Raw genomic sequence first — 144,179 nt, 5'->3', positions numbered from 1 at the left:
CTAACCATTATTGTACGACCAGTCTCTTTACAAAACCTCCCTTTTTTCTTTTTAGAAACCCTGCTTCAATCAATCCGAATTACCATTGAATTAAAAAATATATAAATACTGACTAATCACTCGATTTGACTAGCGATCCCTTCCCAAATAAAAGGTAATCTTATCACATTGTCTTTAAACTACGAATATCAATATTATTAATCTTAAACATCATCATCATTATAAAAATATGTTGTTGTGTTTTTTTAGGGTTTTCAATAAATGCGCAGTACAATTAGGTTACATTTAGAAGAAAGACGTAATCCAAACTTGTGTAGAAGTAAGTCTTTCTATTTAAGTATATACCAACACTAAGTTCTGCATATATAGTGTGGGTTTAGTCGTACAATAATGGTTAGACACCATATATACACATATATGTGTATATATATAAATAGTTGATTATGTTATTCTCGTACTTACAGCGATTATCTTAAGTGGAAAGAAAAAATCTGAAGTGTAGTCTTTCCTTAAAAAAATCAACTAATTCAACTTGAAGTAAGTCCACTTCATAACATCGCTTACTCTGCCTTATCTATTTTCTTTCTCTTCCTTTTTAATCATTGTCTTTTACTTTCTCAGTTTTCCTTTAAAAGATTTATTATTTGAAATTTAAGTGTATCTATTTTATAATACTGTTTACCTTGTTCTATTTGGTTTCTCTCTCTATCGTTGTCTTCTCTTCTTTCCATTTTTTCATCTTTTTTGATATTAAACTTACGATAAAATGGGTTTTTAGTTTTGTATATATATTAGTCTAAATGAACATTCGAGATCACAGACATTATATTATGATTTGAATAGAGTTGTCTATATAGGGAAATTGTTTTGTAAAAAGTTCTTATTAGACTTGTTTGCAAAATAGAGATTGAATTATAGAAAGAATGTTGATAACGTTTAAACATTATATTGTTAATTATGAATATTTATATGTCTTTTTACCATTATAGATACTTTTGTGGCTACTCCTGATGAAGGCGTTGTGAACGCCGAAACGTGCGTCGATTATTCAAAAACCGCCACTTTTTATATTTATGTTATATTGTTTTTTACAATTGATTATTCAAAAACCGCCACTTTTTAAATTTATGTTATATTGTTTTTTACAATTGTTGAATCATCACCTTTAACTAAAATTGAATGTAATGTGCTATATGATTCCTTTTTTCATAAAATGAATAATGAAAAAATAAATCTTTTATATTTATAATTTTTTCTTGAACAAATTCTTTCTTGTTTCCCTATAAAGTAATACGATAGAATTTCATATATTATACGAAGATTGCCTAGGAATATATCTCCAGGCAGATTCTACAGGCGAGTTTTCATTTGCTTTAAAGGAACAGACTCTGTAAAATATTGGCTGTTACTGTGGCAGAGTGATGTTCCGCTTTATGAGTTTCAAGCCTTAGGGTTGGAGTCATTTGCTCTTTAGGTTTAGTCTTCTGGAGTGCCCCCCATATAATCGTTTCCAACGCCCATACCCTGCACTGCTGCATCATCACTATATTCATTTTGCCTAAGGAGATGTCCAGCTGGTAAGGGACATTGTGTGTGTGTGTCAAACATAATGCCAGCTTTAGAAGTCACATGTTAACTCTCAACAGCTGGGTGGGGAATGTGTAATTAACGTTCTCTTCCTTATCTTCCCTGTAGGTTATTCCCTTCCTGCTCATTCTGAAGAAAACCAGCTGGGAGTTCAGAAGTAATAGCTGCCACCGCTTTTTATCCCCACATCTCCGGAGGTCCATCTATGGGTGTGTGTAATTGAGTTCTTCTCACCCATAGAGAGGCTTTGGGAGTGTGGGGAATTCCTCGTCGCTCCTGTGGATTGAGCTGGGTGGTCTCACCGGTTGGTGGTGTGCAGCAACAGTACCATGGTCTGGAAAAGCCAAAACACCATCACCTTTCATATACTCCACCCAAATATCCAACCATACACACGTGTGATATCCTTTCTCCATCATCATAAATGAAGCAGGCGTTTTAGGTGGTGGAATAGGAATTCCCTCTCTAGTTATTACAAATTTGTCTTTCTTTGATACATTTTTAATTCTCGTCATTAACGTCATTTTCTTTCGTCTTCCGAACATTTCAGACGGACGATATAGGAAGGAGTCTTCCATATATCTTCTAGCTCTATTGCCTACGTCTCGTCCTTTGTCAGCACGACTCACACAGAGTCAAATCAGGACTCAACATACAATTCTTTTCTCACCAATCCTAACGCGGCTTTTATCTATCAACCAATCAGGCTCAGACTCAAACTCGTGGTCTAACCAATGCCAGCGCGAACTTTCTGCTACGTCAGTATCCACTCCTTACTACTGACCACTCCTTTACAATCTGCTTCTGTCTCACGCCCGCTATTTCAACCAATCCCAGTGCGGCTCTCTGTGACATCAATACAACTCCGGCGACTGACCCCCTCTTCACAAGGTAATACAACAACTTATTTCTTAATACTTTTCATTAATTTCTTCGTTAATAACAACATAAAAACATTTGCTACTCTGTCTGTTCCACTAAACAACGGATAGATTTCGACTTACCCGAGTTTCAGAATTACTCCTCTTCTACTGCGAGTAAAACCCCAGTTTACCCTTCATTGAAGCTCGGGAGAACCTGTTACTCCTTCAGTGTTACCCCTACTGAGAAATAAGACCAATGTTTCACCAGCGAACCCTCTGCTATTGCTCACACTCAACCTTTATACGAAATAGTCCCTAGTTTAATACTGCCAGCCCCACGTAACTTCTCAGTATTATTCCAACAGACGAGTAACCTCACTGCAGTGTGTCACCACCCGCTATTCATTTTCCCGGGATTTTGGACAACATAAAACAAGACGCTAACTCTTTTAATAAACATAAATATATAATCAATATTTATCACTAAACTGGTCAATAATAACTATAACTCTGCTACCAGAATACTGATCCAGCGGTTCTACAACAACAGACACTCTACTACCATATACTCACCTGGGCCCATAAACTCACAGTGCGTAAAACCGCTGGTTGGGTGTTTGTAATTTTCACAATTTATAGGATTAGTTATTTCTTACTCCTAACTAACCTTTCACTGATCAAGAAGTTCTTTCCTCTGGTCAATGAACCATTAGTTGAACTAGTTGATGATGCTAATTAACATAATTCTCACTTTCTATACCTTGAAGTAAATAACCACAGACTCAGGAAAGTTTTAAATCTTTATCTAAATTAAATGCATGTGAACCACTTCAAAAATACAGTACAGTCACCATCATTTATAGGAGAGAAATTCAATTGATTAAACATCAAGCACATACTTCGGACTCATACAATGATCAATGCACAGAAAGGGAGAGGACAGAGAGAAAAGAACATCTGCAAATAACGTGAAGTTATAGTTACCAAGAATGGTGTGAAAGACCAACCTCCTGGCCAAGGAGCTGGTAAGGGTCCCTTCTTCCGCGATCTTCTGATATAACCCAATTAAATTAGGATAGAAAGTTCTGCTTCAGGTTCTGCATTCGGTTCTTTATCAGCATCTCACAGCATCTCTCCCAGCATCAGCATCTCCCGCTACACAGACAGCATCCTGAGTTCTGCTAACTAACTAACTAAAGCTATCTTAATTATACCTTTCGTTCTTCATGTTCCACCCACTAAAGTCTCAATATCGTAAAAATACAAAATATGATTGGTCAGGCAAGGGGGAAAGTTCCATCACACCATGCTTACATGCCATTAATATCAGTCCCACTATTGTTCATAAACCCATCCCCTAATTTTTATACACAATTTTAGTTCCCATACGCATTCATGTTTCTCTTGCAACATTTTATTAACATTCTGAATACAAGTCCACATCGTTGAACTTTTCACCATCTGTTCCCAGAGTATATCACTTGTGTCCTTGGCTTCCGTTCAACATCCAAGTCATCATTCCGGGTTAACTTTTCAGTGGGCATGCGCAAACTTCACATGACTCAGCTTCATTCAGTTATGCATGAGAGGCCTAAATAGCACTAGTGATCAAGTCAGAAAGACAGTTATTAATTTCACAAATAAAGTGGTCGCACTGTATACCACCCACCTCTACTCTATTCTCTTTTACTTGTTAAAACTTTCCGCGCATTAGTATTATTAAAATAGCTTGTTTTCGTTTCAAGTAAGCAGATGCCATGCATGCGAATCTTCAAGACTCCATTTTAGTATTTTCTGCTCATGCGCAAGAATTTCCGTCCAAGCGATAGCTCGTCATATTGCGTAGATGCAGTTGACGCATGCGCGGTATAGATTTCCTGTTTTAAAGCGGTTTTAATTCTTCGTTCATATTATCCACGTTAGTAAACACATAAGCAAGCTTCACTAACCCGCGTATTCATGTGGTGCGCATTAGTTTAATACAAAACAATTTTAATAACTTATCAGTGAGTTAAAGGAGCGGATTGCTTCTGAGCAAGTCTCTTTTCTACGATTCCTTGCTCCATCAGCCCCATCGACAAGGCAATCTGTTAGTACCCAGGCGTTAAGTCAAACGTGCTGAGGAACCGGGCAGCTCCCAACCGATCAATAAGCTCATCAGCACTGGGAGTAGAGTGCACGTCAGTCCTGGTGACGGCATTGAGTCCACTAGGTCAACACGAAACCGAAGTTCTGATGGGGCACCGGGTGCAGCAGCCTTTGGGACCAAGATCACTAGGCCTGCCCAAGGGCTGTTGGAGGGCTCTATCGCCCCTTACACTAGCATCTTGAAGACCTCTTCCATGATAGTGGCTTTGACCTTGTCAGTCAGCCTGTATATCTTGTGTTTTACAGCTGGACTATCCCCATTATCCACATCATGGATACACCAGTGGGTGACTCCTGGGGTCAATGAGAACAGGGAGGCAAACTGTCCCAGCAACTGGTGGCAGTTCCTCTGCTGCTCTGAGGTAGGTGTTAGAGAGAGGTTCATACCTTCCACTGACCCATCCTGCTCCTGGACAGACAGAAAGTCAGGAAGAGGCTCACTCTCCTCCTCCACTCCATCATCTGTTGCCAGGAGCATGGTCAATTCTGACCTCTCAAATTGAGGTTTGATGCAGTTGACATGCAGGACCCTCAAAGGGTCCCTGGGAGACTGCAAGCTCACCAGATATGTCACATCATTCTTGGTCTCCACTACCTCAAGAGGCCCTGTACACTTGTCCTGGAGAGCACAAAACTCTACTGGGGCAATGACCCACACTTTCTGGCCAGGTTGAAATTCAGCCAGAGTGGCATTCTGGTCAAACCAACTTTTTATCTCTTCCTGGCTGGATTCCAGGTTCACCTGAGCGAGCTTCCTGAAGCGCAAAGTCTTGTTTCTAAAGACCAGCATGTAGCTAAGCCCAGCCTTCTTTCACCAGACTAAGAGGTACCCATACAGCAGCTCAAAGGGACTGAACCCCAAGCCCTTCTGCAGTGGCTCCCTGTAAGAAAAGAGAAGGCATGGTAAGAGGACGTCTCACTTATACCTCATGGAGTCTGGCAGACACATGCCCTTCAGGGTTCGGTTGAATCTCTCAGCCAACCCATTACATTGAGGGTGGTAAGGTGTGGTGAACTTGTGGGTTACACCAAACTGTTCCTACATGAATGTCATAAAAAATATAAAGTTGGCACCCTGGTCGGACAACACCTCTTTGGGGAAACCTATGCCGTTAAAGATTCCCATCAATGCCCTGCCCACCACAGGTGCTGTGATTGTCCTTAGAGGAATAGCCTCCACGTACCGGGTGACACTAGACCAGCTGGATTTGGGCGATACCTTGGAGGGCCCGATTGTCCAGTGATTCTTCGGATCTGCATCGTTGTTTTACCTGCAGTTTGCAGGGGAGTAGTGCCACTAATCCAGGGGAGTCTGACGGTGCTTCAGTCTTCCACAGGGGTCTTCCCTCTGCCTGGGGGAACAGAGAGATAGCCTACGATGAGTCTCAATTAGGCAGTTCCTGGAGCGTTGCCACATGTGCAGGGTATCCCTATTTTGATTAGTGCAAGTCCTGTTGTCGCACACACAGGTCTCTTCTTCTGTTCCCTTTTATGTAGGTTGTTCAGAACTTGGTGTCAGGGGTGTCTCTAAAATCCTAGATTTAGGGGAGTTAGAGTTGTAGGAGCAAAAAAAAATGGGCTGCTAGTCCCTATAGCTAATCCGCCCCTGAGATGTCTACATCTGTGTGTGTGGGCCACCTTTTCTACCGAGAACCCTCTATTCTGCCATTTCAAAAAATGGGAGAACCCTTCTTCCAGTGTACAGACTGGGCTACCCACCCTGGAGGTGTGGGTAGCCTTTTAGGAGTGTACACCTCCTTGACTATCTAGTTTCCTGCTGGCCCGGGTGCAAATGTGCCTGGGGCAGGGGGAGGGCTGTTTCCTCCTATGGGAGGGAGCCCTGAAGCAAATCAGTGGTGGTGCAGCCTTTGAAGCTCTCCGCCTTGATGTGCGACTTCACTAGCCTGCCTAGAAGGGAAAAGGTGTGACCTCCTTCCTGCCCAGGCCTTTGTTCCTGACTCAGGAGTGATCACACTGCCATGCAGGAGGTCAGAATCCTGTTTGGGAAGCAGCAAGAGTGGGAAATGCGGGTAACCTTTAAGGTAGCCACCTGGGTGCATGCCACATCACCCTCGACACAAGATTTGTGTCATGGGTGAGAAGGCATATTTTTGATACCAAACATGACATTTTCTTTTTAATTAATTTATTTTTAAAAACAACATACTTACAATAAACCAAGAGGAAAAGAAAACAAATTATGTAACAACGATGAGGGTCACTGAAATCAAATGCAAATATAGCGTTGACAATATCAATACAATACGTGGTAACAGTTAAAGGGATATCAGTGGGGGATCAACTAAAATGACAAGTGAGGAAATAATAAACCAGCAATGAAATAATCAGACGGGGACAAGGCCATGATGGAGGTTGCTGAGGGGCTGGAGGATGTAACAGGAGAGTACAGTCATCCGGAAGATACACTTTAAGACATTGGTGGGATAATGACTTCACACAATCGTATTCTGATCTACTGAAGTGTCAACCGCATTTTGATGAGCGGCATGATATTGAGCAAACATACCCCAAAAACTATTCGGGCGATTACAAGAAGGGAGCATTTTGTTATACACATCAGATTGGGTGTTACAGTAAACCATGTCATGCTCCCACTCTGCCACCGTGGGCACAGGACCTCTCATCCAACGCATTGCCATCCGACGCTTGGCAAGAAGGAGACCTATAGCTACCAATCTGCGTACAGCTTTCTTAAGGGATTTAGTGTATCCCAAGAGCGCCAGCAAGGGATCCGGAGCAAGGGACAACCCAAGGATATCATTCAGCTTCTGGAAAATGGAATCTCAATAATGTTGTACTTGTGGACACTGCCACGCTTGATGAAAAAAACAGCGTCTGGTGTATGACATCTCTCACAATTATCAGTGTCCTGCAAGCCATACCTAAAGAGACGTAAGGGGGAATAGTAAACTCTATTTAAAAATGTATAATGGGCGAGGCGGTGACGGCCATTGATGGATATCTTACGGGTGACCTCGCAGAAATAGAACCATATGTCGTCGGTAATGGGGACTCCTACATCTGATTGCCAGGCTTGCCTAACCGTGCTGAGGGAGGAAGTCTTCGTATCCAGGGCTAAGGCGTACAACTTGGAGATAATCTTACATGAGGACTGAGCACTCAGCAGAGCTGTCAAAGGGGGAATAACCAAAGGTTCCTGTAATTCTTCTCCCAGTATCGCCCGTAAAGCGTGCCGAGTTCTAAAGAAGTGGAATCTGGTGAGGGCTGAATGTGCACTATCTGCACCCGCAATCTTCTCTCATGTACCCAACCGTCCCTGCCGGAAGAGATCACCCATGTTTTGTATGCCTAATTTGTTGAGGGAATCCAAGGACCCTTTCTCTGAGCTAAGCGCGAACCACTGGCACCACTCAACATGCATTCTTGGCAAATATAGTTGCGCCCCATCATACATTCTCAGTAACGCATTCCACGCGCGAATGACGGAATTAACCGAGTCCAATATACCACTACGTCTTGTTGGGGTCTGTGTTAGGAAGCGAGGCAAAGAGTGTGGGGCAGCAGCAACCCTTTCAATGTGGAGGTGAGGCAAATCATGCGGCCCATAGACCCAGCTATAGGCATGAGAGGCCTGAGCGGCTCTGTAGTACAATTCTAAATTCGGGGCATTAAGTCCGCCGGCGGTATGTGGGAGCATGAGGGTGTCCAAGGCGACCGTGGGGGATTTACCAGCCCATGCTAATTTGATCATCAGAGAACGGAATTCACAGAACAGCTGTTGAGGGACCACTATAGGTATATTGAGGAATAAAAAAAGCAGGTGGGGCAGTGCAACCATTTTCATCAAAGAAATTCTGCAGGCCAGGGACAATGGGAGTCGTATCCACCTATCTATATCATCCCCAATCTTATCTATCAATTTACCATAATTGGCTCTAATTACCACATCAGCATAGGGGTGGACCTGAATACCCAGATAGCGCACCGGTTCGGTGGTCCATTGCAGTGGGAAATCCAGCGGAAACTGCACTGTGAAAGGCGTTAGGGGAAACAATATAGATTTGTCCCAATTGATCTTGAGGCCGGAGAGGCATCCAAAGCATAGCACCTCACGTATCACAGGTGATAGATGGGTCTCGAGGTCTCTTACGTATAACAGTGTGTCATCTGCGTAAGCAGAGGTGATAAGATTATAATGAGGAAAGCGAAGTCCTCTATGACTGTGATATTCCCGCGGGCCCACAACAGAGGCTCAGCATCCACCGCATACAACAACAGGGACAGAGGGCACCCCTGCCGAGTGCCTCGCTGGATTGAAAAAGGGACAGAGACCACATCCCCATGCAAACCCGAACCATTGGAGAGTTATATAACACCGAAATCAATTGCAGAAACTCCTCACTCACCCCTATGCGGCACAGCACAGCATACATAAATTTCCATTCGATCGAATCGAAACCCTTCTTGGCATCTAAAAAAAAACGCGGCTGCTTTAACCTCCGGGCAGACGTGCTGCTGCGCCCCAAAAAACGTGCGAAGATTCTGTGAGAGCGTGCAGCTCGGAATAAACCCAGCTTGTTCAGGGCCAATTAGCTGAGGAAGAAGCGGCGATAAACGATTGGCTAAGATTTTCGCGTACAGCTTAGTGTCCACGTTGATCAATGAGAGTGGACAATAGGAGGAGCACCTACGGGGGATCTTTATTTGGCTTCAAAAGAGTAATGATCAACGCCTTTCGCATAGATGGGGGCATTATGCTATCTGCAGCCATCTCATGGAATAGAGATATAGATGTGGAATGAGGAGATCACTAAAGGCTTTATAAAATGTGACCATTAGGCCATCAAGCCCAGGGGCGCTACCCTAATGCATCGAACTCATCGCACGACGAACCTCCGCCACTTCAACGGGACGCATCAAAAACTCACGCTGCCAGTTCTGTAACCAGGGAAGCTGTATATATTCCAGGTAGTTAGTGATGTCGTCATCGCTGGGGGAAAGTTTAGAGCTGTACAACTCCTGATAATAAGCACAAAACCAATCATTAATGTCAGTGGGCAGCATCAGGGGCGACCCATCGTCCCCCTCCAATTCAACGATACCTCCAGCGTCAAGTCTATGGCGGGCCAATGCCTCCAGTACGGAGCCTGGCCAATCTGTCTTGCCGTAAGCTCTGCTGGAAGCATATGTTTGACCTCGCTATCAGCCTCATCATTCAGCCAATGTGGCCTTAAGTTGATCGCGCAGCTCAGGGTTGGCAGTGTGCTGTAGGCGTGATTCCAGGTCCGACAGACGAGTCTCCAGCAGGGCAAGGCGACCACGAATAGCGCGGAGAACGCCCGCATGTTTACTAATAGCTATTCCTCCAATGAAGACCTTAAATGCCTCCCACACTGTGGTAAAGGAATCAACTGATCCCACATTGGTCTCAAAATACTTGGAAATCGCATCGCGCAGCTCAGAGCGAAAGACAGAGTCTAACAATGAAAAGGGCGGGAAACGCCACAAAAAAGGTTGAGGGAAATGAGGGGGCACCGCAACAGAGACCGTAACAGGGATGTGGTATGAGAAAGAGCGCGCCAGGACCGAGCATTCCAACACCTTGGGCAATAGGAATTGTGAGAGAAACCAGTAGTCGATACGTGTGTGAATATCGTACTGCGCAGAATAATGTGTATATCACCGCGGGCACTGGAACGGGACCGCCAAGCAGCCACCAACTGAAGTTGTAAGGCAATGTCTTGTACCGCCCTCGTCGAGGCAGAGAGAGGACGATCAGGGCCCTTGGAGCGATCGAGAGCTGTGTCCATTACACAATTGAAATCTCCACCCAGAATATCGGTAGGGAACAGTGATCTTTTAATAAAGCAAATAGGGAGCGATAAAACCCAGGATCAGCATAGTTCAGGCCGTAGGAATTGACAACCAGAAATTCCCACCTTGGGCTGTAACATCGGGAAATTACATATCTGCCCGCCGAGTACATCAGTAAAGGTTCTAATTTGAAACCTGCCTTAGGGTTTAGCCAAGTCAAAACACCCCTAGAATGGGAAGTGAAACAAGCCGCATGTGAGATCCCTGCAAACCTGTTACCCGTGAGGAGCGCAGAGCCTGGGGGCAGGGGTGTCTCTAGAAGCAGGGCCACAGCAACCTCCTTGCTTTTCAGATAAGCTATAATTTTCCTCACCTTACGCTGGTCATTTAAAACTCAGACATTCCACATCATAAGAGTAACCCTGTGGGGCAAGCGAGCCCCAGTTCGAGGTTCAATCATGTCAACGAGTGCACATAATGTGTTCCACCCCTACAGCCCCACCAATTAAACCTACGATCATGCAGATACCGTTGATACATGTGACCCCAAAAAACAAAGAAAACAATCCTCCCCCCACCCACGCCCTGCACTCCCAAACTTTTCAAAGGCAAGCCTCCCACCCAAGGACCTGGCCGAGAAAACAAAAAACCATGATGCATCTGCAACAAAAATGTGACAGGAAAACCCCAACACAAAAAGTGACACAGCGGTTAACGCAGTAGGGCAGATCCAACCCTCCGCTATAACACAGCTACCGGACAGTGGACACCAAATCAATAACACATAACAAAGAAAGCTGTGTCATGTTGGCGTCATTATCCCAGCCTAATATACACCTCATAAAACTATAATAGCAATCTATGACCTCTCAATCTGGAGGTTGGACCACAGGCAGGAATTGGTATTATTAAGAGTAAATCGACCTAGAGTGAGCTCACAACCTCACTGACAACGAAACATATTAGCCAACTCATAAAAAATGAGGGGGATGCGTTTACAACATTATGACTGTGCAGAACTATGTCAAAGGAACAAATAAAGCATTCTTGCATACTCAGAATGTCAACAGTATTTCAGTCATTGTCGTCAAGAGTGCCAGATGCTTCAGGCGATACAGAAGGACGTTTGCCAGCTTTTTCCCAGTCTCTAAAAGCTTTCTACAGGGAGTACGGGTCGTCATACACCCTGGGCTTACCGTCAAATAAGACCTTCAGACGCGCTGGATATAACATAGCATACTCAATGTGTTGGTCACGTAATTTCCGTTTCAAGGGGATGATTTGTCGCCTGGCCTCCTGCACCTTGAGGGTAAAATCCAGGAACAGAGAGATAGAAGAGCCTTCATAGTGCAAAGTACCCAGTTCTCATGCCTTATGCAATGCAGCATCTCTGTCCCGGTAGTTGAGACGTTTTGCTATTATAGGCCGAGACGGGGCACCAGGCCGGGGGCGAGGAACAAGCGAGCGATGTGCTCTCTCAACAACAAAGAGGTGGGAAAAAGTGTCTGCACCCAGAAGAGTGGTCAATAGCTTTTCCACAAATGTTTCCATATTTCCGGTCGCTGTAGATTCCGCCAGGCCTGTAATGCGGAGGTTACTGCGACGCGAGCTGGCCTCCAAGTCCTCAGCCCGATCCTGTAGTGCAGCCAAAGTGCGCTCGACCCGCTTCTGTGTGCTATCAGCGTCCGTCTGGGCCTCCTCTATGTCTGCAATGCGGCACTCTGCCATGTTTATACATTCTGAATGTTTATCTACCCTTTCAGACATCCTGTCCATTCTGTAGGCCAGCGTATCGATCTTAGAGTCAATGGCGGTGAGCCCCTGCTGCATGGTCGCGATGATCTGCTTAATGTCACTCACTAGGTCGTCGGCAGGGGCGTCCGAGTCAGGGAGCATATTGTCTGCTGCCTCCTCATGGCGCCGGGATTTACGGTACTCAAAGGTGAGCTTAGGTTGGGATTTGTCAGGCTTCCCCGTCTGTAGATCCGCGCTCCAGGAGCGTCCACTGGGTCAGGCGGCAAGACAGCGATCGGGGCGGGGGGAGGCCAGAGAGCCAGGCCAGGCGGGACGACGTGAAATCCACAACTAGAGGAGGAGGATCGGCAGCCAGCTATCCGGTGACCCAGCCAGGATAGGAGGGCTGTGTAAGGCCGGCAGCCATGCAGGGGTAACGGGAGGTATTAAAATTCGGGCAGTAGTACCAGGGATCAGCAGTCGCCAAAGCTAGAAAATGCAGCCCTCACCGTCCCAGTGCGAAGAAGGAAGGGCGCTCGTGAGGCAGAATGGTGCGCACCCCAGACACAGGGGTGGGCTCGGGTGAAGGGCCGGGCCACACCACCAAAATGAAGAGAGTCCGCTCCTCCATCCTCAAGTTCGGAGCGAATGGCAGGAGGGGAGGCGAGCCGCAGGAGGAGCCACACAGCACCCCAGGGAGCAGGCACCAGCCCGGTTCCTCCGCAGTGCGGCGTAGGATGCCCCACCTCCGCAGCGGCCCCCACCAACAGCGACCCCAGGAATTATGGTTGCAGGGGAGCTCAGTTCAGATTAGCCCCACAGGCGCTCCCAAGGGCACGGCTGAGCAGTAGTGGCCGTGCCGCCCTCCAGGCGCCGACGCGTTTAGCAACCAGGCCGCCCCAGCCTACCTCCAAATAGGAGCGCCGCAGATCTCAAATCGCTGGGGGGCCCAGTGCGGATCAGCAGCAGGAGCGATGGGGTCACCAGCAATCGTGAGCCAGTCCATATCTGCCGCCGGCTACGACACCATGAACACGGCGCAGGCAACAGGACAGTCCGCAGGCGTCTCCCGCGAGCACGCAGGTCGTAGGCCGCACCGTGTCTCCCCATTTTTTCAACCGAGCAGCCAATGTTGAAAGTTCTGATCACAGCCCTGGACGTGGCGAGTGCTCAGAAGGGCAAATCAGTTGGAGCAGTGACGGCTTAAGGCTGGGAGAAGCAGGATACTGGTCGGATTATGCGGTGTGCGGTGGAGCTCTAGATCGGAGCGGCCATCTTCCAGCCGGGCAAGCTCCGCTCCCCAAACATGACATATTCAGGTGGTACCATAATGGAGCTGACAACCTCGGGTTTGCCCAGGTGCCAGCCCATGTTACCTATTGATCATCTATAATTTATAGTGTCCCTTAATGATAAAGGGCACTATAGGGTCATATAAGCTTGCACTTACATGACCACACCTTTGATATAACGCACCCTGCCTCCTGGGCTTTAGGAGGCCTTCCTTAGGGGTGACTGTCATATATCAAAGATAGTGCATTGCCTTTGAAACACATGGTGAGGGCAGTGTCGAGTTTGAGCAGTTTTGCACTGCTTCTGCAGTCTACAATTGAAGGCCTGCTGTTGGTAGCTTATTTGGGTTACTCAGGGTGGCACAATCAGTGCTGCAAGCCCTGGGAACCCCTTTACCACCCAGACCCTGGGTACCAGTGGTACCATATACTAGGGACAGAACAGTTTTAGGGAAAGCGCACTGGTACTGGAGTCTGGGCAGCAAACTTCAGTGCGCTATGAGTCAAACGATCAGCTTTGAATCAAAAGTGTGGGGGCGAGGTTGACCATACAAAAAGGGTGCGTTTCTACATGGGTCTTCTCCTTTTAACTGGGGTTCCATAAAACTCTGTTTGGAAGCCTGTTACTGTTTGCAGCACCCAAGCGGCCCCTGTCAACTTTCACCACTCATGAAGCAATAAAGCCAACCTTCCCTTCACTTTTGATTGTAAAGAAAGGATACTCCTTAATAGTGGATCCGCATGGTGCATTGTTCACACCTTGGAAGGTTCATCAGCTTCCACAACCTCTGCTGACTCCTCAGGTGCGGAGAAACCCCCTAACTTCTTGTGGTCCTGCCATGAAGATTGTTCATGAACTGAGCTCTCTTAAAGGCTAGGGAGTAAGGTTGGCCGGCTGGCTGCTCCTTCAAAAATCTTCCATCCGAAGACCCTCCACATTTATTGTTGGGCCTTTTCCAATGAGGAGAATGTTGTGACAAATTTGCTCAGTTCCTTGCTTAGCTGGCCCCCAAAGAGTCTGCCATTCGCCACCAAACCTGCTTCAGCAGAAGCCAACGTATCCAATTTTGGGTTTATCTTAATGAGTAGAGAGCATTGCGACTCCATAGATAGTGCACAGTTAATGTTTTCAAAGAAACATACTGCCCTCTGCGCCCATCCTGAAAAAATGCCCGTGGAACTTCAGTTACCAGTCTCTTTGGCCCATTCGGCCATGTCCAGGATTCTCGTGAAGCGTCCACAATATCGAGGAGTTTGTCCTGACATGCCTTCTAGGATCGATGGATCCCTTTCTTCAGTTTTTTTGCAAATTTTGTAATGAATGTGGCCATCTTGCTGTCGATTTCTGAGTTTAGAGCTACTTTTCCTGCCAAGGACAGGCTTGGACATTCCACCTTCAGATGGACTCTGACATCTTTATCCAGAGGCTTTCTAATTGTACTACTCATATATTGGTTAACACTCTCTACCTGGGTCCATGCCTCAGAACACGACTGGTGTATGTCATCCGTGTCCACAATAAACTCTGGCTCCTTGACCCTTGAAGCATCTCCATAGGGTTGGTCTCGATCCTGGGCCATTTGCGACCATCCTTCAGACTCCAAGGTCTCCAAGGACCCAGCTCTTCATTCGACTTCTGATTTTGGCCTTGATCCTCGGAGTGTTCCTGGTCATCAAGCACTTCCGATGGGGAAGGGTCGACATTCCAGTGGGAATTCCCAGGATTTGGTTCATCCCTAAATTCCTTTAAAGTGGCTGCCTGCCTCGTCATAAAAGCGTGCCTCGTCTCTCAAAGGCATCTGAAGGAGAGGCTTTTGCCACCATCTTGGCTTTCCTCTGCCTTTTTGAGCACCGTAGGTTTCAATGGGCCATAAGTTCCCCAGACTTCACCCATTGCGGGTTCATCATGCACCTTGTTGCAAGCATCAGGATCCGCCAGCTCACTGGCACTAGCATGGTGGAAATCGCTTTTTGTAAGGATGAATCAATTGCAGGCACGGAACGCCCATTGGGGTGAAAGGGATTTAGCCCCCACCCCATCGTCTGCTATAGCCTGAGCTGTGGAGTTCATAGGCAGTTCTTGAAGTGTCCTGGTCTGGGGCTGGGCAGGGGCTGACGTCTCAGACTCTGCTTAATCCAAAGTATTTCAGAGATCATCAAAAGACCATTTACCAGCCCATTAGACTTTAAGTGTTTTAATTGCTTACGGCCCCTGCTGTCCATGCTCTTGTTATGGGCTGTTGCTGACAGGTTAGGAGAAAGGATTTTGTTAACAATATAAAGGTGGGCAAGCTGCACATGAATACCAAGCGAGAGCCCAGCAGATGTTATGATTTGGCTCAAAGCTCCAAAACAGGATCTGAGCCCTCTGTGTAATAAATAATTTGTCATTTAAAAATGTGCCAAAGACTCAAACTTCAAAAAGTATATATTTCTATAACTTGGAATTGTTTCACTTCAGGACACTAGAGTGAATTTCTGCATTGACTGTGACATTTATCAGAAGTCGCAGTTTCTAAATAAACCATGAAACATTCATCTCAGTGAAGTTGATGCTATTAGCAGGGCCACTGAAATTATGTGATTCTGAGACCGCAGCATTTTTTTTAGTAATATTGGATTTGCCACATGATCCTTCATCTGCTGAATAATCTGTAGGTTTTAACAAAAAGAAAATTGTTTCTAGCTCAAACGGATCAAAAGTTACTGAAAACCTGCCAATATATGTTCCTGGACTGGTCATATTTCAGTTTCTTATTGCTGTAGTTAGGTGTTAAATTGGTAATAATATGGTGAAATCGTTTCAGGGACAGTGTTACCATGTATTAAAATGACAAAACAATAAACTAATACCATCATAAAATGCATGGTAATAAGCCACATAATTTGCCTTTTTGGACAGCATATTTTAATCAAAACTACTGCTTAATTTGGTCATCCTCAGCTGCATAATTCCCGTGACTCAGGCTGTTAGTGAACCAAGAGGTAAGTCAGTTGTCATGTGAATCCCACTTAGATTTTTATGACATATGAGCAACGTTAAAGTCTATTAAAACATAAAAGTGAAACTTTTGTTGAGGGCACATCCTAAATTGCGTTTTTTTTAAAGGTAAACATAAAAGAGACTATAAAAGATATGGAGGCACAGTGAAATAAGGCAATTGCCTAGGGTAAAATAAATGGTCTAGCAGGAAAACAGAGTTTGAAACTAGGTTTATTGGTTTTACGTTACACAATTTAGCCACTAGCTGAAAGGGACGGGGTTGATGACTGACATAAGGGCGTGGGTGGCAGAAGCCACATGACATCTTAGCTTGCCGTTCCAAGAGGACATTTTCCAGAGCTCAGCATCTGCCAGGAAAGCTGCCTGCCAGGTGCTTTATGTCAGGGGTAATGCTCTTCCAGCAAATAAAGACTCCAGGTGATGTGCCCTCTCCAGTTCTGGTTGTACAGAAGTTCTCAAAGTATGCTGTATAATACTCCCTTCCTTGCTGTAAGGACTTTGAACTGAAGTAACAAGATTGTAAGTAGCTACCACTTTTATGCAGTCAAAGCAGATAAGGAATGTGATTCTCTGTATGCAATTTCATAACAGGTTTTGGCCGTTCTTCTGTCAAGTGTGCTCTCTAGGCTGTTTTCCAGACACAGCCTTTGTGTAGAGTGATGCTTTTCACAGCAGGGTAGTCTCCAGCCTGGAGTACCTACAACAGGGGCGCAAAGAGGCATGACTTTTCTGCAACTTTCTTTTCACCATCTATGCCACGGGTACTCATAGTACGGCCCGCGGGCCGCCAGCGGCCCGGCAAGCCTGCCTTGGCGGCCCGTGGACCTTGCAGACATAGTTCCTGTGCTTTAAAAAAAAGTGTCAGCAAAGCAAACACCGCCGGTTGCAGCAGCGTGGAGCTGTGGGGGCCGGGCGATTTTAAAGACCATTCACTTGTTAATGAGACTCTGTTGTTTTTCACCTCTTCTTAGCGCCCCTGCATCTCCCCTCTGATTGAGTGGAGATGCAGGGGCGCTAAGAAGGGGTGAAATACAACAAAGCCTCATTAACAAGTGAATGGTCTTTTAAAGACCTGTGAAGTACTCGGGTGCGGCTGTGTGTGTGCCCAGGAAGCAGTCTCAGCCGGGGTGACACACACGCAGTGAGGTGACAGAGGGTGACGAGGACAGCAGGGTGTGAGAGCAGCGGGTGAGGTGACGGAGGGCAGCAGGGAGTGGAGAGCAGCGGGTGAGGGGACAGAGGGAGGGAGACGAGGGAGGGAGACAGAGGGAGATAGATGGAGGGAGACAGATAGAGGGAGACAGACAGAGACAGGGGGATAGAAGAAGTGAGACAGAGGGAGGGAGACAGAGGGAGGGAGACGGAGGGAGACAGACGGAGGGAGACAGACGGAGGGAGACAGACGGAGGGAGACAGACCGAGGGAGACAGACAGAGACAGGGAGATAGAAGGAGTGAGACAGAGGGAGGGAGACAGAGGGAGACAAAGGGGGGAGACAGAGAGAGGGAGACAGAGAGAGGGAGACTGAGGGAGGGAGACCGAGGGAGGAGGGCGACAGACAGAGGGAGGGAGACAGATAGAGGTAGATGGAGGGAGACAGACAGAGGGAGACAGACAGAGGGAGACAGAGACCGAGGGAGGGAGACCGAGGGAGGGAGACAGAGAGAGAGGGAGGGAGACAGAGAGAGGGAGACAGAGAGATAGGAAGGGAGACAGAGAGAGGGAGACACAGAGAGAGGGAGGGAGGGAGACAGACAGAGGGAGGAGGGTGACAGACAGAGGAAGGAAGACGGAGAGAGAGGGGGAGACAGAGGGAGACAGACAGAGGGAGGGAGACAAACAGACAGAGGGAGGGAGGGAGACAGACAGACAGCGGGAGACAGAGGGAGGGAGACAGAGGGAGGGAGGGGGGAGACAGAGTGAGACAGAGAGAGAGGGAGGGAGACAGAGAGAGGGAGACAGACAGAGGGAGGAGGGTGACAGACAGAGGGAGGGAGACAGATAGAGGGAGGAGGTTGACAGACAGAGGGAGGGAGACAGATAGAGAGAGAGGGAGGGAGGGAGACAGACAGAGGGAGACAGAGAGAGAGCGAGGGAGACAGAGAGAGAGGGAAACAAGCAGAGTTAGTGAGACAGAGGGAGACAGAGGGAGAGAGGGAGGGAGAGAGGGAGAGAGAGAGAGAGATAGAGAGAGGGAGGGAGACAGAGAGAGAGAGGGAGGGAGAGATAGAGAGAGGGAGGGAGAGATAGAGAGAAGGAGGGAGAGATAGAGAGAGGGAGGGAGACAGAGAGAGAGATAGGTAAATAGAGAGAGAGATGTGTGTATGCCGGGTCTAGTGACTCAGTGGACTAAGGTGTCCGCTGCAAGGGCCTGTGTTCAACCTCATGGACATAGGTTTTTTTTTTGCTCTAGCCCCGCCCCCTCACCATACTGCCCCCGCCCATACCAGTGCGGCCCTCGGCCATAAACCACACTGTAAATTTGGCCCCCGAGAGAAAGTTTGTGAGTACCCATGATCTATGCTAAACAGTGATCAGGATGAAGACAAAAGACTAGCCACACCTAAAAGATCTCTCTCACCCTGAACAACAGTCCCACCCAAACACCTACCAAATGGGAGTACCATAGGAAAACTATTCAGCACCTCCACTCAGCAGGTGCTGCTGAAGTGAATTTCTAAAAGAGCCTTATTTTCAGGACTGACAGTAATACTCTTGCACTGTCTCTGAAAAACAATCTCACCTACATCTTATGCACAGGAGCAGGATGGGGACTTCCAAAATTGGACCCGCAGGCCTCCATAACTTTGGCGCACTCATGCACATACTACATGCACCACACAGCCACAAACACACAAAATCCACTTGGAATGTTAGTACTAGGGTCTAGCTTACACATTGATCCAGAACATTACACAAGTGGGTCCGGCAACACAGATAGAAGGTCTGGTTGCAACGGTGGATTCACAAAACACAATATGTTGCCACCACCACTACTGTGCATGCTAAACCCATGACCGGAGTGGTAGTCCACTGTCATAAAAATGAAGGCACACCTGCTTAGGAAACAGCTACAAAGATTATTCTTGGACTTTTAGAATATGTATTGCATGCCCAATTCATTAGTAATGTTGAATATGTAATAACTATTTTGAAAAGACATTTAAAAAGTCACCATCATCCTGCTACAGACTTCTAGAAACCCATTTGCATGAGCATCCAACTACCACAGAGGAGCTGGATAACACTTTGATGAGGTGCGAACTTGGTTCCAGAGCTGAGACAAAGGCCTTGGGTGTGGGGAGGTGTTCCTCTGACAGGATGACCATCATGGTAGTGACCAGTAACTTAATCATCTTGAAAGAGGTCTACCCTCTGACAACATATGTAGCCAACAGCTGGGCCTGTCCCCTTATTTGTCCCTCTAGGCAGCCAGGAACCAATTCCAGTGGTAGAGGAGCTGTGTCAGAACTGAATTTAAGTGATCACAGAGGAGGGAGTGCTCATTTCCCTGTCCACTCCTCTGGGTTTGGCACAGGAGCTCTGTACAGTAGAAGGGTGTTTCTGCAATGTTGGATTTAGGTAGAGAGGTGTACTGTTGGGCTGTTTATAGTAGGGCACACAGCAACTGCTGCAAAAGTGGGTAGGGTTACCCCATGAAACGTTTTCCCTATTGGTTAGGGAAGGGCCACGAATCACCCTCACCCACATTCCAGGCATAAATGTGGCTCCCTTAGCCACCATCTTCAGAACACTACAGGACCGATGGAAGGCAGAAGTAGGACTGCACCTGCTGTTGAGATCTGTGAGGAGACCTGAAAGGCTGGATCTTCTCCCATTTGTACCCAGGACAAAGAAGTGGACTCCAAGGGTCAGTAGGATGACCTCCTGTTAAGCTACAGGGACACAACAAGCTGCAAGAAGCCCTTTTCCTGAAGAGACCAGCTGATCAGTTCCAATTGGACCTGCCCTGGATGCTGCTGGTGGTTTCTGCTGGAGTGAATCCTGAAACCCCCAAGTGCTGTTTCTGAGGTCCTGCGACCCTTGGCTGTGCCAAACTGTATTCCTCCTAACATCCTGAAAAACCTAGGACTTAAAAACATTTTGGCTCCAAAGACCTCAGGAGGACTCGGACAAACCTGCCAAGTCTATATGATGAAGGTGCGTTGCTACTGGGCCAAGGATTTAGGTTGTTCTCGCTCAAAGCTTTTCCACAACATCAAATGGGTTTCAGCGGCTCATTGCGGCAAAGGTATCCAGCCTTGTGGAGCCCTATTTGGCTACAGCTTGCAGACTTGACCCACTAGAGGAATCCAAGCTCCAAAATAGTGATAAAGTCACAACATAGAACTCTTGAGCAGGCAAAGGTGTCAAAAGTATCCGGCCGGTGAGGTACCTTCCTTTGGGGCAAATTTTTAGTTTCTCCTACTCAGAGCTTTCCCACCAAAAGTCAACGGCTTCACCGGAACCTTGTCCATTGGCAATCCGGCCTCATGAAGGCCTTTTGTGCCACAGCCTGATGCCTTGCCCCGCTGAGGATTGTTGAGTTCCATTTCAGAGACTAATGGCCTAATTTATATGTTGACAGGGAGGGAACTCCGTTACAACTGCAACTTTGTGCCCTCTATACCAACGTAGTGGTCTACCCACCTGATTTAAATGCATGCGGACCATAGTTTGCCCACAGCTGTGACTACTCTGTTACCACCACTGCCAGACTATTCTGATGGCCCGACGAAGTAAGGACCATCAGAGAATCGGCTATATGTTCGCCCGTCCGCCCAATTAGGATGGGTGGAAATATAGCCATTGTCTATTGTCCGTCACCACCAGGCAAACCCTGGTAGTAAGGGACAGTAAAAAAACACAAAACACTGCCCTTGCAATAGGAGATGACTCCCATGGTGAGAGGGCATTATCTTTTTTTACTTAAAAAAAAATCTTGCTTTGGGATTTTCTTTTCAAAAAGAAAAAAGAAAACAGTTTAGTGCATAGCTGCATCATGTTGACGGAGCCCTGCATCAAACAGCAAAAATAATTGACAGGGGCCACAATGATGGCAATTTGCCATGACAGCAGTTAATTTCTAATTCTGGCAGGTGGCATCTGCGTCAGGGCAATGGAGTAATTTAATCTATTGCCCTGGCAGAGAAAATGGACGTCCACCAGAATATAAACTTGGCCCTAAGTCAGAGGTAAAGCTTCTGAAATGCGACAAACCTGATCTATTTTTCTCACCTGCACTCCATTGTGATCAGCCTTAAATCGATCCTAAATACTGGTCAATCACAAGCAGATAATCATGGTTGGTGATTAATGCTTTTGGTGCTATTTTCATTTAAAACTTTCAAAACTCTGAATCAACTTATTAGCTTTTTGTCATTTTGATATCACGTTCATTAAATTATTCTCTATTATATAAATTGGAGTGTATTTTTTTATTTTATTGTGATTTCAACATTTTAACTGTTTTTGTACTTTTAAGTGCTCTATACATTTCTCAGGTTAAGCCTGTGTGCTCCATGCCATAGCTACCAGGATCTGATCTTAGCTTTAAATTACTGAAACCTTTACTGGACCTAACAAGAATAGTGATGTTATTACTTTGGTGGGCTACCATCTACCCTAACTAATAATCCACTTTCTCAAAGAGACTTTGAAGTTTTAAAAAGTGATTATTCACTATGGGGTGTCAATGAAACAACATTTGAAGTCACTGTTCATGCAAAAATATATTTTTTTAAGAACATCACTGACTACAGACTTTAAGAAATGTCTCAAAATTCCAAAAATGTTTTTTTTTAAGTGTTGTGTCTTTTAAGTATATGTTTCATTTGGATGTGAATCACCACTGTTGAAGCGAAATAAGCATATTTGGAGTCATTTTCTTGCTCTCAATAAGTGAAAACACAAGATTGTGAGTATAAGTAAAGCTCTATGAGAATATTCTATTTGGGCACTTTGAGTCATTTAGAACTGTGTCTTCACTACAGGGTGTGAAATAAATATTTGGAGTAATTTTCTGTTAATGGGAAAACGTCCACATTGTTATGAAAATTGCTGACCGTGGACCTTAAATTGCTCAAAACAGATAAAAGTATTTTGTTTTCAAATGTTGCATATTTCATTTATTGTTAGATTTTTGTATGTGGATCATCCCTCATGTTCATTCTCTCAACAGACCAAAACACAAGATTTGAGTATGTTTAAAAGTCTACTTAAATTACTTTTTTAGTCACCTTAAGGCCTCAAAAAGTTTTCATTCACTACAGGGTGTAAAACTAGCAACATCTAGAATCATTTTTTGTGCAAGCAAAACTGTCCAATTTTAATGTTGCATTTTTTGACTATTCCTGACGTGTAGAAGTGAAGCATCATCGCGGAAACTAAAACTGCACAGGATTATTTTCATGCTCTCAGTAGAGCACTATACCACACGCATTCAAAGTATGAAGCATTAAGCTATATCTAAAAATAGTATTTTGTACTGGAAGGGTACAGTTCTAGTATAAAACCTATGCTAGATATCATGCACACACCTTACACTATGGTGCAAGGATGTATAGGTTGGTGCACCACAGCATAAAGTGGACCAGCATAGGGACAAGTAAAATAATGCAATATTTTAGTATATATTGCACTATTCTGCTCTCTCACTTTCACACAAAGCAGCACAGCGGGTACTCTTACCCTGCTTCAGAAGAATCATCAAACCAACCACATGAAATTCTCAGCCTCCATCACCTCTGAGGTCAAAACCATTAGTCCTTTGGCTGGTATGACAGTGCCACCACCAGAATGGCACTACTATGCCATTATGTCACAGTTGCTCCACATCTCAGCTGCCTCCTCAAAACAGTTCAATCCGGGATCATCAGTGGCACCTCAACATAGCTTGAAAAGCCACAAATTAACCAGAGCCAAGCACAGTTCAGTCTTCTTGATACTGGTGTGGGATAAAGGAGATCACTCTTGTGCTAGTTCCTCCTCATACACCGCATCGGTTCTCTGTCAATCTGAGCATCTACAGCAGCAGGAAGAGAGCCTCTCCTATGTGTTTCAACTTACAGTCCACTCAGATATCCAACAGCAGAGTGTTGCAGGTCTTCCCCAGTTGTACCATCTGTGCCACACAAGTTTGTAGTTTAAGCATTTACAGAGCACCATAAGCCAACAGCCATAGAAAGAAAACATTGTTCCAAATGTAATCAATATAAGTTTGTCATTGTACTAACACAGTCATTGCTATCACTGGGATAAGGTAAAGAGATTGATTCCAGACTAGTTTGTTGTTTGGAGAGGAGATACTGTTTGAGAAGAGCTACTAGTTTTGTAGAGGCCGGGTGTATTTTCTGGGACGATGTAAGTATTAAGTTGGGATCTTGGCATGGTTACAAAGAAAAGTTCTAATAGTGGGACAGTGTCATTTGGAGAAGATTGCTAGCGACGTATATTTTTTAAGTGTTTGACTTTGATGGCGGGAATTATATTTTGTGTGGAAGAACATAGTTTAATTGAGATGGTATGTTTCAAAGGGAGAGTATCTTCCCTTCTCAGTACTGCTGCAATGCATTAATGCAGGAACAAACAGGTCCTCTGATGAGTGAGCACCTACACTTGTAAATTTCGATTTAAAGCACTGGCTATACTGTTATACAGCGCATGTGCACCACAAGCAACTGCTAAGTCAGTGAAATCAAACTCAGCCAGATTACAATGCACAACAACATTTTCCTGCTTATAATTTGCATTTAATGTTTTGGCATATTCACAGGAAAGACAGTGGTCGAAATACAATAATGACTTATTCATATTTGTACTTTTGCATCAGATTTCCAATTTGTTGTTGACATCCATCCCCTTTTAAATGTAACTGAAAATCTGCAGTTCAGTGACTATAGAGCACAAAAGACTGACTCAAAATGGCACCTTACATTTACGGAAATTGAAATCCACATCTAGAATCTACAACAAAGCACATGCAACAAATGATAGCAGAACTTTTCCTTTATTGACAGGGTGAGTGTATAAAACAATTACAATTCGCAGCAATGTTTAATAATGTATAGGAAAATGTTTTAACAGGTATTGTCAGTCTTTCTGCAACTTGACAGGGTTCAATCATCAGCCTTCAAATAGAACTAGCCTTCTTCAGATATGTTGCTAGCCCCAATCAAAACACTATTGCACATTTGTGTTTCTTTCTGGTGCTCTAAATAGCCAGCTGGTGCCTTATATTACACTCATTAAACGGCACTAGTCATTACTTAGATCTTCTACTACACAATGTGGTAAACCAATTGTATGAACCCTTTAGTGAGGCCGAGGACTGTCTCAGTTCAACAATGTAATGATTTCAGTTAAGGTGTGGGGACCATTTAATTATTACATTTAGACAAAGAAGCATAGCTCCTATGCAGTCATCGTGCACAAAGGACTGGAATAAACTTACGTTGTAAAGCAATGTCAGTGACTAGTTAACTAAGATACTAGAAACCCGCAGTCTTCATTACATACATGGACAGAGGTTAGCAGGAGGCAGCTATTACTGCTATTGGCTGTACTTCCCAATCTGAGAGTGGACACTCTTCTGCTCAGTAGGCAGGAGAAATGGTGCTTGGGGTGTGCTACATGCAAAAGTGCCCTAGTTGTTTTCAGTGCTGACCTTGAATACCAATTCCATAACAAGCCAGCAGTGGAAACCCGCAATCAATCAAACTTCAGATCAGCGTATAGCAGCTTCACCTTTTGACAGCATATGAAACTGCTGGGTATGGGGTCCAGGGAGTTCCTTCCACTTCTCATAGACAGTCTACATCAGTGATACTCAAAGTGCGGCCCAGGGACCGCACGCGACCCTCCTGACCTTTACATGCAACCCCCTCCTCAACAGCAACACTAGACTGCTTTTTACTCAACTCAGCACTAACATCAAGAAGATGTTATGTAAATAGGCATGCATTAATTTAAAGGGTAATTGAAGTTAAAGAAAGAAAGTAACTAGGGTGTCCAGCACCAGTTAACTTTAGGAACACTTTGATTTTTAAAGACATCTGGCAGAAAAAGTGTAAAAATATGAAGTCTCTTCAAAATTCAAAAAGTGGATTTCATTCACATGCAGAACTGTTTCACCTTAGTACATCAAATTATAACAGTGCATTGAGAAGTATTTTTTTTAAAGTGATAGTTTTCAAACATGAATTTAGAAGCCTTCATTCCTCCCCCCCAATCCTGACAACAATGTGAATAGGGAATAGAGGCAAGTCTGATGTTACGTGCACTCTTTGGGTGGCCTGGGTTCCGATTATATATGAACAGCATTATAGTTTATTACATCAAACAAAAGAGAAAGTTTTGTACACCACACATTTTTTTTCTGAAGTTTTATATAGCACAAACATGACCCGAAATTAGATAATCTGACCTCGGAGGCATGTCTGCCTAGCACACGTTTGTGTATGGCCTAAATGTGCGGCCAGGTTCCTCTCTGTTTTCATGTCAGAGCAGAGAGGTATTACTCTAGTAATCCTTCTCTGCTCAGGCTTTTCATAGGGCAACCACTTCAATATTTGATAAAATCCCTATAGTAAAGGAATTTGTTTATCTTTTCCGCTACACAGTTCACAGGAGAAATACAATCGCATGTGAAAAGTTAGGATCGATTTTTTCTTTTATGTGGACATAAAATTGGTGTTCATTATTGTTTTTTTTTATAGTTTAGCAGTAACACGTTTATATGCCAGGAGCATGCATAGAAATCAGTCTAGGTTTTGCTTAGAACAGTCAAAGGCCAGGAGTCAGGACTCCACACAGGAAAGAGACATCTCTGTTTTATGCCCTGGGTTTAGGCCAATACTCCTAACAGCAAAGATACTCCTAACAAAAAACAGAGGGAGAAATAGAGGCGCAGGTCTGTTCCAGGCTTTCATCTATGCATTAGCTTTGAAAACTCTTCCCCCAAAAAAAGCTGGCAAAAAGGAACATAAAATTCTAAAGCCAATCTTGTTTACTTAATTGGTCGCAGACTGCGTTTTAATAAGCTAAGAGGGGATAAGGAGTGGGTTAAAAAGTTGGGGGTCTCAAAAAGGGCTGCGGCGTATGAAGGGTAACTAAAAATCGCTTATGAGATATGTGAACTAAGGGCATGTCTTTATATGGATTTTAAAAGACTGATGAAGATTTCCATATATGGTGCCTGAAAGGTTACCCAATACCAAACACTTCCTCCAGAGAGTCACGACTTTTCATATTTTTCCTCTGCAGCCAATCCCAGTGCTATTGGGCAATGCATGTAAACAATACGTGAGCACTAAGTGACGCGTGTATGTCCCTCTGCCACCACTGCTGTCCACTCTTGCTTGCACAGACTGTCCTTGTCTCTGATTAATTCTTTTTGTTTCTAGGCCATGAGGACTCGTATTTTTTAGCCTTCACTTCATGCACTGCATTAAGATTTATTTGAGCATTTGTTCTTCAATAGCATGGTTTGCTGATAATTTTAAGCTCTTCTTTCCTGAAGCATCTTGGTCGCCATGTAAGTGACTAATCCAATTTAGCCTTAATTTACTGTGCGTCATACTCATCGAACTGTACACTACCTTTCAGCAATTACTTACATATATCGGTCTGACACCTCTTCAGGCCGCGTGTTCAGGTCACAATATGAGGCAATAATGCATAATCAATGTTGAATGAAGAATAGTTGAATCTAGGCTTTCGTTGTTGGATTGCTGGAAGGCGTATCACTATTTGAGGTGTTATGTCTACATTTCACATTGAACTTCCATAGTATTAATGTAGTCACTCATGGGAAAAAAGTTGACTTGACTGCTAGCCATTAGCAAGTAAAACATCAATGGGTACAAAGGAAAGATACTGATTGCAACCAGCTACATTTTAATGGGGTGAACCATCCGTATTTATATGGACATTTTTTATTTCTCATCCATAGTCATTACTGTGCTTGGCTAATCTGACTGTGCATCATGCAGTTGAATATCCTTACAAAGTAACAAATGCCTTCTGTGTGTTCTTCTGGAACATAGAATCCCTACACGAACCACCTACATGACGACTCATCGGTTCACAAGCAATAAAGGGCTCTAATGCTGTGATAACTATATTATTGTGTAAATTGGACCTTAGCATGAATGAACAATCCTCTTCATTACTTGGTCTAGGTAGACTCCTTGTAAACTGTCCATTGGGTCTTGCACAATAAAGTAAATCTAACGCCAACAGTGTGTGAAAAGGTGAACATGATACTAGGTCCTTAGGGTCTAAAGAGTTGGATGGGAGTAGTGTGGGCAACTGGGTATTTCATTGCTTGAATTTCTTCTGCTTTTTGAGACACACCATTAGACAGTGCTAGGTAGGAGTGGGTAGAGTAAAAAAAGAAGTGGAGATGTTCCATATGATTACTTGTTAGTGTAGATATGAAAAAGACATGCAGATTCCTAATTTTCACACAAGATCTTTCCGTGTTTTGCATGATCCCCCAAGGCTTGTCTCGTGAGACTCAATGCAAGAAGAAATCCCGGATCCTTGTTGCCTCAATCCAGGGAATGTAAGCTGAGGTGCGGGTAAACACGCTGGGTTTGTTCTCCACGGTGCATCCAATGGGCCCAAAGCTTACCACGCCATGCACCTCCCACTTTTCTTTTCCAATCTGGCACACCAGGGGCCCGCCGGAATCCCCCTGAAAGAAAGACAATTTTGGGTGAATCTATATGCACGTGACAACTACTTTTTAGAAGAAAGCTTGCAAAAAATGCATAAAACACCTATAATATTGATAAATAGCCTGAAATGCCATAAATGGCTTTATTGTACTCTTATATGCGTTTAAAATGGTGAACGGTGATCTACGCAGGCCCAAAGAAGGCCTCTGGATTAGATCCTCAAAGTATGGTTTGGATTAAACTATGTAGAGGTACAAGACACACAACTTACTCTGTCCAGACCTAACTGCATTCAGAACTCCTATGGTTAGTGGGTGGTTGCGCCCGTCTGCCCACACCAGTGCTGCGCTGCAACCAACCAATACTTAAACAAATGTGCGGTACGTGGAGCACATCCTTTGTTTTGTGTGATGCATGTATATTTCTGGATATAATGTTGTATGTTAGTTTCAGCAAAGCAAATGTCAGCAAAGAAACAGTTTTAGGATGGTTATCATATGTGTATAAATATAATCATACCAAGCCCCACAGTAAAATACATAGAATCTGTGCTACAAAATAAGAACTTGCTATAAGGATTTGTCAATTGTGATAACAGATGTGATGGTGCTCAATGCATGCTTCTAGGATTCAAATTGTTTGGTGTTGGATTTTTGACACAATTTTCCAATGAGCGCAAGCATTTTAGTTTTAAAAGTTTTAATTGTGTGAGGGATCCCTGGTGGTGGTCAGGGTAGAGGACATCGGTGTGAAATTCCAGGATGTATAATGAGAGCAACATTTTATTTTCAGAGTTCAGTAGGTGTGTGAAGTCACTGTTCGTTTGATTTAGGAATGCTGAGTGCCAATAGGCTAGTGTTTGCATTTTGCGGTACGTGTGTTTGATGGTGGTGCAGGAGTGGGAGGGATTTAGAGAAACATGTACAACAACATGGTAAGAGAGTGAGCGACTTATGGTATTTGGGAAGTGAGAATTAATGGAAGTCAAATTAAATTAAGTGAATATCGATAATATATAATCCTATCGGCAGGGCTTTAAGTGGGATGAAAAAACTGGGGGGTCTCTCAAAGGTGCGTGGTCAATGTAATTAAGAGTGTGGCTTAAAAACACGTAAGCTAAAAATCTGTGCTTAGCATAGTGTCCCAACCGACTTGTATTTTGCTGTTTCTGTCATTGCATCCAGATATATTACACAAGTAGCATAATACCTACAACAAGTCAGGACTATTGGCTTTGTCAATGGTTGTTAGTTGCATAAGATAAATAAGCAGCAACGATGGCTTGTATATAATATTGAAAAAGCTTCCACTTAAAGCCCACACAACAATGTTGCTGCTCCTGAGTTTCAAAAAGAGAAGGGAAACCCAGAGAGAAAATGACATCATGCCGGAACTTATTCACTAGCGAGAAGTGAGCAGTTTGCGTTGCGCACATGGATGTGCCTGCTGTCACTGCAGTCCGGAAAAAACACAGACCACCTGTTCCAGGGCACAAAATAGAGCCATAGAGACCTGTTTCGAGGCCCCTTTAAAAAACTGCCGGTGCTCATCAGAGGTGAGGCACAGCCCACTTAAACCCCTGCCTATTGGACAGTTCTTAGGAAGGTGACCTTCAGCCAGTCCTCGTTTTTTAGCCAACAGTAATACACACATTTACTCACTGTGTCCATTATACATGTTGGCCTCCTAGTCCCAGAATGCTCCGTGCGCTGTGTGCTAAAGCACCCTACTCATGAAACATGGGCAGTTAACAGCTTCGTGTTTTCAATGCCCAAATAAATGTCCCTAGTATTTACGAAATTCTTTATAACTTATTAGAACAATAAACGTCAGAAGTCAGTTAAGAACAGAGAGGTTTACAAGCACCGTCCAACGTTTTACTAAGAGCATCAGTTTGCTGCCATATCATATGGATAACACATAAACAACGCAAAGAGTTCACACTGCTGGGACAAAGAACAACTGAAGAGGTGTGTGGAATAGAAAGGGGGCATAAGAGTCACGAACCCACCTTACAGGGCACTCAGTATCTTATTGCGTCAACCGAGCAACAATATTTTTGTTGAATAATGCGTGTCACATATTTGGTCGCCCAGATGGACTGTATCCCATCCGCCAGAGCCTAAAGCAGGCCAGAGTATCGAATCTGATTATATCACTTTCTTATTTTATTCACTTTGGTAAATATAAAAATCTGCTTCGCAGTATTGAAAATAATTTAGGAAGAATTAGGGTTTTACAGAGTGGGATAAAATAAACCAACCGTTCTCCCCTCTCCCAAACTAGCGGCTCCAACTCCATTCAGAGAAGAACCGGTTTCTGACAGTGGCTGTTCAAATCTTTCTTTTAGCTCTACCTATCTTGAATTGTAAGTAAGGTAATCCTCGCCAGTGTAGGCCTAACTGTTTGACGTCCAATGGCCTTCCATGAAGGCAATATTTGACGAAATGCATTCGCGTGTTAATTCGAAGATCTGAAACATTTTTCAGTTTTCTATTAATGGCGTACTTTACGTGTGCATATGTGGCATAAGACATTTTTATTTGCAGTTTTATATAGCTCGAACTCCACCCGAAGGTATTGGAGCGCTATACATGAGCACCAGTTACGTTACACAAGGACACATTAGGCAGGGGAAGATTATGTGATCTGCCCAAATCACAGGATGTGGAGCGGACGCTGAGGCTCGTACCTGGTTCCCCAGCTCCAAAGGCGGCAGCTCTGGCTGTTAGGCCACATCCTCTTGTTTTATTTGTTTATTCAAATCTGGTAATTCGAGAACTAAAGTAGAATAGTTTGCCTCTACATTAAGGAGTGTGTCTCCGACCTCTGCTTGCCTTCTTTACTACGTCAGGTAAAGTGTCTTGGTTGGTGGTCACTGGCAGAATTTTGGACTAATATTTCCAATACCATTAATCTGGCCAGCAATGAGATGCCCACAATTGTAATTTCTTCAGATTACATTTCAATTCACCATTTTGTTTAGGAAAGTTGGTCTTATAAAGTAACGCATATTTTTTGGTGTTGCTTTCATGAGTTTGTTCCACATGTGGTGGGACCCAGGTGAGTTTTGGGGCAGATGGCAATATTTTCATTTCAACCTTTCTCAAACAAAAGTTGAGGAGTTGAGAATTTTTGACTTATTGCTATTTCTAACTACTTGTTACTGCCTCTTGCAAAATTTGCTCAACTTAAATGGAGCCTCTGGTCTCAAGCCTACTTCATCCTTTTAGTTCAGCCCTTATCAAGAGTTAGTCAGAGCGGTATCCTCAGGTGGAATATGTTCTGCCTGATCAAAAATGGTCCAGTGTTCCCTTACTGGATTTTTCAGGATTCGAACACCGAACCCAATTTTTTGGGATGGAAAGTGCAACCTGTAAAATCGCAAGCAACTTTGCCAGCACCAGCAGTTAAGCCTCATACCCCAGTCCCTGCCAAGTGTTTTCTTTGGCTAGAGGCAGCAAGCAATGTCCACCGCTTCCTAAACCATTCTTCCCTTTCCCTACCCTAGCCTCTAAACTTCACTCCTTCCGGCCCCACCACTGAGGAAAGCAACTGGTCCTATAACCATATGCTCAGAGTAGGTGGTAAGTGACAGGATGAAAGCCCCCAGAATAGGGAATACTGTGCAGAATTCAGCACTGTATTTTCATGTTCGCACTGTTATTCCCTTTTCCAAGGGGTTTAGTTTCTAAAAGGCTGAATTCCATGTGGGAATGCTGGCCAGTAAAATAATTCCACCTAACGCGCATTCAAGGCCTTGGTCAAAATGAGGACTGCATGGCCCTCTGAACCTCCTCATTTGGAAGTGGGACTAACCTTCGACATGACCAGGTAGCCAAAAGGCGTTCCCAGCCGCAGCTCCTGGCCCAGGGCCTGGATTGTGTTCCCCCTCATGGCCAATTGCCCAAGAATCCTTCACAGATTCCTTCCTCAGTTCTAGACCAAGATCCCCTTTTCCTCACGTGCTGGGTCAACAAGAATACAAAGGGACATATTTACAAGCCCCTATCGCCACCAGAACATTTTTTGACGTTGTGTTGGCTATACGTGCTTTGCCTTATTTACAAGGCGACGTTAAGCCACTTAAAGTGGCTTAATGCTGCCTTGTAAATAAGGCACTCTTCAATGCTATACTTAGCGTGAAATGGGTGGGCAATGGGTGTTGCAGTGGGTATTCCGCTGCAACACCCATTGATTTTGATGCTGCCCCATATTTACAAGAGTGGCGTAAATATGGGGCAGCGCCAAAATTAGGACAGGGAAAACCTGGTCTTTACAGGGCGCAGCGAGGAGAAATGCAATATATAGCCTCATTTTTGCTGGTTTTATGTGGGCTGCATTGTGCCGGAAACATAAAGACAGAAATACGCCATGAATGCTTGTTTATGTTTAGGAAGGTTTCCATTCCTGCACATAAAGAATCATTTTACAAATGACGAGTTGCAACTTCTATGTGTGCTGAACAAAGCAGCACACATAGAATTTAACAATCGCCATTTCAGATTGTTAATGTGAAGGAAGGGACCCCTTCCTGCACATACACAATCATTGCCCATAAAGCAGGAACCCTTGCATTATGGTGCAAGGGTGCCTGCGTGGCGCTAGGCAGCTGAAATTAGCACCAGTGCGGGGAAAATGCAGTGCTGCACCATATTGTTGTAAATACGGTGCAGCCCTGCGTTTCAGAAGTGGCAGAACGCAGCGTTAAGCCAAGAAGGTGAAAACCCAGCTCCATCACTTCTTTGTAAATATGCCCCAAAGTTCTTTAGGACTTTCGGAGCTGCAGTTGTTCGGAGCTGCAGTTGCTGAAGCAAGAAGGATTTGTTTGTAAGGAGCGTGGTCTCTCGTCCCTGAAAACACAACGAGGATGGTTTACATCACAGCGTTGCACCTCCCTGTACCAGACATGATGCCTGGAGATGTACAGGCCTCTTTGTTGCATGTAGCTCTTTCTGTTGGGATTCAATGATGCATATAAGAGTGCATTATTTACAGAGACTTGAATATGGTATAAACATCTGGGTGCGAGATCTAGGGCCACATAGAGTGATCCTTTCTATACCTTTTTGAGACCATACACCCAAATGCTGTAAAGGATAATAATGAAATGCTTCTGAGCATCTCTGACCCCACACAACCATACCACATTTAGACATACTTTACCACAACCATAAGAGCTCTTTATTCTAATCCACGCGACCTGTTTGCCCACCAGTACTGTTTTTTTAGCATCAGGACACCCCAACGGCTTATCAGCTAGCCTTAACAAATTTGTTTAATTCATCCATTTATTCAACCATTAACTAAAGGGCTTGAGGCGGACCTGCTTGTTCACAGGATATAACCACTAAGTATGATCCAGAATCTATGGGAGACCAGTGAAGAGTCATTTAATAATTGAAATATTTTCACAAAGTGCATTCAGATCACCGGCACAGCTGGTCAATTTTTCTATTCTAAATTCATTGTATCTAATTCTTTCAATTTGTTGTCCAATAATTTAACCGCATGTCGTGCTTTACAGGCAAACAGAACAGCCCATACAATCTCATTTGTGCAAAAACCCTACAGTCTTCACTCAGTTACATGTCGAAATTGAATTTAAAGTGCTTTTCCTGGAAGTGCATGGCTAAGCTGCAACCTACATGACAAAGCATCTGTGAGCTCCATGTTTATTTCAAAGACTTCTACATAGACTATAGGCCAGATTATTGTCTGGGACCACTTTGCTCTTTCGGGAGGCAAATGGAAACCCTATAGTACTAGCCAGACCTTTATGGTCTGCCAGTAGTGCAGCTGGTGCAGTGACACCAAGGCCCTGAGGCGGGAGGGGACTCAGTCTTCTCTGCTTAAAATGCAGTTATTTTAAAACTGCCCTTTCAGAATTTTCAGACACAGAGTCTGTCTGGAGTCTATATTTCGACAGGGTGGGAAGGGGAAGGGTAAAGAGGGAGTCGAGGATAATGGAGAAATGGAGAGGAGATAGGAAAGGAATGAAGGAAAATTAGAAGGTGAAAGAAAGAAAGGAGAGGAGGAAGGGAAAACAAGACCGAATGAGAGAATTACTTAAGCATCACAGAGAAAGAAAAGGGAGATAAGGGCAAGCGAAAGGGGCAAAGGAAAGGGAAAAGAAAGGGACCAGAAATAAGGATACTGGGAGATAAGAGAGGAAAACGATGTGTACAAGTGATAGCAGAGGGGTAAACAGCTGCTTACAGAGTTTAAGGAGGAGAGAGTGAAGGGAACGAAGGAGAAGAGAGAGCTGGAGATAGGGAACAGAGAAGGAAAGACAGGTAGAATGAGGGACATAAAGACCCATAGTCCCTTAAGAATTCCCTATTCTAGGAGGTAGTTAGTGCAGCAGGTACAGTGACACCAAAGGCTGATGAACTAGGTCTAACCTCCTCATAAATGTCAATTCACCAACATTGAAGGTTGTGTGGAAGCGTCACCATACACATATTGAATATTGAGGACATTACAGGGCTCACTCCGTCACACCACCATCCCCTCACCGCTTCTGATGTTGACCTGAAGGACCAGGGGAAGAGGAAGGTTGTACCAAGCACAGACAATAAATGCGTTATCAGCCCTGTTTACTTTCTGTTCCTGCTGGTGCTTTTATGACTTGCTGCGACCAGTGGTGGCAAGGGACACGTCAGGATTACAAGAGAAGTAGCATAACCGATTACACCCCCCCCCCATCCATAATTGACACGCTTGAGTCTTCTGCTGGTGGTCCAGCTATAAAAGACAAACGCAGGCTGAGTTTGCTAAGTTATGACCCTGGCTTCATCACATTTCTTTCTGTCCCCTGGTTGAGCCTCAAAAGTGTGGTGACGACATAAACACTATTTTTTGCAATCTAAGTCTACTGTAGGACCTGCACAGTATGGTTATACCCTAAGCAAAATTTGTGCTTGGCACCCTGTAAATGAATATTACAATACACCACTGTCTGCTTTCCCATCCACAGTCTAAGGTCAATTATGATGTTGGGTTAGTGATTATTGTACATTATTATGTGCAAACATGCAAATATGTACTTAAAATACATATAAAGAAGCTGCTTATCTAATATTTTTGTGGTTTGACTTAATGATGACGGTTAGACTGCTATGAGCACAGGGAAGACAGTATTAAGTATGTGTTAGTGAAGATTAACATTCTTAATTCACCTGCCCATGCCTTGCTGCATTGAACAGCCATTGAAACAGGGTTCGATAGCTCAGTGGGTTACTATGCCTGCTGCAGTTACATGAGATTAAGCTTCAGACTAAGCCTGGGAAGAGCTTGCGGAGTTGTGCTACTTGGAACTCTGCAATGTGACAAAAAAACTCCACCAAGCTGCACAAAGCTCCGTGAGCGGGGGAGTTGGTTACCTCATGCTGTTTGCACTGATTTTTAGTGCCGGGTTTTTGTCCCACGCTGTAAAATCAAAACAAGCGACATCTCACACAGTGCAAGAGGGCACTGCTTCTTTCTGCCGCTCGAGTAGAAGTTTTACTCGAGCGGGCGCTTCCTCAACGCAAACGGAAGGTTTCTCAACATGAGCAGTAGTGACCATCCGTGACCGCCAACGTTGAGAAATCTCACAGGGAAGTGGTCTAGCTTTGGATTTTCCTCATTTGTGCTTGCCAACTTACCGTTGGCGAGTGCGAGTGAGGGAAAAACTTAGCGGAGCGGAGTTTTTCAGAGCTCCGTGGAGTTAAAAAAACTCAGCAAACTCCGCGAATGGAGCAGAATTCACCACTCAGGCTTACTTTGGACCCACACATTTTATCTTTCAAAGGTTGATAAAATGAGTATCACTGAGTTGGGTAATAATAATACTTGCTTGTCACAGTGCTACAAATCTTCAAGATTTGCGGAAAGAGCTCTACAATAAGTAACACATTTTTATACCTGGCAAGCAGCAGGTGGGCCTCCAGTGTCACGTAAACCAGCACAAATCATTGACTCTCGCACACGGTCTCCCCAGAATTTCTTCTGCTTGCATGTTTTGAAATCTATGATGGGTAATTTCACCTGATTCAGAACTTCAGAGAGGGTGAGGTTCTCCTTTCCACCTGAAAAACACAAGAAACTCACTTCAAAGTATGCTCAGCTAACGTTTGTCCACATTGTGAAAACTGTAAAATGCAGATTGTGACAATAGCTCACTAGTAGAGGGTCTGATGCATATAATGCTACCACTGCCTAAACGAAACAAAATCTGAACTTATAGTATGTATACATAAAATATGCTTGGTTAAAAAGAGGCACAGTTTTCACATATTCAAAGTCATTATGCACCTTCGAACGTGTGCAAATTGCCCTCAATTAATGTATAATATGCGTAATGCTTTCAATTAAAAGTGTCAGTTCTTCCATAAAACGTATAGTTAGGGCATAGTTCAGGTTCTAAGAAAGTGGATTAATATTTGGGGGTGGGTGGCGACTGCCCACCTCCAGGACTAATAATTCTTGTTAGGGCGAACACTCAAAATCACTAAATTAACATGAACTCACCCCCCTGGTAGGTATGGCACAGAGCAGACAGGCGTAACTTAGGGCAATGTGCAAAGTATTAATGCAGTACAAAGACAGTAATAAAGTCAAAATACCAAATGATAAAAATCTCAAACTAAATTAGAATAATAGAGTCAAATACAGTAACCAAAATGACAGAAAAAAAAACAATAAGGTGAGCTAGAGATATGAATTTTTAAAGATTTAAGTAAAAACAAAGCCAAAGGCACTAAGTGCCAGTGATAATCTCTGGAAGCGGTAAACTGGGACCTAGGCAAGATTTGAGATCAACCCCAATGGAGGCCGGGTCCAATACACCAAGTGGATTTAACTCAGTAAAAGTCTGGAAGTCAAAACAGTTTCTAAGTCTCACTTCAGAAAGGGATGTTGTTACTTTTTGGAAGAAAATCTTTGACATTTTCTGTAAGTTTCAATGCAGAATGGCTCTTTAACACTATTATAGAAGAAAAATCCTCCGCATGCGGGACGTTGCTGAAATTGTGCCGCAACCATGGAACCGAAGGCCGGATACCTGAATCAGGTTGGTTCCAGTAGCTCTCTGGATCTTTGGAGATGTTCTGCTGAAAATATTCTAAGTCCCAACATTAAGTGGGACTTAGGGCTTGATTTAGATCTCGGCATACGGTTTACTCCGTCACAACGATGACGGCTATCCCATCAACCGAAATATAAATCCCATTGTATCATATGAGATTTATATTTCGGCGGACGGGATATCAGTCACCGTTGGATGGAGTAGCCCATCCACTGAGATCTAAATCAGGCCCTTAGTCATTTTTCCAGAGGTGTATGGACCTTTGAGTGGGACGAAGCTGGCATCCAGTCCATGCTGGGGAACTGCTGCTCAGATATTTCTTCCTGTGTGTCCCACTGAAGCTCTGAAGGAAAAGTTTTCAAAAGTCCAAACTTTCTTCTAGTGCCAAAACAATTACAGGAGTACACTTCTAAGGAAGGCCCCCAGGACCCAAGGGGATGACATTTGGAGTCTCACAGGATGTCATGCAGAAGCCAGAAGTAAAGTTCAGTCCAGCCCAGCTTCCTCTGGTCAGCTGGGAACTTCAGCGAAAGTTGTAGCTTGTTGTGTCGATGTAGCCACATAGGAGGCCGGTCAACTGACACTTGGAGTTCATTTCTGTATTCTGATTAAAAGAGGGTACAGGTTCAGTCCTTCAGGGTTCCTCTTAGGTCACAGACAAGAGATCCAGTCCTCATCTTCTTCTGCAGGTTCAGAAAGTGTCCTGCGGATGGTGCCTTGAGGTGCCACATTTAGGCCTGACACCAGGTGGGGGGTGACTCTTGGGCACTTTCTAACCAATGGATTGAAAGTTCCCAGGCCCTGCCCCGCTTACCTTTCCTGTATTTCTGGTTTGCATTACTATAAACAGGACTAAAAGACAATGTGTCATGGTAATACCAAGATGGACATAGTCTTCAGCCACAATAAACATAGGCTCTGAGACCTGGGATGTGTAGTGGAGCATACTATGGAAATTACTTTTGTCCTCCCACCTCTAACATTAAAATAGAGCTTGAAACAGGCCCTGGACCCACAACAAACAAACATTTGAAATGCAATAAGTCTCGCTTTTGCAAGAGTTTGAGCCGTTGGCATTGTAAATGACAATGCCTTTTATTTATGTGTTTTGAAATCCTGCAAACGGTGCGTAAACTCACACTTTGTAATTATATTAGTTGCTTACGAGAAGCAAGGATGGCAGAAACTGCGCCTCTTTTACTGCCAGCTTTGCTTCTTGTGGTATCAAACATCTTGTATTAGTAAACCCACATTGATGGCAGTGATGGATTTATTATACATGCACCCAGAAGGCACCTTAAAGGTGCCTCTTGAAAACCTACTGGCTACTGGTGTGCTGACTGACTGGTTTTCGACAGCCTGCCACCTGTGACAAGTTTCTGACCCCCAAGTGAGGGTCTTTGCTCTCAGGAGGCCACAAACAAAGCCTGCCCGAGCAGAGGGTGTTTACAACCCCTCTCACAGGATGACCAGCAGATTAGCATTCCAAATCTGGTTTCTCTTAAACGAGAGAAAGCCGACCCCCTTTGTCCAGACCCTTTGATTCCTGAACAGGCGGGAACATTAGCTAGTCAGATAGGGGTGTCCACTATCAGGCCAGTACAACCCCTAAGGTGGGCTACCTGAAGTGGGGTTGACTTTTCAGAGTTAGCCATCTTGGTGATGGCAAACTTAGGAACCTCGGGCAGAGTTGCGCCCACTTCCCACAGGAAAAGGTCAAATAGGGGGCTAAGGGACCCCAGGGGTAAGTAGCCCATTGACTCCCCTAACTCCCCTAAATTCAATATTTAGGGAAGCCCCTGGCACCAGAAACGCAGATCCTGATGACCTACAAAGAAGGAGGGCACTGAAGCGCTGTGGAAGCAAAGACTGAAGAAGAGCAACCTACTTGGCACCTGCCCTGCCAGTCTGTCTGCTGTTCCCCAGTGAATGCTGCCAAATAGGTCTCGTCCTGCAAGCTGTCATGTCTCCAAAGCCTGGGAGAACTCTTGTGGAGCAGCTGAACTGCTCTCCTGCATCCTGCAGGCACTCCAAGAAGAACCACGAGGACTCCGGAATCACCAAAACCCGACACAGCCAAGCACCACTGAACCCAAGCCCCCCAGTCAAAGTGGGCCAACAGGTCAGCGTGGTTCCCAAGCCTTCAAGAGACAAAGTCCACCTTGGGATCACCCCTCCTGAACTCTTCCACGTCGCCTGCAGCCTCTGTCTGGCGGCCCCCTCAACCGCGGGTGCTCCTGGACAAAGAAACCTGACACCTCAAAGACCCTCTGGCCACCCCAGCGTGAGGAGGGGAGGACCTTCGGTGTCCCCACAACTCCTAGAATCGCAAGACTTGAGCCCTTTGCTTGGTTTAATCAGACTGGCCTCCCAATCAAAACCTGCAGCCTCTTTTCAAGAAGACTGATCCCCATAGACTAACTTTGGGCACCCGACCCTGTATTGCACCCGGCCTCTCTAGTGCTGCTGAAGGTGAGCTGCTGGTGCTGCCTTGGACCTGGCCCCAAACTCATCTTAAGTCCAAGGTATTGGTATTTTAAGTCACTGTACTGTACCTGAATGCCGTACTTGTTTTTCCCCCTGTAGGATAACATTGAAGCTTCTGAAAAATGCACTAAGTGTCAACAACGTTCTCTTGAAAAAAGAACTTACCTGATCATATTAATTCCATTGCCTTAAAATATATACAAAGATATGTGTTATTGTTATACATTGGTGTGGATCTCCTTATTGAGTCATGTGCATCATTTATTGACTATTGAGTGTATTTGCAGATGTCTAACACTCCTCTTTGATAAGTCTAAAGTTGCTCAACCACACTAACCCCTAGATGAGCACCTTGGGATTGCTAGAGCAAGCACCTGTCCATTCATAAGGGAACCCCTGGACTCTTTGCACGATACACCTCATTTTGGTATATCATATAAAGAGGCAGTTTCCCACAACCAACAAGAGAAATACACTGCTCCAGAGTTGGTGACAGAGGGGCCTGCATGAAATGTCAGCCCCTCTCATTCTAGCCACTTGAAACATTCAATGGATAGCAAACAGCATAGAGGTTTGGAAATAACCAGCCCTTCTCCCTCAAACACAGATAAACATAGTTATACATACACAAGCACACACATGGAAAGACACACACACACACCCATACAGTGATAGGGAGTTAACGGGTCTATGAAGACCCAGAAGAGGAGCAGGAAAGCAGCCAGAGGAGCGTCTTTCCAACGCTGTTATAGTAGTGAATTATCAGTACTTGCTAGTAGTATTGTTACTTATTCCACGTGGCATAATATATAACGAGCTATTATCTCTGGCCACACATGACTGATACCTCTTGTGTCCCCCCAACCAGTCACCCAGCAGAAATGGCCTGGGCGGAGAATGTTCTCTCTTCTTGGTAAGCAGGCATAGTGGATGAAGTGGTTGGCCATGATGTCTCCTATTGGCTTGACCAAGGCTACATCGTAATCCAGCTCATTCTGGTGGGGGTAGAGAAAGCGCTCATGACGGTAGATACGCTTGACATGGTAGGCTTTCTCTGTGGGTTCGGTCATGTTGAGGTTATGCTTCCCCAAGACAATTCGCCAGTTTGCAGCATCTTCTGCTTTTCCCCTGATGAAAGAGTGAATATTGTTAAAACAAAAATCAGGTTAGCACCACACAAAGACAGGAGACCTGGTAAACTGGTCATTCATGAAACCACAAAACTAATACTAAAATACCCTATTCTAAGTTAGTCATTTCAGTACTAAAAGTATATTTTTTGGTCAGTTGTGTGTCACATAGGAAGCAAGGGAGTTTAATGAGGTTACAATTTGCAGTAACACATGGGAGGATAATTGCTGTTGTAACTTAATCAAGATAACTAAATAACTGACTCAAAACAGGGAAGAGACAATACATGCTATAGTTCCATCACTGGTGAATAATACTAATGTCCAGGATTACTCACGCCTGAGAGCTGCACTGCATGTGAACTGAAGCTTCCAAAGCCCTTACACCCATCTTTGTTCTCAATCAGCACAGACTCTCATCTTGGAACCTGGCAGTGGCAGTATTTAATTGTATTGTATTTAATACTCATTCATATCTGAAGAACTTCAAAGGCATATTACTACAAGAAACTGGGTCAAGAGCTCTGATACCCCGATAGAGTGCAACCCAATGGTTTCCAAATAAGGGTGTATGTGTCCGACCATAGGGCGCACCACTAACAGCAATCTCTTCACATGTATGTACTTCTGGGGAAGAGCCTACAACCAAATTTGATGAATGCTTAGATAAAAAAAATTGATAACATAGCCATCCGAGAGGACAACAATTACAGCCTATTCGTAGTTAACACCTTCTCCTACTTTGGAAGCTAAAATCATTCTAGGTAATTTAGAAAACATAATGCATTTGACCATGACCAAATATGAAAATTACATCCTGAGTGGCGACTACAATGCCAAGGTGATGGATTGTCTCCTAGTTTATTACATTGTATTGATTATTGACCGATTGTGATCTGGTCTTATTACTTGATTCATGGAGTAAAATGAACGTATGCTGATCATGCCACAATAGCCTGAGAATATTGAACAGTCAAATTAATTGGGACATTCTGAGTATGGCTAATAGATTGACTAGTAACGGAGAAGTAGTCATGGAATACACCTATGTTGATGCTGACAAATATTCTTTGGGTAAGTTCTTTGAAGTAGGGTGCCAATTAGAAAGTGATCACTTGTCTCAAGTAATCCCTTTAAAGGTGGCAAGGAGATTAACTATTAATGCAATCAATCAGAATGGATGAGGCAGGTTTATGACCTTTACAATGGGGTAAGCTATCCACTGAAGCAGTACAGACTTGACGTAAGGGAACCCAGGCAGGTTCACAGTTCCTAGAGATGAAGAGGCCATTAGAGCAATTAATCCATCAAATGCTCTTGGTCGGATGGATGGGCTCATTGCAACTCAGCGATTTGCTGAATTGTGTACAACGATTTTGAGTAAACTGCTCCTGTTGGTAAACAGGCATAATGTCATACCTAAAGCTTGGGAAGGAATTTTCATAGTTCCTATTTTTGGGAAGGGTTTGGGGAATTCTCCTGATAATTACATTCTCGATGCTCTGCCCTACTAGTAAGGTGTATGCCAGAATTATATTAAGCAAATTGCATGACTGAGTAGACAATGACTCTGCACTCCTGATCACCCCAATAAAGTTCCATAGAAATGCTAGCCTCAGTAGTAGAATGGTCTCTGTGAGCCAAGAAAGGTGCTTGGCTGTGCTGCGCATTATTTAATGCCAAACTTGTGTTTGATAATGTAGATGGCTCAAGATTGTTGCAGAAAATTTACAAACTGAAATTCTGCCATGAGTTATTGAATCCAATGTCACTGCTTTGTCAAGATACAAGGGCAGTGATATCCATGGGCAATCGGTAAGACAGCCAATGGACAACAGTGAAGAAAGACTGCTTGTAGCAATAATGTTTAATTTTATTGTGCTGATATGCATGACATTTTCTTGAATGTGAACGGCTTTTCACCTAAATTTGGAGCCCCCCATTTTCCCAGCTGGTTTATGGTGATAGTGTGGTCTTGTTAAGCCACATACCACAAGGCCTCCAACAATAAGAGTAAAATCTTACACTTCGAATATAACTGTAAGAAATTCTGCTGGAAAGATGGAGATTATGTGCTCCAAGCTGTGGTTGAAGAGAATTATCTTGATTTGATAATCAACCACAACTTGAGCTGGGGGCCCTTTAGACAGGCTAAAGAGGCAATGGCAAAAATAATCATTTTTGGAAGCCTTAAATGTAATCAGAAGACAGGAAAGAAATCACTGGAAAATCTACTAAAAACGTACAGCACTAAAGTGATCCCATTCTTCAATTTGGATGGAACCTTCTTTTAAATAGATTAATAAGCAGCCGCGGCCCATGCAGGTAAGAGAGGTGGGGTTGGGCTGGAGGGGGATTCGACAAACAACCGCGGGGAAAATTAAATAAATAATTTATTTTCCCTAGTCGTCGTCTGACGAAATCCCCCCCCCACTTGGCCCCACCGCCCTACCGCTCTTATGTGCACGGGCCACGGCTGTTGATAAGCAGGAGCGCACCGTGCTGAGTAATATCAAGTGGCTGCTTAATAGCATTCCAGTCCAAGCTACTAGACTGGAGGTGGGATTGTGCCCCACAAGGAACCTTGTAATTCAGCAGAGTTTGCAATTATTAGGCCATATTATAAGGGGTGAGAGGTATTTTGTACTAGGGCCCCTAGCAGATAACTTGTAATCAAATCCCCTCTTGCAACATTTTAATAGCTGGGCTGAGGAATTAGGCTTAATAGATTTTGTTAATAAGTGCAAATTATCTTCTTTGATTCTTGAAAAATTGATTAAGAAAGTTATGTTGATACTGATAGTACTAGATACCTTTTTTTGTTTAACTCTTTTTATTAAACTGCGCTCAGTATACAGTAAACACAGTATCGGCATAGCAGCAATCTGTTGGCATACGTGTTGATTAGCGCAAACAGTATCATCATTAAGGCATATTTGTACATTTGGAGTGGATTTTTTTATAACTGTTAACAGCTTGAGGCCACAGTCTGTAACGCATCAAAAAAACGGTGTTTATCCCATCCCCGACATCTTCCCCAAAAAACGTGCCAATTGCCCCACACCTTTTCCCATTTCTGGGGGCAACCTCTACTTTGATAGACCACCTGTTCCGCCCACTGACACCAATCTAAATCTGATTCACAGTCCTCCACCCGCGGGGGGATAACACTGGAGGTCTTAACTCCAAGAAATCAAATTTTAAGTTTGTTTTCATGAACTCTGGGTGTCGTCCACCAATGTACTGCAGAACTGTAATGGATTCAGATTTGTAAAGACTATTGATGCTTTTTCACTTTGTCCAGCACTCATTAATGGGTGTTGTAGGTTCCTAGAATGGGACACTCTCTGCTGTACACAGGTGCTGGCTTTGCTCTCTCAGCTAAGAAGTTCTTGGGCATTTTTTACTGGAGTGTGCTGCAACCGATTATGAAAGGACTCACTGTCTAACAGGTTATATTAGAGATTTTGGAAAACATAATAATGCTGACATTTTAGAATCCTTTAGAAAACATAGGGGCAGGGAACTGATTATTAGTATTTAACAAGTATAGAGAACTGATTATTAGTATTTAACAAGTTGTGGTCATTTCAACGTTTGTAATGAATTGCTATCTTTGTAAAGTTGCTGAATGGTTTGTATATAAAGCAAAGACACAGTTCTAAGGGTATTAAGAAATACATTGAGCTTGAGCATTAATGTAGAATGGTGGCTTTTATTGGATTTACAAAGTATTCAATTTCCAATCTGCTCCTTCGATGTCGGTATTAGTGAGGAGTAAGCCAATTCCAACTCCACTTATTACAAATATTATAAACTTGCAAGCAGAATTATTTAGGCTAACAGTCAAGAGAAATACTATGTGAACGACAGGTCAAACTTGAAGGCAAAGGAGGGAAAACATGTTATTGCTTGACTAATAAACCTCAAGTTTCCACCCTTGATAATAAAACCCTGGCTAATTTGTAAATGACAAACCTAAGAGAGATAAATGATAACCAGCAGGGTAAGACAGAAAACCAAAATCGACCCTGCCAAAAATGTTCAAACCAGCCCCACTCTGCAGGGTGCTGAAAATAGAATGGTTTCTTGCAGGCATGAATGGGTCATAGCTGAAAGCATACCCTAGCCTGCATCCGATTAGAGAAAATGCCAAAGTGGCAGAATTACCAGTCTTGATCTGCAAGCCATTTCTGCACCTTGCAACCAAAAAGTAAGTAAGCACCTACATTAAATGTGTTACTTTTAAAATCAAACTGGAATGGAGCATGTGTCTCTTCAGTCAGGAGTAAGAAGTATTCTGAAACAATTTGTTAAATTGGACGTGTGTCTCTTCAAACATTTTACCATACCTATAACCTACAGAACACTGCTAAAGTAACTGTGTAGGGAGCTATCCTGAGTACCCCACTGACCCTCTCATGCTTTCCACACTTTCTTTCAGAAAGTCAACTCTCAGTTCTTGGCTTTACACAGTAGCTTCACCATCTCTTATCTACTGTGCATCATTCTGTACTTCCTCTGCACCTCATAAACATGGCTAGTTGTGACTTAACTAGACACGATGGACCCGATTTACTGTACTTTGTGTTGGATTTGCCCCGCAAAAGTGACATAAACCCAACAAAAAGTGTTCTGGTGTGATTTACTTTCCAACACAAATCATGATTTGTGTTGCAAACTTACCTAATGTAATACAAAGCAGAGATACCTTTTGGGGGTTTCTGGAGCAGCTCCACTGGGTCAATTATAGGGTTACCTGGACCTAAGAGACAGTACTTAGGGAACAAGACTCACTCCAGCAGAGGTCACCAGCAAGGTGTAGTTCTGGTCTCGTTGGTACAAGTCACTCAGGAAAAAGGCCTCTCGCAGCTAATTGTGTTCTTGTAGCCACACAGGAGGTCATTCAATTGTCCCTTTGGATTCCACATCTTTTTTGTCCTGGTCCAAGAGAGAGAGAGCAGGTCCTGCCTTTCAGGGCCCCTCTCAGTCCACAGACAGCAGGTCTTCTGATCTTTCTCAGGCCTAGAAAGTGTTCTGAGGAGGATGCCTAGGGTAGCCACATTTATGCCTGGCACTAGCATGTGGATGAGGTGAGGTAACTACTGGCTCCTCCCTAACCAATTAGGTAAATGTTCCCAGGGGCAATCCTGATTACTTTTTCAGCAGCTGGTGTTTGCCCTATTGTAAACTATCCCACAGTGCACCTTACTCCTAAAATTCACGATGGAGAAACCTTTCCACTCATGTGCAGAGCCTCTGTGCAACCCCAGAGGTCTGGCCAGGAAAATGAGCAGTTCCCTTCTGTGTGGTCACTCAAAACCAGATCTGAGGGTAGTTTCGTACCCACTGGGTTTCTTGCTGACCTGACTGGGGGCACAAATGGCTTCCTTTGCCAGGTCTCACCATATATTTATGACTACACTTTCTGCTATGACAGCTCCCAAAGACAAAACTGCATCAACCTATAACATGTACAGGAAACAGCAAATAACACATTGAAAAAAATATGGACATTGAAACAGCATAGACATTGAAAGGCCCACTTCTAGCGAAATTGTACCATTTTTCATATTTCATTTATTTACTTTGAAACACCGGCCTGAATTGAAAATAAAATACCTGGTATAGTTTCATATTGTGATAACCAAGGCATATTGAAACTCACTACATTAAAGCGAGAGAGAGAGTGAAAGAGAACTGAAAGACACACAGAGATTTAAAGGCAGTAAGAGAGAGGGCATATTTAAGAACAATGTATTACATTTTAGCCTCAGCCTATGAACAGACACAAGTTCAGCTAGTCCAGAGGACTCTCCCATCTCCAATAATAAATAACCCTGACTAATTATTGCATTCTTCCTTGCGTATTCGAAGGTGGACTAAAGGTAAGGCATGAGGAGGCATCTGCATGGCCCAAGACCAATTTGTATCTCCCAGCTACCAGTCCAGCAATTGGTTAGTACTTCTAATATGGTAACTTACTTCTGGAAGCAGTGAGCAGCAGTGAGTACCCAGTTTTTGTGAATAAGAGTCCCACCACATACGTGAACATACTTCTTACTTCCTCTAGCCCGAACCTTAAAAAAATAGAAAAGTTTGAGTGTGTAGGATAACGTATGCAAAATTGCAGAAACACACTGGTAATTCTTTTAGCTATATCTGCAGACATAGTTAGCTTTTTGGTGTAAAATGCTGTCGATTCTTCAGAAAGCAACAAAATAAAGTATACAGAAAGATTGAGGTGGGTTCAGCCAATATATTGTTGAATTTTTGTGTGAGACGTTGCTTGGATGGCCGTCAGTCAAACCCATAGCAGTTAGTGGAAGATAACATTATTCTTTGATTGAATTTTCATTAAAGCTTTGGTTATTCAGCTAAAAGTAGTTCTTTACTGTGCGTGTAGCTATTATGTCTGCATTACAACTGAAAATGCAAGTCAGACCTATTGTCTTTGCCAATAGTCATTAACGTATTTATGTGTTTTTAAATAGAAGTTGAGGCCCAGTTTTACAAGGATTTTGCATCAAGTTTACTTAACATTTTGACGCAGACCCCACGCAAAATCCATTTTGGTATTTACAAAGCAACTCAAATGTCATTTTGAATTGCTTTGTAAAAAAAACAGTAACAGCGTATTATGCTGCCTTGCGTTACTTTGTGTCACGGAGGTGTAATATAGGTGGTGCATGGGCATTCACTTGCATTCACATATAGATTTTGAGGCATACCCATATTTACAAGGAGTTGAAGACATGGGTTTGTGCCAAAAGGATGCAATTGAGGCTGCATAATGAGGAAAAACAAAGTTCTTTCTCCTTCTTATTTACTCTTCGCACGTATGCTGCATTCTGCAGCAGACATAGGAAGAGAAAAAAGCCTCCAAGGATATTTTTTGCGCCCGAAGGTGTACCTTCCTGCACAAAAACTAACCTGACCATAAGGCTGGCATGGTAGCACTATTGCCAAGGATGCCTGCATTGGTGCAAGGTGACCACAAAGCTGGCATGGTGGTACTATTGCCAAGCATGTCTGCATTGGCGCAAGGTAGCCAAAAGCGTGTCAGCACAGGGAAACAGCAGAATTGCGCCTTTTGTTTGAAACTATGGCATGGTTCTGCTGTCTCCGTTTCACACATCACAGCAAAGCAAGTTCATTTGTTTGTAAATTCTGACCCGAATGTTTTTCTGCATTTTCGTATAGGTAAAATATGTATTGCACTGTGCTCACTCACCTGTGTCTTGCAAAGGTCTTTCTGAAATCTGCAATGGAGGTTGCCATCACTGCTCATACATGATGGTGATTTCATGCATGTTACAGAACTAGACTGTTTGTGAACAATACACAAATCCAGCATTAGCAGTCTGTGTGGCAAGGATCATGGGATTGTGGCAAGTGCCTTAATGAAAAATTAATGTATGTCAAATGCATCTTGACAAAAACCTTAGTGTCAAATATCCAATCATGCAACATTTTTACCATACCGTTTTATGACAGCTGTTACTGGCATCTCTCTGCCTACTGTCCAAGCTTCTCCACTATCACTAGGGATGCTCTTCTAGTGTAGGGTGTCAGTGCACCTTCATCATGAGCACTGCACTGCCGAGCCCCTCCCTATTTCCATGCCCAAAATAAATAAAGGTTTTTCCTGATTACTGATAAATCTAATGCCCAGTGTCACTTGCTAAAGTGACACTGGGCATCAGGTTTACCACAGCAGTAATCCACTTTGCAGCTTTCCTCATTTTGCCTGCCACAGCCTTCCACCTCCCTGTTGACAAGGAAGCCATTCACCCAGTAAATATTTTTTCCCTTCATCCCTTTTTTTCGCTATTGATTTCTTTATCGTAATTTAATCAAACTCATGATACTGCTTCAGGGATGATGTGGCAAGCTCTATGCAGATAATTTATTAACACGCAGACTGAATGAGATGGAACTGTTGATCATTGGCTGAATGAGCCAGCCAGCTGCGACTAATTTGTGGGGTGCTGCAGTTGCCCTTAATTTATGACACATGGCTGGCCTGCATTATTTACGGACTCAGTCCTCTGGTCTCCTTCCACTAAGGATACCAGGTCCCCTTTTTACATCCACCATTCCAAGCTAACCCTATCTTTGATGATCGAACTTTATCATGCAGCTTCCGCACCCTCACATTGCACCCTCACACTGAATAGTTTGATCCGGCCGAATAAAATGACATCATCTTCCCCATTATAAATCAAATGTAAAATCATTGAGAATGCTAAAGCACTGTAGTGTGGCCACCACCAAGACATGTGGCAAAGGCTAATCTTCAGTAATGTTTTCATTTTATCACAGTACATACATGCTGTGAAAAACATTGCAAGCGAGGTAAACATTTGAAATAAACATCTTCAAGGAGGCATCTAAAATCTTTGCTCATTGTTACTTTCTTTGTTGCAATAAATCCAGCATATACAATTTAAATTATTTTATGGGTGAGCCAGAGCAACTAAGGGACTTTGGAGTAGGGTGGAGTCCATATAGTTCATTTGTGTGTGTTATTTGTAAACCTTTAACTTTTCAAAGAATACAGTAAAGTCTAGTTATGCCTTTAAAAAGGACAGTTCGACGAATACATTGGCAACATGCTATTGGTTTTGAGAGGAAGTCTAAATTGGCAAAGGAAGCTTCAGATGTCTTAGTCCCGCCCCCTTCTCCCCTGCATTTCTATTCTCACCCTAATTTGAAGGCAACCATGTTGACGAATGTATTAATCTGCATTCTGTCAAATGGGGCTTTTACCCATACCTTTACACAATTCATTGTAGATACACAACTGAAATGAATTGCACAACACCACTCAGGATAAAAGTGAATTCCATTTATGCAAGCAGAATTACTGATTTACACAGGCATTCTAGACCACTTCGAGGGACTCCTCACTGATATATTCCAGAAATCAAGCTACCTCATAAGGTTCCAGACCAGAATGCTGAAACCTCTATGCAGTATTCAACTAGACCAGAGGTCTCCATCCTTTCCTGTAAAAAGCGCCACTTCTGTACAATCAAAACCATCACAAGCTACTTTTATTAGTAGTGTTGTAATGATGACCATATCAGTGCATAAGTGATCATCATATGCAAGATTATGAGCAGTGATCACCCCAGTTCATCAGCCATGGTTGCCAACAGTAATGTAATGAAGGCTTTGTCAATATGGAATGCCTCTATATGAATAATACATAACTGCCATAAAATCAATTCTGTCTTACCAACACTACTCAAATTACAGATTTAAATATATTTTGGAAATACAGCCATTTTTCTCCAAGCATTAGTTTATGAGTTCTAAAAATAAACACATTTTCATCTATAATACATGCTTTCTATTTTGGTAAACTTTTAATAATTCAACCAAGTAAAAACTTCTATTGTAGGATCTAGACTGCACACAGGAGAGCTTCTTTTAGGAATCTGGAGAGCTACCTGTAGGTTACGAGCTACTTGTTGGAGAAGCCTGAACTAGACCTAACACATACCCCTTTCTAACACTACTTTACCCACCCAAAGCGTTTCCCACATGAGCAACAAAGCGTGAACTATTTATATGGCAATAGAAAAGGTAAACATTTCACATGCAGATGAAACACAGTTCAACCGGTCACATATTCATTCCTTGGTAGCCTATTCCAGGCTTGGCAGCGAGGTATTGCCTGCTTACCAATTTCATATACTTATTCTACCTTGTACACACACCTCCAAGTGCTTTACACGGCATCATTGAAACTCTGCTCTTGCTCGACTCCCTGAAATGATCCAAAACTACCACATCATCCCGCCATCTTGAGCAATGTACGAGGTAAACAGAACCTACATTCTCCTTAGGGGACCATACCACGTTTTTAATCCTCACTACATCACCTACACCCACTTTTACACCAACACATCTGTTTTCTATGTACTTGTGTACTTGCCTTGCACTTGTGACTCACGTTACTCACTCCTCCCAAACACTCTCATCAATCATCTTCTTCTGCATTCACTCTTTATTGAACAAGGTGCCTACCACTCTTCCTCTTAAAAACTCTAAGTGCTTCGCATCAGTGCTCAAATGGAGAGCACACACTCCCCAAAACATGCTTTCCATCAATTCTTTCCAGTATGTTTAATTGACTAGGACTCATTTCTGATGAACCTGGATTACTTTGTTGATGCAGTTGACCACTCCATTACCCCTAGAATGATAAAAGGAAATTATTGCATATTTAATGCCAGTTGATTAGGGAACAATTGCATATCTTCAGAAATAAGCTTGGAGCCATTGTCAGTCACCAGTTCTTCAGGATTACCCGCATGTGCCAGCACATCTCTCATAAAGTCAATTATCCCCTCAGAACTCAAATAGTTGACAAAGCCCACTTCCAGCCACTAGGAATAGTAATCAACCATGACTACAGCATGCTTATGCTCTTCACCTAACACACTGAAAGATTTGGGCACATCCAAAGCCAGCTTGTTCCAAGCATGACTGTAAACCACCACGGTTTTGACAAAATGATAGGCGATCTGCGAATTCGACTAACAGCGCATGCCGTGCATTCTCTCTCTTTCCAAACCTGGTCACCATAAAACCTCACCTATACTTCTCTTCATTGCTCCCATTTCAATATGCCCATCATCAGCCAACAGCAACACCTGTTTTCACATCCTCTCTGCAAATCATGCCTTCACACAATATCATCCTATCCTCGTCAGCAGTAAAATGAAGTGCACCACAAAACAGAAGGTAAAGGTAAGAGTCCTTAATGGGAACATAAGTCTAGAGGTTCACAGGGATCACCAACCAGGCAGCTTCTGCCACTTCCAGAACTTCCCTGCTGTTACATTCCAGATCCCAAGACACATCAGGTCATTCCAGAATGCTGAAAATGCAATGCATAAAGCAACTAGACCCAACAACCAATCATATTTAAAGTTTATGAGTGTGTTTTTTGTTTACTACAGACTCTTACTAACACCGGCTACTTTAAGTAAAAGATTTTCAACTATACCAGATACCTGTTGGACATGTTCGTCCTCAAATGCTGATCAATTTCATATGTTATTTTCTTGTCCATATGTATATACCTTCTGGAAACAAGTATGGTCCCAAATCAATCTAAGTTTTGATACCAAATTTTCTTTTTCCTTTATTCATGTTTTCTTAGGTAGTGTTTCATCCATTTGGGAAAATGTTACACTTAATGTCAAAATTATTGATTTATTGTTAGCGATTGCTTTCAACAAATTACCATTAATTGGAAAGATTCCACAAAAATTTCTTATAGGGCCTGGTGGTATGCTGTTTGCCATAACCATAGGTTGGACACTGCCTTTGTCTATCCTATACATATGGCAACAAAACGTTTGGACTTGTGGTCACCCGTCACAATATATATTGATGCAAGCGCCAAACGATGTTCTCAGCTACAACCATCTCAGCAGCAAGTTCTTAAACTACCTTGATTCCCCTAAATGTTCTTAAAACTTTTGTATTCTAATGGCTTTTATGTATCATTTATCTCACTTTGCTTTTTCTATTTTTTATTAATAAGTCTGATTCATGTACCTTCAATGTAGCAGACTTATAGTGTATTGATGTGAGTTTAACAATATGTACTATACACAGACACCCTTTTTCTTTTCAATAAAGACTTCTTTGAACTTAAATGAAGAAACATGCTATGTTTGAAGACAAAAAATGTTTACTTGAGTACCAGGTGAGCTATATACACTTTACCTGCAAGGACACCTGCCATGGCCATGAGTACGGCCGCGCTTCATTGCCAGACACGATCCGCCCAGCAGTGTTGGGCTGGAAGTATGTTATTCCACAGTCCGCTGGCCAGTCTGCAAAGAGAGAGAGAACTTCCAGTCAGCCAGCCCACTGTTCTTACAGGCATTGATTTTTGTATGAATGCAGCCTTAAAATAGAAAAGAATGTCTACTTCGCACCCTTTTACAGCACCATGTCTGCCATTTCGCTTGCTAATGTGTATTAGATTTTCTTACTTTATAAAGCACTGTCCTGAATAAACTTTGAAAAAAAGACAAAAAAAACCAAAAACAGTGTCCTGGGCAGTGCTCAGTTTGCTACAAAAAAAAAGCGCAGGTGGCTATTGATTTTCTCAGGAGGCCCCTGCCAACGTTGCTGAAGCCTAGGTTGCCAAACACGAAAGACTGCCTAGTTCTGATTGCGCTTCATGCTTCTTTCTTATACAACCCCACATGTTCTGTCTTTATGTCACTCTTGAAACTCAATTTTTCGTGTCTGCTTCCCCAATCTGTCAGTGTTTTTAGGTCTCGCTGAGCCCAGCGCATGCGCTGGCTCGGAGAGACATTTTGTATGTGGGATTTTCAAAGTGCTGCTGGCTGGCCTAGCGCTTGCGTTCACGCGATCGTGCACGCGCGCAGCCGGCCGCCAGCAGCACTTTGAAAACTGTGCTTTAGCGCGTCATCGCGATCACTTTCTCTTTCAGAGCGATCGCGATGACTTTCGCTTTTACAGCCGCACGGCGTTACTTTTACTGCTGCGCGGCCAATGCTTGTTTAAAAGATGAAGTGTGACCCTCAAACTCTTGACCTGTGGGACAGTGCACTGTAGGCCGGCAGCTCCAGGCTCAAGCGGCCTCTCACACATTCCCCCCATCCGTCGTCTCTTATGCACCCTGTACTGTTGACTTCAAGATTGAAACACGCTGGCATTATACATTGCTATACTCAGGCATTTAAACGGTTACTCTAATACAAGATCCCTTTCTAGTTTTTAAAATGCACAGAAGTGAAACAATTAAATGGCGAGTAATGGACGCGTGTAAAACCGTTATAAAACGTGGAAACGTTGTCTTGTGTCCATATCTAATATATGAGTGCTTAAGGCAGCAGCAAAAAGCATTCAGAGTAAACTCTGATCCTGCAAGTTTTTTTTAGTCATGACCTGTATGCCAAGTTCTTGCAGCTCTTTTTCAAGCAACAACATATTAATTGTATCCCCCCTCTACTTCTATAATTACAGATATTCCATTCGCCCTGTGAATACGGGCAAACTAAAGCCGCCCTTTGGTCTATCGTGCAGTTTTATATGCCGTCACATCATGAGAAGTGTTCTTTTCACCACGGAAGATGACACACTGCTGTTCTGCCGCCGCCCGAGTTGAATGTGAGGGCCGCGGGCGTCGAGCCCCAGTCATCAGAGCAAGAGGTGTTGAAGCCACTGCCAGATTGTAGTACCGTCTTACTGCACCTACCACACTTCCTCTTCCCCAACTTATGTAGCGGTCATGCAACGTTATATATAGCGGTTGGTCAGGGCACGTCATAAGATTCCGTGTTTATAACATGATGTACAGGTGGGTGACAGTAAACAACATATCCCGGTGGGCGGAAGCGCGCGCTGCTGAACTGTGTATACTAATTCTGGCAGGGTTCACTCAGCGTTCCATCCTTCGGAGTAATTTCCTCATCCAGGGACAGGAGTGAAGTGAAAGTATTGGGGAGGGCGCTACTAGGCTTGCTTATGTATGCACTTGGAGACTACATCTTATGGACACCCTTCTATGTAGAGTGGCCGTATGTCTAGCTGACACAAGACATGGTGATGTGCAGACAGCTACAGAAATCTGTTAGAAAAGCCAGCTTTCTAGATACAAGTTGCCCTTCATTATTCACTGATGTCTGTTCACAGTACACACCGATCTCGATGCGCAAAGTGGCTTGAAAGAGCACGATCAAATGAGAAAGAAACTAAGTGTATATTTAAAGATTACTACTCACTTCCGCTTACATTACTCCCACAGTCGTATACAATTAGTTTGTCAGCACTCTTTTCATATCGTGGGCCTGATTAATCCCGTTCTTCTCATCAGGTGGCGGCGAATTTTAAGCTATATCGCCTCCCAACGAAGTTTTTTCTAACTTTTATATTGTCCTCTGTTTATTTTTCAGCAACATTCAATTTCTTCCGAAACCAAACCAGGATTATCGGCAATCGCCTGGGACGTTCCTTTGTCACCAACATGCCGAGCTGCATCTCTGGCGCTGGGTACACGGCCACCTCCGTGCTGGTCGCCGTCTCCACCATCGCCATGCCAGGTATGGATTCAAGGCCGCCCATTTTGCTTTGCATTCCCTTTAGTCATCCAATCGCTTTTTTCTGCAAACATGCGACCTGCAGCTGCAAGTGGGATATGTACGATCGCCAAAATGACGGTACCCTTTGGCTAGTACGCAACTTTACCCCCTCTCCGCTGTTGCATATCTGTCCAGGGTTTCAACTCTTCTTCAACTCTTCTTCTCCAACGCTTCTCTTATGTGTTTTATGGGCAGTGCTTTCCTTCCTTGATATTCATTGATCGCAGTGACAAGCATATCCTAATTCTGGCCTGCTACTAGCTCTGCTGTGCAGCACTGCACATCCTGAGGGTTACTGCTCTTTGCGCGTCGCGCACACACACCGTACTCACTGTAATACAGCCTGACTCTGTTGCTCCTCTTTCAGGTGTGACGGATACAGAGGCCATCAAATCCCTCATGGTCGTCTCTAAGGCGACCACTTGCTGTTCGGGTTTACCTACCCTGGGTAAGTGGAGAGAGCTCTTGAGTGTTCAATCAGAGCAGTCTGGGGGAGGATTCACCTTGCCCTGTTCGCATGGCTGGGAATCGTTGATGTGGTCAACTGTTCACAAATGAGTGCTTGAAGGGTGTACAGGGGACTAAACACAACCTCTAGTTCAATATGAAAGAAGCAAATATTTAAGGAGGATTCCAGAGCTCCTCTCTAGCTTGTAAAATCATCCCCTCTTGTTAGGTCTTGCCTAGCACAAGAAATAGTGAGACATGTACATCTGTATTGGGCGGGGTGAGGGTTAAGGACGGTCTCTCGTGTAACACTTTCATTACAAGCTCAGAAGTTCAAAGGTCAGGTACTTAAATGATGGCAGATAGAGTCCAGCATTCCCTAGGATTCGTATCATGTAGACATTACATATTCTTTTCCGTTACTGGCACACTGAATGACCTTTGAGCAGTGATGTTATTAGTTGTACAGTGCCCTCGTGGTGTTCCCTAAGAGGTCTGGCTGAAATAAACAAGCAATGCAATAGGTCTTGCACTTGCGAGAGTTTAAGCCATTGGCATTGTAAATGACAATGCCTTTTATTTATTCTTTACAAACCAAAACAAAAATAAAAGGCATTATCATTTACAATGCCAATAGCTCAAATTCGCGCAAATGCGAGACCTATTGCATTGCAAATGCTTGTTCTCTTTCTCTTTCTCTTACACCTCTCTTACACATTCTCTGCCTTTCTGTCTTGCTCTGGGCCAAAATGTGATGATGAAAAGTAAGGCCTAGTCCCCGAAAATGAGTGTCGATGACCACCGCCAACAACTCCAGTACCAAATTTAGCAATGGTCCTCTGTTTGTTAATCTTTTATCATGTGAAAGTAGGAACTGGGCCTCTTGCCTCTTTTCAGATTGAACCCTACCTGACAGTAAGGCTGTGTGGTTGCGAAAGACCTATTGGTCACACGACACAAGCTTACCTAGAAATATATTCCGCCCATTCCTTACCATTGGCTTTGCCTTTTGTCACATTTGCTTGCTTTCTATTCTCTGCCTTTATTTGTTTTTGCACATCCAGCTTGTGTTTTCCCCTCTCATGGAGAATAGCCTCTTTATCATCTCTCTGTTTGGCAACTTTTACTCTTCTACATGTGCTCGCTCTCCAGGAACTATTTTTGTTTTGGTGAAGCACTCCTTTAGACTGCATGTCATTTATCGGTGTCTCCAATGTAGGCTTCTCTTCAACTCCCACATTCTCCATGTCATTCTCTCCCCTGGGTGCTTCTACACTCCCTCATGTTGCTTTAAACCTTTCCCCAACATGCCCCCACCTGCGCTCACAAAAAAAACCACTTTCACGTATTTATTTTTTTTTTTTTATTTTATAATCCAACATGGATCGCAATAATCGGGAGCCAGCAGTCGGAGTTGGGAAGGTCAAACAAAAAATAAAAAGAAATGAAAAAAGATCTGAAATACGTGAAAATAACATCATGGAATGTCAATGGTTTACGTACAAAAGGTAGGAGGAGGAGAATATTAGAGTATTTGAAGACAATAGATAGTGAGATTATAATACTCCGAGAGACTCACCTGTTAAAAAAAGAATGGGAGGAGATTATAAAAAAACTACACTGGGTTGATACATATATATGCACAAATCAAGAGTGTGTTACTAAGGGGGTTGCCATTTTATTCAAAAAGTCACTAAAAGCAAGGGTGGAGCTAGCGGAAACTGACCCAAAGGGTAGATGGGCAGTAGCCAAAGTAAGGATATTTAGCGACATTTTCATGGTCGCAGGATACTACGGCCCAAATATAGACGATCCAGCTCCCCTACAATCCTTATATACACAATTACTCTCAGCAACTACCCCAATAATTTTAGGAGGGGATTTTAATATTATTATTAACCCTAAGGTGGACCGGCTTCCTCGAGGTAGACAAACTAGCCTGCCAAAAATGAGGGACTGGTTAGGATTATGCATGAAGGATCTAAGTCTAGCTGATATATGGAAGAAGAAGGGTGATAAGCAACACAGTTTTACATTCAAAAATAAAAAATTGGGCATACAATCAAGGATTGACTATTTACTGGTTGACCAGGGTCTAGTTGATAGAACATTGAAGGTGGTACATATCCCAGCACATCTTTCGGACCATTCAGCTGTCCAGATTACAATACAACTGAGGGATAGTTCCCTAAGCATGAGGTGGACAGTAGATCGTACCATCTTCTCAGATCCTGAGATTATTAAACAGCTTAAGCAAGAAACTGACTCATACTTTGAAAATAACAAGGAGGGCGTTTCAGTTCAGATCACATGGGACGCATATAAAGCAGTAATTAGGGGGAAAATCCTTAACTTGGCTGCATATAAATCTAAGGGGGTTAGACAGAGGATCTGTAATTTAGAAACGAACATCAAAACCCTTGATTTACAGCTTTTAGCCGAAACAATTCCCTCCAACAGAGAGCGTTTGGAGGAGGATAGACTAAAACAAAAAGGATATCTAACAGAAATATTGGAAGAAACATTAAGAGAAAAAAGGGAGTTTAGTAAACTGGCTCATTATGAATATGGGGAAGGATGTGGAAAAATGCTAGCATGGAAAACCAAGACTGATCAATCTAGGAATAAAATAGCTAGCATTGACCCTCGTAATGCCAGTAGTCCCAGCTCAGGAGAAGCTGTAATAAGACAGAAGTTTACAGCCTTCTTTGCAGATCTTTATACGGAAGATTGTAACCCTAAAAAAGATGAAATAAATCTATTTTTGGACGCCCAGAATCTTCCAGCCTTAACTAGTGAGGGGGGAAAAGAACTAAACGCAAAAATAACAAAAGAGGAAGTGGAGGAAGCCATAAAAAATCTTAAGAGTGGCAAAGCTGCTGGTCCGGATGCCCGTCCAAATGAGTTCTTCAAAAAATTGAAAGAATCATTACTTACCCCTTTAACAGCCCTCCTGAATAAAATTTTTTGGGAAAAAGGTGATCTTCCAGATTCATGGAATGACGCTACAATTTCCATTCTTTTAAAACCTGGTAAAAGTCCCAGAAAATGCGAATCATACCGCCCAATTTCCATTCTGAATTGCGACTATAAAATCTATACGCAAATTATGGCGAAAAGACTGGGGAAAATAGCAGGTTCATTGATCCACATCGACCAAAAAGGCTTCGTGGCAGGAAGACACCTACAAGATCTAACACATGAGCTAATCGGGACTATCGACCTAGCAATTAATGAAAATCTTCCCCTATCCATAATTACTATCGATGCGGCCAAAGCATTCGATAGAGTTAACTGGGACTATCTAAATTAAGTACTGAAAAAATGTAATTTGGGGGAAAACTTTCAGAATATGGTGTGTAAGATCTATAGTTCTCCTAGGGCAAACATTTTAATAAATGGTAACCTCACAGAAAACATCCAAATAAAGAGAGGAACAAGACAGGGGTGCCCTCTTTCCCCCCTTCTCTTCAATTTATATATTGAACCTGTGGCAGAAAGTCTTAGAAACCACCCGTTAATATCCTCCTTTTCTTACCAAGGCTGGGATAAAAAGATTGCCCTTTATGCAGATGATCTTATGATTTTTACCAAGGACCTCAGTAAGTCACTTAATGCAATAGAAGAGTCTCTCCACAACTTTGGGAACATTTCAGGGTACCAAATTAATCAATCCAAAACCGAGACTATGAGCTGGAATGATCTTACAGCTAGCCCTTATGATAAGGATTAAATAAGGTATCTAGGGATAGATCTTGTTAAGGACCTGGATAAAGTAGCTCAAACTGATCTTCATAGAATTGAAGGGGAGGTAAAAAAGTTGCTAAAAGTATGGGGAGGTCTACCTTTGACGTTATTGGGAAAGTCCAATATAGTAAAAATGTCTATCATCCCAAAATGTACCTTTGCTTTTAGCGCTATTCCGTTGGAATTTAAAGAGAGACAATTAAAAAAATCCAAGGGGAACTTACAAGTTTTATATGGTCATCAAAAGGATCTCGAATTGCATGGAGCAAAATAAGAAGGAGAAAAGAGCAAGGGGGAATTGCCAGTCCCAACCTCATGGAGTATTGCAGAGCCTTCCAATTTAAAGCTAGCAGAACATTATTAAACACGTATGACAATTATCCACTATATCTTCAAGCAATGACCAAAAAAAACAGTCACTTCTTATATAAATTTGGTCATCCGAAGTACTTTAAAAAAGTGAAACTAAAGACGCTGAAATCTGCCTCAAAATTGTGGTATCATATAAGGTGCATTCTGGATATTCCTTATTATAGTGATTTGGCTCCGATATGGGATTCGCCGGGCACACCAGAGTGCCTTAAAGATAAACTCGCACTCCCCCTCAAAACGGCCATAATAGAAAACTGGGGACAACTGCTGCCACAAAACAAAATAATTGATTGGGAATTATTATCCTTAATAACTAATGCATCATTAGCCAAATTTAAATACTATCAACTCTCGAGCCGGGCAAAATCATTAAAAGAAACCAGAAAAGGAAACCTAACTTTAGAGACTGACATGCTAAAAGTAGAACCCTTTCATAAGGAGATTTCCCATTGGTATTGGGCCCTTATTGCAGCAGGCGAGGTAAACTTCCAGATTCCAGATAAGACGTGGGGGAAAGAACTGCCGACGCTGGATGTCCACAACTTATGGCAAGTATCTATGAATAAATGCTGGTCAATTGTAACATCTGCCGCTTTAAAGAGGAACCATCTATTCACTGTCCATAGAACCTACTGGACCCCGAAAAGACTATCCAAATGTAATGGGGCCTCAGTGAAGAGTTGCCCAAAGTGTGGACTCCACAAAGCTGATGATCTACACATGTTTCGGCAGTGTCCCCTCTTGGATGGTTTCTGGAAGGATGTGGGTAAGACGCTAAATGAAGTACTAGGAAGACATCTAAATGTAAGTATTGACTTGGTCATTTTTGGGATAATGGATTCCAATGTTTCAGAAAGGTTTTCCAACTCACAAGAAAATTTACTATTTTTTTTATATTACTGGCTAGAAGAGACATCTGTATGAAATGGGTAAGTCCAGTCCCTCCCCTTCATGGAGAATGGCTGGCTTCAATATTAAAAATTTACAAATTGGATAAGAGGAAATTGCCTAGTAAAAAGTATACATTTTGGGAGATATGGGAAAACTACCAAATAAATTAATATTGTTTAAGCATTTGGTAAATCAAAAAAGAATGGTCGGTATAACTCTCTTTCAGTCCAATGATTATGCGATAGCAATAAGAAATCTATTGAAGGTTTGTTAGAGTAGCCAGGATGGCTAGCTCAATCCTACTTCGATAACACCTTCAGAAAAGTACTGGAAATAAGGCGTGTCTGTCTTTCTTAAAATCGCAGTGAAACTGCCTAAACTCAGATCCAAAGGCAGAGACGGATCAGGACCTAAGAAGAAATGGGCCCCCGACAACTCCTTACTAATATTATTGCTAAATGAGGACAAAAAAAAACCAAAAAAAAAAACATGGATCGCAATAAAAAGAAAAATAAACTGCGGTATCACATGCTTTATTTTGTTCTCTTTTAGTGATTTATACGCCTGTCATATAAATTATTCTTCATTTAATCCATAGTTTTTCATTTTACTGGATCTTTTGCAGAGCATTTTCCACTCTAGCTCGCTCTACCCTGTGTAAACTTCCACTCAGTACTGAGATTCTTTATTAATATCTCTGTATACAAAACTGTCTCTCTTGCTCCAAATATTCAGGAGTCTCATCACTTCCCAGATTCCTCCTCTTCACCCTTGTCGGAAGAATTTTCCTGGCCTAAGCCCTTTTGTGCCTGTAGCCTGTCTTGGATCACATGAGTGGGTGTAGCTGACAGTTAGATGTTGTGAATTCCTCCCAGACAGTCACACAATATAGGAATTAGTTGTGCCTGGATGGGCCATCTGCTGGCAGGATGGGGAAGCGGAGCTGAGTACAACCCCACTTACAGCAGAATAGCCTGTGTGCTGCCTACACACAAAGGACCTAATGTCACTTCAGCTAGCTTGGAGCCAGGACAGAGGAGGTAGGGAATTCCATGCACTTCAAAGCCACTGTCTTGAAGCTTCCCTGACCTTACAGAACAAGGGCACCAAGATACAAAAGTAGGACCTCAGACACCAACTCTTCAGTACAGTTCTGGACCTGTGGAAACTCTGCCATGAAGAATGACTGCTGTGCTTCTACAAGGGTTGACTCTCTGCTGGACTGCTGCTCTAAAGGAACAGCTGCTCTGCTGTGCTAATGTGCTGCCTGCTGCCCTTTTGTCTGGGGAAGAAGACCTGGACCTGCAACTTCATCTTGAACCCAGGACCCCAGAGTTACTTAAAGGGCAAATCCGTTGGCCTCCTGATCTGAGCCTTAACACAAAAGGCTCCCCAACAGCTCCTGAACGCAGTTGCAGCAAGTTCCTGACCCCAAAGTGGTGCCTCTCAGGTCCTGGACCCTTCGTGTGGCTCACATACTCTTCAATTCAAGCTTTTGGGCTCTTCGTGAACGACAATGGGCCAGTTCGCACCAAGACCATTCGGTCGCACTGAATTTGAGTGCAAGTCGCCGTCAGCCCATCTCTTCACACAGCAAGCATCGATCGCCTGTGTAGGGCCACCACCACATAGCACCAGCCCATCCACCTGTGACACCCAGCCAACTATTCGCCCCACGCCGACCACCGCCCATGATGCTCTCCTTGCCCCCCATGACCCTCTCCAATGCCAACAGGACTCTTGGTACTATATTTGACTAATCTGATACTGTATCTGACCCACGCTACATCACTGTCGGGCTGAACTTTTGACTTTGACCCTGTCCAGCGCGACCAGATAGCAGCTGTTGGACACTTTACGCTTTTAGAAACTATTTTACAGTTCTATAAAAAGTCATAACTCCGGTTCTACTGATTGGATTTTTTGTCGTTTTGGTCTTGGTCTTGTTTTATTTATTGACTTAACCTCTATTTTTGTAACCTGGAGTGGGATCTTTTTGTGTGGTGTTTTCACTGTTATATGTTTTGAAGTGTTGTATAGATGCTTTACACATAGCCTATAATTTATGCCTGATTGCTCTGAGCCAAGCTACCAGGGGGTGAGCACAAGTTATTTTGAGGTTTGCTTGTGCCTTACCCAGACTAGTATTGTGGTTGCTGCTTGCCCAGGGCGCCCACCCCAGTCAACCAGTACCCAATTTCTACCAATGTTTAATTACCTTGCCCCCAGTTAGCCTATGTTAACTTACTTAGTAATAGGGATACCAAGGGCCTGTAAGTTAAAGGTTCTCTCATGGACTGCAGCACTAATTGTATGACCACAAGTGTGAGAAAGCAAAAGCATGACTCTCAGCCTGCCACTGCTAGCTGGAAGAGCAGTTTTAACCTGCTAACTCAACTTTGCCATTTCAAGCCATTGCAAATCCAAGCCTTCCTTTTTAATGTTTGTAAGTCATCCCTAAAGCTGCCCTACTGAACCCTAAAGGCAGGGTGCATTATAGTAAAAGGTTCGACCTGTAGTTTCATTTTTAAAGGTCCTAACAGTAAAATACCCACATTGTTGTTTTTACTGTTGAAATGCTAGTAACTCCATTGGCAAGTGCATAGTTACATGCTGACATTTCAGCCATGCTAACTTCTGAATGGGACAACTAAGACTGGTACTGCAAATTATCAAAAGAACCAGTGCATTAAATCCAATTTAATGGCTAAATCAAATGTAATGCCACTAGTGTGCAAAGTGCAACTTAAGTAAGTTGCTACTTTGTTGCTCAAGGTTGCCAGTGCTGGTTTATGGTTCAACACAAAGCCTGTCTTTCCAAGACACAGGAGAACGGAAGACCAGAGGCAACTTGTTTTTGCTGGGCTTTATCTGGACTTCGGGGGACATCTACCTCTGTGGCCAAAGTCACCCCACCATGTTCGTGGACCAAGGGGTGACTCCAGGAAGATCCTCGTCACCAGAACGACAACCACAGCATCCTTGAGCATCTTCATCATCCTGAATCCTTTGCATCAGGACCACTCTATTGAAGTCAGTGGCAGGTTGCCATTAACGCATGAACTGGAATCGAGACTGCATTCTCTGGAATGTAACTGTTCTTGGGACTTTGTTAGTTCCCCTGAGCTGCTGCTTGCTGGAATTGGTCACCTAAAGTACCTGGAAGTGACCACATACAACACTGTCAAAGTTTGGGTAGAGTTTCCAAAACAATTCTAAGTCCCGTTTTTGAGTAATTAACATTGTTTGTTTGCAGTTCAGTAAAAAGCTGTGATTTCTTATTTCTTCAAGCAGTTATATCTCCAGAATCCTGTGGTGGATCTTGTTTGTTTTTGGGTCTATAAATTCATACAAACACAGTCTATTTTTATAAATTGATGTCAGATTTCGTGAGAGTCGTGTTTCTTTCTTATTCAATTGTTTTTGTTGTTGTTGAATACTGTACACTTGCTCCCTGAGTGCTAGAAAGGCCCGGCTACCCAGGGCTGAGCTAAGGTTTGACAAACTAGTCTGACTGGATCCAAGACAGAGTTGTGGGTTTATTACACGGTGATGTCTCGCAACCACACCCTATAATAAACCACATTTCCTCACACTAATCGGCACCCAAAGAGCATATCCTGTGCTATCCTTATCACCACTTTAGGGGAGCAACAAATGCAACATCAATGCATCATAACATTAATGTGATTACAATTGCATCAATTTTTTGATTTGCCTTTATTATTCAAATTGGTTATGGTAGTAATAGTTGTAGTAGCAGTGGTATTATTATTTACATTTGTGATTCTTTTTTATTTACCGATCTAACTCTGATTGGTAAATAAAAAGAAAAAAGTGCCAGTGTCATTTTGAAGGTGATGAGAAATCTTATGCTATTTTCTCAGAAGACCAAAAAACACATGACTTGGGGCACGCAATGTTTGGCCCCTACCCTAGTACCCCGAGTCGTGCTGTAAAGCAGCAGCCCGGTGATTTGTTCTCGTGAACATTTCACAAAGTAATACCTGGCAAATATTGCAGGGGGATTGTTTTCAGTGGGGAAATGCTGAGGACTTTCTGTGATATCTCAATTCAATTCAATTCAAAAGACTTTATTCGGTATGTTAAAAAACAACCTCAAAAGCCGTCACTGTAAAACAATCAAGCATAATTAAAATTAGGAAATAAAAACAACAACAGTGACAGTTGATTATAATCAAAGATGTCTCTACCAGAGGTACCTGCCTAAAATTACTAAAGGGCTGCCTACCAGTCTCCATAGGATTCATAACAGCATCAAGGAGCGATACTTTGCATATGTTAATTGCTTTCGAGATAAAAAGTGCAACATTATGGCATACCCTAGAGTCCTTCAACTCAAGCATATATTTCAAAGCAACAATATTGTGAGAAGTTGGCCTGGCATATGCTGTCTCCTAGTTATAGGGACACCTTGCACCAGTCCAATTCGACTCTTATTGATGATAGGTTTAAGACAACCTTTAAAGAAAGCTATCCCAGTGGTAGCTGTGGAGAGCAGCCTTCAGGCTAAGTCTTGAAGGAGTGTTAAGCTTATTGTTTTACCATAATAACCTCTTGAATAACCAAATGAAAGAGTAGCCCACACAGGTATATGTATAAAATATATGTATTTATTATAGACAGAATCCCACAGTCTCTTTATGAAGCTGTGGCAAAGTTACAATTCAAACAAGCATTTATAAACACAATAAATAGCACAGGAATCACAGGGCCCCGGGGGGGGGGACTAAACCATATATCAAAAAAGTGGTATAAGAACCACGACAATTCTACAGACAATGCCTAGGGCATTTAGGATCGCTGGCCCCTTAAGAATCCACCCCAGGTTATGAGGAAGGGGACCCATGGGAGGCGCGTGCAGTAGAAATAGCTGCTATCGGGATCTCTATTATAGTCTATGGAGAATGTTGCGGTTGAAATTACACAGATTAAAGTCACTTCTAGCAGGAGTACAAAGTTAAAACTTTAGACTTAAGATTTTGAGGAGCCCACTACCACGAGAGTACCGAGGTACCACTGTTACCTGCCCCAGGGAAGCCGGGTGCATAGGTCGTTTTCGATGTCGGGTCGCGGGCTGATTTTCTATAGGAAAATGTTCAAAAGTGCTGCTAGCCAAAAGCGTCGATGATGCTGTGAAGATCAAGGATATGAAGATTGTAGAGAAGAACCTGAAAGCAGAGGGGACAGAGTCTGGGTCACGGCAAAGTGACCAGGAGGCTCAAAGCAAAGAGCCCTTCGATGTCGGATGCTTCAGGTGGAAAGTGGTGTAGCTTGGATCTGCAGCCACGAGCTCCGGGAGGCTTCAAGGAAGGCCAGCTTCTGGAGGGCAACTGTCCCACGTCAGATGAGGGTCGCTGTGGTGTTAGTGTCTGGATTGGATCCACTAAGCCTTGGCAACCACAACCCACGCAAGATGAACAAATCTGCTACAGTGCAGACCCACGAGGTCTGGGAGAGGTCTCCTTCGGGGAGACTGTAGAGCAGGCCTGGAACAACCAGGGGAACTCTTGATTGTTGAAATGGACCTCCGCTAGGGCCCACAAGTCGAGAGACAAGGGACCGTGGGAAGGCGGCAATTTGGAGTGCGTAAAAGGTCACCCACGGGCCACCGGAGGGGGCTAGGGCGCTGGTCTTTGGCACAATTGCTGTAGAGTAGTTGGCTCGTAAACGGGCCAAAGCACAATTTCCCCACTGGTCAGGGTCGTGTGCTACGCAAGAGGTGGCCGGTGTCCTGGGGTATTGGGGATCTCGGCACCCACTCGGTCCACGGTGCCCAAACTCGTTGAGCACACTCACTGGCCTCTGGGATGTGCTGGAAACCCACCTCAAGGGTGCTAAAAGTCATCGAAGTCCGTAGGAGCAGCGAGGTTCCAACCAGGTCACTTGCAGTGTTTCAGGTGCCTGCCAAGCAGGGGGATAACTCCTTTATCCCAAGGGAGATTTCTTTCGTCAGCTGGGCAGTAGCAAGTCGAAGGTCAAGACTGTAAAGTTCAAGATTAATCTGAGGCTCTGGGGCCATGCTATTCACCTTTATCCCCAAGATTAGGGGAGTGTCCAGAGTAGTGTCCACCAATGAGAGATGAGGCGGGAAAGGGTGGCTACACCCTCTCCCCTTTGTGTGTTTCCCGCCTGGGCGAGGGGCAGGATGCCCCTGAACCGGTTCCAAGCGTTGTATGCAGAATGAGGGCTCTGCAGCTGCCTACGTGCAACTCTGAAAGGACATTTGGTGCACCCACCCTGTTCCAATCCCCATTATCCTGTCTGGGGAGATGCTAGCACCTCCCTGCCACAGGAGCCCTATTGTCCAGCTGGCGAGGCTGGGGTTTTCCCCAGCAACAGACAGCCAGGGTCGTGTAGGTGGCGGGCAGTAGCCATTTTGTGTTACTTGTGCACTTTTAAATTGGTGTCCAAATTCTACCGCTTTTCCCATATCGCCCCTCTAGCAGGGGGGAATCGTACCCTCATGCCCACGGCTGGACTGGGGGTATGATTCCTACATGTTTGACACCAAACACAATATGGTTCTGTGTAGCCATTCTCAAGTTATCGCGTTATCGCGATAGACTTATAATGCGGTTAAGAGTATATGGTATGGCTACACTGCAAACAACCCAGCAATGATTTTACGAAGGTTGCAGAGGGATCCTACTCACATAGGGGTCCCCCCTCACACATACCTCAGCACCCTGCCTTGTAGGATTAGCAAGGCCTGCTATAGGGGTGACCTATGAGAGTATATGTGTTGTAATGGGGTGGGATATAGGGTACCTATATCCCTGTAAGGGGTGCTAGCACCACCTTACCCAGACTACAGTAGTGGTATGGTGGTGTCAGTTTGTATGGCTGTCCCAGGGTGACACAATAAGTGCTGCAGCCCTGGTAGGCCTACTGAGGGACCCATGTCCTGGGTACCTAGGGTACCATCTACAAGGGACTTCCTACAAATATGCACTCTGATATCTTGTACAAGCAAAAGAGGTTTTAAATAATAACACCTAAAACACAAAACAGCATAAAGTGCATAGTGCTTTGTTTGCTCTGGCCATCACAACGACAGGGAATCGTATGTAATGGGCATGTTTTCATAAGGGTAAAGGCAACTGAATGGTGGACAATCCCTAATCTAAATCTTGTTAGTACAAATCGGCGCATTACATTTGAAACATGAGTTAAATTACTTTGATAGCCCTCCTTCAGTGCAAGTGAGAAATAAAGTTCAACAGCTGGTTTCCCTGGCTTCCCTTTTATGAAACATAAAGTTATCTTTGATAGACCGTTTAGAGAGTATTATTATCGATTGAGGGTTAGGCTGAATTGGCATCTTAAACAGCTCAATATAGGTGCAATTGATGTAACTTAGTCAGGGGCTGCACAGTGCTTTATCCAGAGAAAAACAATCCTCATTAATTGACTTGGTAAAACAGGTTTCTTCTTTGGTCCAGATAGCATGCCAGAGCAACGAAGGGCGAAGTGTGGTTATATCTGCTAGGTAGTGCACCCCAACCTCTCTATGTACTACCTCTGTAGAGGCGGAGGTAGGGAGACATAAAAAACGTTTGAGGAAACTATTTTCCTCAGTCTGAAGAACCTTACTCTTATAGTGGCCCCATACCGCACCCCAAATGTAGCGGTAGCTAATACCCTAGCCTAGCATATCTTCTATGGGTTGGTGCCCAACTTTGCTGAGAACCTGAAAATTTGGTGGGCACTCCTACTCATCTTACTCCTAACATTGTTAATTTTGTGTGACCATGAGCCATTTCCTGCAAAAGCAATGTCCAAATAGCAAAAAGTGTTGACTGTAGCTACCGAGGTGTTATCCATAAAAAACGTTCGACACTTCTTTTGCTTGCCTCCGCAGATCATAATATAGGTTGTGTTCTTGTTGACCACCAGTTTTTTTGCAGCTATGAAATTGCCGTAAGTTTTCATTAGATGTTGAAAGCCCACCTGGCTCATTGCCGACCAAACAGCATCGTCTGCATACAATAGGACTGGTACTGGACACCCGGCGACTTGGGGGCAACTGCTTTTATAGCTTTTAGGGACTTGTCCACCCCATTAATGAACAGAGAAAACAACAAAGTGGCAAGAACACAGCTCTATCGAATACCTCTCTCACCCTTAAACATTTTCAGTGCATTCGCCTCGTGGGCCAAAGTGGACTGTACTCGATAATTTCTCATATATCCCAGCAAGAAAATCATTAATCGGTCTAGGCGCACAAATGGAGAGCAGGGTTGACCATAGGATGGTGTGGTCGACCAAGTCGAAAGCACTGCTCAAGTCTGCAAAGCAAAGATACTGTCTACCACCTTTGACCCGTGTATATTTACCTATCAATAAGTCTATGTTTACACATTGCTCTATGGTTACCACTCCTTTTCTAAACCCAAACTGTGCCAGGGAAAGTATCGAGTGTTCACTTGCCCAATCTTCCAGTCTCATGAGTAACACATTACTCATCACTTTTACAGAGGAATCTAAAACCGATATTGAATGGTAGTTCTTTGCTTCAGATTTGTTGCCCTTCTTCAAGATTGATATTATAATAGATCTTCCCCATGATGGTGGGATCTCTGTAATAGCATATTAAAAACTCTATTTAAAATTGGACCCCACAAGTTGGCGACAGTTTTATAAACATCCACAGGTACCCCGTCAGGTCCTGGGGCTCTGCTTCCTACACTTCAATTTACTGTTAGAAGGACTTCTTCAATGGTAATATTCAGTGGAAGAGTAGGCCAGGGGTCATCTATCTCCTGTAATCTTACCTCCTCCCTTATAACAGGTAACCTAAAAACTTCAGTGAAGTGGGAGACCCAGGCATCACATGTAACATGAGATAGCAGCTTGGGGTAAGAATCGCTCTTTAAAAAGGGTGAATTAATAGTGTCCCAGAAAAGTTTATCATTACCTGTATTAGCAGCCCGAGATAAATTATACCAAGCCTCCTCTTGTAGCTCTTTTTACCTGACAGAGCTGGTTAGGAGTAACTTCATCCTGCAGACAGTAAAGGATATCTGTAAGGACCTTAGAAAAAATACTATGTATGATTTTGATTGGGTCAACTCCCTCCCACTGAATACGAACGCCATTATGTTTTAAAGGGATGATGTTAGCAGTGAAACTTGGCCCCAGTATTACTAACTTTCTTCCCAAAAAAGACTGTCAATACAATACAAATATGGTCGCTCAGGTCCGGCTTAACAACCCTAGGAGTAGAATACCATTTACTTGCACTAGCTGAAATTAGTATGTGGTCAATAGTAGTTGAGGCATTCCTTCCTATAAAGGTTGGTATCTGTTTACCATTATTATCACAGGCACATTCCAATAGGTGTAAATCCAGCTTGGTAATCATAGAATTCAGTATGCCCCCATAGTCATTATGGGAAAAATACAAATAACCTGCCCTAGACTGGTCAGTGACCCCACTAACCCGTATAGCAGACAAAGGGCAGAGTTGGATGTTAAAATCACCTGCCGAAATAAGTAAAAAACTATTGGGGATAGAGGGGAGTAATTTCTCTAAATCACCATTGAGGGCTGCAATCACCTTTCTGCGAGTGGAGTAAAAAATATTATTATAGAAGTTTACCAATACCACATCCCAGCCTCCTTTAAATGTTAGCCATAGTATTAACGAGTGTGGACCTACAATTATTTTTTTTTAATGTTTATTGGAAGTTTATTTGATATAAGAACCAGAAGCCCTCCTTTAGCCTAACCAGAAGGCGATGGATTGGCCTCAAGCCAGTGTGATGAAAACCCCCCGAAATAAATAGGGGCTGTACACCAAGTCTCCTGGATACACATTATATCAAAATTGCTAATGAAATTGGATCTACCTGATGAGCCTTGTTTATTCGCTGGCCCACCTGCATCCCATGATGCAATTTTATGGCCTCCAACCAGACCTGGGCAAAAGGTGCTAGGGGGTGGCGAGTCTTGCAAAACATCTCTCTGTCATATTTGGACTGCGTTACTATTTGGAGATGGCGGCCGGGCACTAAAACTATTATCAACACAATTGGCATCATTGATAGGCAGTACAACATCTGCTTGCCTATCCCCCTGATTTAGGACTTCAGTCAGCCTATGTTGCCCTATGTCTTATCAATCAATATCCTGCAGGTCACTCAGTGCTTGAAACCTATTAGAGACCACCAGGGGTGTGATATCTCAGATTCTGCACACTATCCCTCATTCTGTGCAAGAAAAGTTCTAAGTTATGCAGTAATTTCACCACAAGATGCAGTAAGAGACATCGTCAGAGTCGGACAGAAAATAGGGTCAGGCACTAAAATGAAAGTTGACCATTTTCAAATCATGCAGCTAAAAAGTGGCCCACACTTTGCAAATCGAGTCAGTTTTGAACTTGTAAAGACAATCTTTATCATTATTATTTAAGGTATGGGACTATGCGTACACGTGTGATTGCTCAGGCAATGTTTCTGGTGATATCAGGGAAATCAACAGTACAAAAAAAAAACCACCAGACCATAAAACAGGCCCACAAACAACCAAAAAAACAGCCCACACACTGACCTGTCAGACCTCCCCTTCGGGAACTGTAAGGTTAGCCTATAGGCCAGTCCAACTCTACTAATGGACTTTCTACGTCACCCACACAGGATGAAGGGCTTAGAGTCTGGGAGAAACCAATATTCTTTGTTGGTACAATCATATTTGGATGAGTTTTACAGATAGCAAAGATTTGACTATGAGAGTATTCTCTTCTACTCATGTTGCAGTAATGACACTCTAAGGTGCCCAGGTTAGTGTTTGGATATAAAGGAGAAACCTTCAGACCTTGATCACAAAAGCAATCAATCTTAGCAAAACAAGGAAAGATACTTTGGGGCGTTCTAAATTCATTTGGAGAACACATCAATAATCCACTGGGGCACTTAAATTGCCTACACAGACGTACATTTTCTGTCTAAGTCCTGTGCATCTGGATTTTATACGAACCAACTAACAAACTGGAATAGGCAACAAAAACTTTCCAGGAAACATAGTTTCAGGGTATGGAAAGAAAATTACTATATGTTTTTGCACATTCGACCGACCGGCATTGAACCTGTGATCATGGGGCAAGCACACATCCCTGACTTTGATTTATAAGTTCACGCCGCCTGCAGACCTGGCTATTTCCAAATGCATGTTTTCTGGCTGTGTCCTTTAGGTATCGATTAGGAAAATGATAAGCACACCTAGGCAGAAAATATCAGAAGCACGCACTATAAAGATACCATTCATGTATACTTAGAATAGAAGAACTCAGCTTCACCCTTGTTAGCATTCAACAGAGGGGACATGGCTTGGAGGCCAGGACAACTGAAGCACTAAAAATCTGGAGTAATGCAACGCACTGCAAATCACTGTGTTGCATTACTCTGCCCTGGGAAGGCATTCCTTGGGCATTCCATGGGTGTTCCCACACAGCTGCCATGGTTTTTGATGCATTCCCAGATTTACAGGAACTAGTAAACCTGTTATTGTGCCAAATCTTACACCGTCCCAGGCGAGGCGTAACAAGGAGAAATATCTTTATTTCTGCTTGTTTCTTCTTCTTTCTATGTGTGCTAAAATCTGTATCACACATAGAAAGAGGAATATGCCTCTCAGGACTGTTTTTTTTTGCAGGAGGGTGCCCCTTTCTAAACCTGTCTCATTTGATAGTAAGTAGTCCCCATTTTTCAGCCACTCCACCTTGTCCCTCCCATATTAAACTTACATGTATGAGGATCTTCCCATCAAAAAGAAGAGAAGTGGAGATGGAGATTTACACTCATATGTTTGTGAATTTTATTTTGTAGTAAGTAAATAGTACTACAGCAGTATTACTTTATGTAGTGGGAGATTCAGTCTGTGAATCTGGCCCAGAGCTGTTGTGAATGAATAATGACTACCAGTGTAAGAGGATAGTAGGAGAGCCATTGATTATGATCCAAATTACACACTTGCACAGCGGCAATGGGTGGTTAGGTCGTTAAGGGAGCTAGATGAGGTTCCCAGCGGCCCTGGAGATGGTTATCATACTGCCCATCCAAAAAGGGGAACATAACCTCTGCTGAGATTATCAAATGTCCTCAAGTACTGATGGATGTGCTTTCTCCAGCATACTCACACGCTGATCCCCTATACACTGAGTTGACACTGCCAGATTTGTTGGGATTTTCTATTGAGGGTAGTAGGAGATATTTAATGCCCCTGGGGAGAAGGGGTTGACTTGAGATGGAGAGGTGTATGACAGAGGAACACTGACATTTTCAGGCGTTGAGGAATGATTATAACCCATTGTCGGTACACTTCCTGCATAAATCCACAGTAGCAATAGTAAAATGCAAAGAGGGATGGGTGAGGAGGAACCTCCCATCCACAAAGGATTATAGGTTGTGCACACTTTGACTTAGAGAAATATGATGCATCAAGCATTGCATGACGTCTCAAAGGTTCAGTGCTTGAACTGAGGAATTAACGGTCTGCGGATATTGGCCACCTTATTGAGGCAGAGGAATGGGGTAGAATTCTGAACGCCATATCTGGTGTCTCCAGGAACGTTCATTTTAAATTGATACAATTTACCTTTGTATATAGAATTTATATTGTACTCCAAAACTTTAATAAATTCATTTCAGGGGCTGCTTTGTTCTGCCTTAAGTGTGGGAAGTTAGATATGTGTTTTTTTACATGGTTTGATACTGCATGGAATAGCTAGGTAATGGAAGGAGGTTTTGCAGGTGGTGAATGGAGCAGCAGACTGACAGTTAGATCGGCCTGTCTGTTGGATCTTGTTTATTGGGACTGCCCCTAAACAGAGGAATAGAAAAGCCAAAAGTAGGTTTGGTGAACTGGTTGTGACACTAGTGAAGAGGCAAACAACAATCCGCTGGAATGCTAGAACAGGCTCACAACTGGCAATACGGGCGTATGAAACAAGAAATGGGCCAAATATTTGAGTGCATTAATATATATGGACTCTAAATAATTACTGAGAGCCTTCACCTAGCCCAAGCATGGGTATTCCTTTATGTGGGGTTTGAGAGATTTGAGTGATATCACTGTAGTAGAATTATTCGAATGGAAACTCATTTGGTAAGTGAAAGGATGCCAGGTAATGGCCACTGAAACAGTCAAATGACTAGTCAACAAGTGATGTGATTGCAGCCGCGGTCGGTAGTAGGAGTAACTGCAGGGCGGTGACGTGGGGAGGGGGAGGGGCAGGGTGGGGGGTAGTAAACTATGGATTACGGAGGTTTACAGATAAGTTAACATATAAATTAATAAAACGAATTTCGTTGCGTGCACTGCATCGCATTTGGGGATGCAGTGCACGCAACGAAATTCGTTTTATTAATTTATATGTTAACTTACCTGTAAACCTCCGTAATCCATAGTTTACTACCCCCCACCCTGCCCCTCCCCCTCCCCACGTCACCGCCCTGCAGTTACTCCTACTACCGACCGCGGCTGTGTGATTGTGATAGAAATCCCGATGCTCAAACTGAAGTCCAAGGTTCACTGATTGAAAAAGTATTTAGTGGCCTTAGATGCATGATCATAAGTACTGATCAGCACTACTGGTGTAAGTAATAATCAGTATAACAAAAACACTGTGGGGCCTATTTACAAATTGCATTTTTTTGTTCATTTAGTAGTACAAAAACGGTACTAATCATTCACTACAAAATGCTATTCACAAATGTACTTGCAAAGGTCTCTGCCACGCCTATGTTCTCTGTGCAGAAATCTACTCCGACAGTGGCTCCTCTATGTATGTCTTCGGTTTTAGTACTAAATGTAAAGGCACTGGGGGGGTGAATATAAAAAGAAAAATACTTACTACTTAGGTCCCGATTACAATACGGTTAGGAAAGCATTCCCACGTAGGGCCCGATTATGATGCGGTTAGGAAGGCCTCCTAACAGCATTTGCTCCTTCCGAATCGGATCGGGAACGTGTCTTTCCGACTGAGGGTCAGATTACGATGCGGTTAGGAACATAGGCTCCCATAGACATCAATGGGAGTCCAACCAAATTGTATCTGGAAACATCCGGATGCTTCATACTCGGTCGGTCGGACTCTCCTGATCCAAGTCGGTCGGAAACCATTTCCAAACAGTTTCGATAGGGAAGATTTCCTAAATGCATCGTAATCGGGCCCTAAGTGGGAAGTGTTGAGGGAGGGATATGGAGGGGTTAAAGGAAGGTTAAGGTGGAATTTAGGGAGGGCCAAACACCCAACCACTAAAAAGAAAGCTCATTGTTATTCACAAACTGCACTTCTAAAGTTGCTACAGCCAAAATAGAAGACTGTTCTTTATCCCTTGTGCTCTCTTGTGGAGGAGAGTGGGCCATTCTTTCAGGCTCCATCACTCCAAAATTTTCTTGGGGAGGGGCTGTGGCCATCACAGCCCCATCAACTCTCCCAGGGAGGCCTAACATTCTTAAATGGGCCTGGTATTCAACTTCAGCCCAGGCTGAAATCTCCAGATCATTGCCCAACAGGCAATCTAAAAGCAAGTTTGGGGACACTGCCACTCTCTTTGGGCCAATGACCCCTCCCAAGCTAAGATTGACTATGGGCCATGGGATGATCTGTCCTGATACCATCTATGTTGGTCACCTGGTACTTGAACTCAGGTAAAAGCTGTTGAGGGGGGACCAGTTTCCCTGCCACCATGGTGACACTAGCCCCTGTATCCCTGAATGCCAGAGGTGTTTGACCATTGATTAAGGGCTCCTGTCTGTACCTGCCCAAAGCATTGGGACCCGTGGTAAAAGTGACAAATCCCATGCCACCATCACAGACTAAGGAGGCTTGTGAGGGGGACCTGTCTAAACAAGGGCCCACCTCTGTTCCCCATGAGAATTCACCTAACTTTTTGGGTGCCATACTACCACCTGGGGGATTACTACTAGTAGTACCAGGAGGAGGGGTAGTATTAGTTGGAGGAACAATTTCTTTATTGCCAATCCTGGGGCAACTGGGATCAGTTTTCCAGTGGCCAGGCTTTTTACAAACATGGCAATATGGTTTATTTTCAGGAGAGGTAGGAATTTGGGACCCACCCCCAGAAAGAGGACTTTTGGGGCCCTGTAGGGGACTTATCTTTAGATTTATCCCCACCTTTCTCTTGGGACTTGGTAGAATCTTTCTTCTGGTCAACACCCTGATTCTTAGGCCTTACCCTGGTTCTGACCCATTTGTCTGCCTTCTTTCCCAATTCTTGGGGGGAGGTCAGATCAGAGTCCACCAGGTAAAAGCTGTTTTTGACAATTATTAAGAATCTGCTCCCTCAAAATCAAATTGTACAATCCTACAAAGTCATGCACTTTGCTGCCATGTATCCACCTTCCAGAGCCTTAGTAGCACAATCTACAAAGTCAGCCCAGTCTTGAGTCTGAGCCTTTTGGGTGTCTCTGAACTTCAACCTATACTGTTCAGTGGTTAGGCCAAACCCATCAATCAGAGCACTCTTCAAGACCTTGTAATTGTCAGCATCCTCTTCTCTGACTGCGAGGAGCTTATCTCTACCTTTGTCTGCAAAGGAGAGTCACAAGATTGCTGCCCACTGCTCCAGGGGGACCCTCTGAACTTTACAGGCCTTTTCCAGTGCAGTAATCCATTTGTGGATGTCATCCCCACTCTGGTAGGGAGGGACAATCTTATTTAGGTTTCTATGGTCATGAGACCTCTCCCTATCGCTAGGGATGTTGCTGCCACCATGGGCCTCTAGTCCCATCTTTTTTCTAGCTCTCAGGAGCTCTAGGGATTCCCTGTATAATGCCAGCTGCTGCTTTCTGGTGTTAAGCTGAGCTTCCTCATACTTCAGCAGTCTCCCTCTCTTCTCCTGGGAGGTTTCCCTCCTATGAGCAGAGATAGAGGTCCCTATAGATGAACCAGAATGGTTAGACTCCATTGAGGGAGATCTAGACCTTCTAAGCCCACCACCAACTCTTTCAGGAGGGACAAAGAGGGGACCATTGTGGCCCTCCCCCTCATCTTCCAGGGGAGCTGGATTATCCAGGTTTTCTTCCTGGCCAGCATTAGAGGTCAGGTCATGGGTAATTTCACCCCTAGGCCCTTCCGCATGTGCTGCCCCACCCACTCTGCCTACCCCTTCAGACCCTATAGGTCTTCTGAGATCATCCAGCCTGAGTACCTCTATGAGATGCTGGGTGGTTGGACTTTTGCCTGCCTTCAGTCTCCTAGTGCTGCATAATGCTCTCAATTCCAAGAATGGGAGGTTTTCATACTTGGAGGGAAGAAGCCCATTGGCTTCTGGCAGGGACCCACTGGTTCCTGGCCTTCAAGACATCACTAGTGAGGAGTGGTGTATTGCACTACGTACTCTAGTGTGGCCTACTAAACTCTCTTGAGTTGTAGAAAGGGTGTGCTAAGCCCTTGACACACAACTCTAAGTTCAGTACAACTGTATTCTAAAGCTTGTATTATATGTACCTCGGGTACCTTTAGTGGTTTTCAGTTAGTCACTCTAATGAGATTATATGGTAAAACAATAGCAAGCTGGAATCCCACACGGTGCACACCAATGTGAGAAGTTGACCTGGTATATGCTGTACACTAGTTATAGTGGACACCCTGCACCAGTCCAAACAACCCCTTATTGATCGGTTAAAGACAACCTTTATGGAAAGCTATCCTAGTGGTAGCTATGGAGAGCAGCCTTCAGGCTAAGGATTGAAGGAATGTAAAGCAGCTTGATTTACCAGTCTATAATCTCTTGAATGGCTAAATGAAAGACAACCACACCAGGTATATATATAATATATATGTATGTATTTCTAAACACACCCTACTAGTCTCTTTATGAGGCTAGAGGTCTAGTACACATAAGTTACACTTCAAATATTACAGTAGAATAGCACAAATACACATCAGGCCCTAGGGGTGAGCCAAACCATATACTAAAATAGTGGTATAAGAACCACGACTTAACTAGACACAAGGCCTAGAGCCTGTAGAGTCACTGGGACCCAAAGGAACCACCCAAGGTAGTGACACAGGGGACCCATGGGGGCCGTGTGCAGTGTGAGAACACAGCCGCAAGCTCCCGCTAGCTTCTATGGGGAAAGTCACGGTTAGGTTTTTAAAGATTAGGAACACTTAGAAATGAACTAGGACCAAACCCTTTTGGACTTAGGAAGTGCTAGGGTCATCACCCACAGGAGCACCGGAGTACTCGAGTTACCACACCCAGGGAAGCCGGGTGCATAGGTGTCAAATGGTGTTGGGTCGCGTTGTTGTTTTCAATAGGAGCTGGCGAAGAAGTGCTGCTGCCGGGAAGATGCGAAGTGTCTGAAGAGATCCAAGCCTGGATCGAAGTTGAGAAGAACCTGAAAGCAGAGGGTACAGAGTCTGGGTCACTAGCCAGTGACCAGGGGCACGATAGGGGAATGCCCACCGATGTTGGGTGATTTCAGGTGAAGAAGGTGAAGCTTGACTCTTCAGCCACGAGGACCAGGAGGCGTTGAGGACAACCAGGAGCTGGATTCGAGCTGTCCCACGAAGGATGTCAAGTGCTGCAGTGTTGGTGCCCGGATTGGACACAACAAGCCTTGGCAACAGCAACCCACGCAGGAAGGAGAAAGATGCTTCAGTGCAGACCAGCAAGGTCCGAGGGACTCACCACGTGGTGGGGATTCAGGGCACATCTGGAGCAACCAGGGAAGCCCAAGGAAAATCAAAGTTACCTTTACATGGACCCACCAGTCGACAGACCAGGGATCGCGAAGGGACCTCGAGAGGAAACACAAAATGGCGGCCCACCGGTCTCTCGGGGTGACTAGGCCGACAATCTTCAGTGGATTCTCTGCTCAAGGTGGGGGCTACAAGTAACCCCAAGCACGACTTAAAGAGACGTCGAAAAGTCAATGCACTTGCAAATGTGCACGGTTGCCAGGGGTTCCACGTTACTCACGAGGGCTGCGGGTCTCAGCCTTGCTGGGGACTCGGGTCGGCCTCTGAGAAGTCTGGAAATCCTCTTCCTGGTTTGCAAGTACTTCGGAGTCCGGCAGGAGCTTCGGAGATGCAGACCGGCAATTGCTTTGTTGGTGCCTGCCAAGCAGGGGAGTCACTCCTTGACCCCAAGGGAGATTTCTTCAGTCCTCTAATCTTAAGTAGAGCGTCAAAGTTCCAGGATTTAGTTGCAGAGTTTCGTCCAGGGATATCTAAAGTCCTGTTGCCAGGGGTTCCTTACTTATACCTAAGAAAGGGGTTGGACTAACTCAGGGGACTCACCTATGGGAGGGTTTGGAAAGAGGGGTGGCTACACCCATTTCCTTTGTCCAGTTCCACGCCAGAGCAAGGGCTGGTAGCCCCTGAACCGGTTTGAGCTGGACTATGCACAGGGACACCAAATGTGCCCCCAGTGCAGGACTTCAAAGCACTCTGAGAGTGCTCCATCCAGCCCCAATACACATCAGCCTGTCTGGGAGGTGGTTACACCTCCCTGTGACAGGAAAGCTATTGTCCAGGCCTCCCCTGCCGGAGTTTCGGTCAGCAGCAGGATGCCAGACCCGTGTCTGTGGCTGCAGTATCCATTTTGTGATGCCAGGGCTCTTTTAAGTTGGTACCGGGTATACCGGTGCTGCCATGTCTCTCCCTCTAGAAGGGTGGGATCATACTCCCACACCAGTTACTGGTGTGGGGGTATGATTCCAAGGTGTTTGACACCAAACACAACATGTTCCCGTGCAGCCAGTCCAAAGTTAGCATTTACCGTATGGTTATAATGCACTTAAGAGTATATGGTCAGGCTGCACTACTGACAACCCCGGAGGATGGATTCCGAAGGCTCCAGATGGGCTCAGCTGATGCCTGGGCACCCTCTCACCTATAACCAAGCACCCTGCCTTCAGGATTGATAAGGCCTGCCATAGGGGTTAGTGGTAGGTTTCTATGTGCAGTGATAGGTGAGATATAGTGAACCTATATCTCTGTAAGGGGTGCATGCACCACCTTACCCAGGACGCAGGAGCAGACCTGTGGTGTCCTTTTGGAGGGCTTCCCAGGGGTGGCATAATATATGCCTCAGCCCCTGGTAAGCCTCTGGGGTACCTATGCCCTGGGTACATAGTATACCATACACAAGGCACTTATAAGGGCACCTCAGAATCCAATCTGTGATGTACCAAAGGAACATGGAATTAATTTAGAGAGGAAGCAGCTAGGCTGGGGACCTGAATAGCAGGTTCCCAGCCAAACTAAGTCAAAAGCCATCAAAACACCAGAAAAAAAGTGGGGGCAAGCATGTAGTCAGATTCCACCTTCCTACAGGGACAAGCTTATCATGGTCGGGGGGACCACGAAGGCTCTCCTGCTGCGTCTTTGTTTGTCAGGGGCCCAGAAATGAGGTTCTGAGCTACTTTCCTACTTCTTGGTGACACACAATGGTGCTGACCCTGTTTTGCTTGTGTCGGGGGCCCGGAGAAGGTATCCTGTGCCCATTTTCTCTGTCTTGGGGGGGGGGGGGGGGGTGTGGCAGTGCTGCCCTAGTTTCCTTTCTTGGTGGAGGCCCGGAGATGGGGTCTCAGGCTCCTCTGCTCATGAACTTGTCCAAGGGTGGAGATCCCTGAGCCACAAGAGCCCTAGGAAGGGGCCCATGCACACCTTCTCCCAACCTAATTAAAATTAATGTAGTCTGCATCAACCCCTGGGCACTGGCCCACCCAGAGAGATTCTTTCAAGGTTGCAGCTTAGCTTCACGTGCTCTATTTTCTTGTCTGGGGATCAACGTTCAAATCCTACTTCCTGCAATAGTTCAGGACCCATTGGGCCGTTTTGAACAAACTTGAGATCATTATGCGCCATGTGGCAAGCCCTAGTCAGCTGAAGCCTTTTACACAGGCCTCCTGGCTTTTAAGATGGCACACCTTTCAGGAGCTGGCTACATTGGCTCAGTGCAGCAGCATTTCTCAATTTCCTTGTCCTCAGGTACTCCTTTCCTCCAGTTTGGGCACAGAAGTCAAGTTTGTGCCCTAACTTGGCTCTAAAATGTGTAAAGGGGCCAGCTTCCCTGGCTCTGGAGAAACTCACTGGTACTGGGGTCAAGTATTGGCAGAGTCCTTAATCCACTAGGGCATCATAGGGCTTGTCCTTCCCGTTTTCCATGGTATTGCTGTTGTCCAGTTCCAGTGTTGAGCTCTAACAACAACTTTTCTCCCCTGGGCAGGAGTTTTTAAATGGAGTGGAAGCTTCTAGAAGTCAGGCACCTCTGGCCAATCCTAGGGGGCCACATCACCCCATCCACACCTGTCCCAACCCTCCTGCATATCATGCTGTGACAGTTCATGATGTACCGCTAAGTATTATCTGCTCACATCTCCTTGGGGGGGGGGGGGGGGCATCAGCTCCTTCTCTAGCTGACATCATTGCCAGGGCCTTTCCCACCAAAACATCAAAGAGGAGCGCCCTCCTGTTTTTGCTCCACACGTATGAGCTTCGTCCTTAGTTCAGTGGGCCTGGACTGTCCCAATCCTGCTGAAATGTGACAGTAAATTAAGGGATACTGATTATCTTCCTCACACTTTCCTCTTCAGAAGCTGAGTGAAGCACTATTAATTGCTCCTTTTTTGGCCTTTTGTGTATTTGTTCCTCTGTTGGGGAGCAATATAATTAACTTGTCCCAGCAGGGTGACAAAAGGCCTGGGTTCTGTTCCTGTGTTGAGGCAGAGAATTATGAACATTCTGGTTGACCCACAAGGTGTCCATATTTGCACTTAGGACTTGAATAATCAATCTTGGCACACATGTTTCACACAGTTTGATATCTAGCAGGACTTTGTAGGTCAAAGGGAAGTGATCCTGTACTCTGAGGCAGATTCCTGCTATGTGTATAATAAAGTGTTACGGCAGACAAAACAGTATATCACATTGACTTTACCTATGAGTGTCCACTGATAATATAAGGCCTACCCTATATCAATATCTAACTTTGCTGAGTCTCCTCTGCCCAAGGCTACCTAAGTGCAGTTACTGTGCTGCGCATGATGATAGTGACACACATGCAGCACTCAAACATGTGCATGTGCACACATGTTCTTCTGTAACCATCCAAGTGCCCCTTACCCTTGCTGCATTTCAGTGACCTTATACTAAAAGGTGGACATTGGCTGTAAACATCCACAGTCTGTTTACCATAAGATTACAGTGGTTGAGACACCAGTTGTGAGGCTCAACCATAGTAAAAAGTCCAAATCCAGGTGATCCAAAAGCAACAATTGCTGGCAGATTCAATAGGCAGAACCCATTATGCTACTATTAAGGTCTAATTACTCCATACCTAACTTTTTAGTATTTTTAATGCATATTTATGTGTTAACTTTTTTAAATGCATCTCTGAAAAATAATTTAACTTGAATTTAATATACTTAAACTAATTAAATGTGTCATTCAAAATTAAGTTAATAGTGATGTAGATATGTTTTGTATTTTGCTCAACATTTTAAATAAATATATAAAATTAAGACATTAATCTTCAACATAAAAATATTTTTACTATCTTTTTAAACTTTAATAACATTTTAAAAATGTCTTTAAACTCAAACATATGGAGTTCTCTGGTCTAGTTGTGGAGGTCTCCATCAAGTGTGCAGGATATAGAAAATGGCCATAAAGTTGCTATTATTGTAACTTTATGGTCGACGTTAACACTTTTTGAAACTCCACCCCTAAACTCAGGGGTGTATACAGGTAAGTCTGTACTTTGTAGTAACTTTAATTTCGGAAATGGTGAATAGCCAAAAGTAGTAAAGATACTACAAACTGTAGGAGTAAATTTACAAGTGTAGATTTACTCATGTGTGAATTTACCTTTGTAAATAGACCCCTATGCTTTAGTGAGTGATTGAGAACTGCATGGTCCATTTGTGAAAAGCACTGTGAGTACACTGAACCATTTACCCTTTCTATGAGAAAGCAATACTATGGTGAGCAGTCCGCCAGTGCAGTTACTTCCTTATCCATGGAAAGTCATTCTCTATTTTCCGTTTCTATCTATATTTTACTTGTGAGTTTGGATTTGAATTTCGGACAACTGACACCTCTGCAACTTAGTGTGAAGATATTGGCAACATTCTGAAAAAAAAACTCTATCTGCAGCTTATGAAATTTATTGAAACACTTGAGCTTCTGGATCCATCCCATTCGGGTTTCATAAGTGAGCATATCACAGAATCTGCAATGGTAGCGGCAGTACACGCCAATAGATCAGTAGTAGATGCAGGAGAGGCTGCGGCACTTATCACGTTAAATTGTTCTGCAGACTTTGATATGATTTTCTCTTTTCTCCTCACTTCTTCTTTGTCCCCGTTTGGGATCAAAGGTAAAGACCTGAGTCTACTAAAATCCTTTCTGTTAGATAAGTTGCACATAGTAATGTGTAGACAGTTTGTCACAAAACCTTTTTATCTTCCGTACGGGGTTCGACAAGGGTCTACTTTAAGTCTCACTTTGTCCAACATATATGTTTCCTCTTTTGTAAGTTGATTTAGTCTTTTGGTTTTTGCGTTCTGTTACATGCTGATGATATGAGGATCATTGTCACCATTACTGAGGATGTTCACTCGGTGGCCTTGAATTTAAGACTTATTTGAGAACAATCAGTAATTAGATGAAGGATAAGTGTCTTAAATTAAATGCAGATAAGACAGAGGTCCTGGTTTTCGGTTGTCCTTCTGTGTGAAAAAACAACTGGTGGCCTTATGTGTTGGGTTCTACTTTTCCCCCATCAATTCAGCTAAAAATCTTGAGGTGATCTTTGATCAGCAACTTTTGTTCAACTCATAGGTGAGCCTTACTGTGTGCTCCTGTTTTAATTAGATCCCTGAGGAAAATGTTTCCCTTAATCCTGGTTTCTGCACGTAAAAGAGTGGCGTCAGCCTTGGTTTTATCACAGATTGATAAATGCAATGCTCTCTTTCTTAACATCAATAATGTTTCCTTGATTAAACTCCAAACCGTCCAAAATGCAGCTGCTCGGATCATTCTGGACGTCCCCAAATATCAATCAGTATCTGGCCAACTGATGAAACTGCATTGACTTTCGGTGAATAAATTAATTATTTTTAATTAATTATGCATTGCAATTTAGGCCCTATACAATCTAGCCCCCAAGTTTATCAGATCCAGGTTTCAATGGTATGTTCTAACCAGGATGCTTCGCTCAGCTAAACACAAACTGGTGGTGGTATTAAGAATTCACTGCGCTAGATGGGGTGGAAAATCCTTTTCTGTTGCCATAGCTAAACTGTGGAACTCACTACCCCATCACATTTCAGAAATTGAAAATTATTTGCTGTTCAGATTTTTTTTTTTTAAATATGGCTGTTTATGTCTTAAGTAGGTCAGGTGCTTTAAGGTTGTGACTCCTGTTTCCTGGTTTCTTGGGTGTGGTTGGTTAGGTCCTTGACGCCTTTGGATATATGCACACTTTACAAATTGTTTTAATTTCATTTCATGTAATAAAAAAGCAATGGCTGAAGTAAATGGGCTTTATGTCCTGTAGTGAGGGGGTAGCTTTTTGCTCGCGTTGAGATCATTTGTGGTCTATGGACAAGTAGTGATAAAATGCCACTATCTTAAAATTCAAAATTTAGTTTATTAGTTAATAAAACGCATAAACATTCGCAAAATCCACAAATAAGTCACCCAATACAATACATATAAAATCTGTAAATCTCTGCTTTAGGCTGTCTAAGCACCAGTTTGTCCATCAGAGGCGCATAGGCACAAATCTAAAAACATGACATACATAGACGGATAAGCTAGCAATCAATGAGTCTCATTGTTCAAACAGCGGGATAAAAATGTGGAAATTTTGACTAATTTAAGATCATTGGCCTTCCTGTATTGTGTAAGTGGGCACAGGGAAATCACAGAGAGTACATTATAAAATACAGAAATAGATATATGATCCTGTGCTCACAGAGAATCGTACAGACTGTTCAACGTACAAATATCCATGGCTTACTGTGCAGTGTAAACATTTTGAGACGCTTCGTCATCTCGTGTCACCAGCCAATGCCACTAGTTTTCCATGCCACTAATATTATTACAGTACAATTGTAAGACCAAGATAACCCTTTGGAGAGTTGACTTTTAAGATTTAGCGAAGTCGAGCAATCAATGCTTATGAGAACGAGAAAGGCAGAAGTTGGTACACGAATAGACACCGAGACAACTCCCCTAATTTTACTGTATTTTTACAGTTTGTACCCTTCATTATGAATTTTAATCTTCATGTATTCTTTTATGATACACCTTGTGTGAATGAAATAAAGGTAAATTGATTGATTGACACCGAGACAACAGTGCATTCCAAGACCAGATTGACTCATCTTGAATGGGTACCAATAGAAAATACCTACACTGCCCAGAAAACTATAATAAAAACAACAGTGACAGACTGAGTCTTGATAAAGTTCACATGCCCACCTACACCAAGAGCAAGACGTGTCAGATGGAGCACTTACATACAGTGGTGGAATCACATCAAGCACAATTCTTGTTATTATGCACAAAAATAGGCCTATCCCTAGTAAGAGTTAGCGGCTCCGATGCAGCATGACAGAATAAATAACAGTAAACGGAACACCTACTCAGTGCTTTAACTTGCAATGAGAACAGGGCTTAATTGACAGGCGAGGTAAATGGGCCATTTGCAATATAATACACACTAAAGCCAAAGGGTGCTAGCATCTCCTGAGATTGAGATACAGTCCCAAATATAATTGGAGTGTTAAAATAGTGCCATGTGCTTTGCATTTTTCATGCTTTATAATCCCTCATAGCATTAATTGATTAATGTATTCATCAAAAATGCATGGTGTGCTCATTATTGCATTGCTTATATTCATTATGAAATGCGATATTTTTATATAGGATGACAGTGCATCAATAGCTCATATGTTATGTATTCAATAGCATAATTTATGCATTATAGCACACTCATCCTACTAATCAGGAGAAATTCACAAGTTTCTTCTTCATATCTTGAATCACTAACTTGTTTCTATTATGATGATGCTGAGAAATCACATATACGTTGAGTGCACAGGCATCTCGAAATATAGGGTCTACAGGTTTTCAAGGCAGCATCAAAGCTGTAAACAGTGTGATTGAAGGTCACGAATTGACATGAGCTGATGACTTATGTTGTTTTCTCAGTCAAAGCATGACTAAACATAGACAGAAACTGACCTCCTTTGCTGCACACCAATACACATCATAGACTATCAGTTAAAGGTATGTGTGTAATAAGGCCATCTAGAAACATGTTTCTATGGTGCTTTTAATTCTGATACAAGCATAGGCTAGGAAGGAAGGAATTCAGATGCTGATTGATTCCATCAATGACTTGAATTAATAATCACCATTTAATATGCTGCTACTTTTCCTTGTATTTACATTTCTCATATTTTTACTTTTTACCAGTTTATGCATTTCTGCAATAAGGCTCATTCATATAATCCACACTATAACAGGGCTTGAAATAATTAACAAAGCCTTTTTGAACTACACAGTGTGGATTTTTTTGTGTGTGTCCATCTTTTAAGGAAGGGAGCTCCAGAACCCACTAATAAATATAATCCTTCTGTCTCTGACAGCAATGATTGCTATCAAGTATGCATTATCTCCAGATAAGTCGTTGGAGGTTCATAGGTCACAGACTGTGTTTTCCTATTTTTGTTGACAAGTCGGTTCATGCCTGTGCTTGGTAGCAAAAGACACACGATTGATGGACGGAATGCAGAACAAATCAAACCATTCACCCCCAGTCAAGAGATCTGGGTTAAATCCATCATTCTTTTACTCACCATGCCACCCCAGTTTAGACCTGGCCATATGCAAATCAGTCTTGACCCTGTGCCTCGGTTTTGCTTTGTGCTCGGTAGTGGCAGTGCAAGTGTTTCTGGGCCGTATTTAAAATGGAACCTATAAAAAGGTATTAGTAGTACATGCTACAAACAAATAACATAGAGTAAATCTCTAACGCTGCTAACAACGGTCAAACTGTCAAAGGGACTTGCTCCACAAGATGGCCTTCAAGTCGAAACTCAAAATGTGATTCAAGGGTATATTATTCTATCACTGGTAAACACATTTCAGTCAGTATAGGTGAAGGTGCCAGACACATGTAATGTTTCCAGTTGTAAAGGCTTACTACTAATTGTTCATTCTGAAAACCTTTACCAATGTTCAGACGGAATATATGTTTTGAGACAGAAAGGGACTTCGTGCCAGGGATCCAAGGCTGAGGTTCATCACCTTCACTTGCTGAAGGCTATGAGGAAGGCACGTCCAACCTTCACTCAGCTTATATGCCAACGTTGAGTCACAGATGCAGCTCCTCTTGTTATTAGCTACACCCTGGTTCGATTGGTCTGAAATGGTATGCGGGTGTGAACCATCTATGAACTTCAAAGAAGGCCCCTTTTGGTGCTATGTTTAGCTTAGTTAGTGGAGAGGAAGGAGAAGTTGGGGATAATCATGTAAAGAAGCTTTATGATACCATCATAATGATATAATATTTTTATAGTTCACCCTCCAGGTAAATATATTTGGCATCATCTTCTTTGTTTTTACAATAGTTACTACCTATATTGTGTGTACTGGGATAGGATTTTGATTTTAAATAAATCTTATAAATGTATTGCTGCTTTTCTAGTGTGCTTTTCCTAACAAATGATGATTTGGGGTCCACTAGTTATCTCTGTGAAATCTCACAAGATGTACTTTTACCTAGAATGTATCTCACTCACGTAATGCTCTCAAAATATCTATGGTGGGTTGTCCACCAGGGTCTCTGGCTCAGGTTAGCATATTGAGTAAGTCTTTAGTACCAGAGAGTCTAGAAAACCCATTTCCGAGCCATGTTGTGGTGAGAAATACAGAAAAAGTTTCAGAGGTATCCAGTATTGATCCCATTGTTTTCAGTGCTCGAAACACACACACACACACATTCTCTCTAAATCACTATCTCTCTCTCTCTCTCTCTCTCTCTCCGACTACCACCCATATATTATTCCTTCAATGTTTTAGGAGAGGCACCAAGTGGCCTCCTATCCTTAGGTGTGATTGACATAGTTATCCAAAGCAGTCAGGGTTCACAGGAGGAGGAAGCCCTGCCTCAGTTTACTTTGCTCGCAGGGAAGACACAGGAGGCTGCCACTCACTCAAGGACTGCCATTTATGGGCAGATGTGAGCTGTATTGCTGAAGGATTATCACTGCACCTTGAAAACTTTAAGAGCACCCTGCAGATTGCAGCTACTAGTGACTAGGCTTCACATTTAAAGAGTTGGTTTCATATGTGTCTGCGTAAATACCAGGTAAACTATTTCCAAGGATTCTGACTTGGACTTCAGACAATCTTATCTGACGATATGTGTGTGGTTATCAAATGTTGGTCTTTAACTCAAGTGGTTTTTCACATCCAGAAGACCAGAGACATGACCTGTGGTAGGAGAATATTGTTGCTTTGATGACAGAGGAAGTGCAAGCCAAGGTGACAATAGCAGCGGGAAACATTTAAATATTACTTCCTGTATATCTCTCTTTAAAGCTGGACACTGCCAAAATAAAACCTGGGAGCACATACACCATCAGGGACAAAGGCCTAATTGTACTGGTAAGGTTTCCCAAGAGGGGAGGCGAATGACTCCCCCTACCCCAACGAAAAAGAATATTCCCCAACCTAGACTGTTCTGTTGCCTGGATGAAGTCATGAATGTGAGGTACAAGAGGCAGTACTAGGCTAGCATGCAAAATACACAGGAGGAAGTTGTCTTCGTAGATGTGGTGAAGAAAGACTCCTCTGACACTGCAGCTTTGCAGTAACCATCAAGGCACTGCAATAAAAAATAGCCAGAGAACTGGTACAGGTGAATGTCAATGGCAGAGATGGAGTCTCTTTTCAATGATCCGGGCCTGGGCCACATGAGAATTTGAGTAGAAGAGGAGTGATCAGCCTAGTGACTCCATTGCATTAATTGGCCCATGCCGGAGTGAAGCACTCTAGCCTAGAGTATCTATGGGGTCCATAGAACTTGACAAGCAGAGAAATTCCAGGGTGGCCCTCAGAAAGCACCCAACATTATCTTTGCTGAGACATGACTAAAGATCACACCCAACTCCCATTAATGTAACCAGCTTCATTGATACTGGAATAAACGCATAGAATGGTTTCCTTGACTAATCCAAATAAGCAACAATAACGACTGAAACCCCCCCACTAACCTTGGGTTCCGTATCAGCACACAAAACACCTTAAAGCATTGGCATGGACATAATAGTTTTCTTATACTGCCTGACACTCTTACATTCACATAAGGCAAAACTGCTATCTGTTATGTTCATTAGCATGTATTGTACCATTCCACAGCAATAAACCACCCATCAACAACTAAACAGGCATTGTATGACTGAAGAGATCTGCCACAGGCTCCTGGCCAATAGAGGAATTTAATTTAGTCCACCAATGCAGTTCCCAACAAGATGTATACTATGACTGCTTCTTGACAGATATGGGATGAGAATAATAAAGTCTGTCCTAGCAGATCTCGCCACTATTTCTCCCTCTAATATATGCCTGCTCAGGACCATAAACAAAATATCTCAGAATGGGCAATCCAGTGAAGCACCCAGCTAAGAGAACGATGATCATGAACAATGCCATAATGAGACCTGCAGAGCTGTTCAAAGCTGCCCGTTAACAGAAAACCATAAGCTTTGTGCCTCTCTGTCTCACAGTTCTTCATCCATCACACTGCAAAGCTCTGTGTTTACACCTCAGTAATTTACTTAGTAATATTTCTAGTAAATTACTTGCTTTAGGATTAGAAAGTGTCTTCCCTAAATGTTTTGGTGTTGAATTAATTAACTTTGTAAAACTTTTACTAAATTACTGGCTTTATGATTACAAAGTTTCCTCCCTAAACATATGTGCATTGGGCCTTCTAGTTTTATTAAAGGAAGACTGTTTTTGGATTAGTTTTCTTCATTATAATCTGTAGTGCTCTTAAACCCAATTAACCTGTGACTGCAGTGGCTCATGCAAAAAGAACAATTGATGGACAGAATGCAGGACAATGTCACACATTCACCCCAGTACAGAGATCTGGGCCTAAATCCATCGTTTTTTTGCTCAACCATGCTATTCCAGTTTGGACCCATCCATATGCAAATCAGGCTTGACCCTGCGCCCATTGGGAACAGTCCAGCCCGAACTGCCAGGCCAGGCCCTCCCTGGACTGGAAACAAGCATTCTAGGACCGGTTTCGGGATTTCAGTCCTCATCAACCAGGATAGCATGAATCCAGTGGCATGGAGAGCACGGGACTCACGTCTGGGCATACCCGTTCCACTCGGGGTGACAAATGCAAAAAGAACAATTGATGGACAGAATGCAGAACCCTCATCAGCCAGGATAGCTTGACTCCAGTGGCTCATCGTTCGGAAAAAGCTTTTGATCAAGTGGGATCAGGAAACTTATTTGAAGCCTTAAAACGGCATGATTTTGGACCTACATGTTTGAATATCTTACTTTATTTTATGCTGCACCTAAAGTTGTCTGTCCCTACAACACTCCACATCTCCGAATTCAAAACATGGGTCTCTCCATGGTGCAATTGCAGAGCTGTGGCTGTTGAAAGCACCCAGCACTATTTTAACACCCCAGAGCCAACAGGTCATGTGACTCCAAAGTTGCTTGCATTACACTAGGTTCAAAGTGCAAATAGATACTTTAGTATCAAAATACTCCCATAAAAGGTTTTTTCAAATATTATTACAACCTTATAAAATGTAAAGACAGCATCCTTAGACAAGCTGAAGCTAAATCTCAACTAATTCAAATTACCCAGCTAACACATGTGTTTCAGGCCCTTGCATTACCCCCCTCAGGGTCTCAAGGGGTAGGAAGGGTTGGAATATAATTTCGCACTTTGAAACCAGTGTGATGCCAGCAGCTTGGGTGGCAAGGGTTATGTTGGCATTGTGGGGTTAAAAGACTGCTCCGAGAGCTTCAATTTATATTAATGGAATCGTATTTGTCTTTTATTCGAAAGAGGGATTAGACATGGAATCTCCAATGTTCTCTGTTTTGGAACTAGAACATTTTAGCAAGAATTAGACACTATATACATGTTTAAGGTTTTACCTATGGAGACTACAGTTTAACATATTTAGCATATGCATACAACACTTCTATCTGTCTCCGATCCTTCTTCCTCATTGTCTGAATTCTTTGATGTAGTTGATATTTTTTCTAAAGTTTCTGAATATAAAATAAATATCAAGAAATCTTACAAATGTACTATTAAATATATATTTGTCTTAAATCAATGGTTAATAATTAAAATATGGTATGTAGTAACAACAAAAGACTTAGGGATTTGTTTTTCTGGCTCCATAAATGATTCTTACATTAAATATAGATTAGATTAAATTGAAAATGTATAACAGGGCTACAAAATGGTCTCCATTGAAACGTTCCTAGTGGTGAAGGTCAGACACCAGTAAGATGATGTTAGCCCCAATTGTTACTGATCTCACATCCATGTCAAAACGAATGGGCATATGTGCAACAAAATGTCGCAGCGCGGAGCTGCGCCAAATTTGGTAGCGCCGTGACATTTTTAAAACGCAGTGATGCTCCGTATTTACTATAATACGGCGAACCCCTGTGTTTTCCCTAGCGCTGGTGCTAAAATTAGCTGCCTAGCGCTAATTCAGACACCCTTGCACCATAGCACAAGGGTGCCTGCGTTGCAGGCGATTATGGTTTATGTGCAGGAAGATGTCCCTTCCTGCACAAAAGCAATCCATAATGGCTATTTGTTACTTATATGTGTGTTGCATTATGCAGTACACATAGAAATAGCAAACCGTCATTATTTAATGATTTTTTGTTAATGTGCAGGAAGGGACACCAAAACAATCATTAATGGCATGTTGCTCTTTCTATGTGTCCTGCAGAAGCACACATAGAAAAAGCAAAAACGAGGAGAAATAAAAGCATTTATCCTCGTGCGCCATTCTAACGCCTTCTCTTGCATGGAGTGAGTTTTTGACGCTGCCACAAATTTACACCTTCTTGTAAATTTGGGGCAGCATCGAAAAACAATGGGTATTGCGTTGGAAAGCCCACAGCAACACCCATTGCAAACCCCTTTCACAGAGATACCTGCAGGGCAGGGTAGCATATTTACAAAGTGCAGTTTAAACAGCAAAAAGTGGCTTAACGCTACTTTGTAAATATGGTGCAGGGTATACTGCCACCAGAGCATTAAAAAAATTGACACTCCAGTGGCGTTTGGGGCTTGTACATATGACCCTCAGTTTTCTAAAGTCTTTTTTCATACCTTTCAACTGTTCTTCTTTTAAATTGTTTTGAATCCAAAAAAGCAAGAGTGGCATTTCCCAAACAGAAATGCTTTAAACAGTACTAGAGTATGTGTGCCTGATTTTTTAAATTTCTTTCTGCTTTTACCCTCAACAATTTTTGTTTTGGTAAACGGAAACACATAATTCAGTCTCTCCAGTATATCTTGTTTTATAAGAATAAATTCTTCCACTTTTTGTTTTCAATGAAATTGTATTTATGACTCATAAGCCTATATGTTTATATATCCATTATAATCAACATTCGTACAGTACTCTGAGCAATAGTGAAATTTAACTTGTCAGATGAAGCAGAGTTTTTCAATTCATCACTATATTATTGTAAAAAAAGATAAAGATAAATAATAAAATTTGGTTTTGAGCCTAAATGGGAATCAAAAATTGCTGGATGGATTTAGCAATCATGTAAAAATTAGAATTTTCTATCAATTTCACATTCAAAAGAGTTATATGATCGTCCTAATATTTTTAAGCAGTTTTCGAAACTAGTATCTCTTTTAAAGGATAAAATTGACTTATTACAGGCATTTGACACTGTTCATCGTGTTATTTTATATCTTTTTCATAAGTATTCCCGTTCTCCAAAAGCTTCTATACACAACTCTTAAGCCATAAAGGTGAAAGGAACAAATTTAAGACAGAAGAGTAGTGGGGAAAAGATCTAGGGACAGATTTAAAGTTTGGCATACGGTTTTCTGTCCATCAGGGTGGTGAAGGACGCTGTGCCTGCCAACCTGGTAGACTGCCCCCGCCAAATTTTGAGATCTCATCTGGCTTAGCCAAGACATCTGTACCTTGACAGGAACTGTTGTGACAGAATTTTCTATCAAGGTATAAAATGTTCTGTGGACAACCGTCAAAACTAAACATTTAAAAAAAATGTTTTTCAAAAACAAACTCCCAAAAGTGGAGTTTGTTACTGAAAAGCAAAAAACAAATGGCCCTCACAACCAATTACTTTTTTCCTGGGCATAGGGGGGTCATGATTTATTGGTTTCTGTCCCTCATTGCGAGGTTCTACCTGGTAGTGACAGAGAGGAAAAATGACAATATATTATCTACCCTATATATGGCGGGTGGTGTAATGCCCTTCTTCCAACCGCCCCTGGGCTGTTTGGAGAAAGTTTTCTGATGATGGAGCCAATGAGAGCACCCCGATTAAAAGGAGGTGGTCTTCCTGACCCTAAATTGGGCAGGCAGAGCAACAGTTTGGTGGACACGGTAATCTGTTGCATTTGTGGCAGAGTACCCTGTTCGCCAAAATTTAAATATGGCTCTTAGACATTATATAGTCTATTTACACTTGGAACTCTATCTGGTCAAAATTCCTTACTACATTTCAGACTGCAAGCTTAATGCAGACTCTATTTCTGTTGTATAACGGATTGTTTATTCCACCTGTTACATTGTATAAGGCTAAAGATTCGATAAGGAGTAGCTGTTGGTCTTGTAATTCAATAGATGTAGACTTACTGCACGTGATGTATGAGTGTCCTTTAGGTCATCATTTTTTGTCTTGAGGTTTGGAAGGTAGTTAATGATATTATGAATTCAAAGGTTCCTTTCACAATGCAAAATTACTCCATAGGAAGTTTAGTTTTGGCCTGAAGAAGAGCACAGTGGAAAGATATCTACCAACAGCAGTCCAACAAATTACGTTTAAGTAGAAGGGCACTTCAAACGTTTCATATAAGGCATGGTGGAATGCAATATGTTATAACCATAAAATAGACTTAGTTAGCACCACATGTTCCAATATATCTTGTAAAAGATATATAATGTGGCCTCCTTTTGTTTCAGGTCCATGCAGAGACACATCGGAACATGATAATATTTCTAAGGTTAATGATGGGATATATTTTGTCTCCTTGAATATGTACAGAATCGTGTTTGATCAGGTATTTGCCTATTTCTTTACCAAGTATACATTTCCAATTAATCGAATATTATCTTATTATTTATTATTTATAGACATGATTATGACCAATTCTTGGCCCCCTATATCATTTAGTTTTTTCTTAACTTAACATAACATGTGTGTTTGTAAAGCGCACGTTCACCCCAGCAACTGGGCATCTTGACGCTGAATAACAGATGTATGTAGTTTTTTCTTAAAGCTGCATCTCTCTTTTTCTGTAGTTATAAAATATACAATTCTATTGTACATTATATGTAACTTCGGGCCTGATTTAGAGATCGGCGGACAGGTTACTCCATCACAAATGTGATAGTAATCCAGTCTGCCATATTACAAGTGCGATTGGATATAATGCATGTGTAATACAGTGGGCGGGATATCCGTCACATTTGTGATGGAGCAACCCATCCACCGAACTCTAAATCAGGCCCTATGTTGCTTATGACTTTGAATTATAATATACATATTTTCCAATTTTAAAATCACTTGCTGCATGGTTTGGTGAAGGCCCTGAACCCAATTATAGGTCCGAGCCACAGGAAAGTGCTCTAACAACCAGTATTCCCCGAGGCAGAAGGGCTATACGGCTATTTGAGCATTTCACCCACAAAGTGTAGAAGGTTCTGAATTAAAAAGTGAGAAACATGAAGACAAACATTGGAATGTTGGAGCTCCAGGCTTATACCAGCCATTATAAGTCCGGAGCTACTTCATTGGCTTCAGTGGAGCTCTCAATATTCCAATGTTCTAATATTCTATATCTTCCTATATAGATAGCGGTTATATTGATAGTAACCAGGTTTTAATTTGTGTGAATTAGATTTCTTAAAACACCTTTTTTAACACAAAAGAATTCAGCTGAAGAGTACAGTTATACCATACATGCATAGGTAAACAAACACCTCTAAAGTTTAGTGTGCTACATAGACTTTGCACGATGCATATATGAATCTGGAATGTTCGCAGTGTTGTCACATAATAAAATGCTAGACTAACGCACCAGCGACCGTGTCAATTGCCTGTTGAACAGAGTAAATGGAGTATTTTGGATGGGTTTTATTGTGAACATTCTTTTCTTAAAATGAAGGCATTCTAGGGTACTTTTCTCTGGGCTGCTCCATTTATGCAGCACTCTAAGCTTCTGAGGAGCTAAAAGCAGCCAGTTAGCAGCACCGATCGATTTGCTTATTTTCCACGATTTACACTGCATTGTTTGCATTTCAGCAAACTATCTCCATGAAATTTTTTTTTACATACATCTAGTACTTTTTAAGTAGTGCTTTGTGGCATAATTTTGTGTTACTAATCGATAAATACTAACTATAATACCCATTTTAATGATACTCAATTGAAGAATTTCAGAATGTCAAACTGCCCAAGCCTAGATTTGTTCCTGTGACCTGCAAATCACATTAGATAGTAGCAGCAAGCAGTTGCTCAAGGAGATGCCCATATTGTGGGATAATTTAAACCAGATCAGTAAATATGGGTGCAAAAGCATCTCATTAAATGATCAGATGTTTTGCCATGAAAACAGCCATCGCTGGACTTTAAAGGTACACCTTACGGCACTGACCAATCAATCAAACAATTATTTGTATAGAGCGGCTAATCACCCCGTGGGGTATCCAGGCACTGTGTTGCAGGTATCAGTGGAAGAGCCAGGTCTTGAGTTCCTTCGTAAAGTGGTTCAGCGAGGGAGAAGTGCAGAGGTGGAGGGTGTTCCAGGTTTTGGTGGTGAAGTTGGAGAATGAGCATCCTCCAGAGCGGCTGCAGGGGATAGTTGTGTCTGAGCAAGGATTAGGTGACCAGACCGGAGGTTTCTAGAGATTTTGTGGAAGATCAGGTGGTGTTTCATGTAGTCTGGCCCTTGGTTGTGGAAGGCTTTGTATGCGTGAGTCAGGACCTTATACAATTGTAGCTTATGTAATTGCCATATAGGCCAGTCCAGAGGTATCCCTTCAGAAAGCTACATCGCCCGTTGGTGACACGGCCAAGTGCTTACACAGTGGGACACATTTTCAGGGACAGTGTGAATGGGCAACCTCAGCCCGCCCTCACAGACTCAGCTATATTAAGCCACTGTAGCTCTGTGCTCACGCAATGTGACACTTTTTGATTGTCTGTGACATCACACTGGTGCTGTATGCCACTGGATGTGATGGCAGTGGGCTGACCCCAGTGAAAAATGTTTTTTGGGGTCAGACTGTACGGGGAACCTATAAGGCAAGTGCCTAGTCCATAGTAACCCAACTGACGCCCCTAAGCATACTGACAAACTCAGAGAAGGAGGTCAAGGGTTTCATTCACGGTGGACAATTACAGGCTTCCAGTTTCCTCAGATAAGGCTGTATCTATGGGGCCAAGAAAGGGGATGGGGTTATGTGTCAGGACTCAGGCACTTCACGCTGATGACTAACGCACAAAATTGCCCTGGAAGGAGGCAAGATTGGCAGGTCCACTATGCAATATTAAGTAAATTACATTGAAGAATATGTATATCAAGAAAAGAGCTGAACAACTAGACTTACTCTATGTTGATAGTTATTTCATAAAAATCAAACAGGTCCCTTTGATTGAGTGTGACGTAAATATCAGTAAAGCCTCGTTCTGCATCCTAGACTGGAATTTGGAACACCTCTGCATGGGGGATTGCATCTTGTGGAGGTCATAGCACTAACTGAGCCACTGTATTCATGGAGGCCCCACAGACAATTAGACATCAGGAAGTGAACACGTATGAACAGTGAGACAAAGACTGGGTCATACAAGCCACCACATGATGGGGACTCCAGAATGACTTAATTTATCTTAATTTATATTATCTGTTCCCAAACATCTGCATGCATGCTGGATGTCTAACTATCATTGAGTTGTGAGCTCAGGTGGGTCAGTGAATACAACCACCAGGACCTTTCCAATAGACAGAGAAGATTCTGAAATGTGGGAAGCGCCTCTACCATAGGATGGTAGCCCAGGTGTAGAACTCCTCCCTGCTTGGACATCATCAGCGCAAGCCCTTAATTGGCTAGATTGCTGCCAATCACCCGCAAGATAAATGGGATATCAGGATCTTTGAGAAGGTTCTTGAGTTGTTTTACCAGTCGTTAAGTGATGAAGACATGATACCTGCTGCCTCATCCAAGTAATTAGGTCTAGGAGGTCTCTATTACTGCCACAATCTCTCTCACATCGTAGCTATGTTTTCCAAGCGTGGACCCTCGGAGGAGATGCCTCTCGTATTGACACAAGTCCAGATGTCTATGAAGATGAAATTCAAGAAATGCCTCATTATCCTGACTGCTGGTGTACCCTTACAAATTCTTTTGGAACCTTCCGCAAGAAACCGTGTTTAAGACCTTCTACGCTGACGGGGAGAACTTCGAAATGGCCACCTACCTAGCACCACACCCGTGGCATGGAGCCAGGATCCCGTCATCATACCACACCATCCTCAAGGCTGACCAATCCAAACCTAGTACGAACGTGTGGGCGGAGGCTCTTGTTTTAAAGCATGTCTGCTACACAGTTGTTAAATTAAGTGCTAATAATATTCATATTAGTAACAACTTTTGCTTAGATGTCGCCGAACTGAGATAAACAAACTATTCTTACAATAATGCTACTTAACAGCATCACAAGTGGGCCACACAATCACAAAGATTAGAATATTTAATGGCCAGGTTGCGAGTTGGGCAACAGGGACCACGCGAATACCAGGTCTGAAATTAACCGTTCAGGAAAGTACTCCTGCTCCAGTACAATGCAATTATTGCCTGTGAGCTACCACTCCACAAACCTCATAATTGGGACCTATATGAAGCATTATGCCATTACTTTTAATGAAATACACTTTCTGATTGCAATGATGCAGTTATTTAACCCTCATAATTAATTAAATGACTCTAAGTCCCTCATTACAAGGGGCCAGTTAATTGTTATGTGTGCGGCAAATGCTGCTACTGCACATATAGCAATTCTGCATTTTGTCATAAATATCAGCATTTCAAACCTGACAATATTTTCCGGGAGAAAAATGCCCAGTATTTACCAAAACATGTGGATTTTGATACGGTTAGCACCAAAATCCTAATTCCTCAAAAATTCAAAGTTGGGTGATATTGATTGCACCCAATAAATTTTGACTCAGTGGTGTCGAAATGTATAAGGTGAGATACATATCAAACCAGTTATTGGTTCACTCATAATGAGGGCTTAAGATAGCGAACAAGCATTATTACTAAACCAATGGGTACGCTGTAACAGTAGCTGTATGAAAGTAACTTTACTAAATGTTAGATCAGAAGATCAGAAAAAAATACCTCAATCCATTAGCTGAAACAGTAGATGACAAGCACATTTGCAAACAGTGCAAGACATTAGGGGAATCCCATAGGGTCCTGGTTCCAGCAGCTATTTCCTAGCTGTATCTGGATTCCGTTCAAGCCAGTGAAATATGAAGAATTTATCCTGGTATAGTTTTCCTACACTGGGACACAATTCAGCAGCATCCACATGATGTCTACTTTCTGTTCAGAGCAGCAATCTGCAGGTTGCGAAGGGGCTTTCTTATTTTTGCTTTCAGCTGGGCCCAAAAACAAAGGCCTGATTTAAGGAACCATCAGCCCATCTGTTTTTCAAGTATCATGGTGACTGGTTGCAATCTGGAGCCTAACAGCTAGATGCCAGTGAAATGGAAGGAAACAAAGGCATACAGATAATAACTTCACAGGTTCTTTAGCGAAACTATGATTTAGAGGCAGGTTTTTGATGTGCTTGCACTGTAATATTGCCAGATGTAGCTGTGTGAATGAGTAATTACACCAATAATTATTTAAATTGCACTTACTAATTTATTTACAATTCTTTTATAGCGCTACACATCTCAGAGTAGGGTGTGGGAGCACTTTACATTACAAACAGAGAGATAATAAATCATACACGTGTGTAGGTCAATGTACGAAAGTGCAATGAAGGTTATAAGGTGTAGGAGTCACATAATATCCATACTTGTAGACATTTTTTTGTTAAAAGTGTATGGTTGAGAGAAATAGAAAGTCAGGATTTACACACAGTCATTTTGGTTGTCTTTGCTGACAAGACTCTATTGCTACCCAAAGGAACCCTTCTTTGCAAAATTAAATTAATAATAGCTTAAAAAATAGGATCTAACTCCATGGCTTACAGGTTGCATGCAGCTTCTTGACGCCAGTTCATAGCTCTCTGTGCTATATTAGAAGGACTGCAACTTAAGAACTGGAAGTAAGAAAAGGCATCTCTGTGCCAAAAGCAGAAATCTTCTTACCTAGTTACATAATATACAAATCAGTGATCTGTATGTTACAGATGTGCTTTGCAGTTTCACATTAACCCTCTTTGATCTTTTGTGTCAAACTGCGATTAGCCAAAACACAGATTTCTCGAGCAAGTGCAAAAACTATCGGAGTTATATTCCCTTTATTATTATCCATTGGAATTTGCTGGGCACACAAAGATCTCTGCAGCATATGCCATAAACCATAATATAGCCTCTTTTTGACCAATTAATTAAGCTGAACATATATACTGTCACGTGTCTTTGCTGCCAATTTCTTTGAGGCAAGTAGTTTTTGTATTTTTTATTTCTATAAATAAATGTATAAGTTGACTGTCAGACTCGCTTTTCATGACCACCCCTCGTGACTCCGGTCTTTATCTCCGCCACACCTTAACCTCCAATGTATGGGTTCCCAGAGTAACATTATTCCAGTTCCAGCACTGTTTGCAACTTACCTAGATGTAGAAATTTCGGGTGAATCTTGTGCTGGAGTTGGGATGTTTGTGCTAAAGCTAGCACGAACGGGAGAGCGAGGAGCCCCTTTACATACATCGCGTACAGCCTACTGACCTGACGGGACGATGCACGCGCCAATATTTATACGGCAGCGTAGGCCATGTTTTTTGACATCACACGAGGCAGGGACATAACGCCACCACCATCTATTTATTGTTGTTGTCGCCCAGATAAATACAGTGGAACAATGCTAGTGGTCACAGCCCCCGGTGTCTGGATGCTTCTGTCTGTGCTAAGCGCGCGTGTTATGAGTCGACAGTTTCATCAGCAGTTTTTACGCTGAAAGCATCAGCGGCAACACTACGCTCTTATGGATCTCAGGAGCGAAAACTCAAGACCCCCCAACTCCTCTTCCCTATGTTTTTGTTTGTGTTCAGTGGTGGGATACAATATTTCTATTGAAGGGCTCGTAATTGCACAAATGTGGCGCTAGATGGCGGCGCAGCCCTTTATATTCCAGAAATATAAACGCTTGCTTATGTATGAACGTCAGAGACCCTTAACCTTAAACTCAATTTGTGCCGGTTAGAGGTGATCAAGCCAAATAATTATTGGGGAGATGTGTAGCTTGACTCCAAGAGCCAAAGAAAGAGCGGAGCCATCAAAACATTGTCCTGTTAATTCTGCAGTAAAATATTAAGAAACTCGGAACAACTACACAATATAAGCTGCTAAATGTATGTCATGTAAATATATACCAGTACTCTTTAACACGAAAAACAACCTTTTATAGCATCTCTGAGTTTTATTTGTAGTCTAGAGCAAAAGTATCCCATAGCTAATACCACTTTGCATTCTGGAATGAGCAATCAAAACTACAAGTTGTTGTTCGTCTACATAAACTAAAACTTAAAGATAACGATCTTTGTTGGAGTTTTGCTGGAACCCATCAACATATGTTTTTTGAATGCTCGATATTGCAACCTTTTTGGGAATTGGTCCACAAACACTTACTGCTAATTTTTGGTATTAATTTTGAGCTCTCAATAGCTTTAATCTTATTAGGCCCATGGGCTGCACCTACCCCGTTACCACTTGATGATACGGATATGCAATTGCTAGATTTGCTTATATCAATTGCTGTTAAAATTGTATTAACAGAGTGGAAATCTTTTAATTCAGTTTCGTACCATACTTGGTGGGCTTGGGTATCATTTCTTCGAGGGGCTCATACCTTGGTTGAAGACAGGCACTATACGCCGTCTATTTCTTTTTTTTTTTTTTTTTTTTTAAACCGTTTATTACAAATCTCAAGAATATACAAGTATGGGCCTACAACCTTCCGGCCGGCCGCTAGAAATGACAGGAGCATATGACATACATTCATAAAACACTTGGCGTTGCAGAGGAGCATAATCAGGAGGTATCAACGTCGTAAGCCACATCAGCCAGACCCCACAATACGGTTTCATTTTAAATTACAAACAACAAGAAAAACCACACCCACAAGGCAACCCGCGATCGAAAATAGCAGCACGTGCTCCCCAAATGGGGGATCCCAACTATCCACAGGAGTCTAAAGAGGGGGAGGAGAACAGAGCGAGGACTGGGGGAACCCTGTGCCCGGGGCTGGGGGAAGGAGTCGGCTAAGGGGACGGGGCTGGTGAGGCAGCAGGCAGCAATGGTGGTGCGCAGATACCCCCGCGGTAGGCGTTCCAGGGGCCCCATACTTTCACCCATGTCCCAGGCTTACCCCTCGCCACATACACCACCTTTTCTCGAAACATGCACCAGTCCATGTGTTCTTTCCAGGCCGACACCGCCGGGGGCCTCTGGGATCCCCACAGTTGAGCAATATCACGCTTAGCTATCATATATCCCAGAGTCACCCACCACGTCTGCGGAGCCGAGTAATCAGTTGGTTCCCACACATTCAACAGGCATCTCCTCGCTTCGGGCAGCAGCGCCACACGCGTAACCACTCGCAGGACCTCGTGCACACCACGCCAGAATCGCTCCACCTTCGGGCATTCCCACAAAATATGCAGAAAGGTCGCCAAAGCACCACACCCACGCTTACACAACCCATCCTCAGCATAGCCCATACGCAGAAGCCTTGGCCCCGTCATGTAGACCCGGTGGAGTATCTTAAGCTGGACGAAGCGAAGGCGAGCCGGTATGGCCACCTCCTTCGGAGAGGCCACCGCGGAGGTCCAGTCCTCGTCGTCCAACTCCAGCCCGTCGGCAACCCAAGCCTCTCGGAGGCCAGTCAGCAAGCCCGAGCGGTCATTGATCAGTTTTTTGTAGATCAGTGAGATCGTGCTGTCTGGGACGTGGCCATCCAGCACTCTGTCCTCCAGGGGGGAAGACTCCGGGATGGAGGCAACGTCTGGGAAGACGGAGCCCAGTGCATGACTGACCTGCAAGTACCGAAAGTATTCACTGCCCTGCAACTGAAATTCCGTCTGCAGCGTCTCGAATGTTTTAAATCCCCCCCTCGTCCAGAGATCCCCCACTTTACTGATGCCTATTATGTCCCACTTCTCGAAGCCCTTCGAGGTCCACAGGGAGCCCAACCTCTCAGACGCATATAGCGGTGACGCCCGGGTCAAACGGTCCTTCCACCCCATAGCTGCATTGGCCGCGTGCCATACTCGCACCATGACACGCGTGGGCCCCGTCAGGCGAGCGTCGGGCGCGCCAGAATAGAGCGCTCGATTGTAGTCGCCACCGGGCAGTAGCATCTTGTCCATTTCAAATGCCGGGTTTAAGGCAGGCCCGTATAGGCCATGGTTAATTGCAGCTAGCTGGGAGGCCCAGTAATACCGTTTAATATCCGGGAGGGCAATCCCCCCATCGTACCATGGGAGCGTCAACTTCGCCAGGGCAATACGCGGCCTCCCGTCCCAGAACAGGCGGCGTTGCAGACTCTCCACCTCACGGAAGTAGCGCGCCGGGACTAAGTCCATAGTGTTCTGCAGAGCGTACAGGAAGCGTGGCAACGACATCATCTTGAACAATGCCGCCCGGCCGAGCGGCGAAAGCGGCAGGCGCGGCCAGCGCGCGACGTCCTCCTTCAGGCGCTGGAGGGGGGGAAGCAAGTTCCGTTCGTAGCGGGCCTCCGGGTCCAGAGTAATGAAGACACCCAGGTACCTAAACCCCCGTGAGGCGATCTGGATCGGACAGCCCCGCGGGAGGACGGGAGCCTCCCCAGAGAGCACATACACACATGATTTAGCCCAGTTGATGACAAGGCCTGAGTTGCGGCCGAATGAATGTAAAACATCAACCAGTACTATTAGTGATTTACGTGGGGAGGCTAGGTACAGAAGGATGTCATCAGCGTATAGGGACACGCGGTCCTCATACTCGGAGGTCCAACGGAGACCACGGATAGAAGGATGCCACCGCAGCCACTCCGCCAGGGGCTCCAAGGCCAGCGCGAACAGGAGCGGCGACAAGGGGCAGCCCTGTCGCGTGCCCCGGCCCAGCTCGAATGGGGCCGATACTCTTCCGTTCACCACCACCTGCGCCAATGGGCCCGAATACAACAATTTGACCCAACTGATGAACCCTGGGCCAAATCCAAACTTCGCAAGCATCGCCCAAATGTACGGCCACTCAAGCGTGTCAAACGCCATGGTGGCGTCTAAGGACGCCAAGATGGCCGGCTCCCGCACGAATGGGACACGTGCGAGCACCCCGTGCAAGCGCCGCAGGTTAAGGGCCGTGTTGCGATGGGGAATAAAGCCAGACTGGTCTTGGTGGACCAGATCGCCCACCACGCCGACCAGCCGATTGGCCAGCACCTTGGCGAGAATTTTGGGCTCCGCATTCAAGAGCGAGATAGGCCGATAGGATGTAACCCGGTCCCGAGGTCTCCCTTCCTTGTGGATCACCACGATTGTAGCCAGACGCTGGTCCAGCGGGAGGGAGCCCAGCGAGTGGGCCGCCAGGAACATCGCGCGGAGGTGGGGCGCCAGTACATCCGGTCGCAACTTGTACAACTCGATAGGGATGCCATTCGGGCCCATGGCCTTGCCAGAAGCGACTGAACGTATGGCGAGGGCAATTTCGTCGGGGGTGGGAGCGGCGTCCAGCGACACCCTGTCCTCCTCCGAGAGGGAAGGCAGCGCGATATCCCTAAGCAGGGCATGGGAATCCTCCTCCGAGCAGGAAGAGACCGGGGAATACACCTGGCGGAAATAATCCGCGAAACAGGAGACAATTTCTTCTGGCTCGGTTACACTCACACCATCCGTCTTCTCAATCAGCGGGACCACACGATTCGCTCTCTCCTTTTTGTCCAACCACGCTATCAGTTTACCAGCCTTATCACCCACATCATACAGTCGCCCCTGTTGCTCCCTACTGAGGCCCCTGGCCGCCTCCGTAACGAGGGCCCTATAGGCCGCCTGCTTAAGTTGGAGGACATGTAGTGCAGCATCCGTCACCCCACCCTCTAGATCACTCTCCAATTCGGCAATTTCGGCCTCCACCCGGGTCACCTCCTCCCGCTCGCGCCTCCGGGCGTGGGAAATAAGGGATAGGGCCTCCCCTCTAAGAACTGTCTTGAAGGCCTCCCACAGGGAGATAGCCGAAGGCACGGACCCCACATTCTCATCAAAATATCGCTGCAGGGATTTAATCAAGTCAGCGCGAATGGTGGGGTCGCGCAGGTACCAGGAATTGATTGGGACTACCCTGCCCTCACCCCTCGGAAAGACATCAAAGTGTAACAGGAGCGGGGAGTGATCTGAGATACCCCGTGCCAAATGGCGCACCTCTCCCACCCTCCCGACATAGGCCGCCGGGACAAGGACATAATCAAGCCGTGAGAGACTACCATGGGCCCCCGAGTGGAAAGTGTACTGCAGCTGCGTGGGATGTTTTAAGCGCCAGCAGTCCACCAATCCCAGAGTATCCAGGAGGCCGGACAGCCACGCATGCGCCCGGGGGAGGTCCCTAGGGGGGTGACGATCCACAGTCCCAGAAACCACCGCATTGAAGTCCCCCCCCACCACCAGAAGCCCCCCCGGAAGGCCAAGGAGGAGGCGCCCCAGGTCCGCAAAAGTGGTCGACTGCAGCCCCGGTGGGACGTATACTGATACAAAGACAACCACTTTGCCCTCCATTCTCCCCACCAAGACAGTGTAGCGTCCCCTATCATCGTGGAGCACCTCATCAATTTCCAACGGGAGCGAGTTCTTTACCATGATGCCCACACCCCGTGAGCCCGACGTGAAGCCCGAGTGGGCCACCAGACGGTAGCCACGCCGATTCATGGCACAGAAAGAATTGCCAATAAGGTGTGTCTCCTGCAGAAAGACTACATCGGGCGAGATTCGCTTCAAATACTGCAGGACCACACCTCGTTTGATCCTGTCCCCCAGTCCATTAACGTTCCAAGACAACAAAGTTAATTCCCTACCCCCATCACACACAGAAGCCATCATTCGTCCCCCCGAGAGCACCTTAGAACCAACACAAAAATGGGTTTGCCTTGCGATAAAAACGAACAACACCCCATCCCTACCCACCCACCCCAACAGAACTCCCCCCTCCCTGCACCCCTGCATGAGCCCAAACAGCCCCCCAACGTGCAGTGTGCCTGTCGCCCCATAGATGGTTAAACTAACTAGACCCCCAGAGGAGGAGGGAGAACCCCCAAGAGACCCCACACAACCTCCATAGGAGGGGAACTTACGCGAACAGACGAATAGTCAAGAATGGCATCAATTTTGTCCAGAGCGAGGCCTAATATTAGTCCCTCAGTCCTGATCCGGCGAGCCCTCTCCCCCCACCGCTCCCCCCCCGCCCCCCCGATCCCGATCACCAGACAGAGTCTCCAGCCAGTCCCCGGCCGCTTCGGGATGATCAAAAAAGTGTGTGCGGCCATCCACCTCCACACGCAGCTTAGCTGGGAAAAGCATGGCATACTTGAGGTTTAGGTCCCGTAGACGACGTTTGACACCGAGGAAGCTCAGTCTCTGCTTCTGGACCGCTGGGGTGAAATCAGGATAAAAATTAACGTCCATATTGTCGAGTCTGACCGGTCCCTGTAGTCTGGAGGATTGCAGGATAGCGTCTCTGTCCCGAAAATTGAAAATCCGGCCAATGAGAGGCCTCGGAGGGGCTCCGACCTTAGGCCTTCCCCCGGGAACCCTGTGGGCCCTTTCCACCGCGAAGAATTTACTCAGCCCCCGGGGCTGGAGATGGGTAAGAATCAAGTCTTCCACAAATAGGTCCGCCGCCGCCTCCTCACGTCCCTCAGGCACCCCGATGATGCGGATGTTGTTCCTCCGGGCCCGACCCTCGGAGTCTTCCAGGCGGCGATCCATCAGCGCACTCGCCTGGCCAAGCCGGCGCACCTCCTTTTGTAGGGCCGCCACATCTGTCGTGAGGCCCGATGCGGTGTGGGCCAAAGAATCGACCCGGTCATTGGTCTTGGAAAGATCGGCCCTCACCAGGCCAACATCCACGAGGACCGAGTCGATCTTCTGCGCCAGTGTATCAAAACGCTGGCCCACCGAGGCCTTCATCTCGGCGATGGCGCCCATGACATCCCGCAGAGTCAGATCCGCGGGCAGATCAGGAGCATCAGTCGGGCCCTCAGGGGACCTACGTGGCACCTCGGGAGATCCCTTCTGGAGGGTATAGCGGTCCATGCTGTTAGTCTGATGGACTGCGCCACGTCGGGTCGATTTCACCTTTGCCCGGTCACCATCTTGCTTTGTGGCCATGGTCCCAGTCACCCGGTCGCACCAGTCACGTCGTAAAGGGCAGGCAAGCCGGTTCACGGGCTCCGGGGGGGGGCCACCTCAGGTCTGCGGGGTGGATCACAGCCGGCGGGCCGGCAGGGTACCCCAACGAGGCCACACCACCTCACAGTGCCCCGCGACCCAACCTCGCCGAGACAGCAAGGAGGGTGCGAAAGCGAAAGTGAAAGTGCGGGGTACGCGAGTCGCCAAGCCCTGCCCGCCGCTGTTGTTCACTTTGTCCCCGGATCACCCCACAGCTCAAATCCGGGGTTCGGCGAGGAGAAGGCCGCAAACCTCGATCGGTGCTCCCGCCGGTGTCCGAGGTCCGATTTGGAAGCGGAAAACGGGTGCCACCTCAGCTCGGGCTCACCAACACAGTCCCCTCATCTAGGACAGGATATTTTCAGGATTGTTGTAGGAGGTCACGGAGGTCCTCGGGAGCCTCGCACCTACGCGGCCATCTTGGTTGCGCGCTAGGCTCCTCCCTCCGCCGTCTATTTCTAGTGTGGCTTGGAGGTCTTTGGATAGATATATGGACTTAGCTTCGCAAGGGCTGGTGGCTCAATTTCCTTTTGTGTCTTCCTCTTAAGCTATTTCTCTCAAAGAAGCAGGCGTTCCCATCTCGTGCCTATTCTCTTGATTATTCTCCTCTCTTCCTCTTCTTCGTCTTTACTTTCCTTTTCTTTCTTGCCTCTTTCTCTCTCATATTTATTCACATTACTTATTTATCAAAGCAATACAACCACTTTCATGAAATAGTTTTTTCTTCTCAATTAATTATTTGGGTATTACATTTAACTTATTTATTACATGAAATATACTTCTATTTATGAATTGCTCATATCAGTATGATTTATAAGACTTGTATTGTATTCTATATAATCTTAGTTATCTGTAATCCTTTATTAAAACAATAAAGAATATTGGAACAACAAAAAACTACAAGTCGTTGGTAATAGCCTTTTTTTCAGGACTGAATCTATCTAACAGATTTAACGGAACAGGTGAGACTCTCCTATTGAGAAGGTTTGAGAAGGCTCCAAATGCATCAGCCCTTGCGCCATCAAAGGCACTGTGAAAGCAGGACAGGGTGTTACATGCCACCCTGTGAATTCATATTGAAAGCTTCGAGTATTCCGTTTACAACCAGATGAGGTGATGGGATGAGAAGCAGGAGAGAAATAAAGCGTGAACCTGGGTTCCCCTAGACTTCCTGTTGACAGACTATCATATAAATGTACACAATACCATTCCAGGTTACGCCTGCACAATGTAGAAGGGTTTGTCAAATTCCATTGAAGGGTGTTTCTGTGCCGAGTTCACTTAAGATTTAGGAAGTGTGAGCTGAGGTACGCCTGGCCCCTTCAACCCAGGTCGTGTTCTTGGTTTTTACAGGCCTCATCTTTGCCAACGAACGCCCCAGAGTTATGCAGTTCTTGCAGTCTGGGCCTACAGTTTGTCGTGAATACAGCTCCCTTGAGAGAGAGCAAGCCTGTTACCTTCCAAATTCAGGAAATATAATTCCAAGAATGAGTCATTGAACTAGACCAGAAAACTGCTCATTATCGGTTACCCCCAGTATGCACCCACAACTTCGTCAATATTGATAACCTCTTTTTCAAGTGAGTAACCATGAAAATTAAAATATCCCCGCATTTCCACACTCTGGAGAAAAGGTATCTTCATGCTTCAGTCTCTCCATCCACCCATCCCTCCTTCCATCCATCCTATCACCCTCCCATTCATACTGTGATCCACCCTTCCTGTCACTCTTCTTTCTGTTCACCTCCCCTGTACATTTCCACAGAATTTACTGTGAGTGAAACTCAGTTGGTGAGACTCGCTCACAGTAAAAGCACAGAACTTGGGAGTCCAAAAGCAAAAAATCCAGGGGGATTAAATGGACAGGACCAATTTTCTACATACATGCCCACCAGCTGAAACTAGAAGAAGAAGCAAGCCACTTCTCATGGATACTCTTTCCTCATCCTCGGCAACAAGTGGCAATGGGTTCTGACCAAATACACCATTCACCAGTTGCCTGCCATCACAGATGACCAAACTGGCCTTCTTAAACCACCTACCAAACTCAAGCATTAGGACACATCTCCCTGGAGGGAACCCAGTCCTCAAAAAGAACCCTCCTGGTTCTAAGTCAGATTCATCCAGGACACTAAGGCCTGGATTTATTAATATTTCACTCAATACAGCATGGCAGGGGGAACTTGCTGTGCTGAGTGAAAGGGAGGGAGCAGAATTGAGCCGTATTTACAAAGAGATAGCGCAGTTCTGCTCTCACCTAACGCTAGTGCACTTCGTGGCTAGCAGCAGCCCGTCCCCTGCCAAAGTGGTGGAGCGGGCCGGAGGAGGAGGGGTGTGTTTGGGGGACAAAGAAAAACATACCTGAACAATGCCGCCGCCGCCGCCCACCGCACTGTGATCTTCTGCTCTTCTTTAGGGCGCAGGCTTCCAGACTGCACTGTGGCCAATTCTGACGCTGCATAAAAGCAGCATCAGCATTGGCCTGAGCACTGTGAACTTGCGTTCCTAGGCATAATGGGAGCCTGTGCCTGCTCTCCCCAGACCCAACAATGCAGCTGGAGCTGCAAAGAGCTTCAGTGCGCATGAAGATTTGCCCGGCCTGAGACGGCCGACCAAACCATCAGGCACACTGTAACAAACCGCATGACTGCCCCACCAGCAGTGTCATCAACCTGGACCCGTCCCCAAGGCTCGTCAGAGTCCTGGGGGCGGGTCCAAGGGGATTAAAATAAAATGATTACAAGTAGGTATCCAGTTGTGACGTGCACTGAGATTATTTTAAGAGTGCTAATGGTAGGCAGACCGGATGCTCATCTGTGATTTATATTTCTCTGTTTACAGATTTTACCACAAAAAAAGTAATAGGTATTTATGGCCCTTTCATACATCACAGGCTATATAGGGTTCACACACAAATCCTGCCATCATTGTCAGTGGAGAGATTGTGTTAACTTCACTTGTTCTGACTATATGATTGGATTCACGTTTCATACATTAGGAGACCCACTTCATAGATTTCATTCTGAAAATCACTCACTTGGTGATCTATATAAGCGCCGGCACTTCTCCGTGTCCAGTGATCCTTCTTTCTTCCATCTTCCTTTGGCGTATAATTTTACCACTATTATTTTACTACAGTGTGTACTAAGTGTCTTTTTGTGGTGTATTGAAACGTTTTTCTGGTTTAAGGGGTTTTCCAATTTTGTGCATGTAATTTGGCTCGCATTTAGTGAATTCTCACTAATGGAGATGTTTGGACTATATGTACTTCTGTTATGTAAGGTAGTAAATTGTTTGTTCTTTATATGTCCCACCTATACAACCTTGAAAAAGTCGCGGGTTAACGCCCCATTCATGCGACGAAACACGTGTTGGCTTTGGGCTTTCGACCAGTCACATGATTAACATAATAAGAAGAATCATCAAAAAAATTAAAGACTGAAGATTCTAAGAAACTTACTTTGTGTTGTGGATATATGTTCTTCTGGATTTACTTTTGTTACTGTTGTTACATTGTTATCAACTTGAAACTCACGTGTGCTAGGGAATTTGGTAAATATAGGAGTCTGCTAGGGCAGAGCCCTTTCCATCTTCTGACAAATCAGAGTGACAATCCCCAATGGAAGTGTCAAATACTAACCCAGGCTGATGCTCAGGGTCCCCTCCCCTTGAATAAACACCACTCTGTTATCTGGTTGTGCCACTGCAGGCTCCATCCACTTACTACACCATCACAGCTGAGGGCCAAACCCACCACCTGAACCAATGTCTACAAAGCCAGGACTTCTCCAGGAGCCTCAGGACCTTGAAACCCGAAAGCTGGCACATCTAAAGTGCACCAGGCAGGAATATCCTAAAACAGAGGCCTCTGCAGTCTGTCTTCTAACAGCTCAAATGACAATCCCTAACTGAGGTCGTCTCCTTCCCCCTGACTGATGCCCAGGTTCCCCTCCATCTGGATCAGGCACCACCCAGCCTCCTTGTTTGGTCACTGCGCATTCACCTGCCTCCCGCACCTCCTCTGTCTCATGGGCCTTTGCACCTTGTCCATAGAGTCTGATCCCACAGGACCTATCCGAGTGAACACCAGGCTGGGCATCGCCACAGCTGCCACCTCAGGAGTTGGCAAAAGAGTCTCAAGGATGACGTACTTCACTGTATTTAGGCAGTCACCTGCCATACCCTGAATCTCAGGGTCTACAACTAACCCATCTCATAAATCTAGGGAGTCCTTCAAACACTTTCAGATTTCCTCAGGAACAGCCACTAGCCCACCAGGGGAACCTAGGACACTCACTGCGCATCCTCTTTCACCACGGAGGGTGTCACTACACATACTATCTCAGGAACCATCCCCACACAAGGCCACTCAGCAGCATGGGCCCAACCTTGGACACCTTCCCACCCCAACAGATAACCTATGGTAATCGCTCGAGCCACTACTTTTTCTCGTGCCTCCACCTTGGGAAAATATCTGAGACTAACCACCCTGCTGGGGGGAACTCTTAGGGGCCCCACTAACTTCCTGTTTTTCTTCCGCCCCACTGCACCAATGATTTGTGGCCTATATGAATGGGGGAAAATCTCTGCAAAAGAATGACTTCATGTAGGCTCTCTCATATGAAGATTGCATTTCCCTTGACAAGTATGAGAATGTACTGGAGCTCCTCTAACTTCTCCTACAACCCAAGAAGCAGAACATACTCTTTTGACCCATTCAATGGTGTGGGTACTTGTCACAGTCCTTCAACCTATAGAGATGTACCCTTCTCAAACAGGCCAACTGTGTGTGTGTGGTGTTGGGGTTCAAAGGACAGCATGGCTTGGGATCCCTCAAAGGAAAGCGTTCTATGAAAGCCCACACCAGTCTCACATCATTTCAGAATGTAAACCAGGCACATTAAACACAGGTAATATATCAACCAAAAATGTTTTCAAGTGGGATATGTGTGCAGGGGTTTTACTTTCCCACATCTTATAGTCACACAATCAAACCTTTTAACCGCTCTCAGAGCCTTGCGCTCTAATATTTGTCCATTAATACATAGGTAATGTGCCCCAAAACTAGACGTATCAAATGTTATTAGTTTTTCCTGGAACTGAATACCATTGATCCCAGCGCTGGAAACTAATGTAAGATATTAGATTATTTGTTGTGAAGAATGGAAGTTGTAAGAAACTGAATTTATTGATTAAGAAGGGTGGAAGCCCCACTCAAGCAACAATCCCAATCCTTGTCAGGGTGAACCACAAAAAGTCACTAAATTAACCTGTGCTTAAACTTTTTGTAGCTTGGCACAAAGCAGTCAGGCTTAATTTGGAGGCTGCGAGGAGGAGGCTGTGACTCAGGACACTGACAGAAAGCACAAATGGTTGAGACAAGAAAATGGCAGCTCTCTGAACATGCATGTTCAGAACTGTAATTGAAATCTGACTTTATCATTAAAGGGGATTTAACATTACAATTAATTAGAGTTAAACATCATATATATAGCTGTTCCCAATGTAAACGTAGGGCTTATTAAATGTAGTAAGGTAGCCCAGTGTTAGTCAATGGGAGAAACAGGCCTTACAACAGTGAACAATTACTTAAGGAGTTTTTACTGCTAGGACATGTAACAATTAGGGAACATGTCCTATTTGCAACTACAATGCACCCTAACCTATAAGCTCTTTAGTCCTGCCTTAGGTTCATACCTTAGAGGCCCATAATCTCTGGCCTCATGTATTTCATTTTAAGGACTTGCTGAACCACACTCTTTCTCGCAGACCCCAGAATCCTAGACAAACAGGTGACGGAGGGTAAACACTAAGGGCTGGGTGCAATAGGCCGATGCTCTGTATCCTCCTCCCTCTCTTCTTTTGACTCTCCCTCCCCTTCTCCCTTCCACCCACTCCCCCTCCCTTCCATTTTCACTATGGTCCTTTCATTCGGACTGCCTTTCTTTACCTCTTCCACATAGCACACATACTTATGTTTCATTTTTGTCTTGCAGGTTTCCTACGCTGCTTCCACTGGAGTCCAACCCACGTTTTTTATTATACTGTTCTCTTAAAGTTACATTTCTATTTATTTCTGTTTTAATAAAGGTTACTTATTTTTTCAAATAAATAATTGAGTGTATAGGTCTTCTTTTTCTGACAACACTTGTCTATTGTTTTTTTTTTTTTTTTTTTTTGAAACCGTTTATTGCAGTTTATAAAAGTTACAGGTATGGGCCTACAACCACCAGGCCGGCCGCTAGCAAAGCAAAAGTATGGTACACATGTACAGTAAGAAGTCTCTCAGCGGTACACTGTGGGAAAGCAGGAGCAATCAATGGTGCAGGCCTCACCGCCCCAAGCCCACAGTACGGTTCCATTTTCTTAACATAAAACAACATCAAAAAACCACACCCGCAAGGCAACCCATGATCCAAAATGAACAACACGTGCTCCAGTAGTGGGGGATCCAAACCAGCAGCAAAACACTGAAGGGGGGACTGGGAGTAAAGCAGGGACTGGGGGACCGTATGTCCGTGGCCGGGGGAGGGGGGGGCCATCTAGGGAGATGGAGCAGGCGAGGCAGCCGGCAACTGTGGCGGTTCACAAATACCCCCTCGGTAGGCGTTCCAGGGGCCCCAGATTTTCATCCACGCCCCAGGCTTACCCCTCGCTACATACACCACCTTTTCACGGAACATACACCAATCCATGTGCTCTTTCCAGGCCGACACCGCAGGGGGCCTCTGGGATCCCCACAACTGAGCAATATCACGCTTCGCGATCATGTATCCCAGAGTCACCCACCGCGTCTGTGGAACCGAGTAGTCATTCGGCTCCCATACATTCAACAAGCACCTCCTCGCTTCAGGCAGCAGCGCGACACGCGTGACCGCACGCAGGACTTCATGCACACCACGCCAGAATCGCTCCACCCTCGGGCACTCCCACAGAATATGCATAAAGGTCGCCAACGCACCACAGCCACGCTTACACAGTCCGTCACCGGCAAAACCCATACGTAGAAGCCTTGGCCCCGTCACATAGACCCGGTGAAGGATCTTGAGCTGGACGAAACGAAGGCGAGCCAGGATGGCCACCTCTTTCGGAGAGGCCACCGCGGACATCCAATCCTCGTCGTCCAGCTCCAGCCCGTCGGCCACCCAAGCCTCGCGTAGACTAGTTAACAGGCCCGATCTATCATTAATCAGCTTCTTATATATGAGGGAGATCGTGCTGTCAGGGACATGGCCATCTAGCACCCTGTCCTCTAGGGGGAAGACTCCGGAATGGATGCAACATCCGGGAAGACGGAGCCCAGCGCATGGCGGACTTGCAGGTACCGAAAGTACTCAGTGCCCTGCAGCTGAAACTCCGCCTGCAGCGTCTCAAAAGTTTTAAATCCCCCCCTCGTCCAGAGATCTCCCACCGTGCTGATGCCGATCGTGTCCCACTTCTCGAAGCCCTTCGATGTCCACAGGGAGCCCAGCCGCTCAGACGCATACAGCGGCGATGCCCGGGTCAAACGGTCCTTCCACCCCATAGCTGCATTAGCCGCGTGCCAGACACGCACCATGACCCGCGTCGGTCCCGTCAGACGGGAGTCGGGGGCGCCAGAATAGAGCGCTCGACTATAGTCGCCGCCGGGCAGGAGCATCTTGTCCATCTCAAACGCCGGGTTTAAGGCGGGCCCGTAAAGGCCATGATTGATTGCAGCTAATTGGGAGGCCCAGTAATACCGTTTGATGTCCGGGAGGGCGACCCCCCCATCGTACCACGGGAGCGTCAGTTTAGTCAGAGCAATGCGCGGTCTCCCGTCCCAGAACAGGCGCCGCTGGAGGCCCTCCACCTCCCGGAAGTAGCGTGCCGGCACCAGGTCCATAGTATTCTGGAGGGCGTAGAGGAAGCGCGGCAGGGACATCATTTTAAACAAGGCCGCTCGGCCGAGCGGCGAGAGTGGCAGACGCCGCCAGCGCACCACGTCCTCCTTCAAACGCTGGAGGGGGGGCAGTAGATTCCGCTCATAGCGGGCCTCCGGGTCAAGAGTGATGTATATACCCAAGTACCGGAAGCCCTGGGAGGCAATCTGGATAGGACAGTCCCGGGGGAGGACCGGAGCCTCCCCGGAAATCACATAGACACAGGATTTCGCCCAGTTGATGACCAGGCCTGAGTTGCGACCGAAGGAGCGCAAAACATCAACTAGGACGATCAGTGATTTGCGCGGGGAGGCGAGGTACAATAGGATATCGTCCGCATAGAGGGACACACGGTCCTCATGCTCGGGGGTCCAGCGGAGACCACGGATAGAGGGGTGCCACCGCAGCCACTCCGCCAGGGGCTCCAGGGCCAGGGCGAACAGGAGAGGCGACAGGGGGCAACCCTGCCGCGTGCCCCGTCCCAGCGCGAATGGGGCCGAAACTCGCCCATTGACCACCACCTGCGCCAGCGGGTCCGAATATAGCAATTTGACCCAGCTGATGAAACCCGGGCCGAACCCAAACTTAGCCAGCATCGCCCAAATATACGGCCATTCAAGCGTGTCGAACGCCATGGTGGCATCTAGGGACGCCAAGATGGCCGGCTCCCGTACAAATGGGGCACGCGCGAGCACTCCGTGCAAGCGCCGCAGATTAAGCGCCGTGTTGCGGTGTGGTATAAAGCCCGATTGGTCTTGGTGGACTAAGTCGCCCACCACGCCAACCAACCGGTTGGCCAACACCTTGGCGAGGATTTTGGGTTCCGCGTTCAAGAGAGAGATCGGCCTATAGGACGTGACCCGCTCACGGGGCTTCCCCTCCTTGTGGATCACCACAATTGTGGCCAGTCGCTGGTCCGGCGGGAGGGAGCCCCGCGAGTGGGCCGTCAGGAACATCGCACGCAGGTGGGGCGCCAACACGTCCGGGCGTAGCTTGTAGAGCTCAATGGGGATACCATTGGGGCCCATGGCCTTGCCGGATGCAATCGAGCGAATAGCCGAGGCAATTTCGTCCGAGGTGGGAGGGGCGTCCAGCGAATCCCTGTCTTCCACCGCCAGGGAGGGCAGTGCAATATCCCGAAGCAGGGCACGTGAATCTTCCTCCGAGCAGGAAGAAACCGGGGAATAGACTCCGCGGAAATAATCCGCAAAGCAGGAGACAATGGCTTCCGGCTCAGTGACACACTCACCATCCACACCCTCAATCACAGGCACCACACGGCTCGCTCGCTCCCTCTTATCCAACCACGCAATCAATTTGCCAGCTTTGTCACCCACATCATACAATCGCCCCTGCTGCTCTCTACTGAGGCCCCTGGCCGCCTCCGTGACGAGGGCCCGATAGGCCGCCTGCTTTAGGTGTAGAACATGCAATTTGGCCTCCGTTACCCCGCTCCCCAGGTCACCCTCCAGTTCTGCAATCTCGGCCTCTACCCGGGTCACCTCCTCCCGCTCGCGCCGCCGGGCATGGGAAATAAAGGAGAGGGCCTCCCCCCGAAGGACTACTTTGAAAGCCTCCCACAGGGAGATGGCAGATGGAACCGACCCCACATTCTCCTCAAAATAGCGCTGCAAGGATTTGATCAAGTCGGCACGAATGGTGGGGTCGCGCAGGTACCAGGCGTTAATCGGGGCCACCCTGCCATCCCCCCTCGGGAAGACATCGAAATGCAACAACACTGGGGAGTGGTCAGAGATACCCCGCGCCAAATGGCGCACCTCCCCCACCCTCCCTGCAAGGGCCGCTGGAACAAGGATGTAATCGAGTCGGGAGAGGCTACCATGGGCACCCGAGTGGAAAGTGTACTGTTGCCATACGGGATGCTTTAAGCGCCAACAGTCCACCAGGCCCAGTGTGTCTAAAAGGCCAGGCAGCCACGCCTGTGCCCGGGGGAGGTCCCTAGGGGGATGACGATCCAGAGACCCAGAGGCAACCGCATTAAAGTCCCCCCCGACCACCATCAGGCCACTCGGAAGCTCCAAAAGGAGGCGCCCCAGATCCGCAAATGTAGTGGCTTGCAACCCAGGCGGGACATACACTGACACAAAAATAAACACTCTACCCTCCATTCGCCCCACCAGAACAGTGTAGCGTCCCCTCCCATCATGGCGCACTTCATCGATCTCCAACGGGAGCGAGTTCTTGACCATAATACCCACCCCTCGTGAACCCGAAGTGAAGCCGGAGTGGGCCACCAAACGATATCCCCTCCGATTCATGGCATGAAAGGTGTTACCAATCAGGTGCGTCTCCTGCAGGAAAACAACATCTGGGGACACACGTTTTAAATACTGCAGGACCACACCACGCTTGATCCTATCCCCCAGGCCATTGACGTTCCATGATAATACAGTCAAATCCCTACCCCCCATCATACGTCGAAACAATCGGTCGTCCCCCCCCGAGCATGCTAATAACATGAAAACAATTGCGGGCTTGCCTTGCGGTATCAACAAACAACACACCCCCCCCACCCCCCGTTCCCAACAAAACTCCCCCCTCCCTGCACCCCTGCATGAGCCCAGACAGCCCCCCCAAAGTGCAGTGTGCCTGTCGCCCCATAGCTAAATACTAACTAGTCCCCCAGAGGAGGAGGGAAGCCCCCAGCAGACCCCACCCGACCTCCATGAGAGGGTAGAATACAGATGCAAAATATCGAAAGGGAAGAATGTCCAGAGCAGGGCCTATACAGTCACCCCTCCATTTTGATCCGGCGGGCCCTCCCCGCCAGCCGCTCCCCCCCCGCCCCGACCCCCAGGCAAAGTATCTAACCAGTCCCCAGCCGCCTCGGGCCGGTCAAAGAAGTGCGTACGACCATCCACCTCCACCCGCAGCTTAGCCGGAAAGAGCATCGAGTACTTGAGGTTTAGGTCTCTCAGACGACGTTTAATCCCAAGAAAACTCTGTCGCTGCTTCTGCACCGCCGGGGTAAAGTCTGGGTAAAAGTGCACATCCATGTTGTCCATCCTGACCGGTCCCTGCTGCCTGGAGGTCTGTAGGATGGCGTCCCTGTCCCGAAAATTAAAGATCCGGGCAATGAGAGGCCGTGGCGGGGCACCGGTCTTAGGGCGGCCCCCGGGGACCCGGTGGGCACGTTCCACCGCAAACAACTTACTCAGCCCCCGGGGCTGGAGATGGGTCAGGATCAGGTCTTCAACAAAGAGATCCGCCGCCTCCGCCTCTCGTCCCTCCGGCACACCGATGATACGCACATTATTCCTCCGGGCCCGACCCTCTGAGTCCTCCAGTCGCCGTTCCATCAGGGCGCTTGCCTGGCCAAGCCGGCGCACCTCCCTCTGGAGGGCCACCACGTCCGTTGTAAGGCTCGTTGTGGTGTGGGTCAGGGAATCAACTCGGTCGTTTGTTTTCGACAAGTCCGCCCTCACAAGGCCCACATCCACCAGGACCGAATCGATCTTCTGCGCCAAGGTGTCGAAGCGCTGGTCTACTGAGGCCTTCATTGCGGCGATAGCGCCCATGACGTCCCGGAGAGTCAAATCCACAGGATGGGCAGAGGCCTCCGTCGGGCCCGCCGGGGAGGACCGCGATGCCTCCGGAGAACCCTTCGGAAGGGTGTAGCGGTCCATACTATTGGCCTGGTGCGCCGTGCCACGGCGGGTCGTCTTCAGCTTTGCCCGGTCGCCATCTTGTTTGGTGGACATGCTGGCCCTTCCACCGTCGTGTCAAGGTCTCCAAACGGGCCGCCACACCAAATCACGGGTGTCAAGGGGGGGGCGGGGGGCGACCACCAAGCCGCGGGTCAACCCACCGCAGGCGGGCCAGCAGGGCACCCGGACAAGGCCGCACCACCGCACTCCGCACAGCAGCCCGATCTCGCCACAAGGCCGGGAGGGCGCAAAAGCGAAAGTGAAAGTGCGGGGTACGCGAGCCGCCCAGCCCCGCTCGCCGATGTTATTCACCTTGTCCCCGGATCGCCCCACTACTCCAATCCGGGGGGCCCGCGAGGGGTAGGCCGCAAACTTCGGTCGATGCTCCCACCGGTGTCCGGGGTCCAAATCGAGCCCAAAAAACGGGTGGCGCCTCTGCTCGGGTTCCCTAACACAGTCCCCTCAACAAGGACAGGATGTCGCCAGGATTAATTAAGGAGGTCGCAGAGGTCCTCGGGAGCCTCGCACCTACGCGGCCATCTTGGTTGCGCGCTAGGCTCCTCCCCCACTTGTCTATTGTTTATTGTGAAAATCATCTGTTTATAGGAGATTTTAAGGACAACATTATTTAATATTAGAGTGCACCTACCAAACATAATCTAACTGACTATTAGACAAATGAAGCCTAGGTAATTGTACAACTGCAAGAGTTCTATGAGTGTATCACTTTATAACACCATAAGTACTGCCCGTGTGATTACAGAACAAATAAGGCACTGCCTAGGACCACTGAGGCTTTAGGGACTGCCGAGGCCCACCCTACATATTTAAATAAAGACCCGGAGTGTGGCGATCCCTGGACTTCAGTTGGCCTCGAACCCCCCGAACAATTAGTAAACAATACACGGGAAGGTGGCGCTCCCCTAGGCTGCAAAATGTCTTTGTGCCCTTCCGCGCCTAATTTACTTGTGACATTAAGATCCCCAGTCCTACAGAGACTCCGCAATATAATAATTGGATTGGCCATGAAACATTACCCACCCACCAGGGGCCTCATTTAAAAGAACGGGTGAGACCCCACATTTTTATTTTTTTTGTTCTTTTCTCTCCATTTTTACCATCCGCATCCCCTCTATTACATCGATACAAGGTTTTACTCCTATCGCTTCAAGTAGTCGAACAAGTATTTGCTATCACAGGGTGGAAGCCATGCACAACCCTCTAAAAGCAAACACAAATGACCAGCGAATGCACACCCCGGAACATTGTATGAGCTGCGCCTGAGAGGTCGCCCTCCCTACTACCATGATTTATTTGTTAGTATAAACGCATACTAACACTACTTATACACGTGTAGTACAATGACCAGAATGTAGTGAAGAAGCAGAGGAAGCGCAAAATCTAAAAATATAAATCCTACCAGAAGTCGGATGACATAGTTCAATGAGCCGACGAACCTGGCATGAGTAGAAACAGCTACACGAACAAAACGGGTCTTCAGCACAACGCAAGCAATTTTGAAATATTGCTGAGTGGTGCCTTCTTTTTGCCTTCTCCCACTCGTTGCCAAATTTATATAGTGAAGAGGCAGACAGCAGTGAATCCAATAAGTAGATTTATTACAAGAAAACAAGACACCTGAAACAACCACCAACAGGAGCAGACAGCAAAGCAACCATCTAATCCAACACCGTGTACAAACTCCGCAGGGTTCCCCTCATGACAGCCCTACATTCTAACATTATTTACTGAGGGCCATATTATCAAGGACCGGCGTTAAAATTATCGCCGCTAAAACGGTGATAATGGGCTTGATAACATGCCGTAGAGCATGGGTACTCCCAAACTTTCTCTCGGGGGCCAAATTTACAGTGTGGTTTGTGGCCGAGGGCTGCACCGGTGGGGGTGGGGTCAGAGGGGGACGGGCGGGGCTAAAGCAAAAAAAAAAGTGACCATGAGGTTGAACACAGGTCCCTGCAGCAGACACCTTTGTCCACTGAGCTACCAGACCCGGCATGCACACATCTCTCTCTCGCTCTCCCTCTCCCCCTCCCTCCCCCTCCCCCTCCCTCCCCTTCTCTCTCCCTCCCTCCCACTCCCTCTCCCTCCATCTCTCTCTCCCTGTCTCTCTCTCTCACTGCCTCTCTCTCTCCCTGTCTCTCTCTCCTCCTGTCTCTCTCCCCCTGTCTCTCTCCCCCTGTCTCTCTCCCTGTCTCTCTCCCTCCGTCGCCCTCCCTCCATCGCCCTCCCTCCGTCGCCCTCCCTCCGTCGCCCTCCCTCCTCTGTCTCCTTCCTCCCTCCTCCCTCCTCCCTCCTCCCTCTGTCTCCCTCCTCCCTCTCTGTCTCCCTCCCTCTGTCGCCCTCCTCCCTCTGTCGCCCTCCTCCCTCTGTCTCCCTCTCTGTCTCCCTCTCTGTCTCCATCTCTGTCTCCCTCCCTCCCTCTGTCTCCCTCTGTCTCCGTCCCTGTCTCTCTCCCTCCCTCTGTCTCCCTCTGTCTCCCTCCCTGTCTCTCTCCCTCCCTCTGTCTCCCTCCCTGCCTCTCTCCCTCTGTCTCCCTCCCTCCCTCTCCCTCCATCTCTCTCCCTCCCTCCCTCCCTCTCCCTCCATCTCCCTCCCTCCCCCTCCATCTCCCTCCATCTCCCTCCATCTCCCTCCCTCTCTGTCTCTCTCCCTCCCTGTCTCCCTTCCTTTCCCTCTGTCTCTCTCCCTCTGTCTTCCTCCGTTACCCTCTGTCTCCCTCCCTCTCCCTCCTCCCTCTGTCTCCCTCCCTCTCCCTCTGTCTCTCTCCCTCTGTATCCCTCTCCCTCCCTCCCTCTCTCTCCCTCCCTCTCCCTCTCCCTCTCTCTCCCTCTCCCTCCGTCTCCCTCTGTCACCCTCCGTCTCCCTCTTTCACCCTCCGTCTCCCTCCCTCTGACTCCCTCCCCCTCCCTGCCTCCCTCTCTGCCTCTCTGCCTCCCTCTCTCTGTCTCTCTCTGTCTCCCTTCCTCTCCCTCCCTCTCTCTCCCTCCCTCTGTCTCCCCCAGACTGCCCCTCTGTCTCCCTCTCTGTGTCAACCTCTGTCTCCCTCCCCCTCCCTCCATCTCCCTCTGTCACCCTCCGTCTCCCTCCCTCTGTCTCCCTCCCTCCGTCTTCCTCTCCCTCCCTGCCTCCCTCTCTGCCTCCCTCTCTCTGTCTCTCTCTGTCTCCCTTCCTCTCCCTCCCTCTCTCTCCCTCCCTCTGTCTTCTGTCTCCCCAGACTGCACCTGTCTCCCTCTCTCTGTCAACCTCTGTCTCCCTCCCTCTCCCTCTGTCTTCCTCTCCCTCTCTCCATCACCCTCTGTCATCTCACCCCCTGTGTGTGTGTCAGCCCTCAGCCCGGGCTGAGACAGCTTCCCATCGCGCACACACAGCCGCACTGAGACAGCTTTGCAGCGCGTGCACACAGCCGCACCCGAGTACTTCACAGGTCTTTAAAAGACCATTTACATGTTAATAAAGCTTTGTTGTATTTCACCTCTTAGGCCCCTGCATCTCCACTTTGACAATCACTGGAATCCCCCGGCCCCCACAGAGCAGAGTCTCAGAGTCCGGGCTGCTGCAACCGGCAGTGTTTGCTAACACTATATATATATATTTTTTTAAAACACAGGTAGGATGTCTGCAAGGTCTGCGGGCCGCCAAGGAAGGCTTGCCGGGCCGCGGGCCGTACTATGAGTAACCGTGCCGTAGAGAATTCCAATAGAAGCCCATGTTCTCGTGTTAACATGGGCTTCTATTGGAATTCTCTACTGCATATTATCAAGCCCATTATCGCCGTTTTAGCGGCAGTTTTCCGCCGCTAAAGCGGCGATAATTTTAACGCCGTTCCTTGATAATATGCCCCTTAGATTCTAGTAGAATTACATACTAACATTCTACTATGACTTACAATGAATACTACACAGAGCACATGACTTTACAGCAATGAGCTCATAGTTTCATCCACGAGTCTTGACACACGGGTGGGGGTAAGACTTTCGCTTCCCACTCCCTATATTGTATAAACGTAAACTAACACTTCTTCCACAAGTATGCTACAGCGCCCTGAGCACATCACTTTACAGCAATGAGCTCACAATTTAGGCTCACGGTTTAATCCCCGAGTCTTCACACCAGTAGGGATGAGTAGTTTGCTTCCCACTCCCTATATACTATAAACGCATACTAACACTACTTACACACTTATACTACAGCGGCTAGTATCCTACACCGCCCAGAGCCCATCACTTTACAGCAATCAGCTCGGTTTCATCCCCAAGTCTTCACACCAGTAGGCGTAACTACTTCGCTTCCCGTTTCCGGTATACTATCAACACACAGTAGCGGTCAGTAGTACGCTTCCCACTCCCTGTATGGTATAAACGCCTACTAACACTACTTGCACACATATGCTACAAACACCAGCCCACATCACTTTACAGCAATGACCTCACGGTTTAGACTCTCGGTTTCATACTCGAGTGTAGCACCATATCATATCACCACCATGCCACTCTGAGCAACACCGCACTTTCAGACCGTTAACAGCGATAACTACCTACTGGCAATCGCCAGTAGGTAATCAAGAACAAATTACAATAGTTCCTTGATTCTTTTAGCTTTCAAAAATTCTCTTTATTACTGTCTTTCTACTTTTCCATATAAATAGTTTTTTTAATATTCAAGTACACATCGAAGTCAGAAATGCAACGTATTTTATCAGCACACTTTCTAGAACATTCTACAACACCTGGAGGTTAAAAGTTCATTCATTTTTTTAAACCTAACCATATTTCTTTGCAACATTTTCTGGAACATTTAATGGCATGTGCAGGTTAAAAGTTCACGATTGTTTTAAGTTCGAACAATGCCTTCCAAATGCAAGTAGCAGGTGTGGTTGAGTGGAGCAAATGTTATCCTATAATATAAACTATAATATGTACGTGCAAACTGCTTTTTCTTAACCAATGACAAACATACTTTTCCACAAAACGATTGTGCACCCTACTTTTAAAAAACAATGCTTTTCATCTCCCAATCAGGTACCGTTTTGTATGCAAAAAGAAGCTAGTTCCCCATCTTTAAACATATCTCTTATTCTACGAAGGAACTGCATGAGCTACAGACATCTTTCCATACCTTCCAGCCATACCTTCAAAATGCTTGTGTGGATCGTAGGACATAGCTATTTTTTCTGGTGCAAGAGGTATGCAGAACAGGATGTATTGACTTAGACCTAGGTTTACAAAATGTGGACATTAAATGGTTTGGACAGAGAGGATTGAAGTGGCACCAATTGTTGCCTTTGGTTAAAACCTGTTTCCGTCTCCAACACCCTGACCTCATGATTGTGCACTGTGGTGGAAACAACCTAGGCACATTGACTGGGGTAGATTTGGAAATGCTTAGGAAGGACACCTTTGGACAATTGATGTTACTTTTGCCTCAAACTGTCTTTGTATATTCCAATAGATGCCAAAGACAGAAGTGGAAATGGTCCAAACAATTTTGTCCTCAGATTGAAAAATCTCGGAAAAAAGTCAACAAAGCTGTCTCTGCATACCTCAGAGACCACAAAATGGGGTCCATATATAACAACAACTTACGTTTTGATATGGCAGATATATACAGAAGTGATGGAGTACACTTCACAGATCAGGGAAACTGAGTTTTCCTGCATAACTTGAAGCTGTGCATCCACACTTATATGTAGCTCCAACTAATGAACACAAGGGCTCTTTTTAGAGCAACCCTATAACTTACAACTTAGGCCCTCTATTTTAGGGCCATATAACGCCAACTCCTGCACCCTCGCCAAAATGTATTCTCCACACAGTTGTGGCGCTGCGGCCAGACCATCTCACTTTGCAGCACAGACCTCTCGCTTTGATCCCCAGCTCTACTCACCCATAGGGGTGAGTAGTTTGCGCTCTACAAATACCATATTGATTTACCTTCACACTCCCTATACAACACCACCTAAGCACCATACACAAGCTACAATGTTCTAAACAAAAGTTCATCCAAGTACCTATAACTACATACTGACACTACTTGCACAGATGTGGCACAGCGGCCACGGCACATGACTTCACAGGTCGCTCCACCTACCGCACGGCCCCCATGTGTCCTAGGTCTCCACTGCTGCTCCTGCTCATTGCCGCCGCTGCCTCCAGGGACTTCGCCCTCAGGCCTTCCCCCCTCGCCGCCACCTCCGCTCTTCTTCCCACCGTTTCTGCACTTCCCGACCCCCGCCGCTGCTCCCCTGCGGCCCCGCCCTCTTCCTCGTCCCCGATCCCCATTCGCCGCCCCGCTCCCGCCTCCCAGCTGCTCCTCCCTCGCTCCGCCCCATCCACTCTCCATTTATGGCAGAGTCAGCGCATGCGCACAGCGTTCACACGCAGCGGGCGTGCCCTATGCGCGCCGAAGGCGAGCCAAAGGCAAGCCAGTCTGCGCCCGTCCGCGCCTGGACCGCGCCCAGCACCAGACCCCCTGGCCCCCGCAGATGCCAGCCCACCCGCCGGACTTACGCCGCCGCCACCCTCATCGCACTCAACACCGGCCGGATCCCCGGCTGCCACCGAGCCACCCCAAGACGCACCCACGGACCCTTCACCTGCCAATCCTGCAAGTTCTCCTGCACCCGGACCGGCACTGCTGGAGCAGAGTTTTCTGTTGAAAATTTATCGAGTTTTAAGCTCCAGTTTCGTCTAAATGTTAAGATTTTAAAACACTAATTAGTAACAAGTAATTAATAGTTTGTTTTGTCTGAACTAACCAATATCACTAACGAGAGAAATTACCCGTGGGATGCATTTATGTTGCTTAATAATAGTGTGCGGTTTATTCACAAATGCTATTTGTTTTGTGTTTTGTGCATTTAAAATAACGTGTGCTAATGCTTTATTGTGTTGCAGAGGGCTAGATAAGTGCATACACATAAGGGTATTAGAGGGGTTTAACACTGTACAATCATTATGATGTGGTAACGTTGTTTTTGTCTCTTTTAATTAAGATGGTCCGTTTTGGCCTAGATAAAGATGGCTGCCTTTTACAGCCTGCGCTCGAGTGATCGAATTTTGATGAGATGCCTTGCTGAACATGGTCGAGAGTCACCTGACCACAGCCTGTGCCTGGTTTAAAAGTTTTCCGTGAGGACAGCAGCTCTGGGCGCGGGTCCAATTGCCCTTGGACAAGGATAAAGTCACAATGAACAATGACAATGCTGCGGTGGCTCTGCTAGAGATGTCAAGGAAGAGCGACTTCGAAAGAAACATTTGCAAACTCGAGTTTCCTTCTTCCGTCTTTTTATTTTTGTGATTTTTCCCGAGCAGAGATTTTCTAAATGTATCTAAAGACTTCCTTTCCTGCTCGCTCTGCTCAGTGGTTCAACGGATATCTAACATTTGTTTGTTATTTTATTTTGCCACTTTTCCTATAAATATGTAAGACTAGAGAGGGTCCACGTTCATTAATTTGTTCGTTCGCTGGTTCATTCCTTCATCGCGTTTGGACGTTTCCTATGCTGAGGACGGCGGTTCGAGAGACTTTACCGAGAGACCTGTCCTGTCCCATTTAGCTAGAATAGGTAACTATGAGAATAATGATTTTGCTAATGATTGACTTTACCTTATTTTGAAATAATTTTAGATAAACAAGCTTTGTTTGAATTACAGTGTCGGGTGTTTATTCTTTGTCAATTATTGAGTTACAAATGTATTTCTTATGTTCAAAATCATGACTCAAGGCAATGTCATTATGGTCGCGTTGACCTCATTGTAGATGCAGATTGGTCTAGGTTTTCTCTCCTATATTCAGTGTGGATAGAGTAATAGTGTGAATTTAGTGATATGGGCCCTAGCGTATGTGTGTGACTGTGTGTGTGACTGTAGATTTACTCTGTCCGTGGAAGCAGGGAGAATTTATATGCGCCGACCTGCAGCAGTTTCCTGGTAGCAGTATGATGGTTTTGATCATTGTCTTGATCTGATTAGATTGCTTGTACATAGGCTTTGATTTATTGATTATTGATTAATGTTGGTATATGTACTAATACTATATGTTGAGGTTGTCGTGTTGAGTTCTATGTAGTGTGTGCGGCTTCTGGAATTTGGGAGCTGGTGACAGTTCCGTAGTAGGGCAGAGGGTAGTGAGTGCTGCTCTCGGGAAAACGGGATTGTTGGCCCTGTACGTATGCGGGGAAAAACGTGTGACAATTGAAGTTGCGCGTCACATTGTCTGGGTTCGGAATCAGTGACATCGTCGTGTGTTACTATTAGGGACATATTTTCGGTATAAAAGGAGTGCGTATGGTAGCGAAGGTTATCTGTGAAACTCTGGTTTTAAGTCCCAGGGATCCGTAAGGTTTGCCGTTAAAGCTTATCGCTGGAGAAGTAATAGGTATTCTCTAAGCTTGTTTGAAGGACTGGGCAGAGGTAGGCTGCTTGGTTAACGTGTGTTATAATTCTGTAGCGGGACAGATTGTTCGCTGTTCTCGGGAAAGGCAGGATTCTGTGTGCGTGTGCTAAATTTTCTGGTATGAAAGTGCGTGAATGAATGAGCATTTAATTGATTGTAAGACTCTTTGGAGCAGTCCTAGAGGAAACGGTTGATGGATGCATGTTAGAAGGGCAGAGTAGAGGGATGTACTACTGTGTCAATGAAAGTGATTATTCCGTGGTGGAGCAGAGGTAAGCGCTGTTCTAGAGAGAAGCGGCATTCTTGTGAGAAAGATTTTCTATACTACTCTGTGGTTAGCGAAGCAGACAATGGAGATGTTTATATGTTGTAACTAATAGATTTGTAGAATCTGAAACGAAGTCTACCAAGAAGGCTTTGTAAAGGAGGGGTAGACGAGTGACAGGAGACAGGAGCAGAAGCGACTGCAGCGACTGCTGACGTCATTCAGACCGCGCTGTGATTGGATAAGTGACTCAGAACAGTGCTCGCGCTAGGATTGGTGCGTTGGTGTGAGCCGCGCAGGGATTGGAAGGAGTACCGAGTGACGTAGACGCTCCAGGATTGGTGCGTTGGTGTGAGTCGCGCTGTTATTGGGCAGAGATTTGCAACTGTACGGAAGGGATTAAGATGTATTACCAACCTGAGGAAAGAAAGAAAAAATCTTTGTTCGGTAAAATAAAAAGGTGGTTCGACAAAGATAAGAATGTGATAACTAGAGAAGGTGAATTGCTACCTCCGACGAGAACTCCTGCATCCTCCATGGTGGCAAAATATGGGTATCATACCTGTATATGGTTGGATAATTGGGCTAAGTATACTAAGGAAGATGGTGTTTTAGCATTCCCGGAACATGGTTCATTTAATCTGGCCGTGTTGAGAAATTTACGAGAAAAGATGATGTGTCTAGAGCCTAGACCAAGGCCGACACAGTTTGAGGCGTTGGTGGAATGGGAAGATGAGGTGCATGAGCGAGAAAAGCAGACGAGTGGAGGCAATTATAGGTCCTTTTTTGGGAGGAAATATGATCGTGAGACTCATCATGATCGAATGAGGAGATGGCGAGATGCTAGTATGTCAGAGGGATTATATCCTATGAGGACTGTTGATGAAGCGGAAGGGAGGAAAGGTGCAGAAAAGGTGTCTGATACAGAAGTGAGAAGGTACGGAGTTACTGATTATGAGGACGAGGTCTTGGATGACATGATTTACAAGAGACCACCTCCGTATAGAGCAGAACCAGAAGAGAGTACGCCAGTTTCTACTCCTGTAAGAGATACTTTGCGAATTATTAAAACTGAGGTTGTGACACCTGATCTGAAAAATAGTAGCTCTTTCATGGAAAGGGAAAGAGAGAGAGAGCGAGAGAGAGAGAATCGAGTCAGTGAAGAGAAAACAAGAGAGTTAGCCAGAACCACATCTGAGCTGACTGAGAAAATTCGTAAGCTGACGAAAAATCTTGAAGCAGTTACAGTGCCTGTAACTATTGGTCCGGTTGTGCCTATTTTTGATAAACAAAGAATGGGTGAAAATAATTTGACAGTTCCTTATGTTGGAAATGGTTTGGTTGGTACTTGTACTTTGGAGGAATCAAGAGTGAGAACAGGAGGAAATGATTCAAGGCAGTCGAGACATGACACATGTAGTGGAGGATTAGATGTGCAGCCTAATTCAGGATTGAATACTGGTTGTTTGGGAGGAACAATTTTGGAACCACAGAGGATGACGGAACAAGTGGGTGCAGTGAAAAGGTCTACTGAAATAACGGCTGAAGATTTGAATGATTGGTTGAAAGTTCTTCAAAAGAAGGATAAAGATTCACAGGCAATTGATGTAGCCAGGTTGCGCATGGAATTGGAGGAGCTTATTGCAGGGACAATTTCTACAGACATACTCAAAAACCATCATGATGGAGAATTGTTATTTATGTGCAAGAGCATCACCTGGAGGGCTAAGAATACACATGCAAGGTTAAGTGCAATAGCGAGTGAACAGGGAGTTGACATGGATAAGGTGAAAGCTTTGCAGAAGCCTTACAGGGTGGATTTCTCTGATAAGGATATTGAAAATCTAAATGGTGCTGGCAGAACAGGGCAGATTAAGGAAATGATTGCATTGTTGCGAAAATGGGGTGATGTAGAAAAGTGGAAGGATAGGTGGTACAAGAAAAGGGAAGATTCAGTGGACAGGACTTACTCAGCTTTCCCTGTGAGAGAAAAAGAGAAAACAGTGGATGCCTATCCTATGAGAGAGATTCCTGGAGGAGGATATGTACATGTCCCATGGACTAGACAGGATATTTTATCATTTACGAATGATTTCCCTCGACTGAGAGAAAAGCCCGTCGAGTTGTATAGGCAGGTAGACAGGTTTGTGAAATTGTCAAAGGTGCTGTGGATTGATCTGAATAGTCTGTTTGATATAATTGTTCCAGCAGACTTGTGGGCTGAGTGTAAAATAGTTGTAGATTGGCCTGCTAAAGAGTATCCAAGAGATCCGAAAACAGGAGCACAAGATCCGGAGGTCATGAGGAAATATGATCAGGTAATCGTATTCCTGAAAAATAAAGTACCCCCAAAAGAGACAGACTGGGTTAAGATAGATCGAACACATCAGGAAACAAAAGAATCAGTTCATGCTTTTTACGAAAGGCTGATACTGGCTTTTAAACAGTTCAGTGGAGACGAACACCTGGATGATAAGGATTTGAGTCATTTTGTTTATAGGTTTGTATATGGCCTGAGACCTGAAATAAGTGAAAGGATACGTGAGCATACAGTTGACTGGCAGAGTAAAAAGATTGATGAAATCTTGAGACATGCAAAGTACTTCAGTGATGAGATCGAGGCAAAACAGAGAAAGCTAAAAGAGAAAGCAATGTGGGCTCAGGTGAAAGTTGCTGAGAGACAAGAAGCACAGTTGATGGAACAGGCGAATAATCCAGGAATTAGACCCAGATATGCGGGGAAAGGAAAGGGTAATTTAGAGGAGGCTAAAAAGAAATTCCCTTGTCACAACTGTGGACAATTGGGGCATTGGAGATCCGAGTGTACCAATCCACCATTAGTGAGTAATGAAAGTAAACCCTTAAATCAACAGGTGCAGAACGAGGGGTGTAATCAACAGCAGCAACAGCAGAAGGTTGTCAGACAGCAGAGTCAAGAGCCAAAACCGCCCTTGCCGCAGAATAGAGGGTCCCAAAAGTATAACCAGGACTCAGGATTCTACAATGATGAGCAGGTAAACAAACCGAGACGTTCTAACCTGGTACAGCAGTACTGGTTAAAAAATGAGGGGAGTGAGTCTGAAGGGGACTATTGACGGTGCCGAAGAGAGGAGGAAGAGTGCATACTTGGTGCAACTCTAGAAATAGACCAGGCAGGACCATTTGTAGATGGGAAAATAAATGGGGAGAGTGTTACTTTTTTAGTAGACACAGGAGCGACGAGATCAACTGTCAGGTCAGCAGATATTAGAAATCTTCCTCTCTCGGACGAAGCAATCCAAGTAGTTGGTGTAGCAAATACACAGATTAAGACTCGTCTTACCGAACCAGTAAGGGTAAGAATAGGGAAATTTTCAGATATGCACAGATTTGTTGTCTGTGACACCAGTCCAGTGAACTTGTTAGGTAGGGACCTATTGTGCAAAATGAATTGTACAATTTTTTGTACTCCGGATGGAATAGCTTTTGAGACACCAGATGAGGTTGTTTTGTACCGGATGACTCTAGATAATAGAGAGAGTGAGATTGTTGGTACATATGCTGTGTTTAATCCGGATGATTTGCCTCAGGAGTTGAGACACACAGTGAAAACAGCTGTTTGGGATTTTACTGGAGAAGATGTGGGATTGATGAATAATGTAGATACAGTGAAGATTTCAGTGAAAGAGGGAATCACTTACCCTAATATCCCACAGTACAGACTGACACCGGAGATAATTGAGGGAATAACTCCTATAATTGACAAGATGATTCAACAGGGTGTTTTGAGAGAGTTACTGAGTAGCCCGTGTAATTCACCGATAATGGGGTTGAAGAAACCTAATGGAAAGTTCAGGATTGTACAGGATTTGAGAAAAGTTAACAAAATTGTGGTGGCATGTTGTCCCATTGTGCCAAATCCTTCTGTGATTTTGTATCAGATTCCTCATGATGCTGAGTGGTACACAGTGATTGATTTGTGTCATGCTTTCTTTTCAATTCCATTGCATCATGACAGCCAGCCGATTTTTGCATTCCGGTTTGGCCAGCGTATTTTAGCATGGTGTCGTATCCCACAGGGGTATACAGAGAGTCCTTCGATATTCAATCAGTTGTTGAAAAAGTCATTGGAGAGTTTGATCATGCCTGAAAGCTCAGTGCTAGTGCAGTATATTGATGACTTACTTGTGGCATCGAAGACACGTGAAGCTTGTGAAGTAGATACCATAGCTTTACTGAATCATCTGGCAGATGGAGGGTTAAAGGTATCTCCAGCCAAATTGCAATTTTGCAAGAAAGAGGTGCATTATCTTGGACACAATATTGAAACGGGTCTGAGAAAGGTGACCGATGACAGGATCAAAATTATCAGAGGAATGAGAGCCCCGATGACCCAAAGAGAAGTGAGGATGTTTCTGGGGATGGTGGGTTATTGTCGTCAGTGGATAAGTAATTTCTCCCTGATAGCAAAGCCACTGATTAAGTTGACCAAAAGTGAAGTGAGAGACCCATTGGAACTGGATGGGGAACAAATGGCAGCATTTGAAGAGTTGAAGAGAAGAATGTGTGAAGCAACTGCTTTGGGAATGCCAGACTATGAGAAAGAGTTTGAGTTGTACTGCAGTGAGAGAAATGGGTGTGCACTTTCAGTGTTAATTCAGAAGCATGGACAACTGAGACGGCCGATTGCGTACTTCTCATCGACACTTGACCCCGTAGCTGTGGGTTTGCCAGGTTGCCTGAAAGCAGTAGCTGCTACATGCAGAAGCTTGGAACAGAGTGAGGGCATAATAATGGGATATCCTGTAAGGGTGTTCGTACCTCATGATGTGGCAATTCTTTTGACAAGAAGCAGGACTCAGTACATGTCACAGAGTCGGCTGATTAAATATGAGAAAATCATTCTGGGAGCATCAAATGTGACTCTCGAGAGATGTGTGAATGTGAATCCAGCAACGTTGTTGCCGGATGCTGACAATGTGAATGTTGGAGATGATGTTGATCATGATTGTTTGGATGTGCTTGACTACTGCACAAAACCAAGACCTGACGTAAGAGATTTACCGTTGCCTGAGAGTGATCATGTGCTGTTTGTGGATGGATAGTGTCTGAGAACTGATGATGGTGTGCTGAGTGCAGCATATGCAGTGTGCAAGATTTCAGAAGTTATGGAAGCTTCGTCTTTGAAAGGAGTGAGATCTGCTCAAGTGGCTGAATTGGTGGCGTTGACTAAAGCTTGCAAAATTGGGAAAAATCTGAGAGTGACTGTAATGACTGATAGTCAGTACGGATTTGGAGTTGTTCATGACTTTGGCCAGCTTTGGCTACAGAGAGGTTTCTTGATGTCAAGTGGGACTCCAATAAAGAATGCTGAAGTGATTGGGAAATTGCTTGAGGTGATACAGCTGCCTAAGGAGTTAGCAGTTGTGAAGTGTGCTGCTCATGGACAAGGGGATGATTTTGTTACTCTTGGTAATAGATTTGCCAATGACATAGCACAATATCGTGCCAAAAACAATCATTCGATTAATAGGGCACGAGAGAGGGAAATGTCTTTTTGTTCTGTGATGTTTACTAATGTCCTAGAAACGTGGGATGAAGTGAAACAGTTGCAGGATGAGGCAGGAGATGAAGAAATGAGAGATTGGATCAAGGCAGGTTGTGCCCCAAGAGAAACAGATCATGTTTGGATTTACAGAGATGGTAGACCAGTCATGCCTAACTCAATGTTATCGACAATGGCGAGAATGTATCATGGCCAGGGACATTTGGGTAGGGATGCGATGATCAGGTCTTTTAAACAAACCTGGTACAATGCAAAGTTCAGGTTGATTGCAGAGAGCATCTGTCAGAGATGTTTGATTTGTCAGCAGTTTAATACTGGGAAAAAGACAGTGGTGAATCTAGGAACGATAGGCAGAGAAGGAGGTCCTTTTACCAGAATGCAAATAGATTTCATTGAAATGCCCCAAGTGAACAAATTGAGGTATGTTCTAGTGGTAGTCTGTTTGTTCTCAAGATGGGTGGAGGCCTATCCGACTAGGAGAAATGATGGAATAACAGTTGCAAAGTTACTGTTAAGGGAGTTGATTCCTAGGTACAGGTTCCCAGTGACCATTGAGTCTGATAGAGGTGGACACTTCTATAATGAGCTCATGGGTTTAATTTGTGAAGCATTGAGCATACAGCAGAAGCTACATTGTGCCTACAGACCAGAGGCTTCTGGTGTTGTGGAGCAGATGAATGGCACAATAAAGAACCGAATTGGTAAGATGTGTTTAGCCACTGGAATGAAATGGCCTGATGTCTTACCTCTAGTGCTGATGACCATTAGGTCTACTCCAGATAGAACCACAGGTTTGAGTCCGCACGAGATCTTAATGGGACGTGCCATGAGACATGCATTTGTGCCTGTCAACAAGTTGATGACAATAACTGATGACATGATTTTGGATTACTGTAAAGGCCTGGCTGACGCAGTTCATTCTGTGTTTCACCAGGTTGGAGGAGACGCTACCACACTTGAGAAGAAGCAAGCCCATGATCTGAGTCCAGGGGACTGGGTGAGGAATAAGGTACACAGGAGAAGAAATTGCTTGGTTCCAAGGTGGGGAAGGCCGAGACAAATAATTCTGACTACGACAACTGCAGTAAAGTGTGCCGGTGTGAAAAACTGGGTGCATGCGAGTCATACTCTGAGAGTTCCAAATCCAAAGGATGGGACTGGTAAGGAGTATTTTGAAGAGTCAGATTCCAGTGATGATGCAGAAACTGAACCAGTGAGAAGGGGGAGAAATCCTGAAAGAGGTGAAGGTGAAAAAAAGTTGAATGATTCTTTCCCCTTTCCAAGAGAGGCTTCGAGAGAAACATTGAGAGTTTCAGAGGCGAGTTCAGATTCTGTAAGAGTGCCTGAAGGTCTAACAAGCAGTAGAAGAGAAAGAAGTAGTTCCACAGAGATTACACCTGAATCAGATGAAGAGGTTTAAAATCCACTTGAGATTACACCTGAAGAAACAGGGTCAGTAGAGGATAGAGAGGGACAGATTGCGGAAGACCACCGAGGAGGTGTAGGGGACACTTCTGATAAGCTAGGTGAAGGGACAAGTAGACAGCAAGAAGATTGCGTGTCAGGGACCCGAGGAGGGACAGAATTAGGGAAGTCTCAATCAGTGGTGGAAAAGACTGTGGAGCGAAAGAAAATTGTTGAAGAACGAGAGGCAAATGAGACAGAATAAGATGAGAGTGAAAATGAGAAATCAGAGGGTCGAGTTCTGAGAAAGAGAACTTGGATCGGAGAAAGAAATAATAAAGAAGTGAGACCAAAAAGGGTTGTAAGAGGAGATCTTTGGCCCAACAGGATAAAGAGGTTACGGTACAGACTGACACGAGCAAGTTCATCGAAAGCTGAACAAGTGAACGAGGTGTCTAGTCAGAATCAAGCAAAAGGTGAAAAACAAAAGGTTACAAAAGAACCAGAGGAGATCAAGAGAGTCAGAAAACCTAACCAGAAGTATAGGTCACCGGAATGGACGTATGTGGCACTGTCTGAAGGTGAAGAGGCAGAGAGTCAAGGAAATCCAGAGGGGACCGTAAGAGAAGTGGTTGAGGAGAAAACTGTTGGAGTTCTAAAAGTTATTCTGACTGACATTGGAGAAGAGTCGGATGCACTGGATGTTGTTGATGATCTATTACAATTTGATGTTGCTGAAGAAGGAGTGAAAAGTGATGTTAATCCAAATTGAGTGAACTAAAGGAGTCACTTGGAGAAAAGTGAGAAGAGAAAATCTGAAATTATCTGTGTGAAATCATCTAGAGTTCTAAAAACTCAGTAGTGGAGTAGAAGAGGCTAAGTCAAAAGACACTGCCAAAGTAGTAATATGGCTAATACAAAGAATAATCAAAGTAGATGTGCCTTTTTGAAAAGATGGTGTAAAATGTGCTGCTGCTGTTCTGGATTATTAATGCTATTATGGGGAGTCTTAGCTTTATTAGTTACTTTTAGAGTTACAATAGACGCTTTAGGAATACATACTGAAAATGTGACCAATGTAGGGAAGAGTTCACGGAAAGTAGTTCCAACTAGAATTAGTAACACTTATGTGCATAAGGATAGGTCAATTAATGATTTTTCTAGTAATGTTTTTTCAAAGTTGTTGTATGAATACGTAAAGACAATGGAAGTTAGGGATTGCTACGTATGTATGCAGTTGCCTGCATCCGTTTCAGAAGGTGTTACTTATCACCATTTACCAGCTACGTATGGGATTTCTTGTAGTGTGCTGAGTAGTGTTTTTTATTTGTTAGGGAAAATAGATTATGAGATGTCTAATAAAGATAACATTTTTGGGCAATTGCCTATGAATAAAAAGCTGAATCCGGCTAAAGAAGCTAACATTTTTGGTGAGATTTTTATTGAGAAAGAAGAATTAACTTTAGATTACATTTTTAGAAACAATTTAACTTGCAGTTTGAAAGAAGAGGAGAAAGCTTTCCTAAATATGGTAGAGGAAAGGAGAAAGAGCATGCATGAGAAGGCAGGGAAATATAAAATGAGTGACACAATTTGGGACATTGAAATGGGAAAGGAGTTGAGAAATGGAGCTAGTCCAACTTTGGCTTTAGATGCACCACAGAAGGGTAAGCTATGCATTACCAGGAAGAAATCCCAATATGATACATATTTTGTTGGGACTAGTGAGTGTCATGATACTTATTTTATTGCAACAGGATGGGGTTTTTAAGGTGGTGAAGATCCAGTTTTCCCGGGAGTGTATTATGTTTGTGGGAACAAGGCTTATTACAAGTTGCCTGACCATTGGTATGGCACATGTTATGTGGGCCTGGTCTTTCCAAAGATTTTTCATACAGATAGGATAGAAGATGTAGAACACATTAATTTACTAACACGTTTTAAGAGAGAAACTTGGTAAGAGATAGTGGGTGACATTTTTGGTGCTTTAATTCCAGCAGTAGGAATTTCTTTGAATGCTTATGGGATTCGGAAACTGTCAACAGTGGTGGATCATTTATCGACAAGTACCGCTGGAGGGTTTCTCTTGGTGAATACGGAAATGATTGCCGTACGAGCCATGTCTATGCAAAATCGACTTGCCCTTGATATTCTTTTGGCCAAAGAGGGGGGGGGGGTTTGTGGAATGCTGAAAGTTCAACATTGTTGCACTTACATTCCTGACGAAAGCAGAGATCTAAAGGTCTATATTAAAAATATTACTGATTTACATGAAGAATTAGTACAACTTGAAGCTGAAAGTGTCTGGACTAAAATAGCTAATAAGATAGTTGCAGTTAAGGGTTTTATTGCTAGAATAGGTAGTACCATTATTGGTAAAAGTTTGTTTCCTTTGACATGCATAATTGTTGCTTTATTGATACTGAGATTGGGGTGTTTGTGTTGTAAAAACAGGGGGGGAAAAGAGAATAATTAGAAGTAATGCTGAAAAGAAACAAAAGAGGTCAAGGAGAGACCCACAAGAAGTAGAATTAGAAGAGTTGAGGGAGAGTGTGTACTTGGAGTCAAGGAGGGATGATGTGAGAGAATCTGGTGTTTAATGTTGAGTCATAAAGACATTTTCAATTTCTCCTAAAAATTGGGACTACATTTTTCTTTTTTGGGTGGTTTTTGTGGTGATAAGATATCACCAAAGGGGGGATTGCTGGAGCAGAGTTTTCTGTTGAAAATTTATCGAGTTTTAGGCTCCAGTTTCGTCTAAATGTTAAGATTTTAAAACACTAATTAGTAACAAGTAATTAATAGTTTGTTTTGTCTGAACTAACCAATATCACTAACAAGAGAAATTACACGTGGGATGCATTTACGTTGCTTAATAATAGTGTTCGGTTTATTCACAAATGCTATTTGTTTTGTGTTTTGTGCGTTTAAAATAACGTGTGCTAATGCTTTATTGTGTTGCAGAGGGCTAGATAAGTGCATACACATAAGGGTATTAGAGGGGTTTAACACTGTACAATCATTATGATGTGGTAACGTTGTTTTTGTCTCTTTTAACCCCTTCCATGCTGCGCAGATTCCGCCGCTGTGCTGGCGGAATCTTGCGCGGGCGGGTTCATGACGGAATGGTTCCGTCATGAGCACAGCTCAACCGTGGGTCATGACGGAACCATTCCGTCATGAGCATGGAAGGGGTTAATTAAGATGGTCCGTTTTGGCCTAGATAAAGATGGCTGCCTTTTACAGCCTGCGCTCGAGTGATCGAATTTTGATGAGAGGCCTTGCTGAACATGGTCGAGAGTCACCTGACCACAGCCTTTGCCTGGTTTAAAAGATTTCCGTGAGGACAGCAGCTCTGGGCGCGGGTCCAATTGCCCATGGACAAGGATAAAGTCACAATGAACAATGACAATGCTGCGGTGGCTCTGCTAGAGATATCAAGGAAGAGCGTCTTCGAAAGAAACATTTGCAAACTCGAGTTTCCTTATTCCGTCTTTTTATTTTTGTGATTTTTCCTGAGCAGAGATTTTCTAAATGTATCTAAAGACTTCCTTTCCTGCTCGCTCTGCTCAGTGGTTCAACGGATAGCTAACATTTGTTTGTTATTTTATTTTGCCACTTTTCCTATAAATATGTAAGACTAGAGAGGGTTCACGTTCATTAATTTGTTCGTTCGCTGGTTCATTCCTTCTTCGCGTTTGGACGTTTGCTATGCTGAGGACGGCGGTTCGAGAGACTTTACCGAGAGACCTGTCCTTTCCCATTTAGCTAGAATAGGTAACTATGAGAATAATGATTTTGCTAATGATTGACTTTACCTTATTTTGAAATAATTTTAGATAAACAAGCTTTGTTTGAATTACAGTGTCGGTTGTCAATTATTGAGTTACAAATGTATTTCTTATGTTCAAAATCATGACTCAAGGCAATGTCATTATGGTCGCGTTGACCTCATTGTAGATGCAGATTGGTCTAGGTTTTCTCTCCTATATTCAGTGTGGATAGAGTAATAGTGTGAATTTAGTGATATGGGCCCTAGCGTATGTGTGTGACTGTGTGTGTGACTGTAGATTTACTCTGTCCGTGGAAGCAGGGAGAATTTATATGCGTCGATCTGCAGCAGCACCTCACCTGCCAAGCCGAGCACCAGCAGCAACCACCTGAAGTGCATCCTGCTCAACACCCGCTCCGTCCACAGACACGCCGTTGAACTCTGGAACCTGCTCGACACCACATCTCCAGACGTCGCCTTCCTCACGGAAACCTGGATGAACGCCTCCTCAGCGCCCGACATCACCATCGCCATCCCGGACGGATACAAGATCACCCGGAGGGACCGCGTCAACCAGACAGGAGGAGGCATCGCCATCGTACACAAGAACACCATCCGAATCACGACCAACTCCGACGACACCCTCACCGACGCCGAACACCTCCACTTCCAGATACACACCGACCCCAAGACGACCCTCAGAGGTACCCTCATCTATAGACCCCCGGGACCACGCACTCAATTCAGCGAAGACATCGCAGACTTCATCAGCCCACACACCCTCCCCTCCACTGACTTCATCCTCCTAGGGGACCTCAACTTCCACCTGGAGAACAACAACGACAACAACACTACCACCCTGCTGGACAACCTCGCCAACCTCGGACTCAAGCAACTGGTGAACACCCCCACCCACTACGCCGGACACACGCTTGACCCAGTCTTCTCCTCCAGCAGGTACATCTCCTTCAGCCACTCCACCGGACTCCACTGGACAGACCACAGCTGCATCCACTTCACCTTCAGAAGGACCACGACTCACCACCACCCACAACAGGTGCCCCGCAGGAGCTGGAACAAGATCACCGCCGACCAGCTCACCACATCACTGAGCCAGAACCCTCCCGCCAGCTCAACAGACCCCAACGAAGCAGCCAACAACCTCACACGGTGGATCACCAACTGCGCTGACGACCTCGCACCTCTGAAAAACCATCCCAGCAGGACCGGCAGCAAGAAAGCCTCCTGGTTCAACAACGAACTCAAGAACTCCAAGAAGAACTGCCGCACTGCAGAGAACGCCTGGCGAAAAGACCCGACTACAGACAACATGATCGCCCTCAAGCACGCAACCCGCAAAAACACCACCAGCTGATCCACACCACCAAGAAGACAGCATTCAAGAAACGAATAGACAACAACGCACACAACAGCAAGGAACTCTTCAGCAGCGTGAAAGAGCTCTCCAACCCCAGCGCTGGAAACAACAACATCACTCCCTCACAAGACCTCTGCGACTCACTCGCCTCGTTCTTCCACAGCAAGGTCGCCGACATACACAACATCTTCGGCGCACAGACCACGCACCCAACCACCGAACCGATGCCCCCCACCACCACCCTCCACGCTTGGACCCCGGTCAGCACCGAAGACACCATCCACACGATGAACACCATCCACTCCGGATCGCCTACCGACCCATGCCCCCGCCACGTCTTCAAAAAGGCCGACTCAGTCATCGCACCACAACTCCGGGACATTATCAACTGCTCCTTCAACACCGCCACCTTCCCGGAGAGCTGGAAGCATGCCGAACTCAGCGCCCTCCTGAAGAAGCCATCAGCAGACCCCACCGACCTCAAGAACTACCGCCCCATCTCGCTCCTCCCGTTTCCTGCCAAAGTAATCGAGAAGACCGTCAACAGACAGCTTGCCGCCTTCCTCGAGATGAACGGATCCCTCGACCACTCGCAGTCCGGCTTCTGAGCCAACCACAGCACCGAAACCGCCCTCATCGGAGCCACTGACGACATCCGAGCCCTGCTCGACAACGGAGAAACAGCGGCCCTCATCCTCCTGGACCTCTCCGCAGCGTTCGATACTGTCTGCCACCGTACCCTAGTGCAACGCCTCAGCAACGTCGGAATCCAAGAGAAGGCACTAGAGTGGATCATCTCATTCCTCGCCGGGAGAACCCAGAGAGTCTGCCTCCCCCCGTTCAGATCCGAGGCCACCGAAGTCATCTGCGGCGTACCACAAGGATCATCACTCAGCCCCACCCTCTTCAACGTCTACATGAGCCCCCTCGCAGCCATCGCACGCCAACACAACCTCAACATCATCTCCTGCGCCGACGACACCCAGCTGTTCCTCTCCCTCACCAAAGACCCAGCCACCGCCAGAAACAACCTACACGAAGGGATGAAAGATGTAGCCGAGTGGATGACGAACAGTCGCCTGAAACTGAACTCGGACAAAACGGAAGTCCTCATCCTTGGATCAACACCCTCTGCCTGGGACGACTCCTGGTGGCCCCCTGCCCTGGGCAGCGCACCCAAACCAACGGACCACGCACGCAACCTGGGCTTCATCCTGGACTCCTACCTCTCGATGACCAGAGAAGTCAACGCCGTCTAATCATCATGCGGAAGATCCTTCTCCTACCTGGCAACCAAGACTTGGAACTCCCTCCCCATCCACCTCCGCCTGACCCAAGACCACCTGTCCTGCAGGAAGCAACTCAAGACCTGGCTGTTCGAGCAGTAGCAGACCCCCCCCAAGCGCCTTGAGACCCTTTGGGTGAGTAGCGCGCTATACAAATATCTTGATTGATTGATTGATAAGACACACAATTTGGACTCACACTTTAATCCCCGAGTCCTGCACCAGCTCACCTTACCCGCATCAGACTCTACACAATACCTCACTTAATTTCCGTAGCCCACCACTTACACCACTTACACACCGGTAGGGATAAATACTTCGCTTCGCACCCCCTCTATAGCACACCCTAAATACCCCACAGAGGTTACAGTGCTCCTACCCTCCTATTTCCCACTTTTTTCCCTCTTTTTTCATCTTACTTGCTTCAACGGAATCCCAAAATGGAGGCCAACACTTCCTAGTTACAACCGCTCGCAGCCAATCAGCAACAAGCTTGTGATCGTAACGCCTTAGCCAATCAGATGGCAGAATTCTCAAATATCAATATATGTAAATTTCAATACTCCTCAAAAACTACTGAACGAATTTACACCAAATAAACAAAAGCGTGCTTTCTAGACCAAGATCCTTCTCCCTGCCAAATTTGGGGTAATTCCACTCACCCATTCGACCTGTAGCCTTGTCTAAAGTTTCCTATGGAAATTAACATGGAGAAAACACGTTTTGGGACACCCCTTTTTTATCGGCCCCCCCTTGATGAATCACCCCCAAACCTTCAACATAGGAGCTGATCTCAACAAAGAATTTGTTTTGAAAATTTCGCGAAGATTCGTCAATCGGCGCCAAAGTTATTGCGAATAGAATGTTGCCATTTTCCTGTAGTAACTAGGTCCTCACTATATCTACCTACTGCCGCTAAAACGGTGATAATGGGCTTGATAATATGCCGTAGAGAATTCCAATAGAAGCCCATGTTAACACGAGAACATGAGCTTCTATTGGAATTCTCTACGGTATATTATCAAGCCCATTATCCATTATCACCGTCTTAGCGGCGATAATTTTAACGCCGCTCCTTGATAATATGGCCACCAGTAGGTAATATATATATATATATATATATATATATATATATATATATATATATATATATATAACCACCAGTTCCGGTAAAAGATCGGTCTGTCAACGGGCGGTCCGAGCAAGGAAACCGGAATTCCTAGTTAATGCGCTCCACACAGTCTCGTCGTAACGGGAAAGAAGCTCGGACTCCAAAGATGAATGCAGTTACGTTTATTCACACAAGTGCAAAAACGACGCGTTTCGCCATTTTCACTTAAAAAACCATAGGTTTCACACATGTTATAGTTAGCTGGACATTTCACTCATAAAAAACCAATGAAATTCCCCCGTTATAGTTAGTTCAGATAACTATAACTCGCACGCCCGCAATCCACTGCTGATGACGTCACATATTACATCAATCATGACATGGTCAGTGGCATCACTCATGACATCATCCTTGTGATAGAGTGGCGGTCGCGTGAGTTATAGTTATCTGAACTAACTATAACGGGGGAATTTCATTGTTTTTTTACGAGTGAAATGTCCAGCTAACTATAACGTGTGAAACCTATGGTTTTTTAAGTGAATTTGTAAGGTTTTTTAAATGCTAATTCCTAACTATAACGTGTGTAAAACCTATGGTTTTTTAAGTGAATTTGTACGGTTTTTTAAATGCTAAGTTATGTATGAATTATTATGTTTTTTATATATTTATTTTACAATAAACTATCTATGTATATAGTTATAGATTGACTGTATCCTGTAATATGGAATGGCTCATTTAAAAAGTTTTTTTTAAAAAATGTTTTCCACCGAGCGCGCACGGTGCGCGCACCCCGCGATTTAAAAAAAAAAAAATATACATTTTTTTTTCAGCCTTCGGGGTCTTTCAGGGACCCCCTTACAAAGGCTAGGGGGTCAGAAACTCTCTACCCTGCCCCCTTTTCACGTTCGCCACCTTCCTTTTTCCCTGTCGCACACAAAACAAACAAAATGGCGGCCGACACTTCCTGATTTCTACCGATTCGAACGTTGACTGACATGTAACCACCAATCCGAATTACGCTCACGCACGGCACGGTGCGCGCTTATAGATATATATGTACTTTTAACTGCAATTTTCTCAGGAAATACTGAACAGATTGGCTCCATATATGCAAAAGGCACATGCCTGACCTGAGGACTACCTCGCTGTCAAATTTCAAGTAATTCTGTTAAGCCGTTCGGGCTGTACCTTCGACTAAAGGTCCTATGGGAAAATGCATGGGGAAAACGCGTTTTGGGACCCCCCTTTTTTCTCGGCCCCCGGTTTACGAATCACCCCGAGACTTTCAGGGTAGGAGCTGAGCGGAGCGCGCCATTAGTTTTGAAAATTTCGCGAGGATTCGTCAACCGGCGCCAAAGTTATTCAAAATAGAATTTTTAGATTTCCTATGGAAACACGGTCCTATATATATACATTACCTACTGGCGGTCGCCAGTAGGTAATTATAGTTAGGACCTATTTTCCATAGGAAATCCGCAACATTCTATTTGGAATAACTTTAGCGCCCGTTGATGAATCTTTGCGAAATTTTCAAAACGTTTGGCCAGCTCTGGTCTGCTCTTATCCTGAAAGTCTCGGGATGATTCGTGTAGCGGGGGCTGAGAAAAAAGGGGGGTCCCAAAACGTGTTTTTCCCATGCATTTTCACATAGGACCTTTAGCCGCAACTACAGCCCGAACTGCTGAACAGAATTACACCAAATTTGGCAAAGAGGTAGTCCTCAGTTCAGACTCGTGCCTTTTGCTTAAATGGTGTAAATCCATTCAGTAGTTCCTGAGAAAATCAAAAGTAAAATCACATATATATCTGGGCGGAGCCTAACCACACATCTCATCGTGAGATCTGATTGGCTGTCAGCACTTCGTCCAAGAAGTATTGGCAGCCATCTTGGGACCAATATACATGATAGCACCTCATTAAAAAGCATTGCAGTTAATAGAAGGTTTTAAGACTTAATTTACATTATAAATAATTTGTTGATGGTACCATACTCATTTTAGGAATTGTGGTATGTTCTAAGGTGATTTTAGCATGTGAAAAAGCCTTCTGCTGGGATATCATGAATCATGTTTGAGAGAAAACTATTTTCTCATGCTTTTCCAACAGAAGTTTCGAAGGTGATCTATAAGCTAAACTGAGAGCATAATTTCTATAAATTCACATTATCTTTCTCAGTCATGTGAGAATGAAGTCTGACATTCTCAGTAAAACATGCACATCCAACAAGGGCAGAGACTGTCAGTTGATTCCTTTGTGTTCTACTGCAGCTTCCCAGAGTGTTCCAAAGAACAACTAGAGCGGTAACAGTCCTACTTATGACAAACGTATGGCACACCTCAAGCCATCTTGATTGGAATAAAGTGGTAACTCTTAAAACATTTAATTTTGCCATAGAAAGTATGATTAGTGCTCCAGAAAGAAAAATTAGGGCACATTTTGAGTGACTTCTCAAATCCTCTTCTATTTTTCTATTTCATTAAAAAATTCTGACATGCAGACTGAAACATGCACTTTCAATACCAGCAGCAGACTTCCCTGGTGAGCAGTAGCTTTACTACAGTGATCTAATGAGCAACTAGAGTGCTAACATTCAGAATTTATGGCAAATGAGTGACACATCTGAATGCCTTCTTGATGGAATCAAAGTAAAACACTGAAAGTATTCCTACTGAGGAGACTGTAGTAAATACGTCTCACAAGATGGCCACCAGAGACAAAAGAGCACAATTGTAGCACAAATATCACCCAGATGTAGCCCAAGTATAGCCCAATGACAGAATGTCCCAGAGTGTTCTAAAGTACAACTAGAGTGCTAACAGTCTTACTTATGACAAAAGTATGGCACACCTGAAGCCATCTTGATTGGAATAAAGTGGTAACACTTAAAACATTTAATTTGCAAAGGAACAAAATGAGGGGGTTCATTTTGCCATTGAAATTATGATTAATGCTGCAGAAAGAAAAATTAGGGCACATTTTGACTTCTCAAATCCTCTTCTATTTCATAAAAATATTTCTGACATGCAGACTGAAACATGCACTTTGAATACCAGCGGCAGACATCCCTGGTGAGCAGTAGCTTTACTACA

The 144,179-nt window shown here is 44.8% G+C and overlaps 1 protein-coding gene across 1 annotated transcript; it reads right to left on the bottom strand.

Moving 5' to 3' along the window:
- Positions 1 to 24,416: 24,416 nt before the first annotated feature.
- Positions 24,417 to 99,687, bottom strand: LOC146867871 (elastase-1-like). The gene is made up of 6 exons (XM_085608584.1): positions 99,542 to 99,687; positions 52,544 to 52,653; positions 46,778 to 46,872; positions 40,510 to 40,790; positions 36,014 to 36,177; positions 24,417 to 28,122 (listed from the first exon to the last, which is right to left on the bottom strand). Exons 1-6 carry the CDS (start codon positions 99,636 to 99,638, stop codon positions 27,943 to 27,945), a joined length of 927 nt encoding a protein of 308 aa, XP_085464710.1. The 5' UTR covers positions 99,639 to 99,687; the 3' UTR covers positions 24,417 to 27,942.
- Positions 99,688 to 144,179: the final 44,492 nt, after the last annotated feature.

The sequence above is a fragment of the Triturus cristatus genome, chromosome 1_2 (genome assembly GCF_964204655.1).
Source record: "Triturus cristatus chromosome 1_2, aTriCri1.1, whole genome shotgun sequence".
Classification (NCBI taxonomy): Eukaryota; Metazoa; Chordata; class Amphibia; order Caudata; family Salamandridae; genus Triturus; species Triturus cristatus.
Note: the sequence above shows the minus strand (reverse complement) of the source record. Positions and strands in the feature narration are given on the sequence as shown.

Bases quoted from the DNA above. Each gene is read 5' to 3' on its own strand.
- LOC146867871 (XM_085608584.1), bottom strand. From the start codon at position 99,638: ATGTATGTAAAGGGGCTCCTCGCTCTCCCGTTCGTGCTAGCTTTAGCA. The intron at 52,654-99,541 runs GTAAGTTGCAAA...CTCTCTTTGCAG, and splicing joins CCCGAAATTTCTACATCTAG to ACTGGCCAGCGGACTGTGGA. The intron at 28,123-36,013 runs GTATAAAAATGT...TCTTTCTTTCAG, and splicing joins GCCCACCTGCTGCTTGCCAG to GGGGATTCCGGCGGGCCCCT.